The sequence below is a fragment of the Oncorhynchus clarkii genome, chromosome 17 (assembly GCF_045791955.1).
Source record: "Oncorhynchus clarkii lewisi isolate Uvic-CL-2024 chromosome 17, UVic_Ocla_1.0, whole genome shotgun sequence".
NCBI classification, from domain to species: Eukaryota; Metazoa; Chordata; class Actinopteri; order Salmoniformes; family Salmonidae; genus Oncorhynchus; species Oncorhynchus clarkii.
The window spans coordinates 76,421,688-76,550,795 of record NC_092163.1 but is presented as its reverse complement, the minus strand read 5'-3'; the positions used below and the strand labels follow the sequence as shown (position 1 = coordinate 76,550,795).

At 44.4% G+C, this 129,108-nt stretch overlaps 4 protein-coding genes across 6 annotated transcripts in view; 2 read left to right on the top strand and 2 right to left on the bottom strand.

The window, feature by feature from the left end:
- The window catches only part of LOC139369935 (kinesin heavy chain-like), a 134,148-nt gene extending 100,573 nt beyond the window's left edge, over nucleotides 1-33,575 (bottom strand). Inside the window, exon 1 of the mRNA XM_071109219.1 lies at nucleotides 33,088-33,575. Within this exon, the coding sequence (XP_070965320.1) occupies nucleotides 33,088-33,216 (129 nt within the window). The 5' untranslated portion in view covers nucleotides 33,217-33,575. The remainder of the gene's footprint in view (nucleotides 1-33,087) is intronic.
- Nucleotides 33,576-34,255: 680 nt separating this feature from the next.
- LOC139371429 (dynactin 2 (p50)) lies at nucleotides 34,256-57,022 on the top strand. The gene is made up of 13 exons (XM_071111840.1): nucleotides 34,256-34,565; nucleotides 35,345-35,413; nucleotides 41,967-42,063; nucleotides 46,627-46,688; nucleotides 47,489-47,587; nucleotides 49,065-49,225; nucleotides 50,445-50,592; nucleotides 50,803-50,907; nucleotides 51,142-51,219; nucleotides 51,505-51,576; nucleotides 52,780-52,882; nucleotides 53,233-53,324; nucleotides 56,025-57,022. The coding sequence occupies exons 1-13, from the start codon at nucleotides 34,530-34,532 to the stop codon at nucleotides 56,109-56,111; spliced, it is 1,209 nt and encodes a 402-aa protein (XP_070967941.1). The 5' UTR covers nucleotides 34,256-34,529; the 3' UTR covers nucleotides 56,112-57,022.
- A 6,822-nt stretch (nucleotides 57,023-63,844) lies between these two features.
- LOC139371428 (uncharacterized) lies at nucleotides 63,845-69,038 on the top strand. Of its 2 annotated transcripts, XM_071111838.1 has the most exons (5): nucleotides 63,861-64,004; nucleotides 64,595-65,190; nucleotides 65,333-65,397; nucleotides 65,921-66,126; nucleotides 66,743-67,925. In XM_071111838.1, the coding sequence occupies exons 4-5, from the start codon at nucleotides 65,971-65,973 to the stop codon at nucleotides 67,601-67,603; spliced, it is 1,017 nt and encodes a 338-aa protein (XP_070967939.1). In that variant the 5' UTR covers nucleotides 63,861-64,004; nucleotides 64,595-65,190; nucleotides 65,333-65,397; nucleotides 65,921-65,970; the 3' UTR covers nucleotides 67,604-67,925. The 2 variants fall into 2 exon arrangements, with proteins under 2 accessions (XP_070967940.1, XP_070967939.1); XM_071111839.1 differs by lacking the exon at nucleotides 64,595-65,190 and having other exon boundaries at nucleotides 63,845-64,004; nucleotides 66,743-69,038.
- A 1,427-nt stretch (nucleotides 69,039-70,465) lies between these two features.
- On the bottom strand, nucleotides 70,466-124,265 carry LOC139371427 (methionyl-tRNA synthetase 1). 2 transcript variants are annotated; one of them, XM_071111835.1, is made up of 24 exons: nucleotides 123,932-124,196; nucleotides 116,461-116,551; nucleotides 110,377-110,455; nucleotides 109,210-109,341; nucleotides 108,868-108,943; nucleotides 107,832-108,025; nucleotides 103,896-104,008; nucleotides 101,525-101,641; nucleotides 98,418-98,621; nucleotides 97,207-97,408; nucleotides 94,125-94,199; nucleotides 93,478-93,648; nucleotides 93,018-93,113; nucleotides 92,417-92,534; nucleotides 91,959-92,172; nucleotides 90,165-90,296; nucleotides 85,222-85,326; nucleotides 83,757-83,952; nucleotides 82,275-82,346; nucleotides 81,821-81,850; nucleotides 78,543-78,677; nucleotides 77,664-77,915; nucleotides 73,853-74,104; nucleotides 70,466-70,673 (listed from the first exon to the last, which is right to left on the bottom strand). In XM_071111835.1, exons 1-24 carry the CDS (start codon nucleotides 124,032-124,034, stop codon nucleotides 70,524-70,526), a joined length of 3,309 nt encoding a protein of 1,102 aa, XP_070967936.1. In that variant the 5' UTR covers nucleotides 124,035-124,196; the 3' UTR covers nucleotides 70,466-70,523. The 2 variants fall into 2 exon arrangements, with proteins under 2 accessions (XP_070967936.1, XP_070967937.1); XM_071111836.1 differs by lacking the exon at nucleotides 81,821-81,850 and having other exon boundaries at nucleotides 123,932-124,265.
- Nucleotides 124,266-129,108: the final 4,843 nt, after the last annotated feature.

Below are 129,108 nucleotides of genomic sequence, written 5' to 3'. Positions count from 1 at the left end.
ACTGGTCTGTCCGACCTGGCTAGGCCTCCGACGCCACTGCTACTGGTCTGTCCGACCTGGCTAGGCCTCCGACAACTACTGCTACTGGTCTGTCCGACCTGGCTAGGCCTCCGACGCCACTGCTACTGGTCTGTCCGACCTGGCTAGGCCTCCGACGCTACTGCTACTGGTCTGTAGGCCACTGACTGGTCTGTCCGACCTGGCTAGGCCACTGCTACTGGTCTGTCCGACCTGGCTAGGCCTCCGACGCCACTGCTACTGGTCTGTCCGATGCCGCCGCAACTTCATGGGGTCCTGATCGACCCGAATGCATGTGATCGTCCTCGAGGCCGGTGCCGTTGCGCTGCTAGTGCAGCGCATCAGGGGTGGTGGGGGGGGGGGGGGGGGGGGCTGCTGTCACGAATCCCTCCGGATCTTTCTTCACCCACACCTGTCCCCTATCCCCACTGATTGTATTTGTATAAATATTCCCTTTTGGTTTCCGTTGGCCCGTTGATTATTGTTACTATGTCTGTTGGTCGTGTCATTGTGGATTGAGCAGATGATTACGGGTCTCATTCTGTGTGTATTTATTAGAGGTACTCTTTTGTTTTGTGTACCTGTTTGTTTGGTCTTCGTCCCCGTGCCTCTACACGGCACGCTGTAATTTGGACTGAATAAAAAACCCTGTTTCGCATTCCTGGGCCTGTCTCCCGAATCTCTTCATGCTAACGTGACACTTCTTTCTTTAAGTGTCGGGGATTTGGGCCTTGTCCGGGTTAATCAATATCTCTTTCACCTCATTGTAGTAGACGTCCTTGTCCAAATGGAGGTTATTTATAGCTGTTCGGATGTCCAGAAGCTCTTTTCGGTCATAGGAAATGATGGCAGAAACATTATTTACAGCGGCAAGAAAAAGTATGTGAACCCTTTGGAATTACCTGTATTTCTGCATCAATTGGTCATAAAATTTGATCTGATCTTCATCTAGGTCACAACAACAGACAAACAGTGTGCTTAAACTAATAACACACGAACAACTACATGTTTTCATGTCTTTATTGAACACACCATGTAAACATTAACAGTGTAGGGTGGAAAAAGTATGTAAATAGCACAACTGGTCAGGCGAAGATAGAACAGCCGTTATTCCCTCCAGCGCCATTTCCCCTCATTTTACGTGTCTGTTCAAAGCCCTGATAGAGCTGTGACTTCACATCTCTGACAGAAAAACAGACAGCCACATCAGATCAGATATGATGGAAGTGCTTTCATATCAACCTGACACTTCTGTGTCGCTCAGTCTTCCGGTGATGTGCACATTGACACGAATGGGTTTAGCCTGTGGACTGACACACTACAAGCCGACACACACGACTACACAGACACATCAATGTTAACTCTGAAAATGAGTTAAATTCACTTACATAAATTAAAATAAATTAAATCAACCACAGTCTCCAGGGAGAGAGCTTAATTTTAACTCCTCATACTAAAATGCTGTGTCCTGATTTTCCACCCTTCTTCTAAAGTGTTCACTTGCACAGTTACTCTCATGGATTTAAAAGTAGTGTATGGAATTAGGACACATCCAGAGACCCTAGCTACTGGCCACTAGCAGCAGACCCTAGCTACTGGCCACTAGCAACAGACCCTAGCTACTGGCCCCTAGCAACAGACCCTAGCTACTGGCCCCTAGCAACAGACCCTAGCTACTGGCCACTAGCAACAGACCCTAGCTACTGGCCCCTAGCAACAGACCCTAGCTACTGGCCCCTAGCAACAGAACCTAGCTACTGGCCCCTAGCAACAGACCCTAGCTACTGGCCCCTAGCAACAGACCCTAGCTACTGGCCCCTAGCAACAGACCCTAGCTACTGGCCCCTAGCAACAGACCCTAGCTACTGGCCCCTAGCAACAGACCCCAGCTACTGGCCACTAGCAGCAGACCCTAGCTACTGGCCCCTAGCAACAGACCCTAGCTACTGGCCCCTAGCAACAGACCCCAGCTACTGGCCACTAGCAGCAGACCCTAGCTACTGGCCCCTAGCAACAGACCCTAGCTACTGGCCCCTAGCTTCTGGCCCTCTTCAGTCTGGAAGGTAATAAGAAATGTCTCTCACGGTTTCTATTATCTAACCGACCCACTTAACAACACTTCAACCCTGCATAGCTCATTCACATTCAATACATTCGGATTCTCCTCTGCACTGACAACCACGGTCCCCCCCAAATCTGGCAACCCCAGCTGTCTGCTACGGCTGCCACCTGCTCACCGGCTTAAAACCCTGACTGTCATCTCCTGGTCTCCTCCCCTTCATCTGTCCTGATTGGAGAAGACTTGAAAGGTGAAAACAATTTGGTGATTAGGCTCTTTCACCTGGTCTGTTCTTACAGTTTGACTCCAGACGACCAGATGATGAAGGGAGACGAGGAAAGGAAGGGGGACAGATTTTGAGGCTTTATCCCAAATGGCATGTTGTAACTTTAATGTGTTACAGAGTTAATGTTTAAGTTAATTCATGGAGCTGTATCTGAAGATATTTCTTTACAGTTATTTACATATGTAATTGTATTGGTTAGTATTGAATTACGCTTTTGACTGCAAGTTCCAGAATGCCTTGCGACAGGAATGAGAGAGATAACGTGCCAGTTATGTGCAGGTGCAAAGTGATTAAGCTGACTTTCCGCTACCATCTTACCTGCATTGCTCTGTACCAAAACAAAGTTGTTAAATGTAACGTGAACAAGTATTTTTACTAAAAGAAGCTTTCATATCAAACCCGACGTCCCGAGTCATTACTTTGAAGACAGTCAATCTAAAATGGCATCCTATTCCCTGTATAATGCACTACTTTTGGACCAGAGAGCTCTATGGGTCCTGGTCAAATAGCATACCATTTGAGATGCAGACAGAGAGCTTATGGCAACCCTCTCCCTCTTCAGAGTCCGACTGAGAGAAATGGGTCAAGCGCACAGTAGCCATTGCTTACTGTTTAATCAATATGTCGTTAACAATTAGCTCCAAGCCTAATGTATTGACCTAATGGGAAACCACTCCACCTCAGTCTGTGAATTCACTGGTACTTTATTGGCTAGAGAGAGACAGATCCAATCTAACCAATCTCTTGCTCAGAGATCTCAGAGAAATCCATGCCCCTCGGTAATGGATCGTACACAATTAGATGTTTTTATCTCAATATTAAATCATTTCTAAGGTAACGATTAAAGGTGGACTCAGCGATATGAAGGTGGCGAAGTAAATAGCATGGTGGGTCAATTTCTGCGACAACTAAGAACGTTGAAGCGTGAAGCTCAACTCCTCTGCTGTTTTAGTGCCCTGGCTACCACTCTGTGAACAGCATGAAACGAACCCGCGCACATGCACAGATACTGTGTGTGGCTGTGTGAGAGCGAAGTGTTGCATCTCACTCATCTGAATATCTGCGATGCTGCAATATCATTTCGCTAAGTGTACCTTTACTGTTATTCATTTTTTGGGTTAAATCTTTTTTTTTTCAATCTTAGCAAAGATCAATTTCTCAATAAATAATGTTGATATGACTATCTGGGAGTGGTCCGAGTGAGGGGCCTAATGAAAATCTGTTACTGGCAGAGATGTTTGAAGCTCTCTTTGTTATTGATTAACTTGTATCTTAAATGGCCTTAAATGCCAAAACAGGGAGATATTTCAGGAGGTCTTTTCAAACAGCTCTTACACTAAAAGGGTTTTATCATCATTTTCACAATTCCACAGTATTATTCCGACCTCATAGTGTGGAAATATATATAAAAACATATATAAAATATATATAAAACATAAGAAAATCTAGTTTTTGACTGGACTGGGCCTTCACTGAAACAATATAACATTGAATTGGAGCGATATTCATTTTGAATTCAGAGCTACATCAATACAGATTGCAAGAGGAAATGGCTCTCTAACAGCCATAGCTACAGATGGGATGGGCTACAGATGAAATGCATGGAGAGACAAAAACCCTTTACCATATCATATTATTAGTGACTACAGTACCTATGATGGTTGATCATAAATCATGCCATAACCAGACAATTAGCATAATCCATGTACTATAATCACCCTAGTGTGTGTGTGTGTGTGTGTGTGTGTGATTGTGCGTGTGTGATTGCGTGTGTGTGTGATTGCGTGTGTGTGTGATTGCGTGTGTGTGTGATTGCGTGTGTGTGTGTGATTGCGTGTGTGTGTGATTGCGTGTGTGATTGCGTGTGTGTGTGATTGCGTGTGTGTGTGTGTGATTGCGTGTGTGTGTGATTGCGTGTGTGATTGCGTGTGTGTGATTGCATGCGTGTGTGTGATTGTGTGTGTGTGTGTATGTGGGCCATAATCACCCCATATACTACCAGTAGTTCTATTTGAACATGAATATGCTAATGTCGACAGCTAAACGTGCTGTAACAGAAGGTCGGTAAATATTACAAACCGCTCTAGTGGATGCCAGTAAAAGGAAAACACCACTGTTGTAAAGGAACGACGGAGGCAGAGAGAACCCATTTGGTTCGTAAAAAAATGAAACAGAGAAACGTACTTAAGAGCCGACTCTTTCCTCTGTATACATCAAGGATGTCGATCTCGCTGCTGGTGAGTCTCTGATCCACCTCTGCGCAGACGACACCATTCTGTATTCTTCTGGCCCTTCATTGGACACTGTGTTAACAACCCTCCAAACGAGCTTCAATGCCATACAATTCTCCTTCCCCTGCCTCCAACTGCTCTTAAATGCAAGTGAAACTAAATGCATGCTCTTCAACCGATCGCTGCCCGCACCTGCCAGCCCGTCCAGCATCACTACTCTGGACGGTTCTGACTTAGAATATGTGGACAACTACAAATACTTAGGTGTCTTGTTAGACTGTAAACTCTCCTTCCAGACTCACATTAAACATCTCCAATCCAAAATTAAATCTAGAATCGGCTTCCTATTTCGCAACCAAGCATCCTTCACTCATGCTGCCAAACATACCCTCGAAAAACTGACCATCCTACCGATCCTCGACTTCGGCAATGTAATTTACAAAATAGCCTCCAACACTCTACTCAACAAATTGGATTCAGTCTATCATAGTGCCATCCGTTTTGTCACCAAAGCCCCATATACTACCCACCACTGCGACCTGTATGCTCTCGTTGGCTGGCCCTCGCTTCATACTCGTTGCCAAACCCACTGGCTCCAGGTCATCTACAAGACCCTGCTAGGTAAAGTCCCCCCTTATCTCAGCTCGCTGGTCACCATAGCAGCACCCACCCATAGCACGCGCTCCAGCAGGTATATCTCACTGGTCACCCCCAAAGCCAATTCTTCCTTTGGCCGCCTCTCCTTCCAGTTCTCTGCTGCCAATGACTGGAACGAACTGCAAAAATCACTGAAGCTGGAGACTCTTACCTCCCTCACTAGCTTTAAGCACCAGCTGTCAGAGCAGCTCACAGATCACTGCACCTGTACATAGCTCATCTGTAAATAGCCCATCCAATCGTCCTCATCTCCATACTGTATTTATTTATTTATCTTACTCCTCTGCACCCCAGTATCTCAACTTGCACATTCATCTTCTGCACATCCTACCATTCCAGTGTTTAACTGCTATATTGTAATTACTTCGCCACCACGGCCTATTTATTGCCTTACCTCTCTTATCCTACCTCATAGGCACATGCTGTATATAGATTTTTCTACTGTATTATTGATTGTATGTTTGTTTATTCCATGTGTAACTCTGTGTTGTTGTTTGTGTCGAACTGCTTTGCTTTATCTTGGCCAGGTCGCAGTTGTAAATGAGAACTTGTTCTCAACTAGCCTACCTGGTTAAATAAAGGTGAAATTAAAATCAATTTAAAAAAGAGGTGGTTATGGAATTAACTGAACCAGAGATCGAGGGAATGAGAAAACAGAGGAGGATAGAGGGAGGGAAGAGAGAAGGAGGAGGAGCAGGAGGGAAGAGAGAAGGAAGAGAGAGGGAGGGAAGAGAGAAACAGGAGAGAGGGAGGGAGGGATAGAAAGGAGGAGAGAGGGAGGGAAGAGAGAAGGAGGAGAGAGGGAGGGAGGGATAGAAAGGAGGAGAGAGGGAGGGAAGAGAGAAGGAGGGAGAGAGAGGGAGGGATAGAAAGGAGGAGAGAGGGAGGGAAGAGAGAAGGAGGAGAGAGAGAGGGAGGGATAGAAAGGAGGAGGAGAGAGGGAACGGGGGAAGAGAGGAGGAGGAGAGGGGGTGGAAAGAGAAATAGAGAAAAATAGGCTACTTTGTCGTTGCCAAGAAGCATCTCAGGAGTCATCTCCTACATTAGGATAGAAACATGATTTCATTCAACCTGCAAATATAGATCTCCCACTTTAAATTTTGTAAAGGATTTGCTTATATTGGCTAGGGAATGAGGAGAGAGAAAGAGAGATGGAGGGGTAGAGAGAAGGAGAGATGGTTAAAAAGAGAGAGAATGCTACTGCATTGTTGTTGGCAAGAAGCTATGCATCTCAAGAGTCATCTCAAACATTAAGACAGATACAGAGTGATTGAATTCAGCCTGCAGATATGTATCTCCCACTATGTGATTTGCTTATTAGACAAGGACAAAACAGAGGAGAGAGAGAGGGATAGAGAGGAGGAGGAGAGAGGGAGGGATGGATAGAGAGGAGGAGGAGGAGGAGAGAGGGAGGGAGGGACAGAGAGGAGGAGGAGGAGGAGGAGGAGGAGGAGGAGGAGATAGGGAGGAGGAGGAGGAGGAGGAGGAGGAGGAGGAGGAGGAGGAGGAGGAGGAGGGAGGGAGGGAGGGAGAGGAGGAGGAGGAGGAGGAGGAGGAGAGAGGGAGGGAGGGATAGAGAGGAGGAGGAGGAGGAGAGAGGGAGGGAGGGACAGAGAGGAGGAGGAGGAGGAGGAGGAGGAGGAGAGAGGGAGGGAGGGATAGAGAGGAGGAGGAGGAGGAGGAGGAGGAGAGAGGGAGGGAGGGAGGGAGGGATAGAGAGGAGGAGGAGGAAGAGGAAGAGGAGGAGGAGCAGAGAGGGAGCGAGGGACAGAGAGGAGGAAGGGAGGTGGTATAGAGAGAGAGAGTGCTATGTAACTCAGAAGTGATCTCAAACATTGAGACAGAAAGAGAATGATTAAATTCCGCCTTCAGATACTCATCTGCGTCATCGTCCACTATTAGTTCAATGCTATAAGATTATATTTTTAGTTTATTTTTAGATAGAAAATCAAATCAAGAAGGAAAAGAGCAAAGATGCTGTGGAGGCTGGTGGGAGGAGTTATAGGAGTACTTGGCTCAGTAATGTCTGGAATGGAACCAATGGAATGGTACCAAACACATCAAATACATGGAAAGAACGTGTTTGACTCCATTCAATTGATTCCATTCCAGCCATTACAATGAGCCCGTCGAAGGCGAGGGAAGAGAGGGAAGTCGAGGGGGAAGATGAGGGGGAAGGTGAGAGAAGGAGGGGGAAGGTGAGGGAAGAGGGGGAAGATGAGGGAAGAGGGGGAAGATGAGGGAAGAAGGGCATTTGATAAAGATTAGGAGTTCTTAAACTGTTTCAGCTCAAGAACTAAAATGAGATATTGACCCAAATCATCCTCCCCTGACCCAAATCATCCTCCAACAACCTAAATCATCCTCCAACATCCCAAATCATCCTCCTCTGACCCAAATCATCCTCCAACATCCCAAAACATCCTCCAACAACCCAAATCATCCTCCAACATCCCAAATCATCCTCCAACAACCCAAATCATCTTCCCCTGACCCAAATCATCCTCCAACAACCCAAATCATCCTCCAACATCCCAAATCATCCTCCCCTGACCCAAATCATCCTCCAACAACCCAAATCATCCTCCCTTGACCCAAATCATCCTCCCCTGACCCAAATCATCCTAATGAGTAGAATTGCATGAAATTAGTTTGCTGAATCTTCTCTCCACCCAATTGGCAAAATCAACCGTGACAGGATGGATGTTGATATGTCATAATTAAAAACTACTGACCCATCTCCTCTCAAGTTAAGTAGCTACTGATGAATAATTAAGTTACGGTCAATGGTCTAGCTCGCTGACATTCAGGGATGCATCAAAAAAATGGCACCCTATTTCCTATTTAGTGCACTACTAGACAAGCCTATAGGCTTCTGGTCGAAAGTAGTGCACTACATAGGGAATAGGTGTCACGGTCGTCATAACGAGGAGACCAAGGCGCAGCATGATATGAACACATTCTTCTTTATTTAAATGAAGACCACTAATCAAACTAACGTGCTGACATGCAACTACACATAGACAATAACCCACAAAACCAAAATGGAAAATGGTAACCTAAATAGGATCCCCAATCAGAGACAACGATAAACAGCTGTCTCTGATTGGGAACCAATTCAGGCAACCATAGACCTATATATATACCTAGACAATACCAAAACCCCATAGAATTACAACAACCCTAGACAAGAACAAAACACACACACCACCCCTCGTCACACCCTGACCTAACCAAAATAATAAAGAAAACAAAGATAACTAAGGTCAGGGCGTGACAATAGGGTGCACTATCGGGAAGAAACCAAGCTCTATCTGTGATGTAGCTCGTTGACATTCAAATCAGGCGTTGGCATTTGCATGCAATAAATTCATATTCACATTCTTAAAAAATGCGCTGAAGCTGGCAATGACATCAAATAAATGTACCTTCTAAAACGCTTAGAGAGACGATTAATATAGGCTACCGCTGAAATATTAACACATCTCCGCTACACCCGCAATAACATCTGCTAAGTATGTGTATGTGACCAACAAAATGTGATTTTGATATAACATCTCACGTCTATATTTGACCTATTTGTCCAAATAGCCTCAATACTGTATATTGGTTTATCCTTTATACTCTGTAGTGCAGCTGACCAGGAGGGTGGGTGGCTCCTCCCTCCCTGCAGAGACAGGAAATAGAACATAGATACCAGAAGGCTTTGTGTTTCCCAGATAATCGCTAGTGGCATAATTCTGCTGCTCTTCTCAAATCTATTCTTGTTCTCTTTAAAACGGGCAATCTGCAGTTGCCACATCAATTTTTGGACTTAAATAAATTCAATAAATGTACCCGTTGATTATTGAAGAATATAACTTCGAAATTCCTAATTTCAACTGTCACACTCCATGGGAACCCAAAATATATCCACTTGTTTTACTCCAATGTTTGTCAAACAAAGTAAATGGAAACAAACACTAAATAGCCTCAAAACATGGTTAAAATGATACGTTTGATATCATGGATGGTCCGTCCTTGCGGCCATAGTTTTTTTCTATGCATTTCTCCAGCCCTATTCCTCAGCAGAGGGGGTCGCGCTATTGTTATTGTTTCAACAGCTGAATGCCGCTTTAAGTCGATTCTCCCTCTCTCTTTCTTCTCTTCAAGTCTTTCCTTGTAACAATGTGACCCCGAGGTGTTGACCGTGCTACAGTACATTACCTGCTCTGCTGCTGCTGAGGCCTTGACTGGCTCAGAACTGCTTCAATACAACACAGTTTGAAGCTTTCCGTAGAATTACAAAAATGCCCGTATTACTCCAGTGCTAGCCTCTCTACACCGGCTTCCTGTTAAGGCAAGGGCTGATTTCAAGGTTTTTACTGCTAACCTACAAAGCATTACATGGGCTTGCTCCTACCTATCTTTCTGATTTGGTCCTGCCGTACATACCTACATGTACGCTACGGTCACAAGACGCAGGCCTCCTAATTGTCCCTAGAAGTTCTAAGCAAACAGCTGGAGGCAGGGCTTTCTCCTATAGAGCTCCATTTTTATGGAACGGTCTGCCTATCCATGTGAGAGACGCAGACTCGGTATCAACCTTTAAGTCTTTACTGAAGACTCATCTCTTCAGTGGGTCATATGATTGAGTGTAGTCTGGCCCAGGGGTGTGAAGGTGAACGGAAAGGCACTGGAGCAACGAACCGCCCTTGCTGTCTCTGCCTGGCCGGTTCCCCTCTTTCCACTGGGATTCTCTGCCTCTAACCCTATTACAGGGGCTGGCTTACTGGCTTACTGGTGCTCTTCCATGCCGTCTCTAAGAGGGGTGCGTCACTTGAGTGGGTTGAGTCACTGACGTGATCTTCCTGTCTGGGTTGGCGCCCCCCTTGGGTTGTGCAGTGGGGAAGATCTTCGTGGGCTATACTCGGCCTTGTCTCAGGATGGTAAGTTGGTGGTTGAAGTTATCCCTCTTGTGGTGTGGGGGCTGTGCTTTGGCAAGGTGGGTGGGGTTATATCCTGCCTGTTTGTCCCTGTCCGGGGGTATCGTCGGACGGGGCCGACCCCTCCTGTCTCAGCCTCCAGTATTTATGCTGCAGTAGTTTATGTGTCGGGGGCTAGGGTCAGTCTGTTATATCTGGAGTATTTCTCCTGTCTTATCTGGTGTCCTGTGTGAATTTAAGTATGATCCCTCTAATTCTCTCTCTCTCTCTTTCTCTCTCCTCCCGGAGGACCTGAGCCCTAGGACCATGCCTCAGGACTACCTTGCCTGATGACTCCTTGCTGTCCCCAGTCCACATGGTCGTGCTGCTGCTCCAGTTTCAACTGTTCTGCCTGCGGCTATGAAACTCTGACCTGTTCACCGGACGTGCTACCTGTCCCAGACCGGCTGTTTTCTACTCTCTAGAGACAGCAGGAGCGGTAGAGATACTCTGAATGATCTGCTATGAAAAGCCAACAGACATTTACTCCTGAGGTGCTGACCTGTTGCTCCCTCGACAACCACTGTGATTATTATTATTTGACCCTGCTGGTCATCTATGAACATTTGAACATCTTGGCCATATTCTGTTATAATCTCCACCTGGCACAGCCAGAAGAGAACTGGCCACCCCTCAGCCTGGTTCCACTCTTGGTTTCTTCCTAGGTTCCTGCCTTTCTAGGGAGTTTTTCCTAGCCACCGTGCTTCTACACCTGCATTGCTTGCTGTTGGTGGTTTTAGTCTGGGTTTCTGTACAGCACTTTGAGATATCAGCTGATGTAAGAAGGGTTTTATAAATACATTTTGATTGATTGATACTGTAGTTAGGTTCAACCTTGATTGGCTCAGAACTGCTTCAATACAATCGACTGTGAAATAACCAGTCCAGGACAGGAAAAGCCTCTGCACACTGAAGTTATCTGCAGTCTTGGCGGGGCTCGTAGTGAAAAGCCCGGACATGCTCTCAAGGAGAGTCATTCATTATTCAAGGCAGTTAGTAAATACAGTATACTGTACTTGCAGCAGCTTTGAGTGCCTCATACTACAATAAACCGAGAAATAACCAATCAAGGACAGGTAGAGTTAGTAAACGGCCAATCAATTCTTAGTAAACAAATAGCTATAGGTCTGCAGTGGATACAGTTAATCTCTCGTCTAATATCGGCAATGACAAATGAGGAACACCAACTGACTAGACCAGCCCTAGCTCCATGACCAGCCCTAGCTGTATGACCAGCCCTAGCTGTATGACCAGCCCTAGCTGTATGACCAGCCCTAGCTGTATGACCAGCCCTAGCTCCATGACCAGCCCTAGCTCCATGACCAGCCCTAGCTGCATGACCAGCCCTAGCTGCATGACCAGCCCTAGCTGCATGACCAGCCCTAGCTCCATGACCAGCCCTAGCTGCATGACCAACCCCAGCTGCATGACCAGCCATAGCTGCATGACCAGCCCTAGCTCCATGACCAGCCCTAGCTGCATGGACAGCCCTAGCTCCATGACCAGCCCTAGCTCCATGACCAGCCCTAGCTCCATGACCAGCCCTAGCTCCATGACCAGCCCTAGCTGCATGACCAGCCCTAGCTGCATGACCAGCCCTAGCTGCATGACCAGCCCTAGCTCCATGACCAGCCCTAGCTGCATGACCAACCCCAGCTGCATGACCAGCCATAGCTGCATGACCAGCCCTAGCTGCATGACCAGCCCTAGCTGCATGGACAGCCCTAGCTCCATGACCAGCCCTAGCTCCATGACCAGCCCTAGCTCCATGACCAGCCCTAGCTCCACGACCAGCCCTAGCTGCATGACCAGCCCTAGCTGCATGGACAGTGCATGTGAGATTAGTTCTTAGATAATGGGGATGTTTTCATTCAACTCATGACTACTAGAGTACTTGCAGTAGCCTTGAGTGTCTTATACCTGCCTTGACTACCATACACTGAGTAATAACCAGTCAATGACATGGAGAGACTTCCAAGCTCTCAGTAATATAATTATAAATGGAAGGTAGCTCCAACCTATCTACAATACAAGGCCAAGATGTATACATGGTAAATGATAGTAAATAGTGAATCAGTTATTGGTAAATGATAGTAAATAGTGAATCCGTTAGTGTTGTCTCGTGACAGACTATTAACATATATGACTAACACAATGCGAGTAGCTGGCATGGCCAGCACACGTGAGATTTTGGCCTGGGTCCCTTAAGAGATGAGTTCTTATTTAATGGGCATAGGAATTATTGTCGAATCACAGGGAAAGTCTATATTCTTGATCTTCCTGACAGTCAAAATGAAAGGAGAAACATATGGATTTTTCAGCAGGCAGGTGAAAGAGTAAACTATACTGTATAGGAGACACTGCAGTATTGAACTGTAGAGGTAAGCTAAAGTATGTTTTTATTTACATTTTTATTTAACCTTTATTTAACTAGGCAAGTCAGTTAAGAACAAATTCTTATTTACAATGACGGCCTACCAAAAGGCAAAAGACCTCCTGTGGGGACAGGGGCCTGGGATTAAAATAAATACATAAATACAATTTAAATATAGGACAAAACACACAACAAGAGAGACAACACAACACTACGCAAAGAGAGACCTAAGACAACAGAGCAAGGCAGCAACACATGACAACACAGCAAGGTAGCAACACAACATGACAACAACATGGTAGCAAAACAACATGGTAGCAACACAACATGACAACAACATGGTAGCAGCACAACATGGTAGGAGCACAAAACAGGGTACAAACAGTATTGGGCACAGACAACAGCACAAAGGGCAAGAAGGTAGAGACAACAATACATCACACAAAGCAGCCACAACTTTCAGTAAGAGTGTCCATGATTGAGTCTTTGAATTAAGAGATGGAGATAAAACTGTCCAGTTTCAGTGTTTGTTGCAGCTCATTCCAGATGCTAGCTGCAGCGAACTGAAAAGACAAGCGACCCAGGGATGTGCGTGCTTTGGGGACCTGGAACAGAATGTGACTGGCAGAATGGGTGTTGTATGTGCAGGATGAGGGCTGCAGTAGATATCTCAGATACGGGGGAGTGAGGCCAACAGGGTTTAATAAATAAACATTAACCAGTGGGTCTTGCGACAGGTACACAGAGATGACAGTTTACAGAGGAGTATAGAGTGCAGTGATGTGTCCTATAAGGAGCATTGGTGGCAAATCTGATGGCCGAATCTTGAAGAACATCTAGCCACTCGAGAGCACCCTTACCTGCCGATCTATAAATTATGTCTCTATAATCTAGCGTGGGTAGGATGGTCATCTGAATCAGGGTTAGTTTGGCAGCTGGGGTGAAAGAGGAGCGATTACGATAGAGGAAACCAAGTCTAGATTTGACTTTAGCCTGCAGCTTTGATATGTGCTGAGAGAAGGACAGTGCACCGTCTAGCCATACTCCCAAGTACTTGTATGAGGTGACCACCTCAAGCTCTGAACCCTCAGAGGTAGTAATCACACCTGTGGGGAGAGGGGCATTCTTCTTACCAAACCACATGACCTTTGTTTTGGAGGTGTTCAGAACAAGGTTAATGGTAGAGAAAGCTTGTTGGACACTAAGAAAGCTTTGTTGTAGAGCATTTAACACAAAATCTGGGGAGGGGCCAGCTGAGTATAAGACTGTTTAATCTGCATATAAATGGATGAGAGAGCTTCCTACTGCCTGACCTATGCTGTTAATGTAAATTGAAAAGAGCGTGGGGCCTAGGATCGAGCCTTTGGGTACTCCCTTGGTCACAGGCAGTGGCTGAGACAGCAGATTTTCTGACTTTATACACTGCACTCTTTGAGAGAGGTAGTTAGCAAACCAGCCCAAAGACCTCTCAGAGAAACCAATACTCCTTAGCCGGCCCACAAGAATAGAATGGGCTACCGTATCAAAAGCTTTGGTCAAGTCAATAAAAATAGCAGCACAACATTGCTTAGAAGCAAGGGCAATGGTGACATCATTGAGGACCTTTAAGGTTGCAGTGACACATCCATAACCTGAGCGGCTAGACTGCACACCAGAGAGAATACTACAGACATCAAGAAAGCCAGTCAGTTGATTATTGACAAGTTTTTCCAACACCTTTGATAAACAGGGCAAAATAGAAATAGGCCTATAACAGTTAGGATCAGCTTGATCTCCCCCTTTAAATAAAGGATGAACTGTGGCTGCCTTCCAAGCAATGGGAACCTCCCCAGAGAGGAGAGACAGGTTAAAAAGGTTGGAGATAGGCTTGGTAATGATAGGGGCAGCAACCATAAAGAAGAAAGGGTCTAAACCATCTGAACCAGATGTTTTTTTGGGGTCCAGTTTAAGGAGCTCCTTTAGCACCTCGGACTCAGTGACTACCTGCAGGGAGAAAGTTTGTAGCGGGTCAGGGGGAAAAGAATCGGGGATAGTCGCATTAGAAGGGGTGGGAGATGAGGAAATGTTGGACGGGCAAGGAGGCATGGCTGAGTCAAATGGGAATCCTGACTTAATGAAGTGGTGATTAAAGAGCTCAGCCATGTGCTCCTTGTCAGTAACAACAACATCATCAACATTAAGGGACATGAGAAGGAGGAAGGTTTATTCTCCAGGTCTTTAACCGTTTTCCATAACTTCTTGGGGTTAGACCCACAGAGAGAGAACTGCTCCTTAAAGTAACTAACTTTGGCCTTCCGGATAGCCTGAGTGCACTCATTTCTCATTTGCCTGAACGATGGTCAGTCAGCCTGACTGAGTGTGCCAAGCCTTTTGCCAAATGCAATTCTTGAGGTGGAGTAACTCTGAAAGGTCACGGTCGAACCAGGGGATGTACCTGTTTTTAATTCTCATTTTATTTATGGGGGCGTTTGTTAAAAATACCACTGAAAATATCAAAAAAGAAGGTCCATGCGTCTTCGACAGAGGGGATCAAGCTGATTCAATACCATTTTACAGAGGCCAGTTCATGAAGGAAGGCTTGCTCATTAAAGTTTTTTAGCAAGCGTCTATGACAAATCAGGATAGGTCGTTTCACTGAGCAGCCATTACGAACACAGGCTGTAAAACAGTGATCACTAAGGTCATAAAAGAAAACACCAGACTGATACCGATCCGGATTATTTGTGAGGATAACATTGAGGAGAGTAGCTTTTTCTGTGTGTTTGGAGTCATACCTTGTGGGATTGGTAACAATCTGAGAACGATTTAGGGAGTCCCGTTACTTTAGGATTTGGTCAGGTGGTTTAAGCATGTCCCAGTTTAGGTCACCTAGCAGGACAAATGCAGACTTGGTGTAAGGGGCCAGGAGAGAGCTTAGGGCAGGTAGGGTACAGGCCGGTGCTGATGGAGGACGATAGCACCCAGCAACAGTTAACAACGAGCTACAGTGCCTTGCGAAAGTATTCGGCCCCCTTGAACTTTGTGACCTTTTGCCACATTTCAGGCTTCAAACATAAAGATATAAAACTGTATTTTTTTGTGAAGAATCAACAACAAGTGGGACACAATCATGAAGTGGAACGACATTTATTGGATATTTCAAACTTTTTTAACAAATCAAAAACTGAAAAATTGGGCGTGCAAAATTATTCAGCCCCCTTAAGTTAATACTTTGTAGCGCCACCTTTCGCAAGGCACTGTATTTGAACGTTTAATGCTTAAAACCAGCAAATAAAATTATTTGCTGACAGACTTGGTCAAGGCAACCGAGCACTGAAGGTGATCCTTGGTAAAGATTGCCACTCCCCCACCTTTGGAAGATGTCTTGTTGAAACAGGTTATAACCAGTAAGGTTAACATCAGTATTCAAAACACTCTTCCTTAACCACGTCTCAGTAATGACCAACACATCTGGATTGGAGCTGTGAACACACACTTTCAATTGATCCATTTTAGCTAATAAGCTTCTAGTGCAGAAAACCCAGGCTTTTACGGGAGCAGAAATGAGTGAAGCAGATATCAGAGCACACTTCAGAATTGGGTCTAGCAACAGTAGATGGGACAGAGTGTACATAGACATTTCCTGATATCATCAACAGTAATACAATCAAGGCACGGCAGAGGACAGGGAGAGCTCTGCAGTGCTGATTTATGACATCTGAATGTGCATCAGATGGCAACAATATCAAATTGTACAGCAATTTCATCAGGTAACATGAATACAAAGCCGGCGAGAGGTGGTTAGAATAGGATGGGAGGCCAAGAGTCTGTGTAACCAAGAGAGTCAGAGTCCCGAGTGTGAGAACAAACATAGTGTCATGACGTTGGCCTGGGGGATAGGTTTATGATAGTCATAAATACCTCTTCCCCCCTTTTTCCTTCTCTAACCTACTGAGGTTACATTTAAAAAACCCTTGGTTAACATAGAGATTCTGGGAACATCAGTATGTTGGGGGAAATGGACTATATTCTGGTAATCCGAACAATTGAACATATGCGGTGGTACTTAATGAATATGATGTCAGTTCGGTTGTCATCTGAGACATTCTCATCAATGATAAGATGACATAAACTCTACAGTGGAAAGTCTACACATCATAGTTATCAGATTCACATGGAATTGTTGTTCAATTTAAATGTTTGAATATGAAATTATTTGTGATGGGATGAAATGTGATTTTAGCTTCTAAAATGTGAGATGTGGGTTTTCAAGTTAGGGCTGCTCACTCAGTGGCCGGCCCACGTGAAGAGACTGTTGAGAAAATTATGATTAAATGACTGAACAAATAATTTTAAATGGAACTGTAACTAAGTAAACTTATACTCTGTTTTATTATATCTGATTAACAATATGAGTTCATAAGAAGGGATTGTGTGACATGGACAAGGAGTAATTAAAGTTAATGAACACCATTCCAACTAGGCAGAAAGGAATGGGTTGTGGATTAAGTAAACAGACAAGGTAGTTAACCTATGGTTGAACCGACGAAACTGAGCTCTGGGGTGTTTTAGATAAGGCTGTGAGTGCATTCCTAGGTTTTCTGTTAATTAGAACTGTCAGCTAAGTGGTGATCAATAATGTTGAGGGGTCAAAAAGTTAATTCAGTTGTGTTGTGTGTCCTGTGTATGTGCTGGGGGGGTCAGAATGAACATAATGAACCTTGACCCGGTCTGGAGGAGGAGATTCATTTTAGGAGCAATGAAATGACGTCATGTTATTGTATATAAACTGTTGCTCGTGGGAACATGGCAGCGCGCTCCGAGAATAAATTCTGTTACCTATTATTGAAATGGCTGGTCTCCGTCTATTTTATGCAAACAAGAATCTTACAAATTCTCATAAAATGGATTAAGGGTTTTCAATTAATGAAAACACATTGGCATAATTAAATTACAGTAACAAAGACAGAGGTTGTTAACTATGACACACACCCCTTTTCTCCCTTCCTATATAAAGCCTTGACGACAACATAACTACCTGTTCCGTGGATATGAGGGTGACGATCCCATGTCAGAATGGTTCAGATAAAACTACAGAACGAAGCCAACATCAGCGTGAGCTTTGGTTGCGAATGGTATGAACTTTGAACTCTCATTCACGACAGAAGTGATACCTCCTAGCCGTTGAGTTCGCGACCGCAGCTGCAAACGCATGTTAGGAAGCAACAGACAGAGTATCCTATCTACCACACAACGACATAACGACTTGGGGCTAGCCAAGTTCAGAGTCACTCGCCCCAACAGTGCCTGTGTGCTGGAGGTGAGCGAAAGCTCGGGAGAGAGGGGTGAATATGGTGGGGGTACCTGTACCAGACAAGGGGAGACAGGCCAGGGAGAGAGGGGGGAGTGTGGTGGGGGTACCTGTACCAGACAAGGGGAGACAGGCCAGGGAGAGAGGGGGGAGTGTGGTGGGGGTACCTGTACCAGACAAGGGGAGACGGGCCAGGGAGAGAGGGGGGAGTGTGGTGGGGGTACCTGTACCAGGCAAGGGGAGACAGGCCAGGGAGAGAGGGGGGAGTGTGGTGGAGGTACCTGTACCAGACAGGGGGAGACAGGCCAGGGAGAGATGGGGGAGTGTGGTGGGGGTACCTGTACCAGACAAGGGGAGACAGGCCAGGGAGAGGGGGGAGTGTGGTGGAGGTACCTGTACCAGACAGGGGGAGACAGGCCAGGGAGAGAGGGGGGAGTGTGGTGGAGGTACCTGTACCAGACAGGGGGAGACAGGCCAGGGAGAGAGGGGGGAGTGTGGTGGGGGTACCTGTTCTAGACAGGGGGAGACAGGCCAGGGTGAGAGGGGGGAGTGTGGTGGGGTGCCTGTACCAGACAGGGGGAGACAGGCCAGGACAGAACAGATTGCCAGGTGGAATCCAAGCAGCAGTGCAGCAGGCAATGGGAGTAGGTGTCACCCACTTTTATTTCTGGAGGCAGATTTCTTGTAGAAAATGGCAGGTGGATGGTCTCTGAACAGCAGGAGGGGGCTTCAGAGGATGCTTCAAAGACTCCTGCTACTTGTTGGGCACAAAGACATCGACATATTTTACTTCACACCTTAGTGCTGATTGAATTTGTATCTGGTCTGTCCTTGCAAGCCTGGGAGCCTTAAATCAGCATTCAGTCCCCATAAAATAAAATAAAATCATTGTAATGTACTTCATTTTTCATTTTTGTATATGTTTTCTTTTTCTTCTTGGCTTTGAAAATAACATCAGACCAAACACGACTCACTCAGTTCCAGGTTGGATGGTGTCCTCAGGTCTCTGCTGTTTGTTTGCTAGAGCACCCTCCGTATAGCCTGGAAAAAGGAATCCTTGGAAGCAGTAATCTCTCCGGTTAATTTTGGTCAAAATTAGGTTGTAGGTTTGGAGTTTTGGTCTGGAGCGAAGGCCATGCTGAGGGGGGTAGTATCCTGCATTTGTGTGCCTGCCGAAAAATCCAAGTTTATCTAACTCCAAATCGATTATTTTGTTTGAAAAAAACATGTTATAAAATGTGAGAGCTCTTATGCAGCTGTGTCTACCTCTATATGTAAACAATAGAGGTAAGCTCCAGTATTTTTATTTTTTAACCTTTATTTAACTAGGCAAGTCAGTTAAGAACAAATTCTTATTTTCAATGACGGCCTAGGAACAGTGGGTTACCTGCCTTGTTCAGGGGCAGAAAGACAGATTTTTTTATTTGTCAGCTCAAGGATTTGATCTTGCAATCTTTCAGTTACTAGTCCAACGCTCTAACCACTAGGCTATGTAAACCTAGTATGTAAACTTTTTTTTATTTTTTATTTATTTTACCTTTATTTAACCAGGCAAGTCAGTTAAGAACAAATTCTTATTTTCAATGACGGCCTGGGAACAGTGGGTTAACTGCCTGTTCAGGGGCAGAACGACAGATTTGTACCTTGTCAGCTCGGGGGTTTGAACTCGCAACCTTCCGGTTACTAGTCCAACGCTCTAACCACTAGGCTACCCTGCCGCCCCAAACTACAGAGGTAAGCTGCAGTATGTAAACTATAGTGGTAAACTGCAGTATGTAAACTATAGTGGCAAGCTGCAGTATGTAAACTATAGTGGTAAGCTGCCGTATGTAAACTATAGTGGTAAGCTGCAGTATGTAAACTACAGTGGTAAGCTGCAGTATGTAAACTATAGTGGTAAGCTGCAGTATGTAAACTATAGTGGTAAGCTGCAGTATGTAAACTATAGTGGTAAGCTGCAGTATGTAAACTACAGTGGTAAGCTGCAGTATGTAAACTACAGTGGTAAGCTGCAGTATGTAAACTATAGTGGTAAGCTGCAGTATGTAAACTATAGTGGTAAGCTGCAGTATGTAAACTATAGTGGTAAGCTGCAGTATGTAAACTACAGTGGTAAGCTGCAGTATGTAAACTACAGTGGTAAGCTGCAGTATGTAAACTATAGTGGCAAGCTGCAGTATGTAAACTATAGTGGTAAGCTGCAGTATGTAAACTACAGTGGTAAGCTGCAGTATGTAAACTATAGTGGTAAGCTGCCGTATGTAAACTATAGTGGTAAGCTGCAGTATGTAAACTACAGTGGTAAGCTGCAGTATGTAAACTATAGTGGTAAGCTGCAGTATGTAAACTATAGTGGTAAGCTGCAGTATGTAAACTATAGTGGTAAGCTGCAGTATGTAAACTACAGTGGTAAGCTGCAGTATGTAAACTACAGTGGTAAGCTGCAGTATGTAAACTATAGTGGTAAGCTGCAGTATGTAAACTATAGTGGTAAGCTGCAGTATGTAAACTATAGTGGTAAGCTGCAGTATGTAAACTACAGTGGTAAGCTGCAGTATGTAAACTACAGTGGTAAGCTGCAGTATGTAAACTATAGTGGTAAGCTGCAGTATGTAAACTATAGTGGTAAGCTGCAGTATGTAAACTATAGTGGTAAGCTGCAGTATGTAAACTATAGTGGTAAGCTGCAGTATGTAAACTACAGTGGTAAGCTGCAGTATGTAAACTACAGTGGTAAGCTGCAGTATGTAAACTATAGTGGTAAGCTGCAGTATGTAAACTATAGTGGTAAGCTGCAGTATGTAAACTACAGTGGTAAGCTGCAGTATGTAAACTACAGAGGTAAGCTGCAGTATGTAAACTATAGTGGTAAGCTGCAGTATGTAAACTATAGTGGTAAGCTGCAGTATGTAAACTACAGTGGTAAGCTGCAGTATGTAAACTACAGTGGTAAGCTGCAGTATGTAAACTATAGTGGCAAGCTGCAGTATGTAAACTATAGTGGTAAGCTGCAGTATGTAAACTACAGTGGTAAGCTGCAGTATGTAAACTACAGTGGTAAGCTGCAGTATGTAAACTACAGTGGTAAGCTGCAGTATGTAAACTATAGTGGTAAGCTGCAGTATGTAAACTACAGTGGTAAGCTGCAGTATGTAAACTACAGTGGTAAGCTGCAGTATGTAAACTACAGTGGTAAGCTGCAGTATGTAAACTATAGTGGTAAGCTGCAGTATGTAAACTATAGTGGTAAGCTGCAGTATGTAAGCTGCCAGATAAATGGAAAACTCAAATGGAAAAAGTCTGAACCTTCCTCATAGGTTGAAGAATTGATCAGCCAATCAGATTAAACAGTGCAGTAACATTCCCCTGGAAGCTACTTGTCTTAATCCTATTTATTTATTTAACCTTTATTTAACTAGGCAAGTCATTTAAGAACAAATTCTTATTTGCAATAACGGCCTACCCCGGGATGACGCAGGGCCAATCCAGTCCCTGGATTCAAACCAGAGACTGTAGTGTCGACTCTTGCCCTGAGATTCTGTGAGTTAGACCGCTGCGCCACTCGGGAGCATCAGACCTTGAATAGCTTATGTTCGCTGGAGGTACTTAACATGGCTATGTACAACAACAACAACAACAACAGCAATAGCAAACCCAATTCAAGAAACTATTCCACAAATGGACAATATATTGAAACGTTACCTGCGCTGCAAGGCCGTGATAATGCCAAGGTACTAGAGCTGCTGTCTGAGGCTGAGCTGTGTTGAACAACAAAGAGGGACATATACGTAAATGGCATTTGGTCCGGAACAAAGCAGCACGTATCTCACTTAGATGTACACATAGGGAAAGTGTCAGTAACATGCATGTCAGTCCCTCCTGGCTCAAAGCTGAGGAGAGATTGACTGCATCACTATTGGTCTTTGTGTGAGGTGTTGGAGGTACTGAACTGTCTGTTCAAGCAGTTGGTGCACGGTTCGGACACTCGTCGGTACCACACAAGACATGCTACCAGAGGTCTCTTCACAGTCCCCAGGTCCAGAGATGGAGAGGTGGCAGGTAACCTAGTTGTTAGAGTGGAGGGGTGGCAGGTAGTCTAGTGGTTAGAGCATTGGACCAGTAACCAAAAGGTTGCAAGATCACATCCCCCGAGCTGACAAGGTCAAAATCAGTGGTTCTGCCACTGAACACGGCAGTTAACCCACTGTTCCTAGGCTGTCGTTCTGCCCCTGAACAAGGCAGTTAACCCATTGTTCCTAGGCTGTCGTTCTGCCCCTGAACAAGGCAGTTAACCCACTGTTCCTAGGCTGTCGTTCTGCCCCTGAACAAGGCAGTTAACCCACTGTTCCTAGGCTGTTGTTCTGCCCCTGAACAAGGCATTTAACCCACTGTTCCTAGGCTGTCGTTCTGCCCCTGAACAAGGCAGTTAACCCACTGTTTCTAGGCTGTCGTTCTGCCCCTGAACAAGGCAGTTAACCCACTGTTCCTAGGCCGTCATTGAAAATAATAATTTGTTCTTAACTGACTTGCCAAGTTAAATAAATGGAAAAAAGATGACTCATGACTCATCATCACATAAACCAAATCTGTCGGCAGGTGGTTAGAGCGTTGGACCAGTAACTGAAGCTGACAAGGTGAACAACGTGTCACTGAGCAATGCACTTAACCCTAATTGCTCCTGGCTTTCTGCTGACTGTGGCTGTGACCCCACTCTCCGAGAGTGTCTCAAGGGGATTTGGGATATGCAATAAAAACTGTAGTACATGTCTGGGACAAGACAAATATAAGTACCCGCCCGCACGCCAAATGATTATTAAATCCCATTGTCCGTCAGATGCTTGTCCCAGCAGTTAACACTTGGAAGTATGGTAACTTGAGACTACCACAGATGTTACAGGACTTGCTGGGACAAACTAATCTGACAAACGTATACTCCCCTTCTCTCTCTCTCTCGCTCTCTCTCTCTCACACACACACACCCTCTCTCTCCCTCTTCACTGTCAGATTCCCCTAGAAGAGAAGCCAGCGCAATGGCTGAGCCAGATGTGGAGGGAGTAGGACAAACACATTCATTAGTATGATTAGTATGACACAATGAGTGTGCTGAAAAGCGATTTTGATGGCTTCCTGCAGTAGAAGGGGAAGAGAGTGGGTGGGTGTGTGTGCGTGTGTGTTATATGTAATTAATTTTGAATGTAGTTGGGAATACATTTTCCTGGATATTATCTATCAGTCTCTCACAGCCTCTGGTTTCCTGGTTTACACACTACCACTGGTCTGTATGTGTACAGGGGGTGGGACTGAGAAATAATCTCTGTGTACACAGAATGGCTTTCCAACTGTAATTTCACGGCTTCTGATCCCAGCATGCAGTATAATAATGGTAATATAACAATCATATAGACCTAATTAGAATGGCTTCCAACGTTTGCCTTTCAGGGTACTGTAGGTCATGTGAATTCTAGCGTTGGTAGAACCTTCAGTAACTTTTTCCTGTGAATCATGGTGTATGTACATTTTGTTCTCTTATGTACAGTTATTTGGAAAATCAAAAATGTATTAAAATTGTTTTTTTTTCTGCCCCCATCAATCTGCACACAACACCTCACAATGACAAAGCAATTTAAAAAAAAAACATTTTTGCAAGTGTATTAAAAATAAACTGATATCACATTTACATTAGTATTCAGACCCTTTACTCAGTACTTTGTTGAAGCACCTTTGGCAGCAATTACAGCTTGGCTCACCTGTATTTAGGGAGTTTCTCCCATTCTTCTCTGCAGATCCTCTCAAGCTAGGTCAGGTTGGATTTGGGGGGGGGGGGGGGGGGGGGGTGTCACTGCACAGCTATTTTCCGGTCTTCCCAGAGATGTTTGACCTGGCTCAAGTCCGGGCTCTGGCTGGGCCACTCAAGGGCATTCAGAGACTTGTCCCGAGGTCACTCCTGCATTCTTGGCTGTGTGTTTATTGTCGTTGTCCTGTCAGAAGGTGAACCGTCGCCCCCAGTCTGAGGTTCTGAGCACTCTGGAGCAGGTTTTCATCAAGGATCTCTCTGTACTTTGCTCCGTCCCAGTCACTGCCACTGGTAAGCGCATGCTCGCAGTTCACGTCCTGGTAATCCGTCTGGCCCTACGGCCTTGTGAATGTTGACCTGTTTTAAGGTCTTACTCACATCGGCTGCGGAGAGCTTGATCACATAGTTTCCGGAACAGCTGGTGCTCTCATGCATGTTTCTGTGTTATTTGCCTTGAAGCGAGCATGAAAGTAGTTTAGCTTGTCTGGTAGGCTCGTGTCACTGGGCAGCTCTCGGCTGTGCTTCCCCTTTGTAGACTGTAATGGTTTGCAAGCCCTCAATCTTAGTCCTGTAATGACACTTTGCCTGTTTGATGGTTCATCAGAGGGCGTAGCGGGATTTCTTATAAGCTTCCAGGTTAGAGTCCCGCTCCTTGAAAGAGGCAGCTTTAGCCTTTAGCTCAGTGCGGATGTTGCCTGTAATTCATGTTTTCTGGTTGGGGTATGTACGTATGGTCACTGTGGTGACGACCTCATCGATGCACTTATTGATAAAGCCAGTGACTGATGTGCTGTACTCCTCAATGCCATCGGAGGAATCCCAGAACATGTTCCAGTCTGTGCTAACAAAACAGTCCTGTAGTTTAGCATCTGCTTCATCTGACCACTTATTTTATAGACTGTGTCACTGGTGCTTCCTGCTTTAATTTTTGCTTGTAAGCAGGAATCAGGAGGATAGAATTATGGTCAGATTTGCCAAATGGAGGGAGAGGGAGAGCTTTGTATGTGTCTCTGTGTGTGGAGTAAATGTGATCCAGAGTTCTTTTCCCTCTGGTTGCACATTTAACATGCTGATAGAAATTTGATAAGACAGATTTAAGTTTCCTTGCATTGAAGTCCCTGGCTACTAGGAGTGCCGCCTCTGGGTGAGCATTTTCCTGTTTGCTTATGGCGGAATACAGCTCATTCAGTGTGGTCTTAGTGCCAGCATCGGTCTGTGGTGGCATGTAGACAGCTACAAAAAATACAGATGAAAACTATCTCGGTAGATAGTGTGGTCTACAGCTTATCATGAGATAATCTACCTCAGACGAGCAATTGCTTGAGACTTCCTTAGATATCAAGCACCAGCTGTTATTTACAAAAATAGATAGTCCGCCGGCCTTTGTCTTAGCAGACGCAACTCTTCTATCCTTCCGATACAGCGTATAACCAGCCAGCTGTATGTTGATAATGTCATCGTTCAGTCAAGACTCCGTGAAGCATAAGATATTACAGTTTTGAATGTCCCGTTGGTGGTTTAATCTTCTGCGAAAGGTCATTGATTTTATTTTACAAAGATTGCACATTTCTAGCAGAATGGAAGGAAGTGGGGATTTATGCGATCGCCTGCAAATTCTTAGAAGGCAGCCCTCCTTCTGGCCCCTTTTTCTCTGCCTTCTCTTCACCCAAATGATGGGGATCGGGGCCTGTTCACGGGAAAGCAGTATATCATTCACGTCGGACTCGTCAGACTCGTTAAAGAAAAAAAAAGGATTCTGCCAGTCCATGGTGAGTAATCGCAGTTCTGATGCCCAGAAGTTATTTTCGGTCATAAGAGACGGTAGCGGTAACATTATGTACAAAGTAAGATAAAAAAAAAAGCCTAGTGGTTAGAGCGTTGGACTAGTAACCAAAAGGTTACAAGATCGAATCCCCCGAGCTGACAAGGTACAAATCTGTCGTTCTGCCCCCTGAACAAGGCAGTTAACACACCGTTCCTAGGCCGTCATTGTAAATAAGAATTTGTTCTTAACTGACTTGCCAAGTTAAATAAAGGTAAAATAGTCCTTCTGTAGGTAGCCTACCCTTAATTATGCAGAAATCGCCATCGTCTTTACATTGTACAATCTAAATATATTTTCCCTTAACCAAAAATATTGTATTTTCTGGTGTTTGAAGCTGGTGTACAACATCCAAAAGTAAAATAAGCAAAAACCTTAAATTTAAGAACGGGAAGCATAGAAATAGAGCACATTGAACAGATCTACCACTTCTTAGACTGGCTTTCAATGAGAATAGCAGATCTATATCTGACATTTCTATGTGAATTAGGTCAGGTCACCCAAAAAAAGTGACACACTGCAGCTTTATTAAAAGTAAAGTGTGATTAAACACTCTACTGTAGTAACCTGCACATTTAGCCCAATACGGCCTGTTGTGTTTTCCTCTCTCGTTCTCTCGCCATCCAGTGGAGTCATAGGCAGTGGACTGGCCACGTTCTCCAAACATAGAATCCGTGATGCGTTTTCTCTACCGCTATTCATTAAAACGGCTATCCATACATGGTAATCATCTAGTCTAGGTTGATGATTGGATGTTTGGTCGTTAGTCAGACATTCTCTCCAGTCCTGACTATGTATCCTGTCTGATTCCAGGTCTACCATGCAGACTGTTCTGAAGGCCAAGCTGTTGTGGACGGGTCATATTAAACAGTGGTGGGCTGACGGCACACGTTTACATCACACATGCATGTGTTGGCTATCCACACATCTCATCAACACGTTGTCCATAGACACTAATCCCAGATCCGTTTGGTTCATTTCTACATAATAGTTTAGGGTTAGGATTTTAGGGGAGTTTGCTGATCCTAGATCTGTGACTAAGGGCAGCCTGAACCTAGAGTCGGGTACATGTATGCGAGATGTATCTATCGCTGATGTGGTGTCCTCTTCATGTGTTGTCCAGCTACATGCTTTATCTTGGCCAGGTCGCAATTGTAAATGAGAACTTGTTCTCAACTAGCCTACCTGGTTAAATAAAGGTGAAATAAAAATATAAAAACATGCAGAGTACAGCAGGGAGAAGGACTCCTACCGACCTCATAGAGTGGTACAGACCTGGGAGCTGCAACAGTTTATATGGTATATAACGACATTTTCATTTCAATTACATTTTATCGGGTGTTGTTTTTGATTTATTGTGTTAGTCATACCTCCATTGGAGCAGACCTGGGGATTTTGGGGGCAGAGATCTGAACATGCATCCCCAGGACCTTGGCAACCGGTTGCTAGGGATATAAACCGGCCTCCGGGACAGTTACACAGAGACTGTTAAGTTTGATGTACGATAAATCACACTAATAATTTCCAGTGTCACTCTTTTTTTTAAATTTGAAATGTACACAGTAACTGAAATGCCTTGCCTAGAGCGGGGAACCTTGAACGATATTTGTAGGAATTGTGGGCATGGGAATCTAAATAATTATTATAACGTGATGTTAGAACGAGAAGCTGTTAATGATCCTGAAATCAATAGAACCCTCGTAATAACACCAGGCTGATGTCTGTACTATAATATGAAATCAATAGAACCCTCGTAGTAACACCAGGTTGATGTCTGTACTATAATATGAAATCAATATAACCCTCGTAACAACACCAGGCTGATGTCTGTACTATAATATGAAATCAATATAACCCTCGTAGTAACACCAGGTTGATGTCTGTACTATAATATGAAATCAATATAACCCTCGTAGTAACACCAGGTTGATGTCTGTACTATAATATGAAATCAATATAACCCTCGTAACAACACCAGGCTGATGTCTGTACTATAATATGAAATCAATATAACCCTCGTAACAACACCAGGCTGATGTCTGTACTATAATATGAAATCAATATAACCCAACACCAGGCTGATGTCTGTACTATAATATGAAATCAATAGAACCCTCGTAACAACACCAGGCTGATGTCTGTACTATAATATGAAATCAATAGAACCCTCGTAGTAACACCAGGTTGATGTCTGTACTATAATATGAAATCAATATAACCCTCGTAACAACACCAGGCTGATGTCTGTACTATAATATGAAATCAATATAACCCTCGTAACAACACCAGGCTGATGTCTGTACTATAATATGAAATCAATAGAACCCTCGTAGTAACACCAGGTTGATGTCTGTACTATAATATGAAATCAATAGAACCCTCGTAGTAACACCAGGTTGATGTCTGTACTATAATATGAAATCAATATAACCCTCGTAACAACACCAGGCTGATGTCTGTACTATAATATGAAATCAATATAACCCTCGTAGTAACACCAGGTCTGTACTATAATATGAAATCAATATAACCCTCGTAACAACACCAGGCTGATGTCTGTACTATAATATGAAATCAATATAACCCTCGTAATAACACCAGGTTGATGTCTGTACTATAATATGAAATCAATATAACCCAACACCAGGCTGATGTCTGTACTATAATATGAAATCAATATAACCCTCGTAACAACACCAGGCTGATGTCTGTACTATAATATGAAATCAATATAACCCTCGTAATAACACCAGGCTGATGTCTGGTGAAATCAATAGAACCCTCGTAATAACACCAGGCTGATGTCTGACCCGATGATAGACCGTATAAAGAACAGACCAGATATTCACCATTATTTCTGATGAGTCTGTTGTTATTTGTATTGTCAGCTGTTTAGATGAGAGAAGAAAATAGGAAATAAGCAAACACTATATGACCAAAAGTATGTGGACACCTGCTCGTCTAACATCTCATCCCAAAATAATGGGCATTAATATGGAGTTGGTTCCCCCTTTGCTGCTATAACAGCCTCCATTCTTCTGGGAAAGCTTTCCACTAGATGTTGGAACATTGTTGCGGGGACTTGCTAACTACCAAAGATCCAATCAGCCACAAGAGCATTAGTGATGTCGGGCACTGATGTTGGGCGATAAGGCCTGGCTCTCAGTCGGCGTTCAAATTCAGCCCAAAGGTGTTCGAGGGGGTTGAGGTCAGGGCTCTGTGCAGGCCAGTCAAGTTCTTCCACACTGATCTCGACAAACCATTTCTGGATGGACCTCGCTTTGTCCATGGGGGCATTGTCATGCTGAAACAGGAAAGGGCCTTCCCCAAACTGTTCCCACAACGTTGGAAGCACAGGATTGTCTAGAATGTCATCGTGTGCTGCGTTAAGATTTACCTTCACTGGAACAAAGGGGCCTAGCCCGAACCATGAAAAACAGCCCAAGACCATTATTCCTCCTCCACCAAACTTTACACTTGGCACTATGCATTGTGTACCACTTCGCAGCTGAGCCGTTGTTGCTTCTAGATGTTGCCACTATATATAGTGTATGAGGCTTTAGATTTGTAGTAGTGCCGACTACATCATTATTGACTACAGTCTAAAACCAAGTGGACTAGGTGGTTTGTGGATCTTTTCATGTGTGAGTGTGCACTAAATGCAATTTGGTCTCAAAAACATTTTGCATCATAACATTTGAATATAAAGATGTACTATAGGATCTTAATTTGATCACCCTGTTGTAGGATAACTTTCCTGGTAGGCAGGAAATGTAAAACTTGTAGTGTACAGTATTTGAGGTTTGAAAATGCCTTTGAAGTTTCTAATTTGCACTTTGAAATGTATCAACCCTTAAAAAATGTTTTAATTAATTATAATCCACATAATAATTCACATTTCCTGTTGCCAAAGGATTATTTTCCTGCTCCAGCAAACTGGCTCAAATTAATATCCTACATCTGTAGAGTGGCATAATCTTGCCACATACAGTATGCCACAATTTTGCTGTCAAACAGATGTCAAACAGACATCTAAATTATACAATGCCCTCACTTTACATCTAAAGCGCCTTCAGAAAGTATTCACACCCCTTGTCTTTTTCCACATTTTGTTGTGTTACCAGGTGGGATTAAATAGATTTAATTGTCATATTTTGTCAATGATCTACACAAAATACTCTAATGTCAAAGTGGATTTAAAAAAATATATATTTGTTTTTTTTTTAAAGATGAAAAAATAAAAGACTAATACATGTATATCTTGATTACATAAGTATTCAACCACCTGAGTCAGCTATGAGTCTTTCTGGGCACGTTTTCTAAGAGGTTTCATCACCTGGATTATAGTAATATAATATTTGCACATTATTATTTTTTAAATTCTTCAAGCTCTGTCAAGTTGGTTGTTGATCATTGCTAGACAGCCGTTTTCAAGTCTTGTCATATATTTTCAAGACGATTTAAGTCAAAACTGTAACTAGACCACTCAGGAACATTCAATGTCATCTTGGTAAGCAACTCCAGTGTACTGTATATTTAGCCTTGTGTTTTAGGTTATTGTCCTGCTGAAAGGGGACTTTGTATCCCAGTGTCTGTTGGAAAGCAGACTGAACCAGGTTTTCCTTTAGGATTTTGCTTGTTCTTAGCTCTATTTTCTTTCTTTTTAGCCTAAAAAAACCCGTCCTAGTCCTTGCCATTGACAAGCACATCTTTTTATGATGCAGTCACCACCGCGCTTTAAAATATGGAGAGTTGTACTCAGTTATGTGTTCTGCTGGATTTTTCATAAAGTTAATATTTTAGTGTCTTATTGCAAACAAGATTCATGTTTCGGAATATTTTATTCTGTACAGGCTTCCTTCTTTTCACTCTGTCATTTAGGTTAATATTGTGGAGGAACTACAATGTTGTTGATCCATCCTCAGTTTTCTCCTATCACAGGCATTAAACTCTGTAACTGTTTTAAAGTAGCCATTGGCCTCATAGTGAACTCCCTGAGCGGTGTCCTTCCTCTCCGGCAACTGAGTTAGGAAGGACGCCTGTATATTTATAGTGACTGGGTGTATTTATACGTCTGTATCTTTATAGTGACTGGGTGTATTGATACGTCTGTATCTTTATAGTGACTGGGTGTATTGATACACCTGTATCTTTATAGTGACTGGGTGTATTGATACGCCTGTATCTTTATAGTGACTGGGTGTATTGATACGTCTGTATATTTATAGTGACTGGGTGTATTGATACTCCATCCACAGTGTAATTAATAACTTTACCCTGCTCAAAGGGATATTCAAATGTTTTTGTTGTTGTTGTCATCTACCAATAGGTGCCCTTCTTTGCTAGGCATTGGAAAACCACCCGGGTCTTTGTGATTAAATCTGTGTTTGAAATTCACTGTTCGACTGAGGGACCTTACAGATAATTGTATGTGTGGGTTACAGAGATGTCATTCAAAAATAATGTTAAACACTATTATTGCACACAGAGTGAGTCCATGCAACTTATTGTGTGACTTGTTAAGCACATTTCTACTCCTGAACTTATTTAGGCTTGCCATAACAATGGGGTTGAATACTTATTGACAAGACATGTCAGCTTTTCATTTTGAACTCATTTGTAAACATTTCTAAAAACATAATTCCACTTTGACATTATGGAGTATTGTGTGTAGATCAGTGACACACAACTTCAATTGAATCCATTTTAAATTCAGGCTGTAAGACAACAAAATGTGGAAAAAGTCAACGGGTGTGAATACATTCTGAAAGCCACTACAACTAAGACACTTTATTGTCCTCTTGCAACAATAAAGAAATCAGCATTCTATCTCTCCACATCACATCTCAATTCATTTCAAGGGGCTTTATTGGCATGGGAAACATGTGTTAACATTGCCAAAGCAAGTGAGGTAGATAATATACAAAAGTGAAAGAAACAATAAAAATTACACATACAGAAGTTTCAAAACAATAAAGACATTACAAATGTCATATTATATATATATACAGTGTTGTAACAATGTACATCTCTCCCACTTCCTCATCTAGAGTAATTCCAGCCACCCACTACATAGACGCAACGGTCCATCCACATAACTATTATCACATCCTCAGGAGCATTAAAACCCACAGGAGGAATGACTATGCATAACATACATAGAGGATATGCTCTTTTCTCTCTCTCTCACTCTCTCTCTCTTTCTCTCTCACTCTCTCTCTCTCTCTCTCTCTCTCTCTTTCAAAGGGATTTATTGGCATGGGAAACATGTTCTCTTTCTAGATCTCTCTCTCTCTCTCTCTCTCTCTCTCTCTCTTTCAAATGGATTTATTGGCATGGTAAACATGTTTACATTGCCAAAGCAAGTGAAATAAATACTAAACAAAAGTGAAATAAACAATCCCTCTCTTGCTCCCCATCGCTCTCTCCCTCTCTCGTTTTCTCTCTCTCTCTCTCTCTCTCTCTCTCTCTCTCTCTCTCTCTCTCTCTTTCTTAAAGTCCAAAAGCACAGCCTACATATGATCAATCATTTTTACATGTTATTAATGACGTGGGACACACCAGTCAATATCAGATCAATTCAGGCCACATGAATTAGTCCAAAACCTGGGGCCGCCCATACGTAAAAATGTATGATGTAAGACGCTTGGGACTACAGAATCTGCTAAATGTCATGTTATTAGTAGATTATTAAAGAGGTATTGATGAGGCAATCAGTCAGTCCCTGTGATATAACAGTCAATAGTTATTTATTGCCTGTGGTTCGGTCCCAAATGGCACCCGATCCTTTGCACCCGATCCTTTTTATAATACACTGCTTTGTACAAGGGCCCACGAGGGTCAAAAGTAGGGCACTATATAGGGAATATGGTGCCATTTGGGACGCAGACCTGGAAAATGTCAAGCCTGTTGGATGTTCTTTGTGAAACTAATAACCATTGATCCACACAGCACTATAAAGCCATGCTAAGTGACCTTGGTTAATTGAGATGACAGAACCCTAGTGTAAACAGGCCATGCCAGGAGCTCTCTTCCAATAATTAATAGATTAACAGTGAAGCCTGATTGGCTGATACATACCTACAGCCTATTACTTACTATAAGGTATGCTGTATATCGGGTGTGTGCTATACAGCATAAACATAGGGTTGAATTTACGCAATGACGTGACTTACATTCATCCCGCAAACTGATGCTGCAACATGAACTCATCAATGGCATTATTTATCTGGCTGGACAGAGTAGCCTAGTCTACATTCATTCATGAACTATTGACAGTGAATGATGCGAGAAGGTGATGAGGAGGAGGAGGAGGAGGAGGAGGAGGAGGAGGAGGATGATGACAATCAATATCTGTATGATATCATCAAAAGCAGTTACTTGGAATAAAACAAGTGTGAACTTTCAGGGGAAAGGAGTCCAGACTTGACCGATAGTCAGAGGATGATGTTGGATGATAGTATGTATCCTGAAGACATAGTGTATGTTCTGCATGACCGTTAAGATGATGCCTCATCGTCAGTCATCATCACTAACATGGCAGACAACAAATCTTGTCAAAATAATGAATGAGCAGCAGAATATCAACTTACCGCTATGCTGACGGTGTCATCAGCTTGGAATGAGGGGATGAATTTGTCTCCACGGATTATTTCGGACTGATTTAGAGGACGGAAGCGACATAGCACCTTGATGTTACATTCTGCGCTAACATCGGCCATTGTGAGAAAGAAATCGGATGTGCTTCAAAAAAGGCAAAGGGGATTTTTTTGGAAACCTATAACTTACTTGTTCCCTTACACTATTTAGTCTTATCTATCATATGCATATCAATGCAGACACTCTTTTTTTAGATGGGCAAGTTGAGCGTTTGCAAGAATGATAATTTCAAGCTTTTGTGCTTGAAATAAGATCAGTTTCGATCAAAATAAAAATGTAAATTAGGTTATGTAAATGTTGGAGAGTTTGCTTACTTCAAATAGACCAGAAAAACACATATATGTCACTATAACGTTTCTGCTAATTTGTCCATGCAGTTCTTTAGAATTGAAATGTGAGAGTATTCCCGAGCGGATCCGGCTCCAGACGGTCGGTCAGCTGTTGTAGCGAGAGATGCAGGAGGAGAGATTTTTGAAGCATGAGCTTGCTGAGCGCTTTGCTTCACTGGCAGCTCTCTGGTCTTTTAACAAGCACGGGGCGTGGCCTGCACTGATCCAGGCAACGTTATTAAAGTGGTAGCCTATTCGCATCCCTCTCATCAGCACCACTGATGCGCTGAAGATGGAGCGGTTGCCTATGGACAATTGTTGTTATGGTATAATAGCCCCATCATGCGAATATGGTTTGACCAGTCAATCGTGGGCCCACATTCGTTAAAAATCGAACATATGTGGTATTACAGTGATTGACAGAGACGTCTACGATAGGTTATTTACAGGAGGACATGTATTAGGTAACTCACACAGTCCAGACTAGTATAGTAATAAACTAGGCAAATATACGTTTTGTTGCAATGTTTTCCCTGGTTCATTCAAACAAAGGCTTTTGGGTTATGGCTATATTCCCTATGTCTATAAATAGACCAGACAAGGCAGCCTGCTGTCATGCTGTTCGTTTACATTCTTAGCGGCAGCAACCCGAAGGTTTGTACAATTTCACCAAAGGACCATTGCAAATTTAATCAAGTTTAGGTGAAATCTCCAAAGTCTACCAGGTCCACTTTCCTGAGGCTTATGAAACTACAGCGCCGCTCGTCCACGAAAATCTCGCGAGAGTGTAATGCTCGTCCGCTACTGAACAGTCGAGCTGTCAGAATACAGTTATTAAAATACAAAAGAAGCGCTTTATGTTAGCGAGTTGTTTGGCTACACAGGGTGAAAGGATCCCTTTTTTTTGCTTGTTCATTTAGCTAGCGTTTTGAAAACGGACTAATAACTTTTATCCACAAGGTCCATCGTTATTTCAGGTATCTTTGTCACGTCTAAGGGTTTTTTTTGTCTACTCATCCACCGGCCTCGTCCTTGTAACCTCAACAATGGCTGATCCCAAATACGCCAATTTACCTGGAATCGTAAGTGTCCTGTTCGCTGGCTAGTTAAGTTAGCTTGCTGGCTAGTTAAGTTAGCTGTAGCTAGCTCGCTAGTTAAGTTAGCCTGTTGTAGCTAGCTGGCTAGCCAGTGTCTCGTTATAGCTAGCTATCTGTCTCGATGAGATATTTGTAACACACTCTCTAGTCAAATCAATCACAAGAGGCAGGCTAGCTAGCTTTGCAGGCCTGATATCTAACCAGATAAACTAACAGGATCTATGTTAAGCTAACGCTAGTTAGTTTGCTACAGTAACGACACGTTAACTACCTCGCTAGCTTTAGTGCATTGAAATAGTCTGCGTTTTAAAAAACATAATTCAAGCAGCTCTCATCAAACATATATAATTAACCAAATAGGATTGGTTTAAACTGCTCATTGTTGTAACTATCTGTGATTTATAACTATAGCTATTCTTCCCGACAGCTAATTAGCTATAGCCTAACAGAGGCTAATCCAGCCCTGTGATTGAATGGGCGTTGGCCAGCTAACGTTAACTAGTTATCTTGATAACATTTCCTATTGGGTGGGTCCACTCACTGGGTATTGTAAAATTAACAACCACAGTAAAGACACACAGCTAATACGGAAACGTATTTATTATTTTGTCCTTAATTAATGTGTGTAAGACTGAGTGACTGAGTGAAAGTACAATCCTCTGAGAAGGTTAAAACGGTATCTGTCGTTAATTTTGCATTAACAAGTAGCCAGCTATGTCCATGTCATTTTGCTGTTATAGAATACGAGTCGTTGTCTTCCACAGGCGTCCAACGAGCCAGATGTGTATGAGACCAGTGACCTGCCAGAAGATGATCAGGCCCAGTTTGAGTCGGTGAGTGAAACATGGAGGGGTGGAGGAGAGAAGGGAGGGAGTGTTTGGGGGCGGGGGCGGGGGGGGGGGGGGGGGGGGGAGAAAAAAAAGTTTGCTGCTGCCTCTTGATCCCAAAACACCAGTCTGTGGCTGATGTCACATCCTCTCTAAAAACCACTGCGTGATCCAGAGTTGCCCAAGATGTACTCTTAAGGAGCCTACCATTATTCCTTAAAGGACCTTGTTATCTTCAGATGTTGACTGGCTCTGGCAGCTAAAACAGCCAAATACTCCATCTAAACCAGCATCAATTCTCAATTGCGATACAGTTTTGGAAACATAAAGCCCTGTACTTTCAAATCACATCCAAAATATTTTCATAAATGATAAAGATAAACTTACTGTGAACTGTTTTAAGTGGCTTTATCACAGTTGCAGCTGACAGTATTTTTTCCCAGTGACAACACGTTTCTGACTTCTTCCGTTACACACTGGTGTTAGGAGCATGTCAGATACCTCATTATCTCAGGTGGTGCCTCTGTCTTCTGTAAACACGCGCTGTAACATGGAGATATGTCTGTTTGTGAACACTCACCTTATTATTTAACCTTTTATTTAACCTGGCAAGTCCAGTTAACAACAAATTCTTATTTGCAATGACGGCCTAACCCGGACGATGCTGGGCCTAACCCGGACGATGCTGGGCCTAACCCGGACGATGCTGGGCCAATTGTGCGCCGCCCTATTCGGACTCCCAATTTCGGCCGGTTGTGAACCAGGCCTGTAGTGACGCCTCTAGCACTGAGATGCAGTGTCTAAGTCGCTGTGCCACTTGGAGCTCAACACGCAACCTTCTGATATGAAATATAAGGTCCTTATGCTTCCAAAACTGTACCTTATGTGATGCGTGTTAATGTTCAGACCAAGCATCGGGGCTCTTTAACAAAACTCTCCCGTGTATTGGAACTGAACTGAGTGCTGATGAAGGGCTCGATCCACAGATGCAGATCAAGGATTGATTGATTTGCATCTCTGGATCATCGTGCTGTGTATCATGGATCAACTGTGAAGTAGATACCTACAAGTGACACCACCAATCCTAATAACGTTTTCCCTCCCTCCCTCCCATGTCCCCTCCCTCCCTCCCATGTCCCCTCCCTCCCTCCATGTCCCCTCCCTCCCTCCCATGTCCCCTCCCTCCCTCCCATGTCCCCTCCCTCTCTCCCTCCCATGTCCCCTCCCTCCCTCCCATGTCCCCTCCCTCCCTCCCATGTCCCCTCCCTCCCTCTGTCGGTCTCGTTTTCCCTCCCATGTCCCCTCCCTCCCTCTGTCGGTCTCGTTTTCCCTCCCATGTCCCCTCCCTCCCTCTGTCGGTCTCGTTTCCCCTCCCATGTCCCCTCCCTCCCCCTGTCGGTCTCGTTTTCCCTCCCATGTCCCCTCCCTCCCCCTGTCGGTCTCGTTTCCCCTCCCATGTCCCCTCCCTCCCTCTGTCGGTCTCGTTTTCCCTCCCATGTCCCCTCCCTCCCCCTGTCGGTCTCGTTTTTCCTCCCCTCCCTCTCTCCCCACCCCTCCCTCCCTCTCTCCCTCCCATGTCCCCTCCCTCCCCCTGTCGGTCTCGTTTTTCCTCCCCTCCCTCTCTCCCCCACCCTCCCTCCCCCTGTCGGTCTCGTTTCCCCTCCCATGTCCCCTCCCTCCCCCTGTCGGTCTCGTTTTCCCTCCCATGTCCCCTCCCTCCCCCTGTCGGTCTCGTTTTTCCTCCCCTCCCTCTCTCCCCACCCCTCCCTCCCTCCTGGGATGCTAGTGTGTACAAGTAAGAGGTTATTTTTCTCTCATATAGTGGAGTTTATCTGCATGGGTTGTAAAATCCTTCCTGTCCCCTTTCCTCTCCTCTCTTCAAATTGTGTTGAAATGACTATCTGCCTACATGATGTAGTGATGATGATGTGCCCCATTGCTGCTGTGTGATGTGATGAAGTGTTGTATCCCTTGTTTCACCTGTTGCAAATGTAGCAGCACGATCACCTGACAAGACATTTTAGTTGGTCTAATAATCCTCCCACTTTCATTTTGACATACACTTGTAGCACAACTCAAAGGATATTGAATCTACATTGTGTGTGTTTCTGTCTGTCTCTGTGTGTGTGTGTGTGTGTGTCTCTGTCTGTCTCTCTCTGTGTGTGTGTGTGTCTCTGTCTGCCTCTCTCTCTCTCTCTGTGTGTGTGTGTGTCTCTCTCTCTGTGTGTGTGTGTGTGTGTCTCTCTCTCTGTGTGTGTGTGTGTGTCTCTCTCTGTGTGTGTGTGTGTGTGTCTCTCTCTCTGTGTGTGTGTGTGTGTGTCTCTCTCTCTCTGTGTGTGTGTGTGTGTCTCTCTCTCTGTGTGTGTGTGTGTGTCTCTCTCTCTGTGTGTGTGTGTGTGTCTCTCTCTGTGTGTGTGTGTGTGTGTCTCTCTCTCTGTGTGTGTGTGTCTCTCTCTCTGTGTGTGTGTGTGTGTGTCTCTCTCTCTCTGTGTGTGTGTGTGTGTCTCTCTCTCTGTGTGTGTGTGTGTGTGTCTCTCTCTCTGTGTGTGTGTGTGTGTGTCTCTCTCTCTGTGTGTGTGTGTCTCTCTCTCTCTGTGTGTGTGTGTGTCTCTCTCTCTGTGTGTGTGTGTGTCTCTCTCTCTCTCTGTGTGTCTCTCTCTCTCTGTGTGTGTGTGTCTTTCTCTCTGTGTGTGTGTGTTCTCTCTCTCTCTCTCTCGTCGACCGATTATTATTATTTTTTCAACGCCAATACCGATTAATCGGACGATTTTTTAAAAATGTATTTGTAATAATGACAATTACAACAATACTGAATGAACACTTATTTTAACTTAATATAATACATCAATAAAATCCATTTAGCCTCAAATAAATAATGAAACATATTAAATTTGGTTTAATTAATGCAAAAACAAAGTGTTGGAGAAGAAAGTAAAAGTGCAATATGTGCCATCTAAGAAAGCTAACGTTTAAGTTCCTTGCTCAGAACATGAGAACATATGAAAGCTGGTGGTTCCTTTTAACATGAGTCTTCAATATTCCCAGGTAAGAAGTTTTAGGTTGTAGTTATTATAGGGATTATAGGACTATTTCTCTCTTTACCATTTGTATTTCATTAACCTTTGACTATTGGATGTTCTTATAGGCACTTTAGTATTGCCAGTGTAACAGTATAGCTTCCGTACCTCTCCTCACTCCTACCTGGGCTCGAACCAGGAACACAACAACAACAGCCACACTCGAAGCAGCGTTACCCATGCAGAGCAAGGGGAACAACTACTCCAAGTCTCAGAGCGAGTGACGTTTGAAACACTATTAGCGCGCACCCTGCTAACTAGCTAGCCATTTCACATCACATCGTTACACCAGACTAATCTCGGGAGTTGATAAGCTTGAAGTCATAAACAGCGGAGCTGCTGGCAAAATGCATAAAAGTGCTGTTTGAATGAATGCTTATGAGCCTGCTGGTGCCTACCGTCGCTCAGTCAGACTGTTCTAACAAAAAATTTGACTTAATTATAACATAATAACACACAGAAATACGAGCCTTAGGTCATTAATATGGTCAAACCCGGAAACTATCATCTCGAAAACAAAACGTTTATTATTTCAGTGAAATACGGAACCGTTCCGTATTTTATCTAACGGGTGGCATCCATTAGTCTAAATATTCCTGTTACATTGCACAACCTTCAATGTTATGTCATAATTACGTAAAATTCTGGCAAATTAGTTCGCAGCGCGCCAGGTGGCCCAAACTGTTGCATATACACTGACTCTGCGTGCAATGAACGCAAGAGAAATGACACAATTTCACCTGGTTAATATTGCCTGTTAACCTGGATTTATTTTAGCTAAATATACAGGTTTAAAAATATATACTTCTGTGTATTGATTTTAAGAAAGGCAATGATGTTTATGGTTAGGTACACGTTGGAGCAACGACAGTCCTTTTTCGCGAATGCGCACCGCATCGATTATATGCAACGCAGGACACGCTAGATAAACTAGTAATATCATCAACCATGTGTAGTTAACTAGTGATTATGATTGATTGATTGATTGTTTTTTTATAAGATATGTTTAATGCTAGCTAGCAACTTACCTTGGCTTCTTACTGCATTCGCGTAACAGGCAGGCTCCTCGTGGAGTGCAATGAGAGGCAGGTGGCAGAGCGTTGGACTAGTTAACTGTAAGGTTGCAAGATTGAATCCTCGAGTTGGCAAGGTAAAAATCTGTCGTTCTGCCCCTGAACAAGGCAGTTAACCCACCGTTCCTAGGCCGTCATTGAAAATAAGAACGTGTTCTTAACTGAATTGTTCTTTAACTGACTATTTAAATGAAGATTAAATAGGTGGGAAAAAATAAAAAAATTGGTGTCCAAAAATACCGATTTCCGATTGTTATGAAAACTTGAAATCGGCCCTAATTAATCGGCCATTCTGATTAATCGGTCGACCTCTGGTCTCTTTGTGTGTGTGTCTGTCTGTCTCGCTGTGTCTGTCTCGCTGTGTCTGTCTCGCTGTGTCTGTCTCGCTGTGTCTGTCTCGCTGTGTCTGTCTCGCTGTGTCTGTCTCTCTGTCTGTCTTGTTGAGAAGACAGTTCTGTTACTGTGTATGTGTTCTAACATCCCTTTCCCCTAACTCTACTCTAGCTACTGGTATACATGTTAACAGAAGCTTACTAACTAACTGGCTTTCTTTACTAACTCTACTTTGCTAGCAATACAAACACTGGGATCAGTACTGCAACACACCTTGACATTGTATGTCTCATCAAATCAGGTCTAAGCTGTCTTCTTTCTTACCATCTCACTCAGAAATGTGTTTTCCTCTGCCAATCCCCTCGTTCCACACACTACATAATGCTAACAATACCAGAGAATTAGACAAGAGGCTTGAGTTAAGAGCTCAGGGCCTATCATATAAAAGATATCAGATATTTACAATATATTCACAGTCACACACTGGATATAAAATGCATATTTTAGGCCTACCCCACCTGTGTGTATAATATTGATATGTGATGTCAGCAGTTGATACATCACCATAGACCAGGGGTGTCAATCTCATTTTGCCCCATGGTCCTAATTTGCTTTTCAATGAGGTCTGGAGGGCTGCACTGAAAATGAGCTATATTTTCTCGCTGTGAAAATGTGCCTAAAGATGATGGGTCTGAGAGAGAGAGAGAAAGAACAGAGACGTCGTAATGATCAGAGAGTCGGTCTTCTAGTGAATGTCTCCGGTGTCAGCAGCAGTCTGCCTCAGAACACTGGACTCGTTCATCTCCCCTGGCAGACTGCTGCTGTGCATGGCATGTGATAACCACATTAATCAATCTGTTTCTCTTTCTCCCTCCCCTCTTTGTCTCCCTGTGCTCTTTCTCTAACTCCCCTTGGGAACCCAAGGAGCTGGTAAGAGCTTCACTGACTAACAGACTGACTCCCTTCCTACTCCTAACATGTCTGTTTTGACTGTCTGTCTGGACTGTCACTACTGTCTGTGTCAGTGGTTATTGATTGTTCCCATTTTGATTAATGTGAATAAATCATTTTGGAGATTAGACACATTGACGACATCATCCCTCACCCTAGTGCACAGTTCCCTGAGGCTAGTCAGAATGATGCTTTTCTCAGAATCACTGATTTTTAACGGAATCTGTTTCCTCAAATGAGCAGATGGAGAAAGCCATGGATTTATAATTGACTGAAGCAGCTAACTAGCTCATAGAGATTATGTAGAAGTCACAGGACCGGAGAAACTCTGAAACACTAGTTTATATAATCTATATAAATATATAGCATAATCTATATCTATAGCATCTTTCATCAGTCAGCTGTGCAAGAGGGAGGTAACTTTCTCATGTAGAGCAGTGATTGGTCCCTAACTCCCAGGTCTTCTGGTAACTAGGCAATGCTGACTTTTCATTCACATTGTGTTGTCCCAATGCAACCCCTTTACACAGTTAGTGGTGTTTTCCGTTTCATTTGTCACCAAAGAGCTCATTTCAAGATAATTGTGGATTCTGCGGAACCATTCGGTGCTCAAGATTCTGAATTTGTTTTTTTTTTTTCTCTCTTTCTTGATCGAATGTTAAATTGACTGTCTTTGTTTTCCCTCTTGGAATAGACCCCCCCCCCCCCCCCCCCCTACTTCCTGATTACAGATCCATTTCAATCTGTGTGTGTGTTCTGGTGTTGGTTGGCGTCTCACATGGGCCCTCTCTCACACTGTAGATGAAGTTGATGTCTCACTCATTGGATTGTATCTAATTGACTGATTTTTAACGACGTCTACTGTGTGAGAGAGTTTGTACACCGATCCATACAGGTATTCTGATATGTAAGGGACTAGGTTCCCAGGTGTTATTGAATCAGCCAGTGTGACACAGAACCCATGGAGAGAGAAGATTGGCACAAATCTCCATCAATCATCAAATCTGATCTCCTTTTGAACCATTTTGGCCTACGTATACTGTCAGCTCTTTCATTTCCAATCCATTTGTCCTGGTTTTGACCAAGTCTCCTGTGGTGTCTCGTTATTCTTGATGTCTCTAACAGGAAGAGCTGTGCAGTGACAGCGTGGAGAGGATCGTGGTCAACCCCAACGCAGCCTACGACAAGTTCAAGGACAAGAGGGTCAGCACTAAAGGCCTCGGTTAGTATACCTTCAAACAGCTGTATCTCAGTAAGTCGGGGCCGGGCCGTACCTCAGTGAGTCGGGGGGCCGGGCCGTACCTCAGTGAGTCGGGGGGCCGGGCCGTACCTCAGTGAGTCGGGGGGCCGGGCCGTACCTCAGTGAGTCGGGGGGCCGGGCCGTACCTCAGTGAGTCGGGGGCCGGGCCGTACCTCAGTGAGTCGGGGGCCGGGCCGTACCTCAGGGAGTCGGGGGCCGGGCCGTACCTCAGGGAGTCTTCCGGTGCCTTCTCAACCATATTGGAGGAGAAGATCCAAGGTCTCTCTGCTCAGACCTTATCCAGTGCATGAGGTGGGGAAGAGAGGAAGCAAGGAGTTGAGAAAGCGCAGGAGTTCGTCCTTGACTCAAATTAAATGTATTTATAAAGCCCTTTTTAACATCAGCTGATGACCATGTGACCTCACCAGGAGGAACACTGGGACTTTTCCCTGGTCATGTAGCCATAGACGTGAGGCATTTCCTGAATTGGTTACAAACTAGAGATGAAACGGTTATGAAAATTTCACATCACGATTATAGTGAGCAAAAATGATCCCGGTTATCAGTGTTATCGCGGTGACGTTGAACCGTGCTGGGAATGTTCAAGAAGTACTGATCCACTGAAATCATATTGAAAACAAACATACAATTAGCAGCACAACGTAGTTTTTGGTGTGCAGAAACACTAAAATAATAACATTTAACATTTAAAGATGGCGCCATGTGACCATGAGGTAAATGTTTCCCTAGTGCAGGTTGAACACAACCTTCAGTAAGCAAATCACATGTCCATATAACATCAACACAAGTGAAGCAATGTGGATGTAAGAACAACACAACCATATGTAAACACATCCAATACAACCATATGTAAACACATCCAATACAACCATATGTAAACACATCCAATACAACCATATGTAAACACATCCAATACAACCATATGTAAACACATCTAATACAACCATATGTAAACACATCCAATACAACCATATGTAAACACATCCAATACAACCATATGTAAACACATCCAATACAACCATAGATAAACACATCCAATGTGGATGTAAGAACAATACAACCATATGTAAACATATATAAACACATCCAATGTGCAGGTGTTGACATTAAAATAACAACACAAAATATGTCAACAAATCAAATGAACAGCACTGATTCTGTCTGTTCTCTCCTTCATAAAGAAACATCCTGTATGTATATATTTTTGTTCACTTGAGATTGAAATGTAAAAATGTCAGCGTATTTACTTTCTGGTTGAAGCAGTGATCTGCGAGGGGAGACGATGTGCCCGCTGGCACTGAACACACTGATGGCATTCTGGTTGCTAGGATGCACAAAAGCCTCCTGGCAACGTGAGGCAGCTCTGATGCAGGGCCTCTCCACCATACCAGTGGATCCTCTTCTGGTGGAATGGGTGGCAGAGATGGGTAGACCTTGATCTCTTCTTTCACTCTGTCTTCTGGGGGGTGGGGGGGGTCGGAATCTGACCCTCTTCACCTCTCTGCTGCCTTGTCGAGGTAATCTTTCTCAGCAACCCAGCAAGGCCTTTCCCCTCCGATGCCGCTGTGGGGGTGTTGGTGCATCGTGGTTCTTCCCTGACTTGTGCAGCTGTCGGCTTCAAGGCCTCCTGGACACAGCTGTCGGCTTCAAGGCCTCCTGGACACAGCTGTCGGCTTCAAGGCCTCCTGGACACAGCTGTCGGCTTCAAGGCCTCCTGGACACAGCTGTCGGCTTCAAGGCCTCCTGGACACAGCTGTCGGCTTCAAGGCCTCCTGGACACAGCTGTCGGCTTCAAGGCCTCCTGGACACAGCTGTCGGCTTCAAGGCCTCCTGGACACAGCTGTCGGCTTCAAGGCCTCCTGGACACAGCTGTCGGCTTCAAGGCCTCCTGGACACAGCTGTCAGTGTCAACTTTTGCAGCCTCAGGCTCATCTAAAAAGCTTATTTTGAAGCGGGGGTCAATGAAACAAGCCATATGCATGACTCTCTTTGCATCTGTTGTTAAGGTCTTCTCTCATTATCCCTTTCCTCTCCTTGGTCAGGGATGGCTCCGTATCATCTCCTTGGTCAGGGATGGCTCCGTATCATCTCCCTGGTCAGGGGTGGCTCCGTATCCTTTTCATCTCCCTGGTCAGGGATGGCTCCGTATCATCTCCCTGGTCAGGGGTGGCTCCGTATCATCTCCCTGGTCAGGGGTGGCTCCGTATCATCTCCCTGGTCAGGGGTGGCTCCGTATCCGTATCATCTCCCTGGTCAGGGGTGGCTCCGTATCCGTATCATCTCCCCGGTCAGGGGTGGCTCCGTATCATCTCCCTGGTCAGGGGTGGCTCCGTATCCTCTTCCACCAGAACTTCACGGGTAACGTGGTCCAGGACAGGGCTGATGGCTGACAGTGTCTCTGAGGCAAGTGCATCTATAAACTTGCTCAGAGGTTCAAGGAGCTGGCACAGTTGTTCCATGACACTTATGTCGGCATCCGTTGGTCATCAGATTCCATGTTCCTCGTTCTCCAGCCAGTGTAACACAGACTATAGTGTTTCTCCTGTTGAAACATTTTTTACAACCAAGTCGATGACTGCCGGATTTTAAATGAACAAAATATATTGGTTGGGTGACTAAACTACATAATGCGGTATCGTGTGCGATGGTAGGCAATTTTTAACAATGCTTTTTTTTTCCTGATAAATTGCATCCGCCGTGTAGCCCAGTTTCATAATATGACCATATTTCCCAGCTGCTTGCCGGCGTTTTGAAGTAGTCACGAATAAACAGGCCTTATTTTAGGGTATTTTTCACCCTGCCAGCTCCTATTAGTTCTATTGAGCGCCGTGGCAACAACTCGTCTTCTGAACGTTCTCTTCCCAGCTCATTGTTCGACGTCACAATGCCTGTTTCGCTATTGTTGGTAACGAGAGCTGCTCACTTTGTTTATGGTTAAAATGTAAACAACAACAAAATTACTCATGGAACTCTGAGGTCGTCCCATTGTTTCCTATATAGGGGAAATATAGGCAAGTCTGTCTATTTCGCCAAATATTTTGCAATGTGTATATTTAGATTTACAAAAAAAAAAGTCAAGACACCATTTTATTCATGAGAATCTCCTCTTTCTAATTCTGTGAGTCTGGGCAGCGAGCTCGTTTTTCATCGATCACTAGACCAGAAATAGTCAGACATTTTCATTTTTCCCCCTACTTTCTCATTATGCAGACATAAGCACTGTTTTTTTTTCTTCCCAGTTTCGTCTGACGAACAGATTGTATTGGTAAAATAAAAAGGCATACATGTGCCTTTTAGGCCAAATGGAATTCTAAGCATCACTCCAGTGAACAACAGGCTCTGTGAACGTTCCATTCCATTCATTTACTATGGGCTCGCTCTAGTGTTCCAGCTTAGCCAACGTTCCATTCCATTCATTTACTATGGGCTCGCTCTAGTGTTCCAGCTTAGCCAACGTTCCATTCCATTCATTTACTATGGGCTCGCTCTAGTGTTCCAGCTTAGCCAACGTTCCATTCCATTCATTTGCTATGGGCTCGCTCTAGTGTTCCAGCTTAGCCAACGTTCCATTCCATTCCATTCATTGCTACTAGTGTTGGGCATTCGCATTTACTATGGGCTCGCTCTAGTGTTCCAGCTTAGCCAACGTTCCATTCCATTCATTTACTATGGGCTCGCTCTAGTGTTCCAGCTTAGCCAACGTTCCATTCCATTCATTCATTTTCTATGGGCTCGCTCTAGTGTTCCAGCTTAGCCAACGTTCTTTTGCTGTTTGTCAGCCTTAGGTGAGTTTTGAATGGTTCTATTGTCCAGCCTAGCAATGGGTGAATAGAGTCTGACGACACACGACGCACACAGCAGCAGAACGTGTGGCGTTTTTATAAGAGTAGGTAACACTGAAAAGCTTCAGTTTACAGTTTACATTATTGACAAGCTATTATTAAAATTAGACAGACAAACCTTGACATTTTCCACCATCCCGAAGTCCCCACATCATGCATTGAGCTAAAAGTGAACTTACCTTGCATACGCTATAAGGTAGGTAGGTGGTGGTCACAAAGAGGACTCGATATTTTGAATTGTTGCCCGCTTTTGCTGTGATTAAAAAATAATGCTGCATGTTCTGCAGACAAGGTGACCATCTTCGATTTGTAGTTTCCCTCAACAATCTTGTAAAACCCCAAAATACGAGCACACTTCAGATTTGGTCCTCTTCAAAGGCTGAATAATCTCCCGAGCGCTGTCACTGCCTCCCGCCATGTGTTCACACGAAACAAAACCCACGTTGCATGCTGCGCCTGCGTCCGACTGCCGCTAACTTTGGTCGATGCTGGACGGTATTTCCCGTGAGTTTTTCAAACCGCGGTAATCAAACACGGTTTTAATGATAATTAACATTTGAAACGGTAATACTAATTGTCGGGAATTTTACCGAGGTTTATCGTGAAACCGGTAACCGTTTCATCCCAAAACCATCATCTAATATTCTTGTCTTTCCTCTAATGAATGTGCTTTCTCTCCCAGACTTCTCAGATCGTATCAGTAAGAACAAAAGAGTGGGCTATGAGTCGGGAGAATATGAGATTGTGAGTAGATGCTGCTACTGCAATATTTCATATTGATTATTGTTCTATAAATAGTACCATTTGATTCTGTTGGGACACATAAACCATCTCTGTGAAATCCATCACGAGACCTATTACGTGCCCATTTGAATCATGTGGATAATGATTCAGCTGTCTATTTGAATCTTGTGGATAATGATTCAGCTGTCTTATTTGAATCTTGTGGATAATGATTCAGCTGTCTTATTTTGAATCTTGTGGATAATGATTCAGCTGTCTTATTTGAATCTTGTGGATAATGATTCAGCTGTCTTATTTGAATCTTGTGGATAATGATTCAGCTGTCTTATTTGAATCTTGTGGATAATGATTCAGCTGTCTTATTTGAATCTTGTGGATAATGATTCAGCTGTCTTATTTGAATCTTGTGGATAATGATTCAGCTGTCTTATTTGAATCTTGTGGATAATGATTCAGCTGTCTTATTTGAATCTTGTGGATAATGATTCAGCTGTCTTATTTGAATCTTGTGGATAATGTGATTCAGCTGTCTTATTTGAATCTTGTGGATAATGTGATTCAGCTGTCTATTTGAATCTTGTGGATAATGTGATTCAGCTGTCTTATTTGAATCTTGTGGATAATGATTCAGCTGTCTATTTGAATCTTGTGGATAATGATTCAGCTGTCTTATTTGAATCTTGTGGATAATGATTCAGCTGCCTTATTTGAATCTTGTGGATAATGATTCAGCTGTCTGTTCTGACGCTTCAGTGTATTGTCTGAATATTTAACTCTGTGTTCTTCTTCTCTCTGTCTAGTTGGCGGAGGGCTGTGGGGTGAAGGAAACCCCCCAGCAGAAGTACCAGCGGCTGGTTAATGAGATCCAGGAACTCAGTCAGGAGGTGGAGACCATCCAGGTAAAACCCCTAAACCACCTTGGTCAGACAGGCGGTGCCAAACAACCCCTACACCCTAAACCGCCCGGGTCAGACAGGCGGTGCCAAACAACCCCTACACCCTAAACCGCCCGGGTCAGACAGACTGTGCCAAATGACCCCTACACCCTAAACCACCCGGGTCAGACAGACTGTGCCAAATGACCCCTACACCCTAAACCGCCCGGGTCAGACAGACTGTGCCAAATAACCCCTACACCCTAAACCACCCAGGTCACACAGACTGCCAAATAACCCCTATACCCTAAACCACCCGGGTCAGACGAATACTCCCAAAACCCTAACGTTAGCCCCCTAGCCCTTACGCCCTAGCGTTAGCCCCCTAGCCCTTACGCCCTAGCGTTAGCCCCCTAGCCCTTACGCCCTAGCGTTAGCCCCCTAGCCTTTACGCCCTAGCGTTAGCCCCCTAGCCCTTACGCCCTAGCGTTAGCCCCCTAGCCCTTACGCCCTAGCGTTAGCCCCCTAGCCCTTACGCCCTAGCGTTAGCCCCCTAGCCCTTACGCCCTAGCGTTAGCCCCCTAGCCTTTACGCCCTAGCGTTAGCCCCCTAGCCCTTACGCCCTAGCGTTAGCCCCCTAGCCCTTACGCCCTAGCGTTAGCCCCCTAACCCTTACGCCCTAGCGTTAGCCCCCTAACCCTTACGCCCTAGCGTTAGCCCCCTAACCCTTACGCCCTAGCGTTAGCCCCCTAGCCCCTACGCCCTAGCGTTAACGCCCTAGCGTTAGCCCCCAACGCCCTAGCGTTAGCCCCCAACGCCCTAGCGTTAGCCCCCTACGCCCTAGCGTTAGCCCCCTACGCCCTAGCGTTAGCCCCCTACGCCCTAGCGTTAGCCCCCTAGCCCCTACGCCCTAGCGTTAGCCCCCTAGCCCCTACGCCCTAGCGTTAGCCCCCTAGCCCTTATGCCCTAGCGTTAGCCCCCTAGCCCTTACGCCCTAGCCTCTACAAACCTGTGTACATATGGCTACAATAGGGCGTCGAAGTTGAAGCTGCCTTCAGAATGTTTTTTTATCCCCCTGAATCTTCCTGATTAGTCTCGGATTCCTGGGGCCCATCTTTATACCCCAGTGACCTCTACCCACCCCCAAACCACCCATCTTTATACCCCAGTGACCTCTACCCACCCCCAAACCACCCATCTTTATACCCCAGTGACATTTACCCACCCCCAAACCACCCATCTTTATACCCCAGTGACCTCTACCCACCCCCAAACCACCCATCTTTATACCCCATTGACCTCTACCCACCCCCAAACCACCCATCTTTATACCTCAGTGACCTCTACCCACCTCCAAACCACCCATCTTTATACCCCAGTGACCTCTACCCACCTCCAAACCACCCATCTTTATACCCCATCGACCTCTACCCACCTCCAAACCTGTCGTTGTCATTTCCCTGCGTGCTGATCACATCTGTCTATGCTCCTCTCCCCTCAGGCGACCACACGGGACAGCAGTTCAGAGGAGCGTCTGACTCCTGTCGTCCTCGCTCAGCAGGCTGCCCAGCTCAAACAGCAGCTGGTCTCTGCCCACCTGGACTCACTGCTAGGACCACAGGCACATATTAATCTAGCTGACCCAGATGGAGCACTGGCCAAGTAAGAGAGGGAAGGGGGGCACCAAGGTAACCTGTCTAAATGTCTACCGCATCGTAGCACTCACATCTGTAGCCATGAAAAACATTGAAAGGCTGGTGATGTCTCACATCAACACCATCATCCCAGACACCCTGGACCCACTCCAATTCACATACCGCCCCAACAGATCCACAGATGACAAAATCTCTATTGTACTCCACACACTGCCCTTTCCCACTTAGACAAGGGGAACACCTACGTGAGAATACTGTTCATTGACTACAGCTCAGCGTTCAACACCATAGTGCCCATGAAGCTCATCACTACGCTAAGGACCCTGGGACTAAACACATCCCTCTGCAACTGGATCCTGAACTTCCTGATGAGGCACCCCCAGGTGGTGATGGTAGGCAACAACACATCCGCCACGCTGACCCTCTAACAAGCCTGGCAGTTTGGTGCCAGAACAACAACCTCTCCCTTAACGTCAGCAAGACAACGGCGCTGATTGTGGTCTACAGGAAATGGAGGGCCGAGCAAGCCCCAATTCACATCAACGGGCCTGTAGTGAAGCGGGTCTCCTTCGCATAGAGTTGATCAGGCTGTTGATTGTGGCCTGTGGAATGTTGTCCCCACTCCTCTTCAGTGTGACGCTGCTGGATATTGGCGGGAACTGGAACATGCTGTTGTACCCGTCGATCCAGAGCATCCCAAACATGCTCAATGGGTGACATGTCTAGTGAGTATGCAGGCCATGGAAGAACTGGGACGTTTCCAGCTTCCAGGAATTGTGTACAGATCCTTGCGTCATGGGGGGGGTCGAGGCAGATGAATGGCAAGACAGTGGGCCTCAGGATCTAGTCGCTGTATCTCATAACCCCACGGCACCATGGGAAATTCTGTTCACAACGTTGACATCCAGTAAACCGCTCTTCCACACGACGCAATGCAGTTGTGAGAACGGTTGGACATACTGCTAAATTCTCTAAAACCCCCGTCTGTCTCTTATTCAAACCCCGTCTGTCTGTCTCTTCAAACCCCCGTCTGTCTGTCTCTTCAAACCCCCGTCTGTCTGTCTCTTCAAACCCCGTCTGTCTGTCTCTTCAAACCCCCGTCTGTCTCTTCAAACCCCCGTCTGGCTCTTTTTAATAACCATCCTAACCCTCATGTGCTTTTTTTATTCTTGACCCTCTCTCCTTCCTCCCTTTCTCTCTCCTTCCTCCCTTTCTCTCTCCGTCAGACGTCTGTTAACCCAGCTGGAGGCAGTGAGGGGCAGTAGGGGCAGTACAGGGGAGGGGAAGGCCCCAGCAGCTAAAGGTCCTGACGGTGTGGTGTTGTATGAGCTACACAGCCGGCCAGAGCAGGAGAAGTTCACAGACGCTGCCAAGGTATGGAGCCCAGGGCAATGGGACTGTGTGGAAAGGGGTCCCCAACAGCAGTGTGTGTGTGTGTGTGTGTGTGTGTGTGGTCGACAACAACGTGTGTCTGCATTTGCACATGCAAATTTGAGTAAGTCCTTGGTCAATTCTGTGTCACTTGTTTACCCAGTTTTCATTCATTCACGCCTGAACCTCTCCATCGTTTGTCTCTGTGTTAAGATGGCAGAGTTGGAGAAGAGACTTTCAGAGCTGGAGACTGCTGTGGGTTCTGGATCAGACAAACCGGGACCTCTGAGTGCTGGGGTGCAGGGAGGCAGTCTCATGGTGAGTCTCTTCTGTCTCCCACCTTGGTCCAGTTCAGTTGGTCAAAAACGGGATACTTTTTTATTTTATTTTGTCAACTGAACTCAATCAATCCAATTTGTTCATAAAACATTTTTTGGGGGTTTTGAATGATCCACAATGTCAGAAAGTACAGTTAACCCTGCCCTGATCATCAATCACTGTTAGCCCTGAGACTGAGCTCTCTCTCTCTCTCGGTCTGTCTCTGTCCTCCAGGACACTATGGAGCTGCTGCAGGCGAGGGTCAGTGCTCTGGACTCAGCCACTCTGGACCAGGTGGAAGCCAGGCTGCAGGTAACGTTGAGGATCAGCAGAAACATTCCCTCCCCTTGATGAAACACTGGCCTTGTATCAGTCTAGCAGCAATCAATGTTCCACTACTCTGCAGAGAACACTTGGTTTATTTCACTTTTGTAATATTATCTACTTCACTTGCTTTGGCAATGTTAACATGTGTTTCCCGTGCCAATAAAGCCCATTGAATTGAATTGAACACCCAAGGACAGATGGGCTGGTATTTTTGTGCTTGTTATAAAAAGTGAACACGGTTATCGTTGTTTTGTGTTTTTCTCTGTGTAGAGCGTCCTTGGAAAGATGAATGAGATTGCGAAGCACAAAGCAACCATTGAAGATGCTGGCACACAGAACAAGGTTAGTCTGGCTTTTTATATTGAGGTTTAGAAGTAAATGTTAGTTTTTATATGACATCTTATTTCACACAGTAATTTGGTTATCCCTATGGCCAGGAGGTTTTCCTAACCACCAGGAGAACTACTTGGCCCAACAGTAGTCATCTCCTGTAGATGTAACCTGGACATTCCTCCACCGACAGTAGTCGTCTCCTGTAGATGTCACCTGGACAATCCTCCACCGACAGTAGTCGTCTCCTGTAGATGTAACCTGGACAATCCTCCACCGACAGTAGTCGTCTCCTGTAGATGTAACCTGGACAATCTATCACTAACAGTAGTCGTCTCCTGTAGATGTAACCTGGACAATCCTCCACCGACAGTAGTCATCTCCTGTAGATGTCACCTGGACAATCCTCCACCGACAGTAGTCATCTCCTGTAGATGTAACCTGGACAATCTATCACTAACAGTAGTCGTCTCCTGTAGATGTAACCTGGACAATCCTCCACCGACAGTAGTCATCTCCTGTAGATGTAACCTGGACAATCCTCCACCGACAGTAGTCATCTCCTGTAGATGTAACCTGGACAATCTATCACTAACAGTAGTCGTCTCCTGTAGATGTAACCTGGACAATCCTCCACCGACAGTAGTCATCTCCTGTAGATGTAACCTGGACAATCCTCCACCGACAGTAGTCATCTCCTGTAGATGTAACCTGGACAATCCTCCACCGACAGTAGTCGTCTCCTGTAGATGTCACCTGGACAATCCTCCACCGACAGTAGTCGTCTCCTGTAGATGTAACCTGGACAATCCTCCACCGACAGTAGTCGTCTCCTGTAGATGTAACCTGGACAATCCTCCACCGACAGTAGTCGTCTCCTGTAGATGTAACCTGGACAATCCTCCACCGACAGTAGTCATCTCCTGTAGATGTAACCTGGACAATCTATCACTAACAGTAGTCGTCTCCTGTAGATGTAACCTGGACAATCTATCACTAACAGTAGTCGTCTCCTGTAGATGTAACCTGGACAATCCTCCACCGACAGTAGTCATCTCCTGTAGATGTAACCTGGACAATCCTCCACCGACAGTAGTCATCTCCTGTAGATGTAACCTGGACAATCCTCGAACTCTGCCGTCTGTTTCCCCCCCTAACCGTATCATGTGTATTATTTTCATCCACAACGTGTTCCGCGTTGTCTCCGTCTGTCAGGTGTCTCAGCTGTATGACGTGGTGCAGAAGTGGGACGCCATGGCAACCTCTCTGCCCCAGGTGGTGCAGAGGCTCATGGCTGTCAAGGAGTTGCATGAACAAGGTAATCACCAGACCTGGCTCAGAAACATGCTAACCTGTCAATCACCTGGCTTTCAGACCTGGCTCAGAAACATACGTTACAATTAGGAAAAAAAAAAAAAATCTAATTTAACTGCAGGTGTGGAAGTTATAAAAATGAATTTAAAGGAACAAGTAATGTCCACAGCGCTGATATGCTTTTAAAATGTGGGTGGTCTGACTCTCTCTCTCTGTAGCCATGTGGGTTGTTTGACTCTCTCTCTCTCTCTGTAGCCATGTGGGTGGTCTCTCTGTGTGTCTGTGTCTGTGGGTGGTCTGACTCTCTGTGAATAAGTATATGAACCCTGGTCCTTTCTCTGTGTGTGTGTGTAGCCATGCAGTTTGGTCAGCTGCTGACCCACCTGGACACCACCCAGCAGATGATCAACAACTCTCTGAAGGACAACGGGACACTGCTCTCACAGGTAGTAAACACAATGACACATCTCACACTGCTGCTAGGTTGGACTGCTGCTGGACTGATGTCCCTTTTTAAAGTTACGTTTTTTTTAAATACTTTAAGTAGTTTTTTAGAGTATCTGTACTTGACTATTTATATTGTGGACTACTTTTACTCTGCATATTTTCCTAAAGAAAATCATGTATTTTTTTCCCCCCCATCATACATTTTCTCTGACACATAAAAGTACTCGTTACATTTTGACAGGAAAATGGTCCAATTCACGCACTTATCAAGAGAACATCCCTAGTCATCACTACTGCCTCTGATCTGGAGGACTCACTAAACACATGCTTCGTTTGTAAATGACGTCTGAGTGTGCCCCTGGGCTACCTGTAAATAAAATCTGACTAAAATGGTGCCCTTTGGTTTGCTTAACATAAGGAATTTGAAATGATTTATACATTTGACTTATACTGAACAAAAATAGAACCTCAACATGCAACAATTTCCTTGATTTGACTGAGTTTACAGTTCAGTTCGTATGAGGAAATCGGTCAATGGAAATCCATTAAGCCCCAAATCTATGGATTTCACAGGACTGAGAATACAGACGTGAATCTGTTGGTCACAGATACCCTTTTAAATTATTATTTTTAATGGTCCTCACTGTGGGCCTCAGGATCTTTTTACAGTATTTTTTTCAAATTCAAATTAGCCATCAATGAAATGCAATTGTGTTCGTTATCCGTTGCTTATGCCTGCCCCATACCATAACCCCACCGTCACCGTGGGGCAAACCGCTCACCCACACGATGCCATACACGTGGTCTGTGGTTGTGAGGCTGGTTAGACATACGGTCAAATTCTTTAAAACAACTTGAGGCGGCTTATGGTAGAGAAATTAACATTCAATTATCTGGCAACAGCTCTGGTGGACATTCCAGCAGTCGGCACTCCAATTGCACGCTCCCTGAACTTGAGACATTTGTGGCATTGTGTTGTGTGACCAAACTGCACATTTTGGTGGCCTTTTATTGTCCCCAAGATGCACCTGTGTAATGATTGTTGTTTAATCAACTTTTATTTAAGCTCAAACTCTTACGTTTATATTTTTGTTCAGTGTATATTTAAAATCAAATACTTTTTAGACTTTTACTCAAGTAGTATTTTAGTGGGTGACTTTCACTTTTACTTGAGTCATTTTCTATTAAGGAATCTTTATTTTTTCTCAGGTATGACAACTGGGTACTTTTCCCACCATGATAGTTAAGAACACTAACAATATGGAAGAAAATGAAAATCTACAGGAACCAATGTCACTCCCTAAAAACACACCCCTATAAAACAATCCTTTAACTTGCGTGTCGTGATCGCGTTTGGTGTGGGGGGACAAAATACATTTATGCACGATAGCGCACGATAGCGCAGGCGCGCAGCCGGTTTGGGTTCCATGTTACAAACTTAGGGCTGCAATCCCGTTAACGGGATCGATGTGACAACAGCCAGTGAAAGTGCAGGGCGCCAAATTCAAAACAACAGACATCTCATAATTAAAATTCCTCAAACATACATGTATCTTATACCGTTTTAAAGGTAATTTTGTTGTTAATCCCACCAGTGTCCGATTTCAAATAGGCATTACAGCGAAAGCACCACAAACGATTATGTTAGGTGACCACCAACTCACAGAAAAACCCAGACATTTTTCCAGCCAAAGAGAGATGATAAAATTAATCACTAACCTTTGATGATCTTCATCAGAATGCACTCCCAGGAATCGCAGTTCCACAATAAATGCTTGATTTGTTCGATAATGTCCATTGTTTATGTCCAAGTAGCTACTTTTGTTAGCGCGTTTTGTACACAAATCCAAACGCTTGTGCAGGTCCAGCCGAACGTCGGACGAAAACTTCAAAAAGTTATATTACAGGTCGAAGAAACTTGTCAAACTAAGTATAGAATCAATCTTTAGGATGTTATCATAAATCTTCAATAACGTTCCAACCAGAGAATTCCATTGTCTGTAGGAAAGCAATGGAACGCAGGTCACATTTCACATTTCATGTGAAATGCGCGTGACCAGGACCTGGCTCTCTATCAGACCACTGACTCAAAGACCTCCCATCCGACTCCACAACACAATAGAAGCCTCATTCAAGTTTCTAAAGACGGTTGACATCTAGTGGAAGCCCTAGGAAGTGCAAATTTATCCATATCCCACTGTGTATTCAAAAGGGGCTGGGTTGAAAATCGACCAACCTCAGATTTCCCACTTCCTGTTTGGATTTCTTCTCAGGTTTTTGCCTGCCATATGAGTTCTGTTATACTCACATACATCATTCAAACAGTTTTAGAAACTTCAGAGTGTTTTCTATCCAATACTAATAATAATATGCATATATTAGCAACTGGGACTGAGGAGCAGGCCGTTTACAATGGGCACCTTTTCATCCAAGCTACTCAATACTGCCCCTGCAGCCATAAGAAGTTAACGAAATTAATCTAGTATAAACAAATGTTGTTGAATTTTATTACACATGACAAAATTTACATTCTCAGCACAATGGCAGTCAAGTCTTAGGTTTCACATTTTAACAATGACAACAATAATCCATGCCTTCTTGGGAATGCTATAAAGTCCAAAAGTGATGGGTGAATTTAGAAGTTACAATTTTTAAATGTACTTACCTCCCCCCTCTCCCTTATTTTCTCCCACTCCCAGGTTCAGACAACCATGAAGGAGAATCTCTTGTCTGTAGGGGAGAACTTTGCAGCTCTGGACCAGAGAATGAAGACTCTCAACAAATAAATCTGGTTTCTTTATAAAAAAAAAAACGTCTGTCAGGACAGTTGGGCAAATTGAGGGAGTGGAGGATCTTATCTCTCTCTGTATCTCTTCCACGTCAGCCTTCTTTTTTTTCCTGCAAAGTGGAATGTTTGATTTGAAAGTATAAAAAAAAAAGAAAAAACAGGACAAAAAAAAAAAGCTCAAAAAATGGCCACCAAATTTTCTTGATTTGTTTTTCTCCTTTTCCACATCTCTCCATTTTGAAGTCTTTCATTTAGTATCAAATGCAATGCATTACACCCACATATTATCCCTTCAAAGCTCGATGGCTTTTTCGCAATGAAAAATATTTATCCAGATCCTTTCAACCTCTTCATCCACACTAGTTGTAGGTCTGTGCTACAACATTCCGCTAAGTCATTTCATTGAATGTCCCAATTTTGAGGGCTCAAGAAGTGGAAAAGCCATGTTGTCTACAACATTACTGCACAAAAACAAACAACCAATGCTGATTTATCCACCCTTTTCCTGAAGTATACACTTTTGCACACTTCCTGTTGTGGATTTAACAACGGTGGAAAAAGTCCCTCCCTCTAATCCTTACACCAATACAATGACGGGAAGTGTGCTAGTGCACTTTGGGAGAAGGGTGAAGAATCGGGACGCGTCGTCAACCAGAAAGACGATGTATGGACATGTAGCAGTGTGTGTTGGGGGGGGCCTGAAGTCCCGGAGGGATGCTTGTAAATATGCCTGTGTACCTTAAATGTTTCATGCTCAGTTGCTTGTAACTTATTATTATTGTGGCTGAGACTAAAATACCACACACTACTTTTAAATCTACTGCGTTGTTTGTCATTGCCTACGATGGACTGTACTGTACCTGACTGTTGTTGAGATATCATCTGAATAAACAACATGCTTAAACTACACTTACTCTTCTACAGAGAGTGATAACTTGGGAAACATGTATCTGTTACATAAAATCAACTCCCTTTAATAAAAACTACAGTTCAATATGAGTTATTCTCTGCCAAAGCGTCAATATGATACTAAAAGTTATTCAAGGGAAAGATAGTTTACGGAATTTTTTTTCAATCTAAAGTGAACAAAGTCAATATTAAAAAATAGCATAGTTATGTTTAATTGTGTACATACTATGTGACTAAAAGCCGATTACATGCTTCCCAGTCGAAACAGTTATGTGACGTTCTGGTGATGGGCAGGGGGTTTTCGGCTGCTCATCACTGAGCTATAAGAACCATTTCAATAAGAATCATTTCTTGAGGCAAATCGAAATTCTGTAGCGGAAGTCGACGCCCCTTCATCTGTGATTGGTCAATAGTACTACTGGTAGGACTGGGAACATGAAGCGGTGTCGTTTGAGACGACTAGTTTTTAATACAAAATGTTTGTGACTCAATGGGGAAAGAACGGTTATATTGCCCCTTTTTGTTCTAGTTTTCTCAAACTAAAGTATGTAGGGAGTATGAGAGCATTAGACATTCGCCTAGCCGAGTTCTGCTAGCCGCAAAACGAACCTATGAATGTGGACACCTTAAAAGACTGAATCATGTCTTACAGTCAGACTTGATTCCAATGCTACAAAATTGTTTTCTTCTTAATTCCCTCATATCAACGCAACACAGACTAAATTAAACATTCACAGGAGTGCCAAATATAGAAGGTAAAAATGGCCCAATCATGCAATATTTTGGTTCTGTTAACCGAGATTGAGGCTACGATTAGGGATCGGGTTAACTGATCCTAGATCTGTAGTTACAGCCAGGCAATTTGTTACTCGAGTGCTCTAAGTCCTGATTACTCATGTTTGTAATGGTGCTACATGGCCAGCAGGGGGAAGCATAGGCCTTTATAAAAAGCTTAGCTTGGGTTCGTTCATACGGTGGGGTACAGGTTTTCAACACTCACTCCATCATTGCCAACTGCTACCAGATATAGTGCAATTGAACTTTGAACCTTTTTGGATCTTTTAGCCACCATTGAAGTATATTTATTAAAACCCTGATGTAGAATAGGTTCAAGGCTAATGATAAAGTTGTGAGTGGTGGTAGTGATGGTGTTTGAAGCAGCCAGGTTGATCAGTTGATATAGCCTAGTTTCTATCTGATTGGATGTGGGAAAATGAAAACTATCAGTACAATCTCTTCTTGCCCCTCGTCGACCTCTGGCTGGCCTCATCACTGTCGGGCTTTTTTTACCGTGACTACCTCGGCTGGCCTCATCACTGTCGGGCTTTTTTACCGTGACTACCTCTGGCTGGCCTCATCACTGTCGGGCTTTTTTACGGTGACTACCTCGGCTGGCCTCATCACTGTCTGGCTTTTTTACGGTGACTACCTCGGCTGGCCTCATCACTGTCGGGCTTTTTTACCGTGACTACCTCGGCTGGCCTCATCACTGTCGGGCTTTTTTACGGTGACTACCTCGGCTGGCCTCATCACTGTCGGGCTTTTTTACCGTGACTACCTCTGGCTGGCCTCATCACTGTCGGACTTTTTTACCGTGACTACCTCTGGCTGGCCTCATCACTGTCGGGCTTTTTTACGGTGACTACCTCGGCTGGCCTCATCACTGTCGGGCTTTTTTACGGTGACTACCTCGTCTGGCCTCATCACTGTCTGGCTTTTTTGTGACTACCTCGGCTGGCCTCATCACTGTCGGGCTTTTTTACCGTGACTACCTCGGCTGGCCTCATCACTGTCTGGCTTTTTTACCGTGACTACCTCGGCTGGCCTCATCACTGTCGGGCTTTTTTACCGTGACTACCTCTGGCTGGCCTCATCACTGTCGAGCTTTTTTACGGTGACTACCTCTGGCTGGCCTCATCACTGTCGGGCTTTTTTACGGTGACTACCTCGGCTGGCCTCATCACTGTCGGGCTTTTTTACGGTGACTACCTCGGCTGGCCTCATCACTGTCGGGCTTTTTTACAGTGACTACCTCGGCTGGCCTCATCACTGTCGGGCTTTTTTACTGTGACTACCTCGGCTGGCCTCATCACTGTTGGGCTTTTTTACCGTGACTACCTCTGGCTGGCCTCATCACCGTCGGGCTTTTTTACCGTGACTACCTCGGCTGGCCTCATCACTGTCGGGCTTTTTTACCGTGACTACCTCTGGCTGGCCTCATCACTGTCGGGCTTTTTTACCGTGACTACCTCGGCTGGCCTCATCACTGTCGGGCTTTTTTACCGTGACTACCTCGGCTGGCCTCATCACTGTCGGGCTTTTTTACCGTGACTACCTCTGGCTGGCCTCATCACTGTCGGGCTTTTTTACCGTGACTACCTCGGCTGGCCTCATCACTGTCTGGCTTTTTTACGGTGACTACCTCGGCTGTGCTCATTTCCTCTTCCTTCCTCTGCGCGTGTGGCAGGTTCCCTCTCCCTCTCAGCATTCTTGAAGTCTGCGTGGGTATTCCCCACCATCTCCCTTCTAAACTAGGCCCCGTTTAAATTTCGGTAATGTCTCGGACACCACCGATGTGATCTGTCTTTTTAATCTCAGAGGGAGCATCCTCCCAAACTTTGTTCAGACACCCAACTCGGTCTTTTGGGTTTATTTGGGGACCTTTCTTTCAGGCATGCGCAGTCGCTGAGAGGCGATCTTTTAGAAATTCTATAACAACAATGCACCTGAAGAGCCACTCGTCAGCTCTCATCCGTTCTCGTCCGTTCTCTGAGCTGTTCTGTAGACCTGTGCTGCGCCCTCCTCTAGCTTTATTATAGACTATAATAAACCCAACAATTGTTAAGCATTCAACCTGAGCAGTCCTACAGTAAACAGTCAGGATACATAGAGTAGAGTAAATGCATACAATAGAATATAACTTGACTGTCCATTATTTTTGTTATGTGAGAGAATGGGCAGGAGGGGCAAAAGTGTTTATGAAAAGCATAACACCCAAGTTTAAGCCACAATATTATTCCATTGACCCAACGTCGACCGGGTTTGGTCGTCCTCGTAAATAAGAATGAGTTATTAACTGACTTGCCTAGTTAAATAAATAAATACATATATTTTTTCATCTGATGTACGGAGTATGGATATTTTTCTTAGGCATCACCATACAGGAATAAACTCTAATTTAACAAGAGTATAAATCAATAGGCTTTATGACGAATCAGATAAAGTTCATAAGCAATTACAGCGAGCAAAGAGAGTCAGGTTGAGATGAGTGCTTTTGCAAAACTCAGACAGCATTGATACAACCGTGTAATTATACTTGTTACCTACAGTGGGGCAAAAAAGTATTTAGTCAGCCACCAATTGTGCAAGTTCTCCCACTTAAAGATGAGAGAGGCCTGTAATTTTCATCATAGGTACACTTCAACTATGACAGACAAAAGGAGAAAAAAAATCCAGAAAATCACATTGTAGGATTTTTAATGAATTTATTTGCAAATTATGGTGGAAAATCCATTTACATAAGTATTCAGACCCTTTACTCAGTACTTTGTTGAAGAACCTTTGGCAGCGATTAAAGCCTCAAGTCTTCTTGTGTATGACGCTACAAGCTTGGCACACCTGTATTTGGGGGGTTTTCCCATTCTTCTCTGCAGATCCTCTCAAGTGCTGTCAAGTTGGATGGGGAGCGTCACTGCACAGCTATTTTCAGGTCTATCCAGAGATGTTCGATCGGGTTCAAGTCTGGTGCTCTGGCTGGGCCACTCAAGGACATTCAGAGACTTGTCCCGAAGCCACTCCTGCGTTGCCCTGTTGGAAGGTGAACCTTCGCCCCAGTCTGAGGTCCTGAGCGCTCTGGAACAGGTTTTCATCAAGGATCTCTCTGTACTTTTCTCCATTCATATTTGCCTCGATTCTGACTAGTCTCCCAGTCCCTGCCGCTGAAAAACATCCCCACAGCATGATGCTGCCACCACCATGCTTCACAGTAGGGATGGTGCCAGGTTTCCTCCAGACGTGACATTCAGGACAAAGAGTTCAATCTTGGTTAAATCAAACCAGAGAATCTTGTTTCTCATGGTCTGAGAGTCCTTTAGGTGACTTTTGTCAAACTCCAAACTCTGGCCACTCTATCATAAAGGCCTGATTGGTGGACTGCTGCAGAGATGGTTGTCCTTCTGGAAGGTTCTCCAATCTCTACAGAGGACCTCTGGAGCTCTGTCTTAGTGACCATCAGGATCTTGGTCACCTCCCTGACCAAGGCCCTTCTCTCCAGATTGCTCAGTTTGCCCGGGTGGCCAGCTCTAGGATGAGTCTTGGTGATTCCAAACTTCTTCCATTAAAGAATGATGGAGGCCACTGTGTTCTTGGGGACCTTCAATGCTGCAGAAATGTTTTGGTACCCTTCTCCAGATCTGTGCCTCAACACAATCCTGTCTCAGAGCTCTACGGACAATTCCTTCGATCTCATGGCTTGTTTTTTTGCTCTGATGTGCGCTGCCAACTGTGGAACCTTTAACAGCTCTCGAGTGGCGCAGGGGTCTAAGTCTCCCGGGTGGCGCAGCGGTCTAAGGCACAGCATCTCAGTGCTAGAGGTGTCACTACAGACCCCGGTAGACAGGTGTGTGTCTTTCCAAACCATGTCCAATACATATAATTTACCACAGGTGGACTCCAATGAAGTTGTAGAAACATCAAGGATGATCAATGGAAACAGGATGAACCTGAGTTCAATTTCGAGTCTCATAGCAAAGGTTCTGAATGCTTATGTAAATAAGGTTTCTGTTTTTTTTTTATTTTGAGTACATTTGCAAACATTTCTAAAAACCTGTTTTCATTTTGTCATTATGGGGTATTGTGTTTAGATTCATGAGGGGTAAAAAATAATTGAATCCATTTTAGAATAAGGCTGTAAAGTAACAAAATATGGAAAAGGGGAAGGGGTCTGAATACTTTCCAAATGCTCTGTACATTGGTCTGTCTTTCATATACCTGTTTTACAGTTCAATTGTGTCGTTTATTGATTTCTCTATAACCTACAACCTTTTGTTACTCTTGTGAATAACATTTCCTTATTTTTTTTGTCCCCGAGCATCAATGTTATTATTAGCTACTGTATTAGTATTTAGTTGTTAGGCCTATGATTATCATCATTAGTATTTCTATGATTATCGAACTAAGAAATTAGATAGGCTTATGGAATAATAGTGTGGTGTAAAATTATGTTTTGCTTTTTATAAAAACACTGTTGCTCATCCCATCACAGACAATGATAACAAAAAACCCAGCCAGTGCCAACACCGTGGCAACAAAGCCCCGTGTCCTCTAAGTATCCCATTAACGAATACTATATACACACGCTACACGACCGGACTCAATAAACAGACAAAGTATTTCGCTCAACTACTCAGCAACAGACCCTCAAGTCGTGACGTGGAAAACCGAGGCTCATCGAGCGCTTTAACCCTGGTCCCGGAGACCGGAGCTTTCTATTCGCTACTCGCGCACGCGACGCGTCTCATATCGGCGCTGTTGCTGGGCTGGTAAACTGCGGGTGTTGTTGCACGGTGCATTTAAACACTTGTCTGTCTGTTGGAGTTAAGGAATTTGCCGTTATTAAGTGTCAACGGAGGAAATAACATAGGAAGTTAAAGACGTTATTATAAAGACAATGCGCGTGTTGGTTTTAAAGGGTTAACCTGAATTATGTATGTTTTAATATCAGTTTTCATCAACACTGGCAGCTTGTTCATGATCATCATCCCTCTAGGCACAGATAGAGGGGTAGTTTAGGAACTCGCGATCAAGAAGTGTGGGATGTTGTTTTAATAGCCCGCGCCCGTCACTCCACACAGAGACATGAGGGCAATATAAAAAAGAAACGAAATGTCTGAAATGAATATCCGAATAGCACGGCATTCCTTTAGAATAAACACATCCAATAAAATAAAATAAAAAATCCATCCCTATAGGGTTAAATTTCATTATGTTTCCTTTGAGACAAGATGGCATACATAGGCTATATTGTTATTGTTTCATTTGAGAGAAAAAAAAATACGTTTGAAGTTGAATTTGTTGCAGCAGACCATGCTACTCTTGTGAAATAATATTATACACACAGAAAGCAGGACGGAGTCGGACTTCAAAGCATGTTATTACTCTCACAAACTTGAATAGTGTACAATGTGGCCCTCACGCGCATAAAGAAAACGGTCCCAAAACATAAAGATAAATACCGGAGAATAATAGAAGCAAGCCTATATCAAAAACGGAAAATAAAAACCGATCTATTATTGGATACAAAACGAGCCAATATTCCAAACAGAGTTGCTTTCTTTATTCCTTTCACAATATCCTACAACTGAACGTAAATTATAAATAGCCTATAGTGTCGCCTAATATTTGTGAGCAAAACTTTCTTTTGACATTCTAAAATATTCTTGCATAAGTGTATTTTTTTGAATTTTTGTTAGAGCCAGAGACTGTTAAATAAAACATGCTCTGGTTCTCCCGGTCTTATTTCCGACTAGAAATTGGTTGCCAAGCATTGCATCATTCCTTTCATGTGACTCCCTTACGCCCCAAATTCGTCCTGGCTGCATCACATCTTCACGTCACACAAACTACCCAGAGTGGAGACAAACCAGTGGCCCTTTAGAGCCCGCCTTTACTGTAGAATACAATTACCAATTGGATGTCGCCAAGCAAAATAATTTAGCGCGTAGATTACTATTGTACCATCTGGTTGTCAGTCATTTCATCATCAGCTAATGGGCTTCGGTTAAGTAAAAAACAAAAAACAAAAACTTCCCGTCGAGCTCGGTTGGCGTCACCATATATAAAGATCACCGCGAGTTCCTGAAAAATCACATTCAGTATCCTAAGCCGAACAATGGTTAACATGAGCTATCACCAATCTCAACTAAAATATATACACAGTCCGAACCCAAGACAGTCGAGAAAGCGAAGTACTAAAAGAAAAAGGGTAAGTGTATTTTATTCTGATTAGTTTTTAAAGTTGCTGATTGTCTTTTAGGGACTTCTATAGGAGTTCTAATTTTAATTTGGCAGCTGATCGTCTCTCGTTTCTCCTTTTGGAAAAGAATGTGAATGTTGTTTGGCAACTTTCCCCATGTCTGTTTTAGGACAGCAGTTGCCGTGTGCAATTATAATTGACATTTGTTATATTTATATCCAAGATTGAGAGGGATATTTGACTTTGACCCCCAAGTGGCGTTCTCTCTGCTACGAGCTCTCTCGCTCTCAGAAGTTTGACATAACAGAGACAGCTGAGCTGTCAAACGTTTACATAACGTTTTACAAAGTTTTGTTTCGGTTTTATTAACTTATTATTTACTGTTATCAAAGTTCAGGCTTTTGTTTGATCAATCTATAAGATGTCATTTATCCAGACATTATATTTGTTTTGTTAATAGCCTATTAAATAACACAAATAAACACTTATTTGTCTTGACAGAATAAGATCGCATGGCTATTCGGAGTGGACTTTTCATTAGGATAGTATAGAAAGGTTGTCATCGTCTCATCCCGGTGTTTTGTACCGTTTTCACGCAGGCTTTTGTTTCGCCGTCCTGTTCTCTGATTCCATGACGTAATGCCTTGGCTGGGAGAACCAGCGCAGCCTACCTCACCACATCCGAGAAACACAGCCTGCAGTTGCATAAATATCACCTTTCTGAACATCTATTCTTCAAAGAATACATGATAGAAATATTCTTCATAAAAGAATTGGGCTGCATTTATTGATGCATGTCTACTTGTCTATGTCATGCTAGCTGTGTTGTCGTCCCAGGTTATTTCACGTCCAAGTGGTTTTTAAAGTACCTTTAACTATTTAATGTCAACGATAAACCTCTATTTTTAGAAGAAAAAAATGTTGCGTGTTGGGAAGATTGCATGTGGAAATCTATTTGTTATTTTTCACGAGTTTGTGTAAATCGAAATCAAGGATGTTTTGATCGAAATAGAATTCATTTTGGACTGTGGCAGGAGCCCTCGAGGCCCTACGGAGTGACCGGTTTTTGGATGATTTTCCACACACACACATTTTTTTTTTTTACCAGAAAATTACCAGTTATTGTATTCATTTAATCCACATCAAATCAGTTTTATAGGCCTGCCTTCAACCATTTTTAACAATGCTTTGTCAAGTTGAGTGCCTCAGCTATTATATTTTCAGTAGACATCAGCTGTTATAAAATATACATTTATGTTCCTTTAAGCACATTCTAACATCTCAACACACTGTATTGAATAATCGTTGTGTTAATTAATGCCATATATTCTTTCTAGACTTGTTGGGACAAATTATCGCCAACGACCAATTGCCAGACTTGATCCTAAGAGGCTTTCAGAAGGTGAATTGAGTTTCCTCGTTCCTTCTGTTGATTTCAGGGTTGTTTTTACTGACTGTTGTATGACAAGTTAACCTCATTATAACTTAGATCAATGCATTTATTTTAAAGATTTTAACGTGATAATGTTTGAAATTAAGTCATCACTACAGCTCGTGTTTTTGACAATATAATTCTATATAAAAAAACATTGGTTTTTGCAGTAGACCCATGTGTCCACTAAGTGCCACTATTTGACCCTTTAGTGAAAAAGTGTCTATTTTCAAACAATATAGAAATTACAATATTGGTACTTTGTTCAATTGCTTATCCTCCTTCAACTCTTGATAATTCATCACATGTACTAACTTAGCTGTGCAATAGAACAGTCTCTCTTACATATAGCTTTCTCCTGAGTGATTTGAATATGGATCCCGATGCCTAGCCTATTGTTAAGAGAAACCACATAACAGTTCATGCAGGAGATATATTAAAATAATTATTTAATCATTCTAAAACTGAACCCTCCTGTCTGGACAATCCACAGTCCTGGTCCAGCGCGTTCCAGCGTGTGTCGACTGAGTAACGGAGCGAAGGATGACTGCCGAGTGGCTTCACCTGCCCTTTCCGTACCCCCCAGGTGTGGGACCGCTGTGTGGTGCAGAGTTGGAGGCGTGGTATGAGGACCTGCAGGATATACTGGGATCAGACGGGGGCGGGGCCAAACTGGCGCGTGCCCCTCCCTGCTCTGAGGTCAGTTGAGATTTTAAAAATAGTTTTGATCTATATGGATTGATCTATCAACGATGACTGATTGATTGATGATCGTCGACGTGTTTCGGCTTTTGAATCAGTTGTTGTCTTCTTCTCTTCTTCATGATGCAACTCTTTCCACAGTGCTGATGTAAGACGCTCCTTCGACATAACCATTCCCTAACGTACACACTCTCCTCTCCTCTGTCCTTTCTCCTCTTCTCTGTCCTTTCTCCTCTTCTCTGCCCTTTGTCCTCTCCTCTGTCCTTTGTCCTCTCCTCTGTCCTTTCTCTTCTTCTCCCTCTCTTCTCTTCTCCCTCTCTCGTTCTCTTCTTCTCCTTCTCTTCTCCCTCTCTTCTCTTCTCCCTCTCTCGTTCTCTTCTCTTCTCTTCTCCCTCTCTCGTTCTCTTCTCTTCTCCCTCTCTCTTTCTCTTCTCTTCTCCCTCTCTCGTTCTCCTCTCCCTCTCTCGTTCTCTTCTCCTCTCCCTCTCTCGTTCTCTTCTCCTCTCCCTCTCTCGTTCTCTTCTCCTCTCCCTCTCTCGTTCTCTTCTCCTCTCCCGTTCTCTTCTCCTCTCCCGTTCTCTTCTCTTCTCTCGTTCTCTTTTACTTTCTTCAGAAGGAGCCGGAGCTCCTAGATGTTCTGGAGAGCTGTTCCCTGACATGGCTGACAGACGGGGTGGGTGTGGGTGTCGGGGGCGAGGCGTGGGACGGAGGTGAGGGGGTCCAGAGGGTCACGATCCCGGAGGAGCCTCCTACCCATCCACCCCACCACACCACCTCCAACACCTCCCGTCCGAGTCCAGCTGAGGAAAGGCTGGAGAGGCAAGGGGACAGGGAGGGAGGGAGGGATGGAGAAAGAGGTGGCTCAGGAGGAGGGGGCCTGTTGCCCCCAGAGTTCTTTGAGTTGCTGAACGAGGGAGGGGTGGGCATGGTGGAGACCGGAGGGGTGGGCATGGTGGAGACAGGAGGGATCATGGTGGAGACAGGAGGGGTCATGGTGAGCGGTAGCCACCACCATCATCATCAGCTTCATCATCACTCCGACAATGTCCAACAACCTGAGTCTCCCTCCGCCAGCGAGGAGGAAAACACCTGTGTCCCCGACTCTCCCTCTTGCTCTTCCTCCGCCTCTCCCTCCTGCTCTTCCTCCGCCTCTCCCTCCTGCTCTTCCTCTGCCTCTCCGTCCACCTCTCTCAACTGCTCTCCTCCTTCCTCTCCTACTAGCACCTCGTTCTCCTCGTCTCGGCAGGACAAACGCAAGAGGGGCAACTCTCTGTCCTTCCCTTCCTCCGGCTCACACTCATCCTCCTCTTCTGCAAAGAAGAGCAGGAGAGAGAGGGAGCAGGAGAACGAGAGGAAGGTGCAGGAGCTGACAGATCAGAACGAGAGGTTGAAAGCGGAGATAGACCGACTGGGAGAGGAGGTGCAGAGGACACGCCGAGCCCTGATAGAGAGACTAGTTAACACCAGGAAGTGAGGGAGGAAGGAAGTAACAAGGCAGAAAATGAGCATTTGGAATAGCAGGTTTGCGGTGAAGGGTTTAACATGATGGTGACTTTGAAATGCATTTTCTAGACAGCATTAAGAGAGAAACCAAAATATATGTTTTAAGAAGAAAGTTAAATGATAATTTTCTGAAAAACTGTATGAGAAAGTAAGAAGGAAAAGGGGTAGATAAAGAAAGAGCGAGCGATGGAAGAGCAAGTCAAAGGAAAAGCACGGAGAGAAAGAATGGTGGCAGACAGATGGACGGTGGCAGACAGATGGACAGTGGCAGACAGATGGACGGTGGCAGACAGATGGACGGTGGCAGACAGATGGACGGTGGCAGACAGATGGACGGTGGCAGACAGATGGACGGTGGCAGATAGATGAACGGTGGCAGACAGATGAACGGTGGCAGACAGATGGACATACAGGAGGAAAAGGAGGAAAAGTTTCAGAAGGTGGATGGGTCATGCTCTCTGTTGAGAGGTTACAGTGTACTGTATCTACATGTAGGGCCGAGCGTCTCAGGAAGCATCTTTGAAACAGATGGGTTAACTAACGTAGAATGATTGGGCCGTTTAGGTTATTCAGTCTAGCGCAGAGTTCAGTATGAAGTACGGATGGGTTAGATTCAATTAACCGATTGGGGCCTTTGATTCCAAAAATGAAGGAATTGATTCGGAAGCATCTACCTATGAAGATTGTGAACCAACACCTATCCCAAGCGTTGCATGGGTCACGTTCATTAAGCATCAAATGCAAAGAAACAAAGTGGGACTACATGGACAAAAAACAACAACATTTGTTCAGTTCTGTTGCAGAACATTTTAAAGCGTTTTCTGTTGGGTGCCCTAACGAATGCGATTGTGATTGGGCGTTTTGCTCGTTAAGCCGAGTGAAGTGATTAGTGAAAATTCTGATTTGTTTCGGGGTGTCGGCATCGATTCCAAAATTATGGCTAATCAAAAAAAACAATTAAAGTGATTTTTCCCATTGCTAGGAGTTATTGATTGGGGGGTTTGGTAGGAATTTTTATTGATCGGGCTCCGTCAACGAAGCGATTCTGACAACCTTGTGTTGGACTCATTCCTAGTATGAAGGTAGTGAGAACTAAAACGAGGACAGTGCATTTCATTGTCACGACATCCTTTATCTAGCCTGGTTAAACCTGACTGAATGCTAAGCCTACCTTGGTTTCCCAGGGAAGCAACCGGGAAACGTAGCTAAATACCAGGCTATCCCTCATCCGCCAACCTCAAACCTAAAGACTGCAGAGACCATCAGAGATCATATTTCGTGTCCAGTTTGTGGAGTAATATAGATAATATAGTAATAATAATATAGAGCTCAGGAAAGTTTGTCAGTCAGTAACTCAGTACTTATATAAGCCGCTACGGCTTTACTGTGCGTGGATAGTTTTATACCTAGAACGTGGATAGTTTTACACCTACAACGTTGGATTTACACCTAGAACGTTGGAATTACACCTAGAACGTTGGATAGTTTTACACCTAGAACGTTGGATTTACACCTAGAACGTGGATAGTTTTACACCTAGAGTGTTGGATAGTTACACCTAGAACGTGGATAGTTTTACACCTAGAACGTTGGATAGTTTTACACCTACAACGTTGGATTTACACCTAGAACGTTGGATAGTTTTACACCTAGAACGTTGGATTTACACCTAGAACGTGGATAGTTTTACACCTAGAGTGTTGGATAGTTACACCTAGAACGTGGATAGTTTTACACCTAGAACGTTGGATAGTTTTACACCTAGAACGTGGATAGTTTTACACCTAGAACGTGGATAGTTTTACACCTAGAACGTTGGATAGTTTTACACCTAGAACGTTGGATAGTTTTACACCTAGAACCTGGATAGTTTTACACCTAGAACGTGGATAGTTTTACACCTAGAACGTGGATAGTTTTACACCTAGAACGCTCATCTTTTTCTATCAAATTGACTGAATTTAGTGGTAGTGATATTTACAATGTAGAGCTCTACCCTGATTCACATATAAATATATTTTATATACTCCTGTATTATACGAACACAGTTCTACTGAAATAAAACCTTCACTGTACCCATATTGATTCAACATTTCACTGTAAATGATGCATCGGTTTAGTGGTTGAATTATTTCTGTTAAATTACGAGGAACTACTTTGTTATTGTATGTTTGGAGTTGCAAATGAAATCCTTTAAAAACATTTTTATTGCCTTGGAATGCCTATTTGATTGAAATGTAAAGTGAGATGAATATCAGGTCCAAACAAACGCTTTAATCTTTGAAGGTGTCAAATTAAGAAAATAATAACATTTCAGCCTCTGTTTCTGAATTCATTTATCACAGAATTTGCAAAACAAATATTTTTTAGCAAATGTATTTATTTGATTCAATAAATGGGAAGTGGGAATATGTAAAAACATGACTTTTCTTTATTTTATAGATTTTTATATAACAATATTACAATATCATTATGCAGACATCGTTCTACACACACTGACCTGAACTACTGGCTGCATAGTGACAGTAGAACCGTAGCCAGGTGCCACCAGCCTGGTCAGAGACACCACTTTATATCTCTTCACGATACCGTGATAAAATGACGGGGAACTCACCGAGCCAGCAGCCTACTAGAACCTGCTACTACGAGTAAAGAGATGTAGAAATAGTCTTGACTGAATATTTTGTAGCAGTTTTCAATTTTACCCCCCACCCCCCTCTTCGATTACTGATCTTTCCTATTACTCTGTCCCCATAAGCAACAAAACGTCGTCTTCCATCCTGTCACAGATGTGTTTGTGTGTCTCATATTTCTTCTCATTATTATTCAAATCTTGCCTCTACTTCTCTCATATTTGTCCAGTCTCTTGTCGGTCTTCTCTCTCTTTCTAATCACTTCTTCTTGCCTTTTGTCAGCCCTGGTTCTGGGTCCTTTCCCTCAGCCAGGGACAGCTGTTTCTTCAGTTCCAGTAGTTTGGTGACCTCTGCTCCAATCACAGTTTTCTCTGCCTTCTGGCCCTTCAGGGTCCGGACCTTCTCCCCCTGGTAGAGAGCAGAGAGCAGGTTAGACTGACGACATTACCAACTAGCACCTTCTCCCCCTGGTAGAGAGCAGAGAGCAGGTTAGACTGACGACATTATCAACTAGCACCTTCTCCCCCTGGCAGAGAGCAGAGAGCAGGTTAGACTGACGACATTACCAACTAGCACCTTCTCCCCCTGGTAGAGAGCAGGTTAGACTGACGACATTACCAACTAGCACCTTCTCCCCCTGGTAGAGAGCAGAGAGCAGGTTAGACTGACGACATTATCAACTAGCACCTTCTCCCCCTGGTAGAGAACAGGTTAGACTGACGACATTACCAACTAGCACCATCTCCCCCTGGTAGAGAGCAGAGAGCAGGTTAGACTGACGACATTTACTGGTAGAGAACAACTAGCACCATCTCCCCCTGGTAGAGAACAGAGAGCAGGTTAGACGGTAGAGAACAGAGAGCAGGTTAGACTGACGACATTACCAACTAGCACCTTCTCCCCCTGGTAGAGAGCAGAGAGCAGATTAGACTGGGACTAGCACCTTCTCCCCCTGGAGACAGGTTAGACTGACGACATTACCAACTAGCACCATCTCCCCCTGGCAGAGAGCAGGTTAGACTGACGACATTACCAACTAGCACCATCTCCCCCTGGTAGAGAACAGAGAGCAGGTTAGACTGACGACATTACCAACTAGCACCATCTCCCCCTGGTAGAGAGCAGAGAGCAGGTTAGACTGACGACATTGCCAACTAGCACCTTCTCCCCCTGGTAGACATTATCAACTAGCACCATCTCCCCCCGGTAGAGAACAGGTTAGACTGACAGGTTAGACTGACGACATTACCAACTAGCACCATCTCCCCCTGGTAGAGAACAGAGAGCAGGTTAGACTGACGACATTACCAACTAGTCAGTTAATTAATGAACACCTTCTCCCCCTGGTAGACAACAGGTTAGACTGATGACATTACCAACTAGTCAGTTAGACTGACGACATTAATGAACACCATCTCCCCCTGGTAGCAGGTTAGCAGAGAGCAGACAACAGGTTAGACTGACGACATTACCAACTAGCACCTTCTCCCCCTAGAGAACAGGTTAGATTGACGACATTATCAACTAGCACCATCTCCCCCCGGTAGAGACTGACGACATTATGAACTAGCAGAGAGCAGAGAGCAGGTTAGACTGACGACATTATCAACTAGTCAGTTAATTAATGAACACCATCTCCCCCTGGTAGAGAGCAGAGAGCAGGGTTAGACTGACGACATTACCAACTAGCACCTTCTCCCCCTGGTCAGACTGACGACATTACCAACTAGCACCTTCTCCCCCTGGTAGACAACAGGTTAGACTGACGACATTACCAACTAGCACCTTCTCCCCTGGTAGAGAGCAGAGAGCAGGTTATCAACTAGCACCATCTCCCCCTGGTAGAGAACAGAGAGCAGGTTAGACTGACGACATTACCAACTAGTCAGTTAATTAGACAACAGGTTAGACTGACGACATTACCAACTAGCACCTTCTCCCCCTGGTAGAGAGCAGAGAAGGTTAGACTGACGACATTGCCACCATCTCCCCCTGCACCATCTCCCCCTGGTAGAGAGCAGAGAGCAGGGTTAGACTGACGACATTACCAACTAGTCAGTTAATTAATGAACACCTTCTCCCCCTGGTAGACAACAGGTTAGACTGATGACATTACCAACTAGTCAGTTAATTAATGAACACCTTCTCGACCTGCCATAGATAACCCAGTGGTTGAACACAGTGAGTCAGTATTATCAACTAATTAATTCATTACTAGCTAGATACTTTCGTCATAACAAGCTAGACTGTAGTCATTACAAACTGGTAAATCAATATCTAAATGCCCCTTCACTTGGTCTGCACAAGGTGTCAAGCTCACTGAGGGGTCAGGTGTAGAAGTTAGCTCACTGAGGGGTCAGGTGTAGAAGTTAGCTCACTGAGGGGTCAGGTGTAGAAGTGGGTAACAGTTAGCTCACTGAGGGGCCAGGTGTAAAAGTGGGTAACAGTTAGCTCACTGAGGGGTCAGGTGTAAAAGTGGGTAACAGTTAGCTCACTGAGTGGGTAACAGTTAGCTCACTGAGGGGTCAGGTAACAGTTAGCTCACTGAGGGGTCAGGTGTAGAAGAGGGTAACAGTTAGCTCACTGAGGGGCCAGGTGTGAGTGGGTAACAGTTAGCTCACTGAGGGGTCAGGTGTAGAAGTGGGTAACAGTTAGCTCACTGAGGGGTTAGGGTAACAGTTAGCTCACTGAGGGGCCAGGTGTAGAAGTGGGTAACAGTTAGCTGGTGTCAGGTGTAAAAGTGGGTAACAGTTAGCTGGCTGACAGGTGTAGAAGTGGGTAACAGTTAGCTCACTGAGGGGTCAGGTGTGAAGTGGGTAACAGTTAGCTCACTGAGGGGTCAGGTGTAGAAGTGGGTAACAGTTAGCTCACTGAGGGGTCAGGTGTGTAACAGTTAGCTCACTGAGGGGTCAGTGGGTAACAGTTAGCTCACTGAGGGGTCAGGTGTAGAAGTGGGTAACAGTTAGCTCACTGAGGGGTCAGGTGTAGAAGTGGGTAACAGTTAGCTCACTGAGGGGTCAGGTGTAGAAGTGGGTAACAGTTAGCTCACTGAGGGGCCAGGTGTAGAAGTGGGTAACAGTTAGCTGGCTGAGGGGTCAGGTGTAGAAGTGGGTAACAGTTAGCTCACTGAGGGGTCAGGTGTAGAAGTGGGTAACAGTTAGCTCACTGAGGGGTCAGGTGTAGAAGTGGGTAACAGTTAGCTCACTGAGGGGCCAGGTGTAGAAGTGGGTAACAGTTAGCTCACTGAGGGACCAGGTGTAGAAGTGGGTAACACTGTAGCCGTTTACGTAATTGAAACTTAGTTCTCTATTGAAAAACAGTGGTTTGCTTGGCGCAAATGCCGTTATTGGGCGTGTTATGTGAAGTCGGGTCATTAATACCAGCTAGATAGTCCTCATTACCTCAAGCCCACCCATGGATACACGGACATGACTTGAAATGCTATGGTTGTGTCACTTTACACATGACTATGTCCCGCATGGCAAAGTAACAAGACATTTCTGGTGAAAATCATGTCTTAGGGGCCAGTTATTCCATTGTTTCACCCCTAATTCCTAATTCGTTACATTTGTTCTTCCCCATGTTACCTGTTCTGCCACAGCCAGTGTTAACTCCCTGGCTCTCTCAGAGTCTGCACCGTTCACTGCAGTCTGAGCAGCCGGATCTGAAGCTGGGGTTGTGGCAGGCTGGGCGTTCTTCTTCCCTTTTGTCAGGACTGGTTCTGGGTCCTTTCCCTCAGCCAGGGACAGCTGTTTCTTCAGTTCCAGTAGTTTGGTGACCTCTGCTCCAATCACAGTTTTCTCTGCCTTCTGGCCCTTCAGGGTCCGGACCTTCTCGCCCTGGTAGAGAACAGAGAGCAGGTTAGACTGACGACATTACCAACTAGCACCTTCTCCCCCTGGTAGAGAGCAGAGAGCAGGTTAGACTGACGACATTACCAACTACTACCTTCTCCCCCTGGTAGAGAGCAGAGAGCAGGTTAGACTGACGACATTATCAACTAGCACCATCTCCCCCTGGTAGAGAACAGAGAGCAGGTAAGACTGACGACATTACCAACTAGTCAGTTAATTAATGAACACCTTCTCCCCCTGGTAGACAACAGGTTAGACTGACGACATTACCAACTAGCACCTTCTCCCCCTGGTAGAGAGCAGAGAGCAGGTTAGACTGACGACATTATCAACTAGCACCATCTCCCCCTGGTAGAGAGCAGAGAGCAGGTTAGACTGACGACATTGCCAACTAGCACCTTCTCCCCCTGGTAGAGAACAGGTTAGACTGACGACATTACCAACTAGCACCTTCTCCCCCTGGTAGAGAGCAGAGAGCAGGTTAGACTGACGACATTGCCAACTAGCACCTTCTCCCCCCGGTAGAGAACAGGTTAGACTGACGACATTATCAACTAGTCAGTTAATTAATGAACACCTTCTCCCCCTGGTAGACAACAGGTTAGACTGACGACATTACCAACTAGCACCTTCTCCCCCTGGTAGAGAACAGGTTAGATTGACGACATTATCAACTAGCACTATCTCCCCCCGGTAGAGAACAGGTTAGACTGACGACATTATGAACTAGCACCTTCTCCCCCTGGTAGAGAACAGAGAGCAGGTTAGACTGACGACATTACCAACTAGCACCTTCTCCCCCTGGTAGAGAACAGAGAGCAGGGTTAGACTGACAACATTATCAACTAGTCAGTTAATTAATGAACACCATCTCCCCCTGGTAGAGAGCAGAGAGCAGGGTTAGACTGACGACATTACCAACTAGTCAGTTAATTAATGAACACCTTCTCGACCTGCCATAGATAACCCAGTGGTTGAACATAGTGAGTCAGTATTATCAACTAATTAATTCATTACTAGCTAGATACTTTCGTCATAACAAGCTAGACTGTCGTCATTACAAACTGGTAAATCAATATCTAAATGCCCCTTCACTTGGTCTGCACAAGGTGTCAAGCTCACTGAGGGGTCAGGTGTAGAAGTTAGCTCACTGAGGGGTCAGGTGTAGAAGTTAGCTCACTGAGGGGTCAGGTGTAGAAGTTAGCTCACTGAGGGGTCAGGTGTAGAAGTTAGCTCACTGAGGGGTCAGGTGTAGAAGTGGGTAACAGTTAGCTCACTGAGGGGCCAGGTGTAGAAGTTAGCTCACTGAGGGGTCAGGTGTAGAAGTTAGCTCACTGAGGGGTCAGGTGTAGAAGTGGGTAACAGTTAGCTCACTGAGGGGTCAGGTGTAGAAGTGGGTAACAGTTAGCTCACTGAGGGGTCAGGTGTAAAAGTGGGTAACAGTTAGCTCACTGAGGGGTCAGGTGTAGAAGTGGGTAACAGTTAGCTCACTGAGGGGCCAGGTGTAGAGGGGTCAAGTGGGTAACAGTTAGCTCACTGAGGGTCCAGGTGTAGAAGTGGGTAACAGTTAGCTCACTGAGGGGCCAGGTGTAGAAGTGGGTAACAGTTAGTTAGCTCACTGACTGAGGGTCCAGGTGTAGAAGTGGGTAACAGTTAGCTCACTGAGGGGCCAGGTGTCACTGAAGTGGTGGGTAACAGTTAGCTCACTGACTGAGGGTCCAGGTGTAGAAGTGGGTAACAGTTAGCTCACTGAGGGGTCAGGTGTAAAAGTGGGTAACAGTTAGCTGGCTGAGGGGTCAGGTGTAGAAGTGGGTAACAGTTAGCTCACTGAGGGGCCAGGTGTAGAAGTTAACTCACTGAGGGGCCAGGTGTAGAAGTTAGCTCACTGAGGGGTCAGGTGTAGAAGTTAGCTCACTGAGGGGTCAGGTGTAGAAGTTAGCTCACTGAGGGGCCAGGTGTAGAAGTTAGCTCACTGAGGGGTCAGGTGTAGAAGTTAGCTCACTGAGGGGTCAGGTGTAGAAGTTAGCTCACTGAGGGGCCAGGTGTAAAAGTGGGTAACAGTTAGCTCACTGAGGGGTCAGGTGTAAAAGTGGGTAACAGTTAGCTCACTGAGGGGTCAGGTGTAAAAGTGGGTAACAGTTAGCTCACTGAGGGGTCAGGTGTAAAAGTGGGTAACAGTTAGCTGGCTGAGGGGTCAGGTGTAGAAGTGGGTAACAGTTAGCTCACTGAGGGGTCAGGTGTAGAAGTGGGTAACAGTTAGCTCACTGAGGGGTCAGGTGTAGAAGTGGGTAACAGTTAGCTCACTAAGGGGTCAGGTGTAGAAGTGGGTAACAGTTAGCTCACTGAGGGGTCAGGTGTAAAAGTGGGTAACAGTTAGCTGGCTGAGGGGTCAGGTGTAGAAGTGGGTAACAGTTAGCTCACTGAGGGGCCAGGTGTAGAAGTGGGTAACAGTTAGCTCACTGAGGGGCCAGGTGTAGAAGTGGGTAACAGTTAGCTCACTGAGGGTCCAGGTGTAGAAGTGGGTAACAGTTAGCTCACTGAGGGGTCAGGTGTAGAAGTGGGTAACAGTTAGCTCACTGAGGGGCCAGGTGTAGAAGTGGGTAACAGTTAGCTCACTGAGGGTCCAGGTGTAGAAGTGGGTAACAGTTAGCTCACTGAGGGGTCAGGTGTAGAAGTGGGTAACAGTTAGCTCACTGAGGGGTCAGGTGTAGAAGTGGGTAACAGTTAGCTCACTGAGGGTCCAGGTGTAGAAGTGGGTAACAGTTAGCTCACTGAGGGGTCAGGTGTAGAAGTGAGTAACGGTTAGCTCACTGAGGGGTCAGGTGTAGAAGTGGGTAACAGTTAGCTCACTGAGGGGTCAGGTGTAGAAGTGGGTAACAGTTAGCTCACTGAGGGTCCAGGTGTAGAAGTGGGTAACAGTTAGCTCACTGAGGGTCCAGGTGTAGAAGTGGGTAACAGTTAGCTCACTGAGGGGTCAGGTGTAGAAGTGGGTAACAGTTAGCTCACTGAGGGGTCAGGTGTAGAAGTGGGTAACAGTTAGCTGGCTGAGGGGTCAGGTGTAGAAGTGGGTAACAGTTAGCTCACTGAGGGGTCAGGTGTAGAAGTGGGTAACAGTTAGCTCACTGAGGGGTCAGGTGTAGAAGTGGGTAACAGTTAGCTCACTGAGGGGCCAGGTGTAGAAGTGGGTAACAGTTAGCTCACTGAGGGACCAGGTGTAGAAGTGGGTAACACTGTAGCCGTTTACGTAATTGAAACTTAGTTCTCTATTGAAAAACAGTGGTTTGCTTGGCGCAAATGCCGTTATTGGGCGTGTTATGTGAAGTCGGGTCATTAATACCAGCTAGATAGTCCTCATTACCTCAAGCCCACCCATGGATACACGGACATGACTTGAAATGCTATGGTTGTGTCACTTTACACATGACTATGTCCCGCATGGCAAAGTAACAAGACATTTCTGGTGAAAATCATGTCTTAGGGGCCAGTTATTCCATTGTTTCACCCCTAATTCCTAATTCGTTACATTTGTTCTTCCCCATGTTACCTGTTCTGCCACAGCCAGTGTTAACTCCCTGGCTCTCTCAGAGTCTGCACCGTTCACTGCAGTCTGAGCAGCCGGATCTGAAGCTGGGGTTGTGGCAGGCTGGGCGTTCTTCTTCCCTTTTGTCAGCACTGGTTCTGGGTCCTTTCCCTCAGCCAGGGACAGCTGTTTCTTCAGTTCCAGTAGTTTGGTGACCTCTGCTCCAATCACAGTTTTCTCTGCCTTCTGGCCCTTCAGGGTCCGGACCTTCTCGCCCTGGTAGAGAACAGAGAGCAGGTTAGACTGACGACATTACCAACTAGCACCTTCTCCCCCTGGTAGAGAGCAGAGAGCAGGTTAGACTGACGACATTACCAACTAGCACCTTCTCCCCCTGGTAGAGAACAGAGAGCAGGTTAGACTGACGACATTACCAACTAGCACCTTCTCCCCCTGGTAGAGAGCAGAGAGCAGGTTAGACTGACGACATTACCAACTAGCACCTTCTCCCCCTGTCAGAGAACAGGTTAGACTGACGACATTACCAACTAGCACCTTCTCCCACTGGCAGAGAACAGGTTAGACTGACAACATTACCAACTAGTCAGTTAATTAATGAACACCGTCTCTCCCTGGAGCAGAAATAATGTAGAATAGAAGAGTCAGTCATCAGGACAAATATCACGTTTCGATGTTTGATCGAGAGGTAACGTGAGCATCAGGAATCATCCACATTACACAATATCCCACATTGGTAACAATGTCCCAATATCAGGACGTCAAACCAACGAGACATTTCTGGTGAAAATCATGTCTTAGGGGACGATTATTTAATTGCTTAAACTTCCATTGTTTCACCCCTAATTCCTAATTCGTTACATTTGTTCCCCCCCCCCATCTTACCTGTTCTGCCACAGCCAGTGTTAACTCCCTGGCTCTCTCAGCGTCTGCACCGTTCACTGCAGTCTGAGCAGCCAGACCTGAAGCTGGGGTTGTAGCAGGCTGGGCGTTGACATCAGGCTGGGCTGTCGTCTTTGGCTAGAATAGACGGGTTTCATGTGTTAAGCAATTCTTCTCCAACAATCACTAGTACATTTCACTCTCAGAAAATAAACATTTGTTGTTAAGAAAGCTATCATACAATGTTAATGTGTTAATGGGAACAACAAAACTAAGACATTTTCATTCCCTCAAAAATAAATTAAATAAAAGCACACATTTTCTTATTTTATCCGGAGCGATAAAATCTAATTGTTTAGTATGAGTTAGTGTGAATTAATGAAGACATATGGGCCACACATGAATGGAACACCAATATGGAACGTTAAGTGTCTACAGTAATATGGAGCGTTAACAGTGTCTACAGTAATATGGAGCGTTAACAGTAATATGGAGTGTTAACAGTGTCTACAGTAATATGGAGCGTTAAGTGTCTACAGTAATATGGAGTGCTAACAGTGTCTACAGTAATATGGAGTGTTAAGTGTCTACAGTAATATGGAGTGCTAACAGTGTCTACAGTAATATGGAGTGTTAAGTGTCTACAGTAATATGGAGTGTTAACAGTGTCTACAGTAATATGGAGCGTTAACAGTAATATGGAGTGTTAACAGTGTCTACAGTAATATGGAGTGTTAAGTGTCTACAGTAATATGGAGCGTTAACAGTGTCTACAGTAATGTTAAGTGTCTACAGTAATATGGAGTGTTAACAGTGTCTACAGTAATATGGAGCGTTAACAGTGTCTACAGTAATATGGAGCGTTAACAGTGTCTACAGTAATGTTAAGTGTCTACAGTAGTGTTAAGTGTCTACAGTAATGTTAAGTGTCTACAGTAGTGTTAAGTGTCTACAGTAGTGTTAAGTGTCTACAGTAATGTTAAGTGTCTACAGTAATGTTAAGTGTCTACAGTAATATGGAGCGTTAAGTGTCTACAGTAATATGGAGCGTTAACAGTGTCTACAGTAATATGGAGTGTTAACAGTGTCTACAGTAATATGGAGCGTTAACAGTGTCATGACGTTGGCTGGGGGTAGGTTTATGACAGTCATAAATACCCACTCCCCCCTTTTCCTCTCTCTACCCTACTGATGTGACTATTGAAAATCCTTTGGTTAACATAGAGATTCTGGGAACATCCGAAGGTGGGGGGAAATTAACTATATTCTGGTAATCCGACCAGTTGAACATATGCGTTGGAACTTAATGAATATGATGTCAGTTCGGTTGTCATCTGAGACATTCTCATCAATGATAGGATGACATAAACTCTACAGTGGAAAGTCTACACATCAGAGTTATCAGATTCACATGGAATTGTTGTGCAATTTAAATGTTTGAATATGAAATAATTGGTGAAAAGATTAAAATGTAATTTTAGCTTCCAAATGAGAGATTTGGGTTTTCAATAAATTAGGGCTCTGCTCAATCAGTGGCCCACCAACGTGAAGAGACATTGGTTATAACCAACGCCCTCCTCTCCCTTCCTATATAAAGCCTTGACGACAATATAACCTCCTGTTCCGAGGACGACGGTCCATATGTTGAAAAGGACTAACATGTCAACTACAGAACGAAGCCAACCTCAGCGTGAGCTTTGGTTGCGAATGGTATGAACTTTGAACTCTTATTCGCTACAGAAGTGATACCTCCTAGCCGTTGAGTTAGCAGCAGCAGCTGCAAATGTGGGCTAGGAAAGGACGGACAGAGTATCCCATCTACCACACAATGACGACACTACAACGTATCCCGTTCACCACCAGAGACACTCTTCAAAAAACAAAGGACTCGGTTTGGCAACACGGCCTTCCATCTACCACCAACCTACTGAAGCGCAGCTCAGAGTAAATATTTATTGCATTTTCCTTTTCCAAATGAGTGGTAATTTAGAATGCATAAGATACTGTATTTACGATAGCACAGATTCTCCCTTTGTTCTTCAGTCTTCCCGCTCTTTCACTCAAACCCAACCCACTTTTCTTTGTGTAACCAGCTGTCATATCTGTTCCGTCCGCTAGGGACGTTTTCCTTTATTACATAATTTGTAATCAATGTATGATTCATTCTGTGTATATGTAATTCTGTGTGATTAGATATGTATTTAGTAAATAAATAATTAAACACAATTATGTATTGCTGATTCAACTTGTTAACCAAGAATTTACAATTTTCAGATGAGACTGAAATAAGGTGACGATTAATATTGACTGCTATTGATGTAAAATATTACTAGGTCTTTAAGAGTTTATTCGGAAGATAACAGCTCTATAAATATTATTTTGTGGTGCCCGACTCTCTAGTTAATTACATTTACATGATTAGCTCAATCAGATAATATTAATTACAGAGAAAGGATTTTATAGAATAGCATGTCATATCACTTAATCCGGCATAGCCAAAGACACGACAACAGTAATATGGAGTGTTAACAGTGTCTACAGTAGTGTTAAGTGTCTACAGTAGTGTTGTTAAGTGAGTAATATGGAGCGTTAACAGTGTCTACAGTAATATGGAGTGTTAACAGTGTCTACAGTAGTGTTAAGTGTCTACAGTAATATGGAGCATTAACAGTGTCTACAGTAATATAGAGCGTTAACAGTGTCTACAGTAATGTTAAGTGTCTACAGTAGTGTTAAGTGTCTACAGTAGTGTTAAGTGTCTACAGTAGTGTTAAGTGTCTACAGTAGTGTTAAGTGTCTACAGTAGTGTTAAGTGTCTACAGTAGTGTTAAGTGTCTACAGTAATATGGAGCATTAACAGTGTCTACAGTAGTGTTAAGTGTCTACAGTAGTGTTAAGTGTCTACAGTAGTGTTAAGTGTCTACAGTAATGTTAAGTGTCTACAGTAATGTTAAGTGTCTACAGTAATATGGAGCATTAACAGTGTCTACAGTAGTGTTAAGTGTCTACAGTAGTGTTAAGTGTCTACAGTAATGTTAAGTGTCTACAGTAATATGGAGCATTAACAGTGTCTACAGTAGTGTTAAGTGTCTACAGTAATATGGAGCATTAACAGTGTCTACAGTAGTGTTAAGTGTCTACAGTAGTGTTAAGTGTCTACAGTAATGTTAACTGCCTACAGTAGTGTTAAGTGTCTACAGTAATATAGAGTGTCTACAGTGACGTTAAGTGTCTACAGTAATTGTATCACTCCATACAGAACACACAGCAAGGTGAGATACCTTCGGTTTGGCTTCTTCCTCCTCCTCTGGCTGGAAGGAGGGATTGAGGACAAGATTTAGATAAAGGCCCACTCCTGAATTTAAAAAACCCCAAAACGTCTGCCCTGCCACTGTGGTTTTGAGGAGGGATCGAGGAGGAGAGGATATCGATTCCCCTGCACCTATTCAAGGTACGCCAACGCACCTCTTCTTGAACAGTCTTGAGCCTTATAATAGAATTCTTATTATAATACACTAAGCTAAGAGAGCAGCACTGTCTGAGGACAATACCACTGTACTATATTACCGTTGTCCGTTTGGCATTTCATCTACCTACCTGTTGAAATATCAAAGTAACCATCCTGGAATTTTATAAAAACACTATTTTTGGTTTAAGTAAATGTTCCTTTCACTACCGGTATCTAATTGACACTATTTTAGTCTGTCATCTCTTAACCTTCACCACTGCACTGACCTGCTGTCCTCCAAACCTCTTCTTCAGAGACTCGATCTGTTCAGACTCTAGTTTCTGGAACAACGGGCTGACCTGCGTGAGACGGAGTGACAGGGACAGAGAGAGAGACAGGGACAGAGAGAGACAGGGACAGAGAGAGAGAGACAGGGACAGAGAGAGAGACAGGGACAGAGAGAGAGTGAGAGAGAGAGAGAGAGAGAGAGAGAGAGAGAGAGAGAGAGAGAGAGAGAGAGAGAGACAGAGAGAGAGAGAGTGAGGGACAGAGAGAGAGTGAGGGACAGAGAGAGAGTGAGGGACAGAGAGACAGGGACAGAGAGAGAGACAGGGAGAGACAGCGACAGAGATAGGGACAGAGAGAAAGACAGGGAGTGACAGAGAGAGAGATGGAGTGAGGGACAGAGATAGGGATAGAGAGAGACACAGGGAGAGAGATAGGGACAGAGAGAGCGTGAGGGACAGAGCGAGAAAGAGAGAGAGACAGAGAGAGACAGGGACAGAGTGAGACAGTGACAGAGAGAGACAGTGACAGAGAGAGACAGTGACAGAGAGAGACAGTGACAGAGAGAGACAGGAACAGAGCGAGACAGGAACAGAGCGAGACAGGAACAGAGCGAGACAGGGACAGAGCGAGACAGGGACAGAGAGAGACAGGGACAGAGAGAGACAGGAACAGAGAGAGACAGGGACAGAGAGAGACAGGGACAGAGAGAGACAGGGACAGAGAGAGACAGTGACAGAGAGAGACAGGGACAGAGAGAGACAGTGACAGAGAGAGACAGGGACAGAGCGAGACAGGGACAGAGAGAGACAGGGACAGAGCGAGACAGGGACAGAGCGAGACAGGAACAGAGAGAGACAGGGACAGAGAGAGACAGGGACAGAGAGAGACAGGGACAGAGAGAGACAGTGACAGAGAGAGACAGGGACAGAGCGAGACAGGGACAGAGCGAGACAGGGACAGAGCGAGACAGGGACAGAGAGAGACCGGGACAGAGCGAGACAGGGACAGAGCGAGACAGGGACAGAGCGAGACAGGACAGAGCGAGACAGGGACAGAGCGAGACAGGGACAGAGCGAGAGAGAGACAGAGAGAGACAGACAGGGAGAGACAGGGACAGAGCGAGACAGGGACAGAGCGAGACAGGGACAGAGCGAGACAGGGACAGAGAGAGACAGGGACAGAGCGAGAGAGAGAGACAGGGACAGAGCGAGACAGGAGACAGAGCGAGAGAGAGAGACAGGGACAGAGCGAGACAGGAACACGAAGGAGTTGGAATTTAGACAACTTTATAGTACAAAATCAGACATAGTATAATATAAAAATATAAAAACATGTTTAAAATGCCATAAATGTCTCCAAGACAAGAAGATTATACTGCTAAGAGCTACTGAGTCTCTAACCAACATCAACATCGTAGAAATATAATGGAACACGTGACAAAGTGATTTCCCTCTGTTCATATCTAACAGATCTTTCCTCACCGTGCCAATGTGATGCCCGGCGGGCAGAGAGCAGACGAAGTTCCCCGTGCCCTGCAGCAGGGTCCCGGTAACGGAGGGCGGAGCGTTCAGCTGCTGGCGGATGGTGTGACTGACCGTTGGCATGTAGGGCTGGAGCATGACGGACAGCAGGCACGCCACATTCACAGACACACCTGTCACTGTACCCGATCGCTGCCTGGAAGAGGGGGGGAGGAAGGGCATTACTGAGAGAGAGAGGGACAGCAGGCTCGCCACATTCAGACACACCTGTCACTGTACCCGATCGCTGCCTGGAAGAGAGGGGGGCATTACTGAGAGAGAGAGGGGGGGGGGGGGCATTACTGAGAGAGAGAGGGACAGAGAGTGAAAGCGAAAGAGAGAAATTTCAACATACCAATTAGGATCTGGCTAAAAAAATACTTGAATCAATTATAGAACCTATTGCCCTGTATGGTTGTGAGGTCTGGGGTCCGCTCACCAACCAAGAATTTACAAAATGAGACGAAAACCAAATTGAGACTCTGCATGCAAAATTATGGAAAAATATCCTCCGTGTACAACGTAGAACACCAAATAATGCATGCAGAGCAGAATTAGGCCGATACCCACTAATTATCAAAATCCAGAAAAGAGCCGTTAAATTCTACAACCACCTAAAAGGAAGCGATTCCCAAACCTTCCATAACAAAGCCATCACCTACAGAGAGATGAACCTGGAGAAGAGTCCCCTAAGCAAGCTGGTCCTGGGGCTCTGTTCACAAACACAAACACACCCTACAGAGCCCCAGGACAGCAGCACAATTAGACCCAACCAAATCATGAGAAAACAAAAAGATAATTACTTGGCACATGGGAAAGAATTTACAAAAAAGAGCAAACTAGAATGCTATTTGGCCCTACACAGAGAGTACACAGTGGCAGAATACCTGACCACTGTGACTGACCAAACATTAAGGAAAGCTTTGACTATGTACAGACTCAGTGAGCATAGCCTTTCTATTGAGAAAGGCCGCCGTAGGCAGACATGGCTCTCAAGAGAAGACAGGCTATGTGCTCACTGCCCACAAAATGAGATGGAAACTGAGCTGCACTTCCTAACCTCCTGACAAATGTTTAACCATATTAGAGAGACATATTTCCCTCAGATTACACAGACCCCAAAATAATTTGGAAACAAATCCAATTTTGATAAACTCCCATATCTATTGGGTGAAATTCCACAGCGTGCCATCACAACATCAAGATGTGTGACCTGTTGTGTGACCTGTGTGTGTGTGTGTGTGTGTGTGTGTGTGTGTGTGTGTGTGTGTGTGTGTGTGTGTGTGTGTGTGTGTGTGTGTGTGTGTGTGTGTGTGTGTGTGTGTGTGAGTGAGTGAGTGAGTGAGTGAGTGAGTGAGTGAGTGAGAGAGTGAGTGTGAGTGAGTGAGTGAGAGAGTGAGTGAGAGAGAGAGAGAAATAGACAAACCTGTCTGTTTCGTCTCCTTTAATTTTCTTCCAGGGTTCGTTGACCTGGATGTACTGGTTACCGTGGCGAGAGATGTTGAGGATACACTTCAGGGCATCCCGGATCCTGATAGGGTGAACAGAACAGAACAGATCCTGATAGGGTGAACAGAACAGAACAGATCCTGATATGGTGAACAGAACAGAGAAGATCTTGATAGGGTGAACAGAACAGATCCTGATAGGGTGAACAGAACAGATCCTGATAGGGTGAACAGAACAGAACAGATCCTGATAGGGTGAACAGAACAGAACTGATCCTGATAGGGTGAACAGAACAGAACAGATCCTGATAGGGTGAACAGAACAGAACAGATCCTGATAGGGTGAACAGAACAGATCCTGATAGGGTGAACAGAACAGAACAGATCCTGATAGGGTGAACAGAACAGAACAGATCCTGATAGGGTGAACAGAACAGAACAGATCCTGATAGGGTGAACAGAACAGATCCTAGGGTGAACAGAACAGATCCTGATAGGGTGAATAGAACAGAACAGATCCTGATAGGGTGAACAGAACAGAGAAGATCCTGATAGGGTGAACAGAACAGAACAGATCCTGATAGGGTGAACAGAACAGATCCTGATAGGGTGAACAGAACAGAATTAGCAACCCGGTCAAATAAGACCTTATTTCAAAGTGTGTTGTACATTATGGTGGTGCTGCTTCAACATGAACTCTCCAGACCACAACACAACATATAAACTCTCCAGACCACAACACAACATATAAACTCTCCAGACCACAACACAACATATCAACTCTCCAAACCACAACATATAAACTTCAACATGAACTCTCCAGACCACAACACAACATATAAACTTCAACATGAACTCTCCAGACCACAACACAACATATAAACTTCAACATGAACTCTCCAGACCACAACACAACATATAAACTTCAACATGAACTCTCCAGACCACAACACAACATATAAACTTCAACATGAACTCTCCAGACCACAACACAACATATACACTTCAACATGAACTCTCCAGACCACAACACAACATATAAACTTCAACATGAACTCTCCAGACCACAACACAACATATACACTTCAACATGAACTCTCCAGACCACAACACAACATATAAACTTCAACATGAACTCTCCAGACCACAACACAACATATACACTCTCCAGACCACAACACAACATATAATCTCCAGACCACAACACAACATATACACTTCAACATCAACTCTCCAGACCACAACACAACATATAAACTCTCCAGACCACAACACAACATATAAACTCTCCAGACCACAACACAACATATAAACTCTCCAGACCACAACACAACATATAAACTTCAACATGAACTCTCCAGACCACAACACAACATATAAACTCTCCAGACCACAACACAACATATAAACTTCAACATGAACTCTCCAGACCACAACACAACATATACACTCTCCAGACCACAACACAACATATAAACTCTCCAGACCACAACACAACATATACACTTCAACATGAACTCTCCAGACCACAACACAACATATACACTTCAACATGAACTCTCCAGACCACAACACAACATATAAACTCTCCAGACCACAACACAACATATAAACTTCAACATGAACTCTCCAGACCACAACACAACATATAAACTTCAACATGAACTCTCCAGACCACAACACAACATATAAACTCTCCAGACCACAACACAACATATAAACTTCAACATGAACTCTCCAGACCACAACACAACATATACACTTCAACATGAACTCTCCAGACCACAACACAACATATAAACTTCAACATGAACTCTCCAGACCACAACACAACATATAAACTTCAACATGAACTCTCCAGACCACAACACAACATATAAACTCTCCAGACCACAACACAACATATACACTTCAACATCAACTCTCCAGACCACAACACAACATATAAACTCTCCAGACCACAACACAACATATAAACTTCAGCATTAACTCTCCAGACCACAACACAACATATAAACTTCAACATCAACTCTCCAGACCACAACACAACATATAAACTTCAACATGAACTCTCCAGACCACAACACAACATATAAACTCTCCAGACCACAACACAACATATAAACTTCAACATGAACTCTCCAGACCACAACACAACATATACACTTCAACATGAACTCTCCAGACCACAACACAACATATAAACTCTCCAGACCACAACACAACATATACACTTCAACATGAACTCTCCAGACTACAACACAACATATAAACTTCAACATGAACTCTCCAGACCACAACACAACATATACACTTCAACATGAACTCTCCAGACTACAACACAACATATAAACTTCAACATGAACTCTCCAGACCACAACACAACATATACACTTCAACATGAACTCTCCAGACCACAACACAACATATACACTTCAACATGAACTCTCCAGACCACAACACAACATATACACTTCAACATGAACTCTCCAGACCACAACACAACATATAAACTCTCCAGACCACAACACAACATATACACTTCAACATGAACTCTCCAGACCACAACACAACATATACACTTCAACATGAACTCTCCAGACCACAACACAACATATAAACTTCAACATGAACTCTCCAGACCACAACACAACATATAAACTCTCCAGACCACAACACAACATATAAACTCTCCAGACCACAACACAACATATAAACTCTCCAGACCACAACACAACATATAAACTCTCCAGACCACAACACAACATATAAACTTCAACATGAACTCTCCAGACCACAACACAACATATAAACTCTCCAGACCACAACACAACATATAAACTCTCCAGACCACAACACAACATATACACTCTCCAGACCACAACACAACATATAAACTCTCCAGACCACAACACAACATATAAACTCTCCAGACCACAACACAACATATAAACTTCAACATGAACTCTCCAGACCACAACACAACATATACACTTCAACATGAACTCTCCAGACCACAACACAACATATAAACTCTCCAGACCACAACACAACATATAAACTTCAACATGAACTCTCCAGACCACAACACAACATATAAACTTCAACATGAACTCTCCAGACCACAACACAACATATACACTTCAACATGAACTCTCCAGACCACAACACAACATATAAAAACTCTCCAGACCACAACACAACATATACACTTCAACATGAACTCTCCAGACCACAACACAACATATAAACTTCAACATGAACTCTCCAGACCACAACACAACATATACACTCTCCAGACCACAACACAACATATAAACTTCAACATGAACTCTCCAGACCACAACACAACATATAAACTCTCCAGACCACAACACAACATATACACTTCAACATGAACTCTCCAGACCACAACACAACATATAAACTCTCCAGACCACAACACAACATATAAACTTCAACATGAACTCTCCAGACCACAACACAACATATAAACTTCAACATGAACTCTCCAGACCACAACACAACATATACACTTCAACATGAACTCTCCAGACCACAACACAACATATAAAAACTCTCCAGACCACAACACAACATATAAACTTCAGCATGAACTCTCCAGACCACAACACAACATATAAACTTCAACATCAACTCTCCAGACCACAACACAACATATAAACTTCAACATGAACTCTCCAGACCACAACACAACATATAAACTCTCCAGACCACAACACAACATATAAACTTCAACATGAACTCTCCAGACCACAACACAACATATACACTTCAACATGAACTCTCCAGACCACAACACAACATATAAACTTCAACATGAACTCTCCAGACCACAACACAACATATACACTTCAACATGAACTCTCCAGACCACAACACAACATATAAACTTCAACATGAACTCTCCAGACCACAACACAACATATACACTTCAACATGAACTCTCCAGACCACAACACAACATATAAACTCTCCAGACCACAACACAACATATACACTTCAACATGAACTCTCCAGACCACAACACAACATATAAACTCTCCAGACCACAACACAACATATACACTTCAACATGAACTCTCCAGACCACAACACAACATATACACTTCAACATGAACTCTCCAGACCACAACACAACATATACACTTCAACATGAACTCTCCAGACCACAACACAACATATAACACTTCAGCATGAACTCTCCAGACCACAACACAACATATAAACTTCAACATGAACTCTCCAGACCACAACACAACATATACACTTCAACATCAACTCTCCAGACCACAACACAACATATACACTTCAACATGAACTCTCCAGACCACAACACAACATATACACTTCAACATGAACTCTCCAGACCACAACACAACATATAAACTTCAACATGAACTCTCCAGACCACAACACAACATATAAACTTCAACATATAAACTCTCCAGACCACAACACAACATATCAACTCTCCAGACCACAACACAACATATAAACTTCAACATGAACTCTCCAGACCACAACACAACATATACACTTCAACATGAACTCTCCAGACCACAACACAACATATAAACTTCAACATGAACTCTCCAGACCACAACACAACATATAAACTTCAACATGAACTCTCCAGACCACAACACAACATATAAACTTCAACATGAACTCTCCAGACCACAACACAACATATAAACTTCAACATGAACTCTCCAGACCACAACACAACATATAAACTTCAACATCAACTCTCCAGACCACAACACAACATATAAACTTCAACTTTCAACTCTCCATTCTTTTCAGACACTCCTAAAACTGTGTCAGTGCAAGTGTGTGTGTGTGTGTGTGTGTGTGTGTGTGTGTGACGAGCAGCATTTTGACAACTGGTTCTTACTTGACTCTGTCCATGAGGTTAATGTACTGCTTCAGCTCCCATCCCACCTGAGCCAACAGTCTCTTGTCCTCCTGCTGAAGAGCCATGGCAGGGACACAGCTCTCAAAGAACTTACTGACAAACATACCAGCCCTGAGAGAGGGAGGGGAGAGGGAGGGGGGAGAGGGAGGGAGGGAGGGAGGGAGGGAGGGAGGGAGGGAGGGAGGGAGGGAGGGAGGGAGGGAGGGAGGGAGGGAGGGAGGGAGGGAGGAGGAGGAGGGAGGGGAGGGAGAGGAAGAGAGGGAGGGAGGGAGGGAGAGGGAGGGAGGGAGGGAGGGAGGAGGAGGGAGAGGGAGGGAGGGAGAGGGAGGGAGGGAGGGAGGGAGGGAGGGAGGGAGGGAGGGAGGGAGGGAGGGAGGGAGGGAGGGAGGGAGGGAGGGGAGGGGAGGGGAGGGAGGGAGGGGAGGGGAGGGGAGGGGAGGGAGGGAGAGAGGGAGGGAGGGAGAGGGGAGGGGAGGAAGAGAGGGAGAGGGGAGGAAGAGAGGGAGGGAGGGAGGGAGAGGGGAGGGGAGGAAGAGAGGGAGAGGGGAGGGAGGGTGGGGGGAGGGGGAGGGGAGGGAGGGAGGGTGGGGGGAGAGAGAGTTCATCACAAGCAATTCCTTACATTTCCCAATGTGTTGACTTCAGCACTTAGATGGGCTTAAATGATTAATTCCAATACCTTATCATTTATTTAACGATTTAAAATAAAACACAACTACCTGAATAATAAATGACACATTTCCAGGGTTAGAGATTCAACTGTTGGTACTCTGCTCTTTCCTGACCCAGCCTCTACCTCTCCTGACCCAGCCTCTACCTCTCCTGCTACAGACCCAGCCTCTACCTCTCCTGCTACAGACCCAGCCTCTACCTCTCCTGCTACAGACCCAGCCTCTACCTCTCCTGCTACAGACCCAGCCTCTACCTCTCCTGCTACAGACCCAGCCTCTACCTCTCCTGCTACAGACCCAGCCTCTACCTCTCCTGCTACAGACCCAGCCTCTACCTCTCCTGCTACAGACCCAGCCTCTACCTCTACTGCTACAGACCCAGCCTCTACCTCTCCTGCTACAGACCCAGCCTTTACCTCTCCTGCTACAGACCCAGCCTCTACCTCTCCTGCTACAGACCCAGCCTTTACCTCTCCTGCTACAGACCCAGCCTCTACCTCTCCTGCTACAGACCCAGCCTCTACCTCTCCTGCTACAGACCCAGCCTCTACCTCTCCTGCTACAGACCCAGCCTCTACCTCTCCTACAGACCCAGCCTCTACCTCTCCTGCTACAGAACCAGCCTCTACCTCTCCTGCTACAGAACCAGCCTCTACCTCTCCTGCTACAGAACCTGTTGAGAACCAGCCTCTACCTCTCCTGCTACAGACCCAGTCTCTACCTCTCCTGCTACAGACCCAGCCTGTACCTCTCCTGCTACAGACCCAGCCTCTACCTCTCCTGCTACAGACCCAGCCTCTACCTCTCCTGCTACAGAACCCCAGCCTCTACCTCTCCTGCTACAGACCCAGTCTCTACCTCTCCTGCTACAGACCCAGCCTCTACCTCTCCTGCTACAGACCCAGCCTCTACCTCTCCTGCTACAGACCCAGCCTCTACCTCTCCTGCTACAGAACCTGTTGAGTCACAGCCTCTACCTCTCCTGCTACAGACCCAGCCTCTACCTCTCCTGCTACAGACCCAGCCTCTACCTCTCCTGCTACAGACCCAGCCTCTACCTCTCCTGCTACAGACCCAGCCTCTACCTCTCCTGCTACAGTACCTGTTGATGAAGTTGCCCAGGTTATTGAGCAGCTCAGAGTTGTTCTTGGTGGCCATGTCGACCCAGGAGAAGGCCGAGTCCTGTCCCTCGGGACGGAGGTACAGCAGGTAGAATCGCCACACGTCAGAGGGGATGCCCGTATCCTTGGCCATGTCACCAAACACACCAACACCTCGACTCTTAGAGAACTTGGTGTCCTCGTAGTTCAGGTACTCTGAGAGGAAACACCGACACGGTGGCTCATTTCATCTTATCCACAACGACTGGGGATTCAACTGGGTAACAACGGCTTAACATGAACAGTCAACAACCACAGTGGTAAAACTAAAAATGAAATATCTGAAATATTAAATTGTATTGTCTGTAACATTAATAGATTTCAGGTTTCACCAACACTAAAGCCCTTTGTGTGTGTGTGTGTGTGTGTGTGTGTGTGTGTGTGTGTGTGTGTGTGTTACCTGTAGCCACCAGGTGGTTGACCAGTGTATAGTTGTCCTGTGCTCCCAGTAGAGAGCAGGGGAACACCACACTGTGGAACGGAACATTGTCCTTGGCCATGAAGTTATACAGCTCCACCTGGTGGTAGAATACAGGAATTACATGAAGTTATACAGCTCCACCTGGTGGTAGAATACAGGAATTACATGATGTTATACAGCTCCACCTGGTGGTAGAATACAGAAATTACACAAAGTTATACAGCGCCACCTGGTGGTAGAATACATGAAATACACGATGTTATACAGATCCACCTGGTGGTAGAATACATGAATGACATGATGTTATACAGCTCCACCTGGTGGTAGAATACAGAAATTACATGAAGTTATACAGCTCCACCTGGTGGTAGAATATGTATGAAGGATTGTTTTCAGAATTAACACACCTGACTGAGCTAACCGTGGTTGATTAGTTGAATTTGATATGATTAAGTGTTGATCCACTGGGGAGACTAGAAGGCTGTAGAACTGAAGTCTGTAGCTGGGTGGAGTTGGGTTTAAAGAGACCAGAAGGCTGTAAACATCACAGAGTATGACCTGATTGGTAGACACACTGTACCTGCTGTGGGTTCTTCCACCACTTCTCCCATTGGTCAGTGTAGTTGGCTGTGATGGACAGGTAACCAATAGGAGCGTCAAACCACACGTAGAACACCTGGAGACGAAAGAAGAGGAAGATGATTACTTCCTGAATGGGGGGGAGAGAGAAAACAGAGTGTGTGTGTTCAAGAGAATGAGAGAGAGAGATAAAGAGAAAGAGAGAGACAACGAGAAAGAGAGACAACGAGAAAGAGAGAGAGCTAGAGAAAGAGAGCTAGAGAAAGAGAGAGCGCTAGAGAAAGAGAACGAGAGCTAGAGAAAGAGAGCTAGAGAAAGAGAGAGCGCTAGAGAAAGAGAACGAGAGCTAGAGAAAGAGAGAGAGCTAGAGAAAGAGAGAGAGCTAGAGAAAGAGAGAGAGCTAGAGAAAGAGAGAGAGCTAGAGAGAGAGAAAACTACTGAAGGTTGAGTTTGTCTGGTACCTTGTCAGAGAAGTCGGGGTGAGGTACAGGGGTTCCCCACTTCAGGTCTCTGGTGATGCAGCGGGGTTTGAGTCCGTCCCTCACCCAGGATCTGGTGATCTGTTTGGCATTGGCCGTCCAGTCCCCTGACCCAGTAGACCTCTCCAACCACTGCTCCAACTCAGCCTCCAACTGACCACAGAGACAGAGTGGTATACGAGAAAGAGAGAGACAGAGACAGAGAGAGAGAGAGAGAGAGAGAGAGAGAGAAAGAAAGAGAGTGAAAGAGAGAGAGAAAGAAAGAGAGTGAAAGAGAGAGAGAGAGAGAAAGAGTGAGAGAAACAGAGAGAGAAACAGAGAGAGAAACAGAGAGAGAGAGAGAAACAGAGAGAGAAAAAGAGACAGGGTGGTATACGAGAGAGAGAAACAGAGAGAGAGAGAGAGAAACAGAGAGAGAGAGAGACAGAGAAAAAGAGACAGGGTGGTATACGAGAGAGAGAGAGAGAGAGAGAGAGAGAGAGAGAGAGAGAGAGAGAGAGAGAGAAAAGGTACGGGAGGAAGAGATAAACAAGCACCTTAGTTTAAACACCTATAACATCTTAGCTTATTATGTGGACTTAGAGACAAACTAACATGGTGCGAAATTTGAAAGACCTGACTGTGTGTACCTTGGGCAGGTCCAGGAACAGGTGTTTGGATGATTGGACTACAGGAGTCTGACTACACACCTTACAAGTAGGCTCCTGTAGAGAGAGAGGACACATCACTAAGGCCTTGTAGTGGAGGAGAGAGAGAACACATCACTAAGGCCTTGTAGTGGAGGAGAGAGAGAACACATCACTAAGGCCTTGTAGTGGAGAGAGAGAACACATCACTAAGGCCTTGTAGTGGAGGAGAGAGAACACATCACTAAGGCCTTGTAGTGGAGGAGAGAGAGAACACATCACTAAGGCCTTGTAGTGGAGGAGAGAGAGAACACATCGCTAAGGCCTTGTAGTGGAGAGAGAGAACACATCACTAAGGCCTTGTAGTGGAGGAGAGAGAGAACACATAACTAAGGCCTTGTAGTGGAGGAGAGAGAGAACACATCACTAAGGCCTTGTAGTGGAGGAGAGAGAGAACACATCACTAAGGCCTTGTAGTGGAGGAGAGAGAGAACACATCACTAAGGCCTTGTAGTGGAGGAGAGAGAGAACACATCACTAAGGCCTTGTAGTGGAGGAGAGAGAGAACACATCAATCACTAAGGCCTTGTAGTGGAGGAGAGAGAGAACACATCACTAAGGCCTTGTAGTGGAGGAGGGTGACCCTTGCGTCAGCGACTTGCTGGCGCTTCCTAGGGGGGGGCACCCCAGGGTTACTGTTACCCACGGCACCCCAGGGTTACTGTTACCCACGGCACCCCAGGGTTACTGTTACCCACGGCACCCCAGGGTTACTGACGTCCTCGGAAATGTGATGAAACTTAAATGAACTAATTGAATGTAACCAGGGCTTTCTCCTATAGAGCTCCATTTTAATGGAATGGTCTGCCTACCCATGTAAGAGACGCAGACTCGGTCTCAACCTTTAAGTCTTTACTGAAGACTCATCTCTTCAGTGGGTCATATGATTGAGTGTAGTCTGGCCCAGGAGTGTGAAGGTGAACAGAAAGGCACAGGAGCAACGAATCGCCCTTGCTATCTCTGCCCTGCCGGTTCCCCACTCTCCACAGGGATTCTCTGCCTCTAACCCTATTACAGGGGCTGGGTCACTGGCTTACTAGTGCTCTTCCATGCCATCCCTAAGAGGGGTGCGTCACTTGAGTGGGTTGAGTCACTGACGTGACCTTCCTGTTCGGGTTGGTACCCCCCCTTGGGTTGTGCCGTGGCGGAGGTCTTTGTGGGCTATACTCGGCCTTGTCTCAGGATGGTAAGTTGGTGGTTGAAGATATCCCTCTAGTGGTGTGGGGGCTGTGCTTTGGCAAGGTGGGTGGGGTTATATCCTGCCTGGTTGGCCCTGTCCGGGGGTATCGTCGGATGGGGCCACAGTGTCTCCCGACCCCTCCTGTCTCAGCCTCCAGTATTTATGCTGCAGTAGTTTATGTGTCGGGGGGCTAGGGTCAGTCTGTTATATGTGGAGTATTTCTCCTGTCGTAAGTATGCTCTCTCTAATTCTCTCATTCTCCCTCCCCTCCCGGAGGACCATGCCTCAGGACTACCTGGCATGATGACTCCTTGCTGTCCCCAGTCCACCTGGTCGTGCTGCTGCTCCAGTTTCAACTGTTCTGCCTGCGGCTATGGAACCCTGACCTGTTCACCGGACGTGCTACCTGTCCCAGACCAGCTGTTTTCGACTCTCTCTCTTTACCTCACCTGCTGTCTCCAACTCTGAATGATCGGCTATGAAAAGCCAACTGACATTTACTCCTGAGGTGCTGTCCTGTTGCACCCTCTACAGCCACTGTGATTATTATTATTTGACCATGCTGGTCATTTATGAACATTTGAACATCTTGGCCATGTTCTGTTATAATCTCCACCCGGCACAGCCAGAAGAGGACTGGCCACCCCTCATAGCCTGGTTCCTCTCTAGGTTTCTTCCTAGGTTCCTTCCTTTCTAGGGATTTTTTCCTAGCCACCGTGCTTCTACACCTGCATTGCTTGCTGTTTGGGGTTTTAGGCTGGGTTTCTGTACAGCACTTTGAGATATCAGCTGACGTAAGAAGGGCTATATAAATAAATGTGATTGATTGATATGAATGTAATTGTCATGTTTGTATTCCTTCAACAGCTCATAAACAGAATAACATTTTGATGTCTTACTGTACGTGGATTTCTCGTTACAGAGTCGCTGTGCCGCCAGATGTGACCTTCTACCTAGGTGTTAAGAGCGTTGGACTAGCAGCCTAAAGGCTGCAAGTTCAAATCTCCGATCTGACAAGGTACAAATCTGTCGTTCTGCCCCTGAACAAGGCAGTTAACCCACTGTTCCTAGGCCGTCATTGAAAATAAGAATTTGTTCTTAACTGACTTGCCGAGTTAAATAAAGGTACAAAAAATAAAATAAATAATAAAAAAAAGTGTATAGATTAGATTGGGAACTTTTATACATTTTGTTCTATTGTTTTTTTTAGGCCAATCAGAGTGATGCTAATTAAACAATACGGGTTATTGACATTTTGGTTCCGCTTGGGGACGAATAGAATGAGTCGCTCTTTTCATTGTGATTTCAATGTAAATATTAGTAGGCTACACTAAATCTGGTCATCCTCACAAAATATTTGTGTCAAATCCCATTCTTTAGCTTCAGTCTCCTTGACGTTGTCTCCATGGTTTTTAGACGTTTGGGACGACTCTATTACTTCCTTCCATTGTACCAGGAAAACTAAACCAAGCGCAGCAAAAAGTATTTGAAAATATTCAACCCAGATCTGTCTGGATCAGGTAAACTCCATTGATTGATTAATTGATTGATTCATTGATTGAATAATTAATTGATTAATTCATTGATTGATTAATTGATTGATTGATTAATTGATAGATAATGGCCGTGTTCCAGAACATAGACGTTGCTGACGCCTGACAGATCTACAACTTACAGATGTTTAGATCTTACAACGCCTGGATAGGTATTTTAAGTATCAGATAACCAAATCAGATGTTGAAGCAATTTGTCAGTCGATGAAGAGGCACGTAACCATTGGCTGTTGCGTCGTCTAGCCTTCGCTGTGGAACGTGCCCCCTATAAAAGGTCTCTCCAGCACCTCACCCGTAGCTCCACAGCGTTGATAAGCTTGCCACACTTGTCACACTGGTCCCCTCGGGCCTCTGGGTAAGAGCAGAAGGGACATGTTCCCTCGACGAAGCGGTCGGCTAGAAAACGCTGGCACGCCTCGCAGCGCAGCTGCTCCACAATGTCTTCAAGTAGGAAGCCTCGCTCATGGAGACGCCAGAAGATGTTCTGGGCTATCCTGAGAGAGAGAGAGAGAGGATACTTATTCACAAATACAATTCAAAACACCTTCAAAGTTCTCTATCATCCGTACAAACCCCTGAAGAAAATGAATCCACACTAATTCTCCACACAATAGTTTTGATGCGATCAGTCCCTGTTTGAACAGCGGAAGAGGAAGAGGAAGCCGTGTTGCAGAACCCTTTGACATGTCTAGCTACCACACTCCCAGTGTATTGCTAATGTACAGTACCAGTCAAAAGGTTTGGACACACCTACTCATTTAAAGGTTTCTCTTTATTTTTTACTATTTTCTACATTGTAGAATAATAGTGAAGACATCATAACTATGAAATAACACATATGGTATAGCAGTAACCAAATAAGTGTTAAACAAATCAAAATATATGTTAGATTCTTCAAAGTAGACACCCTTTGCCTTGATGACAGCGTTGCACACATTTTCTCAACCAGCTTCATGGTTGAGTCACCTGGAATGCATTTGAATTAACAGGTGTATCTTGATAAAACATATTTCTTTCTTAATGTGTTTGAGCCAATCAGTTGTGTTGTGACAAGGTAGGGGTGGAAGACAGCCCTATTTGGTAAAATACCAAGTCCATATTATGGCAAGAACAACTCCATACCCCACCTTTGCCCTCGGAACAGCCAACAGTTCTTGACCCAAACCAGTGTGCCTGGCACCTACTACCACACCACGTTGAAAGGCACTTCAATATTTTATCTTGTCAATTCACCCTCTGAATGGCACATACCCAATCCATGTCTCAATTATCTCAAGGCTTAAAAATCCTTCTTTAACCCGTCTCCTCCCCTTCATCTACACCGGCTGAAGTGGATTTAACAAGTGACATCACTAAGGGATCATCCACCTGGATTCACCTGGTCAGTCTGTGTCATGGAAAGAGCAGGTGTTCCTAAATGTTTTAGATCAGGTGCTGAATCCTCCTATATAATCCAGAGAATAGACAGAACTTCAACGTGGAAATTCTACCACCGCTACTCACTCAGTCTGTTTCTTTGTGGTGGTACGGCCAAAGAAGTCGAAGTCCACCTGGAACCACTGGTAGATGGAGGCGTGGACAGCATGGTACTTGTCACAGATCTGCTGCGCTGTCAGACCTTCCTCACGGGCCTTGTTCTCTGTAGCTGTGCCGTACTCATCAGTCCCACACACATACAGTACATTCCAACCACGCAGACGACCATACCTGGGGGAGACAGAGACACGGAGAGACATGAAATGAATGTGTAAGCGAGAAACAGAGAGGAGAGATAGAAAGACAAACACAAGAGGTCATGGAGACTAGGAGACACTATGGCTCAAGGGGTAGGGTACTGAATAATACAGTAGGGTAGTGTACAGTATAGTAGGGTAGTGTACAGTATAGTATAGTAGGGTAGTGTACAGTATAGTAGAGAAGGGCACAGCACAATATAGTAGGGCAGTGTACAGTACAGTAGGGTACTGAATAGTATAGTAGGGTACTGAATAGTATAGTAGGGTAGGGTAGTGTACAGTAGGGTAGTGTACAGTATAGTAGGGTAGTGTACAGTAGGGTAGTGTACAGTAGGGTAGTGTACAGTATAGTAGAGAAGGGCACAGCACAATATAGTAGGGCAGTGTACAGTATAGTAGGGTACTGAATAGTATAGTATAGTAGGGTAGTGTACAGTATAGTAGGGTAGTGTACAGTATAGTAGAGAAGGGCACAGCACAATATAGTAGGGTAGTGTACAGTATAGTAGGGTAGTGTACAGTACAGTAGGGTAGTGTACAGTACAGTAGGGTAGTGTACAGTATAGTAGGGTAGAGTACAGTATAGTAGGGTAGTGTAGGGTATAGTAGGGTCGTGTACAGTACAGTAGGGTAGTGTAGGGTATAGTAGGGTCGTGTACAGTACAGTAGGGTAGTGTACAGTACAGTAGGGTAGTGTACAGTATAGTAGGGTAGAGTACAGTATAGTAGGGTAGTGTACAGTATAGTAGGGTAGTGTAGTGTACAGTAGGGTACTGTACAGTAGGGTAGAGTAGTGTACAGTATAGTAGGATAGTGTACAGTAGGGTAGTGTACAGTAGGGTAGTGTACAGTATAGTAGGGTAGTATACAGTAGGGTAGTGCAGAGTACAGTATAGTAGGGTAGTGTACAGTACAGTAGGGTAGTGTACAGTAGGGTAGTGTACAGTAGAGTAGGGTAGTGTACAGTAGGGTAGGGTAGAGTAGTGTACAGTATAGTAGGGTAGTGTACAGTAGGGTAGGGTAGTGTACAGTATAGTAGGGTAGTGTACAGTAGGGTAGAGTACAGTAGGGTAGGGTAGTGTACAGTATGGTAGGGTAGTGTACAGTATGGTAGGGTAGTGTACAGTACAGTAGGGTAGGTAGGGTAGTGTACAGTAGAGTAGGGTAGTGTACAGTATGGCAGGGTAGTGTACAGTATGGTAGGGTAGTGTAGGGTATAGTAGAGTAGTGTACAGTATAGTAGAGTAGTGTACAGTATAGTAGGGTAGTGTAAAGTACAGTAGGGTAGAGTACAGTAGGGTAGGGTAGTGTACAGTATAGTAGGGTAGTGTACAGTATGGTAGGGTAGTGTACAGTACAGTAGTGTACAGTAGAGTAGGGTAGTGTATAGTTGAGTAGTGTATAGTATAGTAGGGTAGTGTACAGTATGGTTAGGTAGTGTAGAGTATGGTAGGGTAGTGTACAGTATAGTAGGGTAGTGTACAGTCGATTCGAGTAGGGTAGTGTAGAGTAGTGTACAGTATAGTAGGGTAGTGTGCAGTAGGGTACAGTATAGTAGGGTAGTGTACAGTATAGTAGGGTAGTGTACAGTAGGGTACAGTATAGTAGTGTAGTGTACAGTAGAGTACAGTATAGTAGGGTAGTGTACAGTAGGGTAGTGTACAGTATGGTAGGGTAGTGTAGGGTATGGTAGAGTAGTGTACGGTATAGTAGAGTAGTGTACAGTATAGTAGGGTAGTGTACAGTATGGTAGGGTAGTGTACAGTATAGTAGGGTAGTGTACAGTATAGTAGAGTAGTGAACAGTATAGTAGGGTAGTGAACAGTATAGTAGGGTAGTGTACAGTATAGTAGGGTAGTGTTCAGTAGGGTAGTGTACAGTATAGTAGGGTAGTGTTCAGTAGGGTAGTGTACAGTATAGTAGAGTAGTGTACAGTACAGTAGGGTAGTGTACAGTACAGTAGGGTAGTGTACAGTATAGTAGGGTAGTGTACAGTATAGTAGGGTAGGGTACAGTAGGGTAGTGTACAGTATAGTAGGGTAGTGTAGGGTAGTGTACAGTATAGTAGGGTAGTGTACAGTAGGGTAGTGTACAGTATAGTAGAGTAGTGTACAGTACAGTAGGGTAGTGTACAGTACAGTAGGGTAGTGTACAGTATAGTAGGGTAGTGTACAGTATAGTAGAATAGTGTACAGTAGGGTAGTGTACAGTAGGGTAGTGTACAGTATAGTAGGGTAGTATACAGTAGGGTAGGGCAGAGTACAGTATAGTAGGGTAGTGTACAGTACAGTAGGGTAGGTAGGGTAGTGTACAGTAGGGTAGTGTACAGTAGAGTAGGGTAGTGTACAGTAGGGTAGGGTAGGATAGAGTAGGGTAGTGTACAGTAGGGTAGTGTACAGTAGGGTAGTGTACAGTAGGGTAGTGTACAGTAGGGTAGGGTAGTGTACAGTATAGTAGGGTAGTGTACAGTATGGTAGGGTAGTGTACAGTATGGTAGGGTAGTGTACAGTCGATTCGAGTAGGGTAGTGTAGAGTAGTGTACAGTATAGTAGGGTAGTGTGCAGTAGGGTAGAGTACAGTATAGTAGGGAAGTGTACAGTAGGGTAGAGTACAGTATAGTAGGGTAGTGTACAGTATAGTAGAGTAGTGTACAGTATAGTAGGGTAGTGTACAGTATAGTAGGGTCGTGTACAGTAGGGTAGAGTACAGTATTGTAGGGTAGTGTACAGTATAGTAGAGTAGGGTACAGTATGGTAGAGTAGGGTACAGTAGGGTAGGGTAGTATATAGTAGGGTAGTGTACAGTAGAGTAGGGTACAGTAGGGTAGGGTAGTGCACAGTAGAGTAGGGTACAGTAGGGTAGTGTGTTATCCACCTGGCAAAGACGTCAGCGCTGAGCACACAGCCGATGATGTTGCCCAGATGAGGGACGTTGTTAACATAAGGCAAGGCACTGGTCACTAGGACGTTCCTCTTGCCCTCCTGAGGAAGACTGGTAAGAAAACAGCCCATCAGAAAGACACTTACAGCGTTCCCTAATTTTTTGTTCTTAACTGACTTGCCTAGTTAAATAAAATAAATCATAAAGAACAATATAGGGACTTATTGGATTCGTGCAGACAGTGGCAAGTCAAATTCAAGGGCTTTCAAGCACTAATATCTTTTCAGGGACCATTATTAACTACTACAAATTGATTTTATGCAATTATTTCTTGTTTCCACCAGATGGCAGTAGATTGTCACAACCTCATTAGAAAAACAAAACCTTGTATTCATCGCTAACTTACAAGTTCTACTCAATAATACATTGTTTCATGGTCAACTGGGTTTATTTTCTGCAAACTTAAACATGTGTAAATATTTGTATGAACATGACAAGATTCAACAACTGAGACATAAACTGAACAAGTTCCACAGACATGTGACTAACAGAAATTGAATAATGTGTTCCTGAACAAAGGAAGTAAAAAGTAACAGTCAGGATCTGGTGTGGCCACCAGCTGCATTAAGTACTGCAGTGCATCTCCTCCTCGTGGACTGCACCAGATTTGCCAGTTCTTGCTGTGAGATGTTACCCCACTCTTCCACCAAGGCAATTGCAAGTTCCCAGACATTTCTGGGGGGGAATGGCCCTAGCCCTCACCCTCCGATCCAACAAGTTCCAGAAGTGCTCAGTGGGATTGAGATCCGGGCTCTTCGCTGGCTATGGCAGAACACTGACATTCCTGTCTTGCAGGAAATCACGCATAGAACGAGCAGTATGGCAGGTGGCATTGTCATGCTGAAGGGTCATGTCAGAATGAGCCTGCAGGAAGGGTACCACATGAGGGAGAAGGATGTCTTCCCTGTAACGCACAGCGTTGAGATAGCTTGTTGTCATTGCAGGCACAGTCCGATGATATTGCGACACACCGCCCCAGACCATGACTGACCCTCCACCTCCAAATCGATCCCCCACCAGAGTACAGGCCTCGGTGTAACGCTCATTCCTTCGACGATAAACACGAATCCGACCATCACACCTGGCGACTCGTCAGTGAAGAGCACTTTTTGCTGGTCCAGCGTCGGTGGGTTTGTGCCCATAGGCGACGTTGTTGCCGATGATGTCTGGTGAGGACCTGCCTTTTACAACAGGCCTACAAGCCCTCCGTCCAGCCTCCCTCAGCCTATTGCGGACAGTCTGAGCACTGATGGAGGGATTGTGCGTTCCTGGTGTAACTCAGGCAGTTGTTGTTACTATCCTGTTCCTGTCCTGCAGGTGTGATGTTCGGTGGTCTGCCACTGCGAGGACGATCTGTCTCCCTGTAGCGCTGTCTTAGGCGTCTCACAGTACAGACAATGCAATGTATTGTCCTGGCCACATCTGCAGTCCTCATGCCTCCTTGCAGCATGCCTAAGGCAAGTTCACGCAGATGAGCAGGGACCCTGGGTATCTTTCTTTTGGTGTCTATTCAGAGAATAGAAAGGCCTCTTTAGTGTCCTAAGTTTTCATAAATGTGACCTTAATTGTCTACCGTCTGTAAGCTGTTAGTTTCTTAAAGATCGTTCCACAGGTGCACGTTCATTAATTGTTTATGGTTCATTGAACAAGCATGAGAAACAGTGTTTAAACCCTTTACAATGAAGATCTGTGAAGTTATTTGGATTTTTACAAATGATCTTTGAAAGAGAAGATCCTGAAAAAGGGGTGTTTTTTTTTTGTTGAGTTCAAAGTGTTGGTGCCATGTTCCAGGAGCTGAAATAAAAACATCCCAGAAATGTTCCTTGAGCACAGAAAGGCAGGATCTACATTGTTCCTGGCATTTTAGCGTTTCGATGTGATGCTTGGCTGCGCCTAGTCAGTCAGTTCTGTACCTGCCTGGCTGAGTGGCGGTGGAATGAGCGAGTTCACCCGGCAACACAGAGAAACACACGAGGCAATAAAACTCTGTAGTCTGCCTGGAGTTGAATTCGCGAGACCAATACATTTTTTTATATTTTCCTAAACATATTTGATCATTATCTGTTCTCCTCTTAAATTTGAATTCAAGTACTAACTTGTGAAAAATGAGTTAAGCAGCTGAAGCACCTTGTGTGGACCCTGCGGACCCTGCGGACCCTGTGGACCCTGCGGACCCTGTGGACCCTGCGGACCCTGCGGACCCTGTGGACCCTGCGGACCCTGTGGACCCTGTGGCCCCTGCGGACCCTGTGGACCCTGTGGACCCTGTGGACCCTGCGGACTGGATATTATGTAGCGTACTCACATAGGGTGTTGTCTCTCTGGAACCATGGGTAAGTCTGCAAGTCCTTTACCCCAGGTGACGGCGGCAGACTGGATCTCTTCCTCTGACAGCACACAATCATCATCATCACCACCCTGGAGGACAGAACATACATCACAGTCCTGTCATCACCACCCTGGAGGACAGAACATACATCACAGTCCTGTCATCACCACCCTGGAGGACAGAAAATACATCACAGTCCTGTCATCATCACCCTGGAGGACAGAAAATACATCACAGTCCTGTCATCACCACCCTGGAGGACAGAACATACATCACAGTCCTGTCATCATCACCCTGGAGGACAGAAAATACATCACAGTCCTGTCATCATCACCTTGGAGGACAGAAAATACATCACAGTCCTGTCATCACCACCCTGGAGGACAGAACATACATCACAGTCCTGTCATCACCACCCTGGAGGACAGAACATACATCACAGTCCTGTCATCACCAACCTGGAGGACAGAACATACATCACAGTCCTGTCATCACCAACCTGGAGGACAGAACATACATCACAGTCCTGTCATCATCACCCTGGAGGACAGAACATACATCACAGTCCTGTCATCATCACCCTGGAGGACAGAACACACATCACAGTCCTGTCATCATCACCCTGGAGGACAGAACATACATCACAGTCCTGTCATCATCACCCTGGAGGACAGAAAATACATCACAGTCCTGTCATCATCACCCTGGAGGACAGAAAATACATCACAGTCCTGTCATCATCACCCTGGAGGACAGAACATACATCACAGTCCTGTCATCACCACCCTGGAGGACAGAACATACATCACAGTCCTGTCATCATCACCCTGGAGGACAGAACATACATCACAGTCCTGTCATCATCACCCTGGAGGACAGAACATACATCACAGTCCTGTCATCATCACCCTGGAGGACAGAAAATACATCACAGTCCTGTCATCATCACCCTGGAGGACAGAAAATACATCACAGTCCTGTCATCATCACCCTGGAGGACAGAACATACATCACAGTCCTGTCATCACCACCCTGGAGGACAGAACATACATCACAGTCCTGTCATCATCACCCTGGAGGACAGAACATACATCACAGTCCTGTCATCACCACCCTGGAGGACAGAACATACATCACAGTCCTGTCATCATCACCCTGGAGGACAGAACATACATCACAGTTCTGTCATCACCACCCTGGAGGACAGAACATACATCACAGTCCTGTCATCATCACCCTGGAGGACAGAACATACATCACAGTCCTGTCATCATCACCCTGGAGGACAGAACATACATCACAGTCCTGTCATCATCACCCTGGAGGACAGAACATACATCACAGGCCTGTCATCATCACCCTGGAGGACAGAACATACATCACAGTCCTGTCATCATCACCCTGGAGGACAGAAAATACATCACAGTCCTGTCATCACCATCATCACCCTGGAGGACAGAACATACATCACAGTCCTGTCATCATCACCCTGGAGGACAGAACATACATCACAGTCCTGTCATCACCACCCTGGAGGACAGAACATACATCACAGGCCTGTCATCATCACCCTGGAGGACAGAAAATACATCACAGTCCTGTCATCATCACCCTGGAGGACAGAACATACATCACAGTCCTGTCATCATCACCCTGGAGGACAGAACATACATCACAGTCCTGTCATCATCACCCTGGAGGACAGAACATACATCACAGCCCTGTCATCACCACCCTGGAGGACAGAACATACATCACAGCCCTGTCATCACCACCCTGGAGGACAGAACATACATCACAGTCCTGTCATCACCACCCTGGAGGACAGAACATACATCACAGTCCTGTCATCATCACCCTGGAGGACAGAACATACATCACAGTCCTGTCATCATCACCCTGGAGGACAGAACATACATCACAGTCCTGTCATCATCACCCTGGAGGACAGAACATACATCACAGTCCTCTCATCATCACCCTGGAGGACAGAACATACATCACAGTCCTGTCATCATCACCCTGGAGGACAGAACATACATCACAGTCCTGTCATCACCACCCTGGAGGACAGAACATACATCACAGTCCTGTCATCATCACCCTGGATGACAGAAAATACATCACAGTCCTGTCATCATCACCCTGGAGGACAGAAAATACATCACAGTACTGTCATCATCACCCTGGAGGACAGAAAATACATCACAGTCCTGTCATCATCACCCTGGAGGACAGAAAATACATCACAGTCCTGTCATCACCACCCTGGAGGACAGAAAATACATCACAGTCCTGTCATCATCACCCTGGAGGACAGAAAATACATCACAGTCCTGTCATCACCACCCTGGAGGACAGAAAATACATCACAGTCCTGTCATCATCACCCTGGAGGACAGAAAATACATCACAGTCCTGTCATCACCACCCTGGAGGACAGAACATACATCACAGTCCTGTCATCATCACCCTGGAGGACAGAACATACATCACAGTCCTGTCATCATCACCCTGGAGGACAGAAAATACATCACAGTCCTGGCATCATCACCCTGGAGGACAGAAATCAAACTGTAAAGCTAAAGAGAGAGAGAGAAATACTTATTTATGAGGCTCTTTTCTTTTAAAAATAATATTTTTTATTTAATTAAAATGTATGGACTAAATATTCCTTAATATCACAGCAGTAGTGTTGTACCTGTATACATGATTATATGTACTGATATTATTACTACTGAAATGAACTGGATTTCATTATCCTCATTGTACTGTATTTACTGAAATGCTGTACCACTATACCGCTTCGGCAATATCTACACATCTTATTTCATGCCAATAAAGCAATCAATCTGAGAGAGAGACACGACAAGACAGAGGTAGAGAGATATGGAGAGAGGTGGAGAGATATGGAGAGAGGTGGAGAGATATGGAGAGAGGTGGAGAGATATGGAGAGGTGGAGAGATATGGAGAGAGGTGGAGAGATATGGATAGAGGTGGAGAGATATGGATAGAGGTGGAGAGATATGGATAGAGGTGGAGAGATATGGATAGAGGTGGAGAGATATGGATAGAGGTGGAGAGATATGGAGAGAGGTGGAGAGATATGGAGGAGAGAGGTGGAGAGATATGGAGGAGAGGTGGAGAGATATGGAGGAGAGAGGTGGAGAGATATGGAGGAGAGAGGTGGAGAGATATGGAGGAGAGATGTGGAGAGCTATGGAAGAGAGAGGTGGAGAGATATGGAGAGAGGTGGAGAGATATGGAGAGAGGTGGAGAGATATGGATAGAGGTGGAGAGATATGGATAGAGGTGGAGAGATATGGAGAGAGGTGGAGAGATATGGAGAGAGGTGGAGAGATATGGAGGAGAGAGGTAGAGAGATATGGAGGAGAGAGGTGGAGAGATTTGGAGGAGAGATATGGAGGAGAGAGGTGGAGAGATATGGAGGAGAGAGGTGGAGAGATATGGAGGAGAGAGGTGGAGAGATATGGAGGAGAGAGGTGGAGAGATATGGAGGAGAGGTGGAGAGATATGGAGGAGAGAGGTGGAGAGATATGGAGAGAGAGAGAGAGATATGGAGAGAGAGAGAGAGAGAAAGAGAGAAAGAGAGAGAGAGAGAGAGAGGGAGAGAGAGCATAGGACTAGGGGTGGATTTGAAGTGTGGCTACTCTCTCACCTCCTCTCTATGTATTACCGGCCAAAGAGGACCACAACGGAAAAAAGGCTTTGAGTTAATGACAATAACATTAGCAGTGTGAATTGTGTTTTCAAATCAATCTTACATGTCCAAATTGTACCATTTACAACCTCAAACATGTTACAAAACAGTTCCCTTGTATGATCTACTGTTGTAACCCAGGATTGATGTTAAAACAAACAAAACACTAAATGTATAATTTTTTTTTTACCTCAGGGCTGTTGCATGGCTGTGTGCCTCTACCCTGAACCTGTCCCTGACCATGGTGTGTGGTTGGCTGTCTCTGCAGGTAGGTCTTCAGAGACTCCGCCTTCAGTCCCTTCCCCTGAAGTACAGTCTGGGCTGCGGACACACAGGCTGCCAACATGCCCACACGCTCAAACCACAGCTGCAGCGTCTGATTACCTACAGTAAAAGGCCAAGAGGAACGGACGCCACGGTTAAACACATATACTGACAGAAGTTCTTTAAAGTACTTTAAAGTACTACTTAAGTCGTTTTTTTTTTGGGGGGGGGGGGGGGGGGGGTATCTGTACTTTACTATTTATATTTTTGCCAACTTTCACTTCACTACATTCCTAAAGATAATAATGTACTATTTAATCAATACATTTTCCCTGACACACAAAGTACTCGTTACATTTTAAATGCTTAGCAGGACAGGAAAATAGTCCATTTCATACACTTATTTTTGGGCCGGCAGGTATGTGGTTTAGAGTGTTGAACTAGTAATTGAAAGGTTGCTGGATCGAATCCCCCGAGCTGACAAGGTTAAAAATCTGTCGTTCTGCCCCCTGAACAAGGCCGTTAACCCACTGTTCCTAGGCAGTCATTGTAAATAAGAGTGTGTTCTTAACTGACTTGCCTCGTTAAATAAAATACAAATAATCAAGAGAACCTCTGATCTGGCAGACTCACTAAACACACATGCTTCATTTGTAAACGGTGTCAGTGTTGGAGTGCCCCCCCCCAGGCTATAAAACTACAACAAGAAACGGCTGCCATCTGGTTTGCTCAATATAAGACATTTGAAATTATCTATGCTTTTACTTTTAATACATTTAAAACCAAATACTTTTAGAGTTTTACTCAGGTAGTATTTTACTGGGTGACTTTCACTTGAATCATTTTCTATTATAGTATCTTTACTTTTACTCAAATATGACAATTGGGTACTTTTTCCCACCACTGTATAAACACCTAAACTAGATCAAATGCTCATTTAAAAACAACAACATATCACTCACCTGATACCAGACTGCTGTCAGACAGGATAGGGTAGAGAGCTGCCCACAGAACCACATCTGCCACAGAAACCATCTCCTAAAATACACAGCCCAGTTCAATCACTCACGTTTTCAGAAAATACCTTTTCACAACAACTACTGTCAGTAAGCCTTTTACAGTAACGTACAAGCAGAAGTTAATTACATTATATTTCACATTCATGTGCGTTTCCCAGTCAGATTTAACGGTGTGTGTTGAGTTGTGAAGGTGTGTGTGTTGAGTTGTGAAGGTATGTGTGTTGAGTTGTGAAGGTGTGTGTGTGTATGTTGTGAATGTGTGTGTGTGTGTGTGTGTTGTCGTACAGCAGTGAGGAACAGCGTGGTCCTCTGGCTCAGACTCTGGTCCAGGTAGCTAAGAGGTCCCTGTAGAACCCTGGGGGTTTCTGCTCCTTTTCCCTGCAGCACCACCATGTGAAGGGCCTGCATCACTGCAGGCTGGAGACAAGAATAACTTGATTAACACCTGTACAACACAGAACGGCAAGTTCAAACCCCCGAGCTGACAAGGTACAAATCTGTCATTTTGCCCCTGAACAAGTTAACCCACTGTTCCTAGGCCGTCATTGAAAATAAGAATTTGTTCTTAACTGAATTGCCTGGTTAAATAAAGGTAAAAAAAAAATAATAATTAAAACAAGCGTTCGGGCCTCTGGAAGTGGCTCAGCGGTCTAAGGCTTAGCATCGCAGTGTTTGAGGAGACCAATGAGGAGGCGCAAAATTGTCCATTTTAGGGGAGTTTGGCCGTCCGGGATGTCCTTGTCCCATCGCGCTCTAGCGACTCCAACACGGTCGCCAGGTGTATGGCATTTCCTCAGAGACATTGGTGCTTCCGGGTTAAGCGAGCAGTGTGTCAAGAAGCAGTGTGGCTTGGCACGGTCGTGTTTACGGAGGACACACAGCTCTCAAACTTCACCTCTCCTGAGTCCATACGGGAGTTAAAGACTAAAACAACCAAAATTTGGGGAGAAAAAGGGGGTAAAAAATAAAAAATAAAAATAAAGAACACCAATTGCAAAGATTAAAACAGAACGTGATTTGATTTGTTCAATTAATATACATGGCATCTTATTGTACACTTCCAAGAAGTCACTGCGGACGGGAGCATCGTGGCTGATGATTTCCAGGAAGTCACTATGGATGGGAGCATCTTGGCTGACGATTTCCAGGAAGTCACTATGGATGGGAGCATCTTGGCTGACGATTTCCAGGAAGTCACTATGGATGGGAGCATCTTGGCTGACGATTTCCAGGAAGTCACTATGGATGGGAGCATCTTGGCTGACGATTTCCAGGAAGTCACTATGGATAAGAGCATCTTGGCTGACGATTTCCAGGAAGTCAAATGGATGGGCGCATCGTGGCTGATGATTTCCAGGAAGTCAAAATGGATGGGCGCATCGTGGCTGATAATTTCCAGGAAGTGACTATGGGTGGGCGCATCATGGCTGACGATTTATCAGACATTCTTACCTGTAGTTCTGTAGCTTCCCATTCCAGCCACTGGTTGACGATATCACTGGATTCCTGTCCATTCAGCTCTATCAGGTACCTAAGGACACATGGATGAAAAGACTGGATGACTGAGGAACCTCTACAACGACACAGACCAGGTAATCACACAGCTAGCTACAGCATTAAATCAGTTGGCTTAAAACTTCTTGATTCTACTTGAGACGCATGTCTCAAGTAGGCACCTGGAAATGCAAATGCGCTACGCTAAATGCTAAATGTACTCGTTAAAACTCAAACCTTGATCAAAATTCACAAGCAGGGTATTGAATTAAAGCTACACTCGTTGTGAACCTAGCCAACAAGTCAGATTTTTAAAATGCTTTTCGGCGAAAGCATGAGAAGGTATTATCTGATAGCATGCACCACCTGAAAATGCCTGAATGCGACGTAAACAAAGACTCTGCTTATCCGACGCAGCACAAAACGCAGAAATAAAATATAAAACATTCATTACCTTTGACGAGCTTCTTTCTTGGCACTCCTATATGCCCCATAAACATCACTATTGGGTCTTTTTTTCGTTTAAATCGGTCCATATATACCCAAAATAGCTTTCTATGGAAGCTGTGTCATTCAGAAAAAAACATCGTTTTTTAACGCTGCATCATTTTTTAAAATTAAAAAAGTTGACGATAAACTTTCACAAAACACTTCGAAATCCTTTTGTAATCCAACTTTAGGTATTAGTAAACGTTTATAATCTATCAAAATGATTACAGGGCGATGTATATTCAATAGGTCCTCGTCTGCAAATCAATGGCTGCCATTGTCCACATTTACAGCGTCCTGGTGGAGACTGGAAGAAACGGATGCCAGATACTTGGATTTTCCAACAAAAAATTCAATTGAAAATGACGACAATGGCGACATCGTGTGGAATTTGTATGAATTGCATGCAGGTCGATATTCAATTTTGTCCTCTTTTAACAACCCATGAAAGTGACTTATGGAAATTATTTTTAGCTTTCAGAGAGCAGTTTTTCTTGCGTTTTTCAATGAAACACACGATCTGTTATAGTCACAGCCGTGATTTAACCAGTTTAAGAAACTTCAGAGTGTTTTCTATCCACACATACTAATCATATGCATATACTATATTCCTGGCATGAGTAGCAGGACGCTGAAAAGTTGCGCGATTTTTAACAGAATGTTTGAAAAAGGAGGGGGTAGAAGTAAGAGGTTAACGACGACACAGATACTATACAGTTGGCTGGGTTTTATATATCTTTTCCGTGCATCGGCAGGACAGAACAGCTATTATATATTTTTAAGACGAGGGGTATGGGTGTGTGTCTATTTGTCAATAACTGCTGGTGCGCGATGTCTAATATTAAGGAAGTTTTGAGGTATTGCCCGCCTGAGGTAGAGTATATCATGATAAGCAGTAGACCACACTATCTACCAAGACAGTTTTCATCTATATTATTCGTAGCCGTCTATTTACCACAACAAACCGATGCTGGCACTAAGACCTCACTCAACCAACTCTATAAGGCCATAAACAAACAAGAAAATGCTCATCCAGAAGCGACGCTCCTAGTGGCCGGGGACTTTAATGCAGGGAAACTTAAATCTGTTTTACCTCATTTCTACCAGCATGTTACATGTGCAACCAGAGGAAGAAAAAAACACCTTTACTCCACACACAGAGATGAGTACAAAGCTCTCCCTCACCCTCCATTTAACACATCTGACTATAACTCTATCCTCCCGATTCCTGCTTACAAGCAAAAACTAAAGCAGGAAGTATCAGTGACTCGCTCAATACGGAAGTGGTCAGATGACACGGATGCTACGGTACAGGACTGTATTGCTAGCACAGACTGGAATATGTTCCGGGATTCATCCAATGGCATTGAAGAGTATACCACCTCAGTCACCGGCTCCATCAATAAGTGCATCGACGTCGTCCCCACAGTGACCGTACGTACATATCCCAACCAGAAGCCATGGATTACATGCAACTTCCGCACCAAGCTAAAGGCTAGAGCTTCCACTTTTAAGTAGCCGGACACTAATCCGGAATCTTATAAGAAATCTTACTATGCCCTCAGACGAACCATCAAACAGACAAAGCGTCAATACAGGTCTAAGACTGAATCCTACTACACCGGCTCTGATGTTCGTCTTATGTGGCAGGGCTTAAACTATTATGGACTACAAAGGGAAACCTAGCCGCAAGCTGTCCAGTGACACGAGCCCACCAGACGGGCTAAATGCCTTTTATGCTCGCTTCGAGACAAGCAACACTGAAGCATGCATGAGAGCACCAGCTGTTCCGGACATCTGTGTGATCACGCTCTCTGTAGCTGATGTGAGCAAGACATTTAAACACGTCAACATTCACAAGGCCTAGATGGATTACCAGGACGTGTCCTCAAAGCACGCATGGAACAACTGGCAAGTGACTCCACTGACATTTTCAACCTCTCTCTGACCAAGTCTGTGATACCTACGTTTCAAGCAGACCACCATAGTCCCTGTACCCAAGAAAGTGAAGGTACACTGCCTAAATGATTACCGTCCCTTAGCACTCACGTCGGTAGCCATGAAGTGCTTTGAAAGGCTGGTCATGGCTCACATCAACACCATCATCCCGGAAACCCTATACCCTCTCCAATTCACATGACGCAATTTCAATCGCACTCCACACTGCCCTTTCCCATCTGGACAAAAGGAACACCTATGTGAGAATGCTGTTCATTGACTACAGCTCAACATTCAACACCATCATGCCCACAAAGCGCATCACTAAGCTAAGGACCCTGGGACTAAAAACCTTCCTCTGCAACTGAATTCTGGACATCCTGACGGGCCACCCCCAGATGGTAAGGGTAGGCAAGAACACATCTGTCATGCTGATCCTCAACATGGGGGCCCCTCAGGGGTGTGTGCTCAGTCCCCTCCTGTACTCCCTGTTCACCCACGACTGCGTGGCCAAGCACGACTCCAACACCATCGTTAAGTTTCCTTACGACAAAACGGTGGTAGGCCTGATCACCAACAACGATGAGACAGCCTACAGGAAGGAGGTCAGAGACCTGGCCGTGTGGTGCCAGGACAACAACCTCTCCCTCAACGTGAGCAAGACAAAAGGAGATAATCGCGGACTACAGGAAAAGGAGGGCCGAACAGGCCCCCATTATCATCGACAGGGCTGTAGTGGAGAGGGTCAAGAGTTTCAAATTCCTTGGTGTCCACATCACCAAGAAAATATCATGGTCCAAGCATAGAAAGTCGTGAAGAGGGTACAACAACGCCTTTCCCCCTCGGGAGACTGAAAAGATTTTACATGGGTCCCCAGATCCTCAAAAAGTTCTACAGCTGCACAATCGACAGCATCGACAGCATCCTGACCGGTTGCATCACAGCCTGGTGTGGCAACTGCTCGGCCTCCGACTGTAAGGCGCTACAGAGGGTAGTGGGAACGGCCCAGTACATCACCGGGGGCCAAACCTCCTGCCATCCAGGACCTACTGTATATACCAGGCGGTGTCAGAGGAAAGCCCAAAAGACTCTAGTCACCCAAGTCATAGACTGTTCACTCTGCTACCGCACAGCAAGTGGTACCGTAGTGCCAAGTCTAGGTCCAAAAGACTCCAGTCACCCAAGTCATAGACTGTTCTCTCTGCTACCGCACAGCAAGTGGTACCGTAGTGCCAAGTCTAGGTCCAAAAAGCTCCTTAACAGCTTCCACCCCCATGCTATAATGCCATACTGCTGAACAACTAATCAAAATGGCCACCTGGGCAATTTATATTGACCCCCCCCATTTTTTTACATTTTGCACTGCTGCTACTCGCTGTTTATTATCTATGCCTCGTCACTTTACCCATACCTACGTGTAAAAATGACCTCCACTAACCTGTACTCCCCGCACATTGACTCGGTACCGGTACCCCCTGTATATAGCCTCCACATTGACTCGGTACCGGTACCCCCTGTAATATAGCCTCCACATTGACTCTGTACTGGTACCCCCTGTATATAGCCTCCACATTGACTCTGTACCGGTACCCCCTGTATATAGTCTCCACATTGACTCTGTACTGGTACCCCCTGTATATAGCCTCCACATTGACTCGGTACCGGTACCCCCTGTATATAGTCTCCACATTGACTCGGTACCGGTACCCCCTGTATACAGCCTCCACATTGACTCTGTACCAGTACACCCTGTATATAGTCTCCACATTGACTCGGTACCGGTACCCCCTGTATATAGTCTCCACATTGACTCTGTACCGGTACCCCCTGTATATAGTCTCCACATTGACTCGGTACCGGTACCCCCTGTATATAGTCTCCACATTGACTCTGTACCGGTACCCCCTGTATATAGTCTCCACATTGACTCGGTACCGGTACCCCCTGTATATAGTCTCCACATTGACTCGGTACCGGTACCCCCTGTATATAGTCTCCACATTGACTCTGTACCGGTACCCCCTGTATATAGTCTCCACATTGACTCGGTACCGGTACCCCCTGCATATAGTCTCCACATTGACTCGGTACCGGTACCCCCTGTATATAGTCTCCACATTGACTCGGTACTGGTACCCCCTGTATATAGCCTCCACATTGACTCGGTACCGGTACCCCCTGTATATAGACTCCACATTGACTCGGTACCGGTACCCCCTGTATATAGACTCCACATTGACTCGGTACCGGTACCCCCTGTATATAGACTCCACATTGACTCGGTACCGGTACCCCCTGTATATAGACTCCACATTGACTCGGTACCGGTACCCCCTGTATATAGTCTCCACATTGACTCGGTACCGGTACCCCCTGTATATAGCCTCCACATTGACTCGGTACCGGTACCCCCTGTATATAGACTCCACATTGACTCGGTACCGGTACCCCCTGTATATAGACTCCACATTGACTCGGTACCGGTACCCCCTGTATATAGACTCCACATTGACTCGGTACCGGTACCCCCTGTATATAGTCTCCACATTGACTCGGTACCGGTACCCCCTGTATATAGCCTCCACATTGACTCGGTACCGGTACCCCCTGTATATAGACTCCACATTAACTCTTTATTTCTTGAACTGCACTGTTGGTTAAGGGCTTGTCAGTAAGCATTTCACGGTAAGGTCTACTACACCTGTTGTATTCAGCATTTCACGGTAAGGTCTACTACACCTGTTGTAGTCTGCATTTCACAGTAAGGTCTACACTACACCTGTTGTAGTCTGCATTTCACTGTAAGGTCTACACTACACCTGTTGTATTCAGCATTTCACTGTAAGTTCTACTACACCTGTTGTATTCAGCATTTCACTGTAAGGTCTACTACACCTGTTGTATTCAGCATTTCACTGTAAGGTCTACTACACCTGTTGTATTCAGCATTTCACTGTAAGGTCTACACTAGACCTGTTGTAGTCAGCATTTCACAGTAAGGTCTACTACACCTGTTGTATTCAGCATTTCACTGTAAGGTCTACAACACCTGTTGTATTCAGCATTTCACTGTAAGGTCTACAACACCTGTTGTATTCAGCATTTCACAGTAAGGTCTACAACACCTGTTGTATTCAGCATTTCACTGTAAGGTCTACACTACACCTGTTGTATTCAGCATTTCACTGTAAGGTCTACTACACCTGTTGTAGTCAGCATTTCACAGTAAGGTCTACTACACCTGTTGTATTCAGCATTTCACTGTAAGGTCTACACTACACCTGTTGTATTCAGCATTTCACTGTAAGGTCTACTACACCTGTTGTATTCGGCACGTGACAAATAACATTAGATTAGATTTGATCATACCCCTTCCGATCTTTAGGACTTCCTAGAGAGTAAAGGTGTGAATGTCTATATAATGGAGGAATGATATAGTATGTTAGTATAGATGGTAGAGCAGGGGTACTAACTGGCAGAAATGTCTATATAATGGAGGAATGATATAGTATGTTAGTATAGATGGTAGAGCAGGGGTACTGACTGGCAGAAATGTCTATATAATGGAGGAATGATATAGTATGTTAGTATAGATGGTAGAGCAGGGGTACTGACTGGCAGATGGAGTTGGGGCTGAAGAGGTGTGTTCCACTGGGGAGGAGCAGGGCAGGCAGGGCTGGACGGCTGAGGTAGGGCACCACTCGCTCTGTAAACACAACATACGACCCATTAGCCTACAGTTCATTAATAATAATAGATTGTACTTTTCTATACACCCAAAACACTTTACATAGTAAAAGGGGAAGACTCACCTCACCTCACCATCAAAATACAGGTAAGAGTTAACAACTCAACCAACATATTCGCTATCAACCACGTTTTCATGAAGTTGCCCTTAAACCTAGTAGTAAAGTCTGTTATTACACAGTAATGGAGTCGTGTCCCCCCCGCCCCGAAACGTATCACAAAGAAATGTCCTTTGGAGGGCTAAAGTGGATCTTAAAGGTTTAAAGGGATCATTGGTCACAGATTCAATCGTCATCATCAATTCTTCGAATTCATTTTAATCCGAAAACTAATCAGAACTCAATCCGATAAGACCCGTTGTTACACGGTCTATGGATGGGTAAGACCGAGGAGGATTGGCAATATGGCTTAATGTGTCTGTTAGGGCTGCCTGGATAGACAGAGGACTAGAGAGAGAGAGAGAGAGAGAGAACTAGACATCCTTGTCTGGCCAAGGCCCAGTTTGTCCTTTCTGTCACTGTGTGTTGTCTGTCTGTCTGTCTATGGGAGAATCTCGGTTGCATTCTCCTCGCGTCCTCTCTCCTCGACTCCTTCTCAAAACTAATTTATGAGGAGGTCAGAGGGGAGGGACCTCTGGCTTTCTCGTCCAATGGGTTTTGAGGAGGCGGCGAAGATATAGGACGCGAGGAGAATGCAATCAGGGGAGGCAGGTAGTCTAGTGGTCAGAGCGTTGGGCCAGTAACCGAAAGGTTGCTAGATCGAATCCCCGAGCTGACAAGGTAAAAATATGTCATTCTGCCCCTGAACAAGGCATTTAACCCACTGTTCCTAGACCAGTTAACCCACTGTTCCTAGGCCGTCATTGCAAATAAGAATTAGTTCTTAACTGACTTGCCTCGTTAAATAAAGGTTCAATTGAGATTCTCCCTATGTGATTGAACAGTTGACAGTGAAAGATGTTAGAGTGGACAGGCTGGACTGTATGACAGAGAGCCCTGTCAGTCTATATCATCACAGCAGAGCTCAGGAGGATCAGATCACATAGCTGGACAGTTCAGCCACAAGCTGAACAAAACAATCAGCTCATGGAACAGCTCAATCATGGAGAAGCTTCAGAGAGAGACAGAGACAGAGAGAGCAGGTATTATGATTGCAGCGTTAGGACCACAGAGATGTATCTCCAACACCTTCTGCTTTGGGGAATACACATGATAACCTTGTTGTGTACTGCTGGCTTGGTAGTTATGACATAAGGGCATTTCCACGAAAACAGAATGATGCTGAGACTTTTTCACTTTAAAATGTATGTCAAACAATAACCAATGAGTTAAACAAACCATACAACTCTATACACAAGGACTACTTTGAACAATTTCCACTGATTTGTTTTACAAAAACAACAAATTTGAAGAACAATGCAGCTGCAAAGTTTGGTAACAGAAAGATGGTTCGCTCTGTCATTCTGTTACCAAATGATGGTTTGTTCTGTCATTCTGTTACCAAATGATGGTTTGTTCTGTCATTCTGTTACCAAATGATGGTTGGTTCTGTCATTCTGTTACCAAATGATGGTTCGTTCTGTCATTCTGTTACCAAATGATGGTTCGCTCTGTCATTCTGTTACCAAATGATGGTTCGTTCTGTCATTCTGTTACCAAATGATGGTTCGTTCTGTCATTCTGTTACCAAATGATGGTTCGTTCTGTCATTCTGTTACCAAATGATGGTTCGTTCTGTCATTCTGTTACCAAATGATGGTTCGCTCTGTCATTCTGTTACCAAATGATGGTTCGTTCTGTCATTCTGTTACCAAATGATGGTTTGTTCTGTCATTCTGTTACCAAATGATGGTTTGTTCTGTCATTCTGTTACCAAATGATGGTTTGTTCTGTCATTCTGTTACCAAATGATGGTTTGTTCTGTCATTCTGTTACCAAATGATGGTTGGTTCTGTCATTCTGTTACCAAATGATGGTTGGTTCTGTCATTCTGTTACCAAATGATGGTTGGTTCTGTCATTCTGTTACCAAATGATGGTTGGTTCTGTCATTCTGTTACCAAATGATGGTTTGTTCTGTCATTCTGTTACCAAATGATGGTTGGTTCTGTCATTCTGTTACCAAATGATGGTTTGTTCTGTCATTCTGTTACCAAATGATGGTTTGTTCTGTCATTCTGTTACCAAATGATGGTTGGTTCTGTCATTCTGTTACCAAATGATGGTTGGTTCTGTCATTCTGTTACCAAATGATGGTTGGTTCTGTCATTCTGTTACCAAATGATGGTTTGTTCTGTCATTCTGTTACCAAATGATGGTTTGTTCTGTCATTCTGTTACCAAATGATGGTTGGTTCTGTCATTCTGTTACCAAATGATGGTTGGTTCTGTCATTCTGTTACCAAATGTTGGTTCTGTCATTCTGTTACCAAATGATGGTTGGTTCTGTCATTCTGTTACCAAATGATGGTTCGTTCTGTCATTCTGTTACCAAATGATGGTTCGCTCTGTCATTCTGTTACCAAATGATGGTTCGTTCTGTCATTCTGTTACCAAATGATGGTTCGTTCTGTCATTCTGTTACCAAATGATGGTTCGTTCTGTCATTCTGTTACCAAATGATGGTTCGCTCTGTCATTCTGTTACCAAATGATGGTTCGTTCTGTCATTCTGTTACCAAATGATGGTTTGTTCTGTCATTCTGTTACCAAATGATGGTTGGTTCTGTCATTCTGTTACCAAATGATGGTTGGTTCTGTCATTCTGTTACCAAATGATGGTTGGTTCTGTCATTCTGTTACCAAATGATGGTTGGTTCTGTCATTCTGTTACCAAATGATGGTTGGTTCTGTCATTCTGTTACCAAATGATGGTTGGTTCTGTCATTCTGTTACCAAATGATGGTTCTGTCATTCTGTTACCAAATGATGGTTTGTTCTGTCATTCTGTTACCAAATGATGGTTTGTTCTGTCATTCTGTTACCAAATGATGGTTTGTTCTGTCATTCTGTTACCAAATGATGGTTTGTTCTGTCATTCTGTTACCAAATGATGGTTTGTTCTGTCATTCTGTTACCAAATGATGGTTTGTTCTGTCATTCTGTTACCAAATGATGGTTTGTTCTGTCATTCTGTTACCAAATGATGGTTCGTTCTGTCATTCTGTTACCAAATGATGGTTCGTTCTGTCATTCTGTTACCAAATGATGGTTCGTTCTGTCATTCTGTTACCAAATGATGGTTTGTTCTGTCATTCTGTTACCAAATGATGGTTTGTTCTGTCATTCTGTTACCAAATGATGGTTTGTTCTGTCATTCTGTTACCAAATGATGGTTTGTTCTGTCATTCTGTTACCAAATGATGGTTTGTTCTGTCATTCTGTTACCAAATGATGGTTGGTTCTGTCATTCTGTTACCAAATGATGGTTGGTTCTGTCATTCTGTTACCAAATGATGGTTTGTTCTGTCATTCTGTTACCAAATGATGGTTTGTTCTGTCATTCTGTTACCAAATGATGGTTTGTTCTGTCATTCTGTTACCAAATGATGGTTCGCTCTGTCATTCTGTTACCAAATGATGGTTTGTTCTGTCATTCTGTTACCAAATGATGGTTTGTTCTGTCATTATGTTACCAAACTTTGCATCTGCAAATGTTTTGTATAATTCTACCAAGTCTATTGCCTTTTTTCTTTCCCCTTACAATAAAAACATTACAGTGAAATCCATGTGATCAACTTTAATTTGGAGAGTTGATTAGTAAGTCCAGTTACAGCTTCTTTTGACAAACTAATAATATAATAGTACACTGTTCAAAAAAATAAAGGGAACACTAAAATAACACATCCTAGATCTGAATAAATGAAATATTCTTATTAAATACTTTTTTCTTTACATAGTTGAATGTGCTGACAACAAAATCACACAAAAATTCTCAATGGAAATCAAATGTATCAACCCATGGAGGTCTGGATTTAGAGTCACACTCAAAATTAAAGTGGAAAACCACACTACAGGCTGATCCAACTTTAATGTAATGTCCTTAAAACAAGTCAAAATGAGGCTCAGTAGTGTGTGTGGCCTCCACGTGCCTGTATGACCTCCCTACAACGCCTGGGCATGCTCCTGATGAGGTGGCGGATGGTCTCCCGAGGGGTCTCCTCCCAGAGCTAGACTAAAGCATCTGCCAACTCCTGGACAGTCTGTGGTGCAACGTGGCGTTGGTGGATGGAGCGAGACATGATGTCCCAGATGTGCTCAATTGGATTCAGGTCTGGGGAACGGGCAGGCCAGTCCATAGCATCAATGCCTTCCTCTTGCAGGAACTGCTGACACACTCCAGCCACATGAGGTCTAGCATTGTCTTGTATTAGGAGGAACCAAGGGGTCTGAGGATCTCATCTCGGTACCTAATGGTAGTCAGGCTACCACTCGCGAGCACATGGACGGCTGTGCGGCCCCCCAAAGAAATGCCACCCCACACCATGACTGACCCACCGCCAAACCGGTCATGCTGGAGGATGTTGAAGGCAGCAGAACGTTCTCCACGGCGTCTCCAGACTGTCACGTCTTTCACATGTGCTCAGTGTGAACCTGCTTTCATCTGTGAAGAGCACAGGGCGCCAGTGGCGAATTTGCCAATCTTGGTGTTCTCTGGCAAATGCCAAACGTCCTGCACGGTGTTGGGCTGTACCGTGGACGTCGGGCCCTCATACCACCCTCATGGAGTCTGTTTCTGACCGTTTGAGCAGACACATGCACATTTGTGGCCTGCTGGAGGTCATTTTGCAGGGCTCTGGCAGTGCTCCTCCTTGCACAAAGGCGGAGGTAGCGGTCCTGCTGCTGGGTTGTTGCCCTCCTACGGCCTCCTCCACGTCTCCTGATGTACTGGCCTTTCTCCTGGTAGCGCCTCCTTGCTCTGGACACTAAGCTGACAGACACAGCAAACCTTCTTGCCACAGTTCGCATTGATGTGCCATCCTGGATGAGCTGCACTACCTGAGCCACTTGTGTGGGTTGTAGACTCCGTCTCATGCTACCACTAGAGTGAAAGCACCGCCAGCATTCAAAGGTGACCAAAACATCAGCCAGGAAGCATAGGAACTGAGAAGTGGTCTGTGGTCACCACCTGCAGAACCACTCCTTTATTGGGGGTGTCTTGCTAATTGCCTATAATTTCCACCTGTTGTCTATTCCATTTGCACAACAGCATGTGAAATGTATTGTCAATCAGTGTTGCTTCCTAAGTGGACAGTTTGATTTCACAGAAGTGTGATTGACTTGGAGTTACATTGTGTTGTTTAAGTGTTCCCTTTATTTTTTTGAGCAGTGTATAACCAGCCAGGTCACAGGTGAAATGATTTGATGTATTCCTAAACAAAAACAACAGTACATCAACAATTGTACATGATAACTTCCATAATTAAATAGCATATTTTAATTTTACGTTTACTATGTTACTCGTTTTTTGCTTCGTAGCCAGAGCAAAAGCTGCCTCGTGACTGGTTATGTGCTGAATGCATGGCCTGACCGGTTTTGTCTGTCCTGTTTTGTCCTGTCCTGTTTAGTCCTGTCCTGTTTTGTCCTGTCCTGTCCTGTTTAGTCCTGTCCTGTTTTGTCCTGTCCTGTCCTGTTTAGTCCTGTCCTGTTTAGTCCTGTCCTGTTTAGTCCTGTCCTGTCCTGTTTAGTCCTGTCCTGTTTTGTCCTGTCCTGTTTAGTCCTGTCCTGTTTTGTCCTGTCCTGTTTTCCAAATGTAACGTTTTTCCCAAGAATATCCGTACTGTCCAGTCATGCTGATCCTCATCCTTTCCCGCTCATCAACTTGGATAGAGTCAGGGATATGTTTTGTATTATTCTAAAAGGCCGACTGCAACACACAGCATGTTTCCAATCCCCTTACATTGGATTTATGACAGAGTTACAGTAAGTAAAACAGTCTTCGTAACAGCTTCTTTTTACAAAGTAAAAACGGTATCAACCCGGTCAAATTATTAACATGAGCGCCAATCAATAGGAATAACACAAACGCCTCATGACACTATTGTTGTTCTGAATTAAATCAACTTCTTCGTCCTCACTTTCTGTTAGACCTCCTTTAAATTAGATTGATTGTGCAAAGTTAATTCATCGCCCATTCCTTCAGTGGGCAGGAATCGTTGACCTCACTGGATAGAGGATATGTCTCGCAGGATTATAAAGTCTGACTGAAACATGCATTAATTTCCCTTCCGATCAATGTGATTAGTAAAAAGGTTATAGTAAATAAAAACCTTCCTAAGCCGTTTCTTTTTCCAAAGTAAAACGTAAAAAAGAGAATGGTAATTAACCCTCAAGGCACTAATTATTTACTGCTGATAGATAGGCATAATAAAAGTCATTATTGTCTCTGGAAATTAAAATCAACCTCTTCACCCTCCTTTTCTTTCAGTTAGGCCTAATTCAAATTCAATTGTGAAGTATTCAGTGAGGAGAGAGAGTCACATTAGCGCCTGGCTGGGTACCAATGTCCTACAGTAGATTGCCTTGGGGGTTAAGTTGGGTATAAGTTAAAAAATAAAATAAATTTAAAAAACAGGTAAAAAAAAAAGCTCTATATACTTTTCTGTTTGTGATTTCAAAACTTTGACAAAATGAGCAGTATAAAGTACAAACATTTAGGAAATATCAGGAAAAAAACAGGACGTTGTTATTTTTCCAACTAAATCAAAGCGTCAGTGGCCGTTAACGGTTTTAGTGTTAAGAAACCTAACGTCTAACTGTCTGTGTTATTTTTTCAGTGACTGCACGCCATGTAAACAATGTAAAGCCAGTAGACTAAATATGCAGAGGACTGTCTCTACATTGTGTTCACCTGGTGGGAAAGAGGCATACAGCACTACTGTATATTGTTGGAACAACACAACCATGGCAATAGACCTAGCTGTAGCCTTTTCTGGTCAGTTCTCAGCTGTCACAGGTAAAATTGGTCAATTAATTAATTAATGTGTGTGTGGGCAGTGGATGTGATCTTGTTTGCCAGCTCTGTGACTCACTGATGGTACTTGGGTGAATGTGTCATTACCCTTCAATCCCGAATACTGATCTTCTATTCTGAGATTCAACCAACCTTGACAACAGTAGTGGAGTAGACGGATCTGATCTGGCAGTGTCAAACCTGATGGCCAGGCTCCATGAAATGAATGGCTCCTCTTTACGAGAAAAACAAATCTGCTATAACTAACCAGCCTAGTGGTTAGTTAGTACCAACGGGACATGTAAAGGTATCAATGATCTGACACACCATGTGTTAGCCAGTTAGCAGGCAACCTAGCAGCTAGCACGTCTAGCTAACGTTATTCTCTTACCTTCGTGGTTGACATGTTTAACGTCACATTTGACTCCCGTAAATTCGAGCACTGCTATCACTTTAACACAGTGCGGATTTCCGTCACTCACGAATAGTTTCATCTAGCTGCCTCTAATTCAACTGCTTGTGGACTGAAATACCTAGATATAACTTGATAAAGTACTGGAAATTACAATAAAATGTAAATATCTAACAGCATGTAACTCCGCCGGTAAGTGCTACTCAACGCGCTGATGCAACCAGGGTTCAGTTGCACTTTTTTTGCAAATGGCGCACATTGAAGTTTTTTGGAGTTTATCAAGACATGTGTTAAACCTGTAAAGTCAGACTATGAAGGACCACAATTCCCATCAGTGCGTATTGAAGCGACGCTACAACAAACTGACGCGCTCCTTACACAAAATATGATTGGTTCATGCAAAATCACATGGGATATTTTGAACCAATCGGTGGCCAAATACGTTGACGCAACCTAGAGAGATCTTTTTTTATCATCTGAACGAGAATGAATATTATAATAACCTACACAGGGAGTGAAGATACAAGTCTTGTATGAAACTGTGCACATTTTATACCCATCGAAAGCTCAACTCGATGTCAGCGTTGTTTTTAAAAAGCTGCATCACGTGACAGAGGACAAATTGCCTGACGACTCAAACGGAATTCTTCCGCTGCCCTATCACAGGAGGAACTGACGTCCGTGGGCGTGGCGTAGTGTTCGACGTTTTGAATGAGTTTGTGTAGCCAGGCAAGAGGAGAAAGCGACCATGCTGAAAATATCGCAAGGCACTGGAGGATGCGGATGCGATCATTTCGGAGGATATCGTTCGCTCGCTAGTGTACCCTTGGGATCACCGTTTTTAATATCAAAATAATTGATGACACACACCGCACCGACCTCCTAAAGGTGAGAAACTGCTTGTTTTAGGTTGTTCTAGCATTTAGAGACACATATTTATATATTTTATTCTGCAAAGTAATTTAGAACATTTAAAACATAAATGTTTTTTTTGTTATGTAGTTCACAAGTTGTCAGTTAGCGATGTATTAGAATTGTCAGTTACTATATAGCCTATAAGTTATTGAGTCCTTTTGCAACTATATCTTTAATTTCAAAGCTCGTGTGGTGTTATTGTCAGTAAATAATACACATTGAAAACACCAGAAAATCAGGATTAAACAACTCTGTAGTCTATGAATATACCTGCACTTTATAATAGCAAATCATTTCGTGGTTGTATGTAGTCAGTAGTACTTTGGTGAAATTGCCAAGTTAAACTATTTTCAGTATTTATGAGGGTCCATCCCAAGCTGTTGTGGTGTCTGGAGGAGCTGAGCAGGTGTAGGCTACTGGGTGATATAGGTCATCATTAGCCCTTACTGACAGAGGCTCAACTTAAAATGTCCACTATGTTTTATTACACACATACAACACACATTGTTTTGTTAGTGCTATCAAATTTGAATGCTCATCATTTTCATTTTTTCCCTCAACCATAACACAACACAAGAATGTAACATTTTGGACCAAAAAAGTTCTCTTCATATTGTTTTTCGACATCCTGTATGATTTTGTTTCGTTTCAGTTGTTAGGGTGCCGTCTTTCGGATGGGACGTTAAAACGGGTGGCCCGACTCTCTGTGGTCACTAAAGATCCCATGGCACTTAAAACCCCGGTGTCCTGGCTAAATTGCTAATCTGGGCCTCATACCATCATGGACACCTAATCATCCCCAGCTTCCAATTGGCTCATTCACCCCCCCCCCCCCCCCTGTAATTATTCACCAGGTCGTTGCTGTAAACGAGAATGTGTTCTCAGTTAACTTACCTGTTAAAATAAAGGTAAAATAAAATGTTAAAGTCTCTTGAAAATCTACTTCGAACAGGATATGGAGCATAACTGAGGTGTCCTTTGAGGTTGTGGGACTGAGTGAACTCAGCTTTGAGGTTTTAGATGTGCACTGAGGCCATCATCACACTTATTCAGTTGTTCTATATTTCATCACTGCAGTAGAATAGTATTTTAGCATTCTCCATTTTCTCCATCCGTTTTTCTCAGTTCAAAACACAGAAACTATGACATCATAGAATCTATAAAAGGTCAGAAGCAAGTGTGACCAAGGCTGTCAGAGAAGGTTCTTTGTTTGAAGCCTAGCCTACTGCACATTTGCATGTTTCACTTACACTACTTTGACTAAAGGTACAGCCAATAAGAAAAGCACATGATAATATGCAATGGAAACAGTTAGAAGCATTGTGTTTTCTTTCCATTTGGTCATCTTTCTCTCTGTCTGAGCAGAGTGGAGGGGTATCCTACGAAGTAGGTTTGATGAGGTAACGAGGTAACTTTGATCAATTCTAAGTTCAACTGTTTTTTAAGCTCAGTTCTATCAGTTTGAGTGTCTGGAGCAGTGACTTTTTATGGAGAGAGAGAGAAGTTGCACAGGACAAAACAGGACAGGACAAAACAGGACAGGCCACAGGACAGGACAGGACAGGACAGGACAAAACAGGACAGGCCACAGGCCACAGGACAGGACAAAACAGGACAGGACAATATAGGACAGGACAAAACAGGACACTACAAGATACACTACAACATCCACAGGCGTTTCCGCTGTTTATACTATACCCTACATCCACAGGCATTTCCGCTGTTTATACTATACCCTACATCCACAGGCGTTTCCGCTGTTTATACTATACCCTACATCCACAGGCGTTTCCGCTGTTTATACTATACCCTACATCCACAGGCATTTCCGCTGTTTATACTATACCCTACATCCACAGGCGTTTCCGCTGTTTATACTATACCCTACATCCACAGGCGTTTCCGCTGTTTATACTAAACCCTACATCCACAGGCGTTTCCGCTGTTTATACTATACCCTACATCCACAGGCGTTTCCGCTGTTTATACTATACCCTACATCCACAGGAGTTTTAGCTGTTTATACTATACCCTACATCCACAGGCGTTTCCGCTGTTTATACTATACCCTACATCCACAGGCGTTTCCGCTGTTTATACTAAACCCTACATCCACAGGCGTTTCCACTGTTTATACTATACCCTACATCCACAGGCGTTTCCGCTGTTTATACTATACCCTACATCCACAGGCGTTTTAGCTGTTTATACTATACACTGTGGTCTGAAAATGTTTCTCTGTGTTGCTACAGTGTTTGAGTTTGCACTGTCTATAGGGAGGTTTAATGCACTGCAATGGTCCCTGGCCACATCACACGCTCTGTGACTGATTCACACTGCGATGTTACTGTTGCAGAAAGTGGGTCTTTGACTTAGCTGATAGCTTGTGACAGCTCCCTGCCTCCCTCCCATCCCTGGTGGATCAATGGTCTCTGTGCTCTTCATCAGCAACATCAATGGATGAGCTGCAGGTTTCTGGGATGGTGCATGGAGGCCAGTGGGAGTCAGGTTGAATTCCAAAATGGCACCCTATTCCCTTCATAGTGCACTACTTTTGACCAGGGCCCATAGGGCTTATATAGGGAATTAGGGTGCAATTTGGGACACACACCTCAGACTGGGGCTTTCAGCCGATGATGTGTGTATCTGTAGGTTCAACCAGCCTCTCGACTCTGCAGCCACAGGTTGCTGTGTTGGAGTGCTGCCGGCGTTCAGATTGGTTCTTATTCTAACCCATTACTGGAAAAAAGGACGAGATTTTTCTCCCTTCGTGTCTTATGAACAGAGATTTATACACCTTGCACTCTTGTTCTCCAGAAAGGAACAGTAAGAGCAACAGCCGACAGTCCTGTTCCTCTGACGTCAGAGACATTTTAATAACAAAACATACAATGAAAGGTAAGGTGATGTCAGGTTGACTTAGTCTTTCTTCCAAATGGCACCTTTTTCCCTATTTAGTGCACTACTTTTAACCAGGGCCAATGGCAAAAATGTTTTATTTAACTAGTATTTAACTAGAATAAATTCTTATTTACAATGACGACCTACACCAGCGCTGCCCTATGGGACTCCCAATCACATCCGTTTGTGATACAGCCTGGATTCGAACCAGGGTGTCTGTAGTGATGCCTCTAGCACTGAGATGCAATGCCTTAGACCGCTGCGCCACTCGGGAGCCCCTGAGTGCAGTAGTGCACTAGATAGGGAATAGGGTGCCGTTTGGGACGAATACTTATTGTAATGCTAAGCTTCCTGTCTCTAATGGTCCTAAAAAAAGAGAGTATGCCGTGAACCTGTTATGGCCTTGCTGGGGAATTTTAGAACGCATTAGTAAGGATTATAAATTACAACACAATTGCATAAACCTACGCAAAAATGGAGTTATAGCTTACATATTTTTTATGATATAAATCTATTTCTCAAACACAAGTCTCACTATGAAATCCAAATACATGGAAAGTGAAACACTTTTATTAAATTAATATGAACCTATTTCTGAATAGTCCAGTGAGGTTTGGGGAATATTTCCAGAAAGTCACATGCTACAAAGGTGTCTAGCAAATCAGTCAAGTCATTTCGTCCTTATTGAGTCACAGCCACAGGTTAACAAAATGTATTGGAGCAGATCCACCCTCTCTCTCACACGAGCACACGAGCACACGCACACACACAGTGACGTTGTATCCACATAGGATGGAGTGTCATTGCAGGGCAGGGAGGGCCAACTGTGGATCAATTAATTTACATTTTGTAGGGGTTGATACATTTTTTTGTAAGGATAAATTAAGTCTGACATTTTAAAGTGGAAATTACAAACTTTAGAAGCCTTTTTTAAAAACTCGAATACACAAAACATTTCCATTTCCTGAAAATTCTCTGCGACAGCATAGTGATCAAATGAAGGAAGTACATCTGTACGTGCATGGCCCACGCCACCACATCCTTGATGAAACCAGCACCACAACTGAGTATTGATGTTGCCATCTCCACAACTAACTGAGTATTGATGTTGCCAGCTCCACAACTAACTGAGTATTGATGTTGCCAGCTCCACAACTAACTGAGTATTGATGTTGCCAGCTCCACAACTAACTGAGTATTGATGTTGCCATCTCTACAACTAACTGAGTATTGATGTCGCCAGCTCCACAACTAACTGAGTATTGATGTTGCCATCTCCACAACTAACTGAGTATTGATGTTGTCAGCTCCACAACTAACTGAGTATTGATGTTGCCAGC

What these genes read in the sequence shown, in the direction of transcription:
- LOC139371429 (XM_071111840.1), top strand. Translation starts at nt 34,530, where the DNA reads ATGGCTGATCCCAAATACGCCAATTTACCTGGAATC. An exon ending in ACGCCAATTTACCTGGAATC is followed by an intron (nt 34,566 to 35,344) that starts GTAAGTGTCCTG and finishes TGTCTTCCACAG; the next exon opens with GCGTCCAACGAGCCAGATGT. An exon ending in AGGTGGAAGCCAGGCTGCAG is followed by an intron (nt 51,220 to 51,504) that starts GTAACGTTGAGG and finishes TTCTCTGTGTAG; the next exon opens with AGCGTCCTTGGAAAGATGAA.
- LOC139371428 (XM_071111839.1), top strand. Translation starts at nt 65,971, where the DNA reads ATGACTGCCGAGTGGCTTCACCTGCCCTTTCCGTACCCCCCAGGTGTG. An exon ending in GTGCCCCTCCCTGCTCTGAG is followed by an intron (nt 66,127 to 66,742) that starts GTCAGTTGAGAT and finishes TACTTTCTTCAG; the next exon opens with AAGGAGCCGGAGCTCCTAGA.
- LOC139371427 (XM_071111835.1), bottom strand. Translation starts at nt 124,034, where the DNA reads ATGAAACTATTCGTGAGTGACGGAAATCCGCACTGTGTTAAAGTGATA. An exon ending in CTGGGCAACTTCATCAACAG is followed by an intron (nt 90,297 to 91,958) that starts GTACTGTAGCAG and finishes TCCCTCTCTCAG; the next exon opens with GGCTGGTATGTTTGTCAGTA. An exon ending in AGGAAGAAGCCAAACCGAAG is followed by an intron (nt 78,678 to 81,820) that starts GTATCTCACCTT and finishes CGTCTATTCTAG; the next exon opens with CCAAAGACGACAGCCCAGCC.